The 118,587-nt window shown below is 39.7% G+C and overlaps 2 protein-coding genes and 1 long non-coding RNA gene across 13 annotated transcripts; all 3 read left to right on the top strand.

Annotated features, from left to right (window-relative positions):
• Positions 1–8,756: 8,756 nt before the first annotated feature.
• Positions 8,757–54,121, top strand: LOC128853454 (uncharacterized). The gene is made up of 3 exons (XR_008451990.1): positions 8,757–8,843; positions 52,144–52,225; positions 53,438–54,121. It is a non-coding gene; the product is annotated as an uncharacterized LOC128853454 (long non-coding RNA).
• LOC104056821 (leukotriene B4 receptor 1) lies at positions 14,497–21,244 on the top strand. The gene has a single exon (XM_054078363.1). The coding sequence runs from the start codon at positions 14,648–14,650 to the stop codon at positions 15,656–15,658; it is 1,011 nt and encodes a 336-aa protein (XP_053934338.1). The 5' UTR covers positions 14,497–14,647; the 3' UTR covers positions 15,659–21,244.
• Positions 54,122–54,801: 680 nt separating the features above from the next.
• On the top strand, positions 54,802–99,153 carry ESRP2 (epithelial splicing regulatory protein 2). 11 transcript variants are annotated; one of them, XR_008451989.1, is made up of 18 exons: positions 54,802–54,938; positions 55,346–55,498; positions 56,377–56,505; positions 75,614–75,727; positions 77,395–77,509; positions 78,236–78,334; positions 78,452–78,506; positions 79,329–79,439; positions 80,153–80,285; positions 80,470–80,512; positions 81,023–81,324; positions 83,204–83,425; positions 84,702–84,900; positions 86,120–86,312; positions 87,127–87,307; positions 89,503–89,536; positions 95,581–95,692; positions 98,651–99,153. XR_008451989.1 is itself a non-coding variant. In XM_054078358.1 (18 exons), exons 2-17 carry the CDS (start codon positions 55,364–55,366, stop codon positions 95,668–95,670), a joined length of 2,232 nt encoding a protein of 743 aa, XP_053934333.1. In that variant the 5' UTR covers positions 54,802–54,938; positions 55,346–55,363; the 3' UTR covers positions 95,671–95,692; positions 98,651–99,153. The 11 variants fall into 11 exon arrangements, 10 of the variants coding, with proteins under 10 accessions (XP_053934333.1, XP_053934332.1, XP_053934331.1 ...); XM_054078358.1 differs by lacking the exon at positions 89,503–89,536 and adding an exon at positions 92,617–92,736 and having other exon boundaries at positions 78,236–78,328; positions 79,332–79,439; XM_054078357.1 differs by lacking the exon at positions 89,503–89,536 and adding an exon at positions 92,617–92,736 and having other exon boundaries at positions 78,236–78,328.
• The last annotated feature ends 19,434 nt before the right edge of the window (positions 99,154–118,587 follow it).

The raw sequence follows: 118,587 nt of genomic DNA, 5'->3' as shown, positions 1-118,587 counted from the left end.
AAAGCTGATTGCAACATTGATCCCAGTGTAGGAATTAAATGTTACAAAATGCAGTGAAAGACCTTATGGAAGGCTAAAACAGTATTTAAGGAAAACTGATGTCAGTTACTCTGTCATTCTCTGGTACCTCTGGACTCCAGAGCCCCCAGATGTACATGTCTGATTAATTAGGCCAGGATTACTTGTGCTGACATGAGGAATGCCAGGTGTTAAGTCCTTGCTACATCTCTTGGAGTGCCTCGGGTGGGAGAGAAGCAATTTCTGTACACATTTTCTGTGCATTTTAGGAGTGAGCTATTATGATGTGATCTTTTTTGTCTCTCTCTCAGACCACGGGCCTTTTCATCTCTATATAAACACTGCATTTGTCAGCATTTACCAGTTTGATTGCTCTTACTTGTGTCATGAGGAGCAGCTGGGGGAACTGGGGTTGTTTGGCTTAGAGAAAAGGAGACTGAGAGGAGACCTTATCACCGTCCACAGCTACCCGAGTGGAGGTTGTAGTGAAGTGAGTGCTGGTTTCTTTTCCCAAGTCATGGGTGGTAGGATGAGAGGAAATGGCCTCAAGTTGTGCCAGGGGAGGTTCAGGTTAGATATCAGGAAAAATTTCTTCACTGAAAGAGTTATTGGGCACTGGAAGAGGCTGCCAAGGTAGGTGCTCAAGTCCCCATCCATGGAGGTATTTAAAAGAGGGGTAGATGAGGTGCTTAAGGATATAGTTTAGTAGTAGACAGGTACGGTTGGACTCGATGATCTCAAAGGCCTTTTCCAACCAAGTGAGTCTAAGATTTTTTTAATTCTTGCCGTATTGATTCTTATCATGAATATCAAACAGGCATTCCCATACTCAATTCAAACCAAACTTAAGAGTTCTTCTACAAATGTGTGTGCAGTTCTGATAGATGAAATACCTTCACTATTCATTAAAAACCTGTCCATCCTACTCTTCTCCAGGGAAAGCCTGCTAAGTAAGTGATCATTATTCTTCCTGCTCTGCAAGCCCAGGCTCTTTAGGTAACACCCTTTCAGCTGATGAATCAAGTAGTGTATGTTAGTTGCTTCTTTTGTTGTCTCCTTTTGGCAGGATCAGGACCATTCACATGTGAAAATGAAGTAAATTAAGCTCTTTGCCTCTGTAAGGTTGTTTAATTATGCACAGCAAATTTCTGTTTCCACAATAGTCCCTGGTCTTGTTGTCACTTGCGCCAACAAACATGAGGAACCATGGCACTCTGAAGAGTCTTTTAGCATTGCTTTACAGTTGATGACACCCTGCTATTAATCGAGACAGTGCAACTATTTCTAAACACTGTTTTGTTAGAAGGCAAATCCAGCTCCTTCTCCACAAAGAGTGACTTGACAGCAGAGCATTTGTAGATTAACAGGAATCCGGGAACATGACCATTTGTGGCAACACAGAATTCTACTGGTTGTCTCCAAAGGCAATTCAAGAAAAAACAGACCAACTACAAGCCTGAACCACCAGTAAAATGCCAGCAAGCTTATTATTATAGAAAGCACATGCGCTGTACTGCTTCCTTTGGATTCAAGACTGGCTAGAAATGAAAAAGGAAGTTGTTGAAACTCCTGCTAAAAGCAGTACTGCACCTTTTTCACTTATCTAAGGTGAAAACGTTATCCACGCTCCAGAGGCCAGTTTCTTACCACTGTAGAAATGTGCATAGTCTTCTAAGAAAATATTATTTACTCCTTTCAGAAAAACCCACCAGAAATAAATTTTATTAAATTTATTAAATACCAGGAACTAAAATATCAGTGGCATTATTTTTGGTTTAGGCTCTTTGAGGGCTTGCACTGGCGACTTGACAAAACCCATGAATTGGATATGAGTTTGTACATTGGTTACTTAAAAGAAACAATCCTTTCCATAAATCTAATATTTGCTTAAACATCTTCTATTTGGTTGAACAGAATTCTCTGTTTGCTTCTGATCCTTGCCATTTCAGTAATGTTTGTATTGGCTCAAACAACCCCAAACACGATTTTTCTCAGCTGGACACACTGGGTGTGAAGACAGCCGATGTTGGCGTAGAGCTACACTGTAGATAGAAGCACATCTCAGCACATTCTCCATTGTTAATGCGTTTCATTCAGGAATTTACCGAGTTCAGAATATGTTAACACAGTAATCATCGGTCATCTTTTTCAGAAATGTGCTATCTTAAATTACCACCTTACAAGATTTTACTGCCCATCCTGATTTTGCATTTGAACTTGCACCCATACAAATTACTGTTGAAATCTAGAACCCAACCTTAATGAGAATGAGAATACTGAGTTCTGAATGCTTGCAGAAGCATCTTAGACAAGAAAGAAGGTAAAAGATCTAATTAAATTATTATTGTGGATACAGAAAATAATATTTAGGTCAATTTGCAATGATTTGCTTTCATTCTCTTCCTTGTGACTGAGTATAAAGAGAGCATCTGCTGCTCATTTCTTTTTTTCCTGTAGACATCAGTGTGACATGTCTTCTTGAATTCCCCAAAATTCTGTTTGTCTTTGGAAAATACTATAATACAGATCTGTGACATTTCTTTCCTTCCAACCCGCAAACATCACAGACCAGCCCAAGTATTCAGCTTTAAATGAGTTATGCTCTTATGCACAATTCTGAACTAGTGCCCATGTTGAAGAAGGAATCAACTGGAGAGAAGTCAGGCCCACCTGAAAACCTACGTAAGCCACTGCGTTGATAAAAAATGGCCTATAGAGAGGTGTAAAGAACTTAGGAAGCCTGGAGTGATACAATTTTTGTTAGTTTGCTAGAAGTCATCAGATTCTGTAAAGTTTATATTCAGAACAGCACTCTTGATTGGTTTTAAGCATCATTAGAGAATACAAATGTTTTTAAAGAACAACAGAATTACCTTTCTACTGTATCAGCAGGAATCCTGTTTAAACATGACCTTACTTTTAAAAAGCAGCACTAAAATAAAATCACACAACACCGATACAATCTTTCTTTACCATATACAGATAATGGTAATTGTTTGGATTTTTATAACTCAGTTCAGGAGGCAAAAAACAAGTGTAATCTCTTGATTCTCAAGAAGGATTCAAGGCTCAGCTGAAGTCAGTCACACCTGTACAATGTTATTTTGGTTTAGGTACAGTTGTGACTGACCTCTAATAACACTTATATGTGGCAGCTGACTTGAACATGGACAACAGGGTGGACAGTAATAAACATGTTTTTATCTTAAGAGCTGAGTGTGCATTTGAAGGAGGGGTTTTTTTTTTTGTTGTTTAAAATAGCAATGCTGGGTGATGTAATAATACTTCTTCATAGCAATACTTCAAATGTAGAAGGTTCCATAAATATGCCAGATATTCAGTTTAATTTGTGGCCCGGTTTTGTTACATTAGCCAGAGGAGAGTTCCACTTCTGGACTGCCTGAAGAGGGCATTGATTTCTACCTTTAGCAAAGATGTATTGTTTTAAATCCACTGTTGGACAGGTGAGCAGGCTTTTGAGTGTTTGTTAAACAACTCTTGTTAGTCTCAAGCTGTACTTGCATATAAGCACAGTAGCATGGTTGCAGAACACAGTCTGACATGCGTTGAAACCAGGGCTGCAAAGACACTTTCCTTTCCCTTCTCCCTGCTTCTTCAGCGCTTTACGTTCACCTCCACATTGTTCCCTATGCTGCTGCTTACTAGTGTTAGGACAGCAAACAAGGCTTGAAATAGGTTCCTCAGTGCCTTTCAGTCTGAATTTGGTTACAGCGTGGAACAGGGCCAGAAAGAAGGGAAGAGGGCAGTTAGTGGGAATACAGACATGCAGGCTTACATTAATATCAGCCAAGAACACCCATTCACCAAGGTGGGATAGCCACAATTAATAGATCCCGTCCCTGTCGGTTTTGCGATCTTCAATCCTTTAATCTGTATAACAGAGATCGTGATACTTTTTTGGCTCACATTTTGCTAAAGCATATCCATTCATCCTTTAAACCACCTGCATAACAGAGCTTCACAGTAAATTGTGAGGATCTAACGATTAACAAGCCGAATTGCAGTCAGTCAATGAGAATTTTGTAGGACTCTGGGAGTGAGAAATTCTCAGCAGGAATGCTGGGATGTAACGTACTGGGCGTTTTATTCTAAGTTTACTCAGAGTTAATGTTCTGGGTTGCACCACTGAAGAATTTTGAAACTGAAGTTAGGTAAAATGTGTAATTAAATAGAAACAATGAAAGGCAGCTCAGGAAGATGGAAAGGGGAGATACAAATTTGTGTAGGATGATTATATGAGGAAAAGAGTGGAAAACAGTCTATGTTGTGATGAAAACTGAGTAGGTTGAACCCTCAGGGACAGTTTGTCTTGCACAAGTTCCCATAAATTACAACAACTTCCCAGCACGTTGCGTGAGTGGTAGAACCTGACATTTTTTGCTGTGCAGAGAAACTGTTTGTGCCCTCAGAGGCAGAAAACTAATGAAGGGATTTTGATCTGCAGGCAAGGTACTTCTCGGGTCAAGAGAAAGCAGAATTCAGTGTGCAACACGACTCACGAGGCTGCAAGAGTGGCTAGGGCACCGTGACCTATTTGTCAAAGAAAGCCAAAGACGTCTTGTTTGTCACGTGGCGTGAGTCAGCAGCGGTTCTAGCCCACATATAATGAGAAGGCAAGGAGACCACTATTTCTCTCTTTAATAACCAATTTTATCCAGTGTCGCACCTTGTTTTGTGTCCCAGTAGGGCAGGGCGTCAGGGAAGTTGCTGAGAAATGCAGGACTTAGGAAATCTGATCACTCGAAGTTACTTCTGAAAAGACACAACACTGCTGCTAGATCCAGCTGCTTTCTGACAGAAGTGAATCCGTTTCTGGAAACACAGGTGTATCCAGAAGAACTGAAACCAACGGCAGTCAGTTAGCAATGTATTGAGGGGAATGTTGGTCTGTATCTCATCCGGTTAAGGTTTCTTTCACTTATTTTCAGTGCTAAATTGTTCAGACACTGAAGGATGGAAAAACATCTGACTGATCATATTTGTTGAGAGACTTCATTTCAGCCTACAAGGAATGATCTGAGAGTTCCACGTCAGTGGGTGCATTGAAAAGTGAACTGTTCAGAGTTTAACTGAGTTTAAGGGATATGTGAAGGTATTTTTTCTCTTCATTATATAATTATGGCTCTTTGGATCTGAAAAGTGTATGCAATCTCAATAAAAGATACATCTATAAAGCAAACTGTCTTCTTAGATGTGGAGATGTAATGTACGTAGACCTCCCACTTATTTTCTGTCCTTTGAATGCAGATGATCACATTAAAACCTAGTTATGAATAGGATAACTGATTACAGTTAAGAACCAAATACAAGGAAGTCAAATTTTACAGAAGTTTCTTAATTAAAATTAAAACCCAAACAATATTAACAAGATGATGAACAAAATAGTTCATATCTGAATTTTGACTGTCAGTGCACGTAAAAATAAATGCCTGATCTGCTGATATCACTTTCAAAAAAAAAAGAGAAACAGCCTACAAATGGATCCAAATTGTGCCCAGACACTGTCCCATCCCTGGGTGTGTTAAGTTAGAAAGTATTGTTTAATGATTCCTGAAAGGACACAGTTCTCTTCTACGCTGAGGGACAGAGGCTCAGGGAGTGGTTAATCATGGGAAAATGGTGTAATCAGCAGCATCATGTGCACCATTGTGCCAGGATGTGTCAAACATGTCAGTGCAAAAACATAATTATAGGAAAAATAAGGTCGGAGGAAGTGCCTTTTGAAGATCATCATCATAATCCTTTTATTCAAATTGTGGCTGTGATCAAACTGAGATCAGGACAGTTATTCTGGTAGTTCTGTTGGGCAAATAGTACACGGTGAATATGAAGTGACAATTCTAATAAGATTCCACCACTTTGGAATTCCATTTCTGGAGTTAACATTGAGGGAAAAACATTTCAAACAGGGGCAGTGAACTAACCAGTCATGTTTTAAGCTGCAAAATGGTCTCTAAAAAGAGACATCTGTGGACATGTTAGAGAGGGGAAGCTTGCCAAAGACTGTCTGGACGTAGTGCTTTGAGAAAATGGATTTAGTGGAACAGCTTCTTTTATTTTAATTAATATGCTTGAGATATGTTAAATGTTGCTACAATACTATATTGCCAATATGCTACTAGAATAACACACTTAAGGGCTTCTTCATCAAATGATGATGGTAATTTGGCTAGCAGCACTTAGCTGTGGCAAGGGATGCTGCTCAGATTACAAACTAAAGAAGTAGCAGAAAATGGGTACTGCTATCGTGTGACTTAAAAACAAATTTTCTGCTGAAAGCAAGAGGCATATTGGCTTTCACAAGACAGATAAATTGGCCTCATGATTTCCTGTTAAAGGATATACCATTATGAGGCAATTTAAACTCTTCTACTTGGACTTCATTCTGACATAACTTGTGAAAAGAGTTTTTTGGTGTTTGTGGACTTCAAAGATGCTTTGATTAGCTGCAGAAAGCAGTTCTCTCAAAGCGTCTATCTTTCTCTGTTTTGTTGGACATGTCCTCATTTTGGCCAGCTGCTAGCCAGTGCTCATTTTTTTTTCTAGTCTGCTTACAGACGTGGCTGTTCTCAGATAACATAGAAAGGATAACAATTTTCAGAGTTTAAGTTCTGTGTAAATGTCTGTTTAAATGGGGGGGGGTATTCTTTAGAGCTGTTTTCTAGATAGCTGTGTAACCTTATATAGGAGACAGTATTCTGTGATGATAAACGATAACCTTGCAGACCTCCTAAACTATAAATTCAGCCTAATATTGTTTAAAACCTGAAGCAGAGAACTAGAACTTGGATAAAGTTTGTGACTGGATCTGTGATTTGTTGGGAGAGCGACACCCCCCTCAATAATTCGTTTGACTGATACTCAGCAGCAGTTTCTAGCAAAAGCCCTTGCCATATTTTTCCCCTTCTACCTGATCTGCTTTTCACTCAGCCGCAGACCCCAAAATGTGCTAAACCTAGCACTTTGTATCGGGATATATTGCACATCCCAGACATTTTGCTATGCCGACATGAAAAGCATCCGGCTAACACGGAGGGCAACTGAGGCAGCAGAGCTACCGCAGTGGTTTGTGTAGTTCTGTAAAAACCACATGGCTTGGTTAATACACAGCAACTGCAGAGACGGGAAAATGGCTATCATGAAAAAAAGTAGTCACACATTTGCTGTGTAGGGAAAGAACAAATACTAGAGAGACACCATTCAATACCATCGAGTACTCAATGCTTCCCACGCAGACAGGCATAACAAAGCACAGAGCTACCAAGAAAAAATAACATACACAATTGAAATCGGCTTTCATACAATACTAAATAATGACACCTTGAAACGACACTTGACTTCTAATAGTTTGAGCATAGAATAGGACACATAGCAAACAGATACAAAGCTCTACCAGAGATGACAACCTGTGGTTTAAGGATTACAAGGTAATTGCATCACATGAGGTTTTCTATGACTGTGGAGCATTGGGAGTCAATGAAGGAAGGATGACACAGTGACCTTTGGAACAAAGTCTCTTAGATGCCAAAGAACAAACTGGCATTGAGGGGAAAAAATACTTATTATTTTTGTGGCTTGAATGCAGATTAAATTAATTCCCAGTTCTCAAAAAAGTAAAGGCATTTTTGACAGTAGTTTGAGCATAGACAGCCAAGCTATCTTCCTTTTTACATTGCAGCAAGGTTAAAAAATAAACAGATGGGATCTTAGACTTCCATGTAACTTAGTTTCTTTCATTCTCCCTCAGCACACTGTGGTTTAATTGAACTCTTGAACTTCAGAACTAGTCTGTTCCTCTGTCACAAACAGTATATAAAAGACCCGAATGAAGAGAAAAGGAACCAGGAATGCTGAAAAGTGTGGAATGGTTTCTATATAGGGGTTGGTTGTGTATGCAAGATCTCTCCACTCTGGAAATAAAGAATATCTGACAGATGTAGGGTTTAATTGAATAAGGACTATGGAAAGGGTGTACAGAGATCCACTATTCACTGTTTCTCCCAACATAAGGACTGTGGAGAGCCAGCTGAAGCTCAGGGGAGACCAGCAAGCAAACAAAAGGAGATGGCTCTTCATACAGCATCACAGCTACAGTGCTAAAAGTTTACATGAGTTCAAGGACAGGTTTAGGAAGTCTACAGAGTAAATGTGCACAAAGCTTAATTAAACACATGGAAAACCACACCTGGCTCAGTAAGCTCCTCACTTGCAGTTGGCTAAATCCTAGTCAATGTGTGGTGCAATCATAGTCACGTGTGGCTTGTTCTTATATTCTTCCCTAAGCACCGGCTTTTGGCTACCATCATAAACAAGATCCTGGGCTAAAAGAACTTTTTGGTCTGACTCAAGACTGGAACATAAGTAATAAGAGTGGTCATGTTATTAGGCTCAAGAGTCAGGCACAAGAGTAATATGAGATTGGATGACTTTAGCCTTACATTCTGTTAGCCTTACATTCTATTCAAATCCATAAATAATTCGATCTTTTAACTGAGAAAATGGTGCTAGCACTTTCTGCCAGTGAAAACACTTGCTTCATTTAATAGAGAAGAAAAATTCTACAGATGCAATCAATCACATTACCAAATGACAGGAAATGACCTGTGCTGGAAAGCAGCGAATCTCACACTTTTTCCCTGCCATATATTATGTGTGTATTTAGTAAACAGCTGTTGGTGTGTGGCGTCTCAGAATCAATCCTGACTCCTTCTTATTTCAGATTAAGAATGCTTGAACAACATCATTCTGAAGAGCAGCATGTTACAGCCTGCTAGTCTCTCTGGCTGTGCAGAACAACATACCAGGTATGCTAATTACTAAGTGACTGGGGGCATAAGCATTCCTCTGCAGATTTCTTTAGCCTGCACACCTATGGTGACTGCTACAGAGCAGGAGAAAATCCTTGTATTCCTCATAAAATTACTACAGCCTTTCTATTTTCAGCACAGTTAACCAGTCTCCTGACATAAGGCCACAAAACCAAGACTTCATGTCACACTGGGACCCAACCTGGAGGCTCTATTGCTTGTGTTTTAAAGGAATTAGATAAGACTTGGAAGCTGCTCAGATCTGCTGAGCAGGGTTGTTTCACAACAGGAGAGATCACAATTTGATCTGGTTTTCAAAGAGACTACAAGAACACACTAAGGGAGCTTACACTGGAGGGACAATTGTTTAATGTCATTGCCAAACTTGACAAACTTAGTTCAGAGGCATAGAAAATTAATTAGATTCCAAGTTATTTTTGTTTCAGAGGGAGCTGCCCTTACTGTATTAGTTACAGCAGAATGTAACTTTGGAAATGGCCATATATCAGAACAGAACTGAGCGAGCTAGAAATAGGATGATTTAGAAAATACATGATCTGCAAGAGAGTAAAGACATTGTGATTTTTATCTATAAAGTATTCAGTAAGTTAGAAACAACACTGAAATTTAAGTCACAATCATCAAACCTTCTTATGCAGAATTATTTCTACAGGTTATAGCCTTGAACACTGTGCACCATGAGCAGAGGAAGGCTACACCTCCATGGTCTCCAGTCAGCCACAACAAGAAATGGTTACCCAGTGCCGCCCTGTGTTGAAAATCCATAATGACAAGGACAGGTCCTTCTCCTTAAATGTACACTATAGGAAGTAGTGTGTGCCTGGTTTACATGCAGAACAACAGCTATCAACTGTTGCTGCAGCACATGCACAGCAAAGTATGGCTTTGGGTTTTTTTTAATTGTGGATCCTTCACTAGAAGCCACACTGCTAAAGATTTTCTTTCGCGTACTGAAATGATGTAATACTGAATAACAATGTTTGTCCTGTAGTAATGTAATAGTTAACATGAAATCCCAGCAAACAAGGTAGGAATGGCAATAGATTTAGCTAAATAATAAAGAAAAATCAGGTAATGTTTGGCAGCAAATCACCCAAGCAGTATTTGTCAGCACTCATTTATTACTCAAAAGGAAGAGTATGTAAACAATGTATTTGATTTACCTAGTAGCAATTGTGGCACTAGATATATTTGTGTAGATAAGGATTTTGACTAGCAACAGTTTGTGTACATACAAATAGAAACGTAGTGATAGCCGATTTAGAAGAGGCCAAAGTCTCACCTGAAATTGTAACAAATCTATACATGTACTGTTTAAAAGCTTGTACTGTGAACAACAGGAAATTAAAAATATAAATATTTGGAATAATGTTGAGAAAATATATATTTAAATTTTTCCTAATTGCTATTTAATTGTTGTTTATATTCCTTCTTGTAGTTGCAATTATAACTACAACTCTCCACTATCTTAATTACCACCTCTACTCTCATGAACCTGGCATGTCTGTACAAGGAAAATGTTTCACCGTATACCTGAGTAGTTTCACAACTGCTGGAAACACGTTCTGCTTGTCTGTGGTCATTCTGTTAGGGTAAAAATGGTGCCAATATGTAAGCACGTAGTGATGCACGTGCAACAGATGCCTTGTAACCTCTCCTCCTCCTATAAGTTCTGGAGCAGTTTTCCCTGAACATAACAGATGGGAAATCTCTTTTCTGGCCATTCGTGTAAAACTGCTGTGATTTGCTGCTGAGCTGGGTAAGGGATCTCATTTTGTAATATTAACGATTGACAACCGTGCACATAGCACAGCTTTTTTCAGACTTTCTATTTATAGTGCAAGATATGCATTCTTCATCATGCTCTGAAACTGGTCCCAGGGTAGCTTTTTATTAAGTCGTTTTCTCTGGTGATAAAGAAGCACTGAGAGTGTTCTCATTTGTACCTGCTACCTTATGGGCTGCTGTCACAAACAGTGTTTGCAAGAGCTTAGAAACATCTGACGGTGACTTTTTGTGCACTGCACTTTCCTTTGCAGTAATCGCAGAGCTGAGGCATTATTAACTGCTGTACATCACCATGAAACCCCAATTACATAGGAGACCCTCCTGTAATAAGGAAAGCTACTTTTAGATCAGCTATGAACTAGCTGATAATTCTCTGATCAATGCAGTGTGTGCCACTTTAACAGCACCATTGAACTGAGTTTGTTGTGAGACAGCTGTACCAATCTTGCAAATACAGGCCTATCGCTGCATAGAGGGGTGGGTGCGCTTTGAGCAGAGGCTGTTAGCCCAAGACTCAGCATCAAAGTGAAATTCTGCTTCTCAGAATAACTATTCAAAACCTGCAAATATCTATTATACTTTACATTTAGTGGCCCACACACAGCTATCTGAAAATGCTCAGAGGTAGCGTGAATTACAGACCATTTCTGTAAGAAGGGTCATGCATGTGTATAAAGAAAAATATGTCATTTGAAGGATGAGTGAAACACCCTCCTAATATTTAAGCCAAAGCAAATTCTATTAAAAATGTTTCTTAGCAGTAGCACAGACCTCTTGGCTTTGGAAAGTTTTCAGAAGCTTTTTGCTGGTCTAAAGGTAACAGACCTAGCAGAGAGTTTCCCATGTTAATGACTGAGTTGTTGCACTACCTGTATTATCCATGCACACAGATTCGGATTTTCCTTATTTTAATTCTAATTTCACTGCTGTTAATAGAATTACACCAGAGTTTGTGAGACCAGAATGCAACTGCATGCTATAGTCTAGTGAAGAGGAGGTTGAGGGGAGACCTCATCACTCTCTACAGCTCTCTGAAAGGAGGCTCTAGCGAGGTGGGTGCTGGTCTCTTCTCCCAAAACCAAGTAATAGGATGAGAGGAAATGACTGCAAGTTCTACCGGGGGAGGTTTAGACTGGATGTTAGGAAAATATTCTTTACTGGAAGATTGGTAAAACACTGGAACAGACTGTCCAGGGCAGTGGTGGAGTCTTCATCCCTGGAGCAGTTAAAAAATCTTGTAGATGTGGCACTTCAGGACATGGTTTAGCAGGCATAGTGGTGTTGGGCTGATGGTTGGACTGGATGAGCTGAAAGGTCTTTTCCAACCTTAATGAGGTATGATTCTCATACATTAAAAGCCCCACCCACATTTGGTCTGTCGAAGGAATAAGACACTGAGTTGTTTAGTGTGTTGTTGAACATACTACACTGCTTTCATTGTTAATGGAAACATCTGTTAAATTTCCCTTAGAGTTTGTGTACTATCAGTGTCAATTTGACAAAGAACATCAGACACTTTTAGAGGATGTTAAAGACAGCTTACAGCCACTCTGAGGTTTTCCTAGTGTTGATGTTAACTCTGATATCTGTGATATTAAGTCTAATAGCCTGTCTTCAGAGCCTTACTTAACGTCTTAGCATTTCAACACCTGCCTGGGATCTTCTTTGGAACAGAAATCCCAGGCTGTTGCAGCAATTCTGAGATTCATTTGGTTTTTCGTTTAAATTAAAGGTAGAGCCAGAGGCAGAGACCATCTGGCAAGCAAACTTGGACTGGAGTGGAGAAACGTTTCTCTGAAAAATGTAAGAACAGGTGCTTCAGAAGTTCAACAAAGTCTGTACACTGCTGGATTAGAATTATACTGACCCTGATACCAATAGCCATACAGACGACTGCTCTTTGACACCAAAAATAAAGTTTTAAAGTGGAAAATCTTACAGAGGTGTCACCCCATGCTACAGGAATGTGCAGGTTCTTTAGAGATCCTTGGTAGAATGAGGACTGGCCTCAGGACTGTAGTTACAATTAGAGTTTTATTATGAAATAAAATTTTTAATTATCAGCATAGCTTCTTGTTACCTACATTTTCTAGCTGTTAGCATAGTTTATTGTTACACAGGATTCTTAGCAACTGTCATAGCTTTCAGTTAAGCAGAATTCCTAGCAATCAGTACAGCCTTCCTGCTATCCAGAGTCTTAGTTACCTGCGCTTTTAGCCACCCGGGCCCTCTGCAGGTCTGGTCAAATTCTTAATGACTGTTTGATACAATAATCATGATCTAGATTCAGACTTACCCAGAAGAACCTGCCTGTCTGTGTAGCATCAGTGACAAGAGGTACTGTGGGCACCCCTTGTCAAATTTATGTTTTTCCCCCAATAAAAATCCGCAACTTAGTTCAATCTAGATGTGCCACTGGCAATAAATTGATAAAGAGCCCCTCCAAAGTTACTTTTGGAGAAATAATGATGTGTATAAAGGTGGTTTCTCTAGAAGAAGAGACATTGCCCAGCACTTCCTTTCATTAGTTTATTTTTCACAAGTGGTTTTCAGTAATTCCCTTTTAAAAAAAACAACTGGTTTGGGTTTTCCCCCTACCCGATCTGTATTAAATGCAATTAAAAATAAAAGGAAACTGAATCATGTATCAGATTAAATCCAAATTTAAATCTTTATTACACAAATAGCATTTTGAATATATAATACTTGATTTTGGTGGAGTTGTTCTGGATTTGGGTTTGATCTCATTATGCTCTTAGGAGATCAGAAACAGCTAAGCTGATTTGGGGGTGGTGGTGTTGCAATCCTTTTGTGGAAGTGGAAGATACTTTTCAACATAAGATTATGCACCACATTTGCCAGGTTTGTAAAATTCTACCTTGACACTTAGGGAAATAATGTGTCACACTCTTAAATTTAGAAGTTATGCATAAATCCTTTTTTCTATGCTCCTTTTTTATGGAAAATACCTTTTCAGTTTCACTTCTGTGACTCTTGAACATTTCTGTTGGTGCTGCTGCTTTAGTTCCCCGTGTACTTTTTAGAAATTAAATCAAAAGAAGATGTTTTGAAATCAAGTTAACGATATACTTTCAATTTCTTTGGCCAGACACTGAAGGACTTAGGCTTCAAACAGGGTTTGATGACTGCACTGACTACCAAGTTTCATAGGAGATAAAGTTACAACCCATTGCTGGCACAGCAGGAGGACAATGTGATAATGTATTTTCCCTCTGACACGGAGCATTTCCTCATATAACCCTGCCTCCCAACTATCCCAATGGTTATTGTTTGGCTATATTTGACTGCAGTTTCCCAGAGCATTAGAAATACTACTCCCATCCACTTTATTGTACCAGTACAGTCTCACTATGAGACAACTGTTAATTTCCTTTGTGCCAGCTTGTTTCTAAACCATAATTGACTGTTTTCTACTGAATCAAAAAAGATGACATGAAGGCAGTAAGCACAATTTTCATGCTTTGGAAGGGAATTTCATGTCAAACATAGAATGCATGTTTGTGGGTTTATCTGCCACCCCTCTTTTTTCGGCACTTTTTTTTTTACATATATATAAAATAAAATGTTAAGTTATTTATACAAACCAGAGGAGAATAGCATAAAGAGCTTGAGCTGTTGTTTAGATCAGTAACTTCAACAAAGTAGCAAGCTTCTTTGAATAGGGGCACTTTTGAAAGACCACCGACATGCTTTAAAATCTGCTGAAGCGCAATGGATGTATAAATAAAAGCAAAGTCAGGTGCTGCACTGTATTTTTATTTTTGCTTTGTATGCAGAAATGCACACTGTCTTTCTAAAGAACGGGAACTGCCACATGTGGTCAGACATTTCTAAGAGTGAGCATTAGGATGTGAGCTCATACGCCGCTTTCATCTACAGAATGTCACTTAGAGAACTTGCTCTCGAATAGTTCACTAACACCTTCAGCACTGAGGACACTGGCAACCAAGAAGAACTGAAGAATTTTCAGAATGAGTCAAGCTGAAGAAAGTGGAATCCACTCGTCATGGAATATTGTGAGGATGGTAGTCTGCGCAATACTGAGCTTGGCATTTATTATTGGGACCCCTGGAAATTGCATTGTCATCTGGACTGTTTGCACAAAAATGAAGCAAGTGTCTCCTTCAGTCCTGCTGATCTTGAACCTGGCCGTTGCGGATGTCCTCATACTGATTACTTTACCAATCTGGATTTACTCCTTTGCTGACTCATGGGTTTTTGGAGTCACCTTCTGCAAAATTTTGGTTTTCGTTATTTATTGCAGCATGTATGCTAGCATATTTCTAATAACAGCATTGAGCTTGGAGCGGTTAATGGCTGTATTTTACCCTTTCACAATTCAAAGATGCAAAACCAAAGAAAAAATTGTGTTGGTCATGTTCTTCATTTGGTTCCTGTCTATTTCTTTTGGCATTTCTGTCGTTCCATTTCAAGAGACAGAAGAAATGAATGGCAGACTACTATGCACATGTCGCAACTACTCTTCTGATAGACAGAAAGTGTCGTATCTCTTGCTGGAGACTCTTGCAGGTTTTGTAATCCCTTTTCTAATTATTTGCACTTGTTACCTGTGTGTTGCAAGAAGAATAAGCAGAATGACTTATAAATCTAAGCGGCGATCGGAACGGCTCATTACCAGCATTGTGGTGGCATTCATTTTATGCTGGTTCCCTCATCATCTCTTTAACATCCTGGATATTATTTCAATACAGATAGAATACTCTAACGAGGAAATGTCTTTGGCGCTGGATGAAATTGTAGGCAGGGGAGTGTACATCTCTGGAGCACTTGTATTCATCAGTAGCTGTGTTAACCCTCTACTTTATGCTTTTGCTGCACGAAGATTTCAGAATCACCTGAATTTTGCCAAGATATCAAAGCTGTTTGAGCAGATGAGTCAGACTGTAACAGAGGAAGACAAGAAAAGAAGTTTGGTTTTAACAAAACCAGAAGATACATTAGTAAGAACAGAAAATCTCTAACAAGGAACATGGACTTAGCAAACAATGTGATTCCGTGCCATTCCTTCAGTCCTTTCTCCTCACGCTCTCAGTTTCATTTACTAAGCAGTCCAGGTAAAGCCAGAGACAGGTAAAAGCCATTAAGGTTTATTTTGTGTGTTATAAAAGGATTGGCATTGACAGCCTAGTTCAGTTCCTACATTACAACCACACCATGAAATTAGCATGATTCTAGTGATGCTGAGAACCTCAGCAAGGTGGCTAGAAGCTCAAAGGGTAGGGAATACAGTGTTTTTACTTTCCATTACAATTATTTGTGATTTCTAGAGAGTCTGTGTACATACATGGGAAACAGAAACTTTGGAAGTTTATAACTATGTTTTCCTTCAGAAAAAAACTTGTTGGATGCTCACAAATCCTTATACAATCTAGAGTTTTAAGAGACCATACTTAATTAAATTCTTGATGTGGTAAGAATGGTTTGAAAGTATTTTAATGAAGCATAAAAGTCTTTTGGGTAGGTGGAAAAATACAAAGCTGCATTTATTCATTGCTTTATTTAGGTTTTAAAGTAATAAGTGTTGTTTACACAGTCAAGCTCATTTACTGCATTATCTCGCATTAATAGGTTTTAACAAGTAAAATGTGAAGTGTGAAATGCCTCTCTGGAAAAAAAAGAGGAGGTACGGGAATTCTGTGTTGTATGGCAAACGTGGTTATGGACTTCATGCTATGTTTGATGTCAAATACATCACATAGTTCAGTCACAAACTGTCAATATATTAAATATACATACAATGTTATATATATACTCAAAAAGTTTGATTCAGGATACTGAAAAAGTTTGATTCAGTTAAGCTTCCAAGATGTCCATTAAATTATGGAGGAACTGGATCAGGCTGTGGTGGGAGGGAAGGAGAGATCCTTCTACTGTTTTTTTATGTGTAAGAAAATTATGTAGTAGTGTGAAGCCTCTGATAAATAAGAACTCCACCTTGCAAATAAAAGCATAATTTTTTCTTCTTTTATACAATAAGGTGGGCTTTGCCATAAGAAACCAATAAGTTTAGCACTTGCAAGGACCTTAGTTTAGTTTTGTGAATGTGTGCAAACTCACTGTGGAAAATTACAAGGAATCAATTGTTTGCTTTTGAAGTTTTTTGAATTTCAATTGCACCTAACATTTTTTATACTTACTCATGCTTATTTTTAAGTCAATGATTTGTAATAAGATCGAGGTATCTACTGATTACTAAGAAACATATTGTTGATTTCCTGTACATTGTTCTGGACAGCTGATAAACAGCCGTGTTACCCCTCATTACAAATACTAACAAGAACTTAGTTTTCAATATCGGATTATGTAACAACCAGGAGCATTGGAGTTGTACGAATGTAGCTTGTAAACTGAAGTAAACATGGGGAAATCAAAGCCTTATCTATTAATGGAAGAGTATTTCTCTAAACTTTGCATGTGTGTTTGTTATTCCTGTGTGTTTATAAAGTCAATTTTACAGTAGATAAAACTTCAGCCAGACCTTGTTTTTAGCCAAGAGTAAGTGGCAGATGAAATATCCTTAGAGTTTACCCCATCCACCTACCACTCTTTTCCTCAGTTGCTGTTAGTATATTCAATATAGCACTCTGAGATTATCTCACAATAAAAGCAGTAACTTTATTTCTCTGCTGCATAAAAATATGAGGCCTTATTTCCCAATATGTTCTTCACACAGGAGTCACTCACTATTCAGAAGCCCAGAAACGATGAGATAATAAGCACACGAGTGCTACAGTTGCACTACAGTCCTAGGCCACAAGGAGCCAAGCATTTCACAACTCACAGGTTGGGAGAAGACTCAGACAAGCAAGCTACCAAACCAGAATTTTCCTTTCTATTGGTCTGCACCCTATACCTAACTATAATCGATCTTCTCATTAGGATTTGGGTTAAACCCCTAACCATCTCTGTGTGTTTATCATGCATCTCATGAATGAAGCAGTCTTTTTTTGTGCCATCTGCTATTCAACAAGCCTTTTGGGAGCACTGACTGTGTGTTCATGGAATCATAGAATCACTACGTTGGAAAGGACCTACTGGATCATCAAGTCCAAACATTCCTAACAATCCCTAAACCATGCCCCTTAGCACCTTGTCCACCTGTCCTTTAAACACTTCCAGGGAAGTGTTCCAGGAACCACCTCCCTGGGCAGCCTGTTCCAGTGCCCAGTGACCCTTTCCATTAAAATTTTTTTCCTGATGTCCAGCCTGAACCTCCCCTGGTGGAGCTTCAGGCCATTCCCCCTTGTCCTGTCTCCATCACTTGGGAGAAGAGCCCAGCTCCCTCCTCTCCACAACCTCCTTTCAGGCAGTTGTAGAGAGTAATAAGGTCTCCCCTCAGCCTCCTCTTCTCCAGGCTAAACAACCCCAGCTCTCTCAGCTGCTCCTCGTAAGACTTGTTCTCCAGCCCCCTCACCAGCTTTGTTGCTCTTCTCTGGACACACTCCAGAGCCTCAACATCCTTCTTGTGGTGAGGGGCCCAGAACACAGGATTTGAGGTGCAGTCTCACCAGTGCCGAGTACAGAGGGAGAAAAACCTCCCTGGACCTGCTGGTCACACCGTTTTTGATACGAGCCAAGATGCCATTGGCCTTCTTGGCCACCTGGGCACACTGATGGCTCATGTTCAGTCAGGTGTCAACCAACACCCCCAGGTCCTTCTCCTCCAGGCAGCTTTCTAGCCAGAAATGCTTTATGCCCAGCAATGCCCAGCCCAGAGCAAACTGTAAAGGAATCAGTGGACAGATACATAGTCTGTGCGATACAGCCTGGTGCAGTGATATTTGGGTTTTGTTTGTTTGTTTGTTTTAAATCAATTGTGAGTCAGACATTTTTTCTTTTCATTTTATCCAGTCACTCTCAGACAAGTAAACTTTGCTGCTCGGGCTGCGTCCTGCCCACCATCCAGGAATCTTAAAAGGGGAACTTAGTGACATCCACGGATCAGTAAATACATTCAAAGGAACAATGAAGTTTTTAGGTAACGCAGTTTCAAGTTGAAAGCTATTACTTTGAGGATTCAGAATAATAAAGAGACCTAAACTAATTTAACTGAACTGTGAGAATGTTTCTTATGGTCAACAGAGCAAAAAGCAGTACAATGCCTATATTCTACTTCTCTGCTTTGTCAGTAGATAGCATGAATTTGCTACCTCAATATTCATTCTCAACATTCTCTCCACTGCTCTTTTCTCACAACTGCAGTGTTGAAGTACATAGAAAACACGCGGTCTATCAAGGAGCTCAAACCATCCTCTTGTGTTCGTATTGATGGCCTCGGGCAGCTGCCTCCAGTAGTCAGTCATCTTTAAGAACCGTGTTTCTTATGAAGGCTCTTTGAGGAGTGGTAAAAGATGCTAAATGAGCAACTTTAGCTAACTTCACTTTTCCATAGAGCGAACAGAGTTAATTCTTACAAACATTGGTATGCAGAGATAAAACCTCTGATTCAGGATTTTTGGCAACACAGCCATGATGTAACTGGGTCCATAAGAGTCAGTGAACAGGTACACATGAGGCCTATCAATGTAGCAAGATTTACCACTTCATCTATGCTAACGTGTTCAATTACAAGACTACAGGGATTCCTGTGCAGTGCAGGGATTCTCCGTTCGGCCAGTGGATAGTGGATATTCTTGTCTCCTAAAGTACTGAATCCCAGCCAAACCTAAGACCTAGCATAGATGTGGTCCAAAATGCTGCATCTTATGATAGTGATACTTCATGCTTCTTGTTGACTACATTCCATGTCCATCTTACAGATAATACTGGAAGGCTGGTAGAAAGCAAAGACTTTCCGTGATTGTTGAGGCTAGTTCAAAGCAGTCATCGGGATGTGAGAGCGGTTTTACTTGTGAGACACTTGGACCCTCAGGAGAAAAACAAGAGTGTCTCATTTGAGTTCCTCTTATTTTTCTTACTTCCCGTCTCTTCCGTCCTTGTTTATGAAGTCTGCCTGTGGTTTCAGAGCCTGGCTTTTTCTCATGACACAGCAAGGAAGGAGGCTGAAATAAGAGAGAGCTGCTTCAGTCACCTGAGTCAAACCACCTTAGGTTACACTGAAGTAAAGGGAACATTACCAGTAATCAGAGCAACACTATATAGAACACTGAGTTCTGAGAGGTGACCAGATGGTTTGAATTTCTCCGGTTTGTAAAAATTAATAATCTTCTAACATTAAAGTCTTACCCAGCCTGAAACTTGCTGTGACCATTCCATGGGTACACATCAGGAATTTATCACGCTGTAGTAGGATCATGCTGCATAAAGTGAATTCATTCTGCATTAACAGGGTTGAAGAAGAGTCTGAAGTATTTTTAGTTCATGCAGAGTCAATATACAAGAAGGATAAAAGAGAACACAAAGAAGAAGTATCAATCTTACAGCTTTTGTTGCCTGTTTCAAAAGTTTCTATAGGCATCTTGGTAAAATAGTTATTATGGAGGTCTGGATTGAAACAGTGGAGCTTTGTGGATATTTAGAGGCAAATTGTCATTTAAGAGGGAACAAAAGGGAAATCAGAAGTCCTTATTTGCAGACAAAACCAGGGGAACTGCATTCTACTAAAGAAAATTTATTATTTTTTTCTTCAATGAAGCCAGCAGATAATTGTCTATGAAAAAGTAAAAAAAAAAAAAAAGTTAAGAAACATTTTGAAGACAGTTAAGACTGCAGCTCTGAAACTCTTAGGATTACTATTAACAGGGCTAAAAATATTTGCTTGCAAGACTTCAGTGAAAGGAATAAAAAACCCTGGAAGCTAACAGAAAGCATGGAGACTGCATAGGCATGCAAAATCTTTCACATTCAAGCAAGAGTCTGATCCATGATAAACATTTTAGAAGATTCAGAATTAGTGAATATTAGCAAAGGTGGGTTTTTTCCTCTGGTTTTATGTCCTACAACTCTTGTATTATTCCCTTTTCTGCATTTATAGGGAAAATGGATGAGTAAGATAAGTTTTGTGTTTGATTGGTGTGGAAAAGCAAGTGAGAAATAAGTCAGCTAAGATTATTAAGAAGAACACAGCCTTAGAATGAAATTGAGAAGTTCAGCTATGAAAGAGCCGAGAAGAGAGCAAACAAAGAGAGCAGAGAAGGAAGTGAGGACTCTTCTGTTGCAAAGCAGTTTCAGGTTTTTGTAAATGATCTCTTGTCAGGTCAGTTATGACTAAAACAGTTTGTTATTACAAAACTCCTCAGCTAGATTTCCACTGGTTGTTAATAGGTTAAAGAATCAACCCACACTTTAGGGAGGCATAACCCTGTCCTCACTGCTCCTGTTAGAGCTCAGAGCTGGGTGTAACCAGGGCTGGGATGATGGCCACTAGGATTTCAGAAACTTTACAACTCTGTTTGCAGTGCTAAGGAAATTCTCACACTGATAGGTACAGAGATAAGAGTATCATGTGCTGGTTGATTTCTTCATGTCTTCTTTCTCCTTAAATTAATTATTTTAAAAGTCATACTACAATAAGGATGCAGTGTTTTAAACTACAATCGTGTAAGTTGAAAAAAGGTTCAGATTAAAAGAAAATTATTTTTATGAAATGTGTGAAGTCAGTGATTTAAGTGGTGGAATCGATGGAAAGAATGCTATGAAGTCTTCCAGTACGGGTTAAAGAGTCACAGCTCTTCAGATGGGGAGATTATACATCTACAATTGCAAAATCAACTTATTCTGAATTTAATAGAAATTGGCTCCCTGAACTGCACCTTGGTTGCAAAGGTTACACTCCAGTTTTGGCTGCAATTGCGTAAGTACTAATAGGGTGTATAATTAAGTGCATCACTATTTCTGTTGGCTGTTAACTAGAAAACAGTACTAACTGTGCTGAGACATCTGGATACATTATCATATTGTTGTGGATGTCCATAAAGTGAAGTGTGTCCCCAGATGGTCTTTGATCACAGGTTGTTAGTTTGAACTGCTCTTAGTGATCTCAAAGGAAAAACAAAATAACTTTTTGGGTTTGTATAGCCAACCAGTTAATGATGTAGCAAATTACATTAAAAAATGGTCTAAATATTTAATTTTCAGAGAATTATGAATTTCAAGCACTCTTTATGGCCCTTCATTAACCTGGTAGTGTCACCATAAAAGTTACAATAGGCAAATAGGTCTGTGAAGATCGCTTCTGGTCATTAACACCTCATGATACAGTAAGATGTGGCGATGCAGAAAATCTACAAACAAGTTGCATATCACATCTTTAGCTGTAATACATAACTTCAACAATTATTGTAACATTAACACTGTATAAGTCCTTTTGTACTTAGTGAATAGTAGTGGAAATTTAGAAGTCATGGATATTTTTTAAACATTGTAACTAAATAATTATGTTTAAGTCTGATAGATTTTAAAATACAGTTAAGAGCCTTCAGCTACACTGTAGAAGAGAGCATTGTGCAGTTAAAAACTGAAGGATACATTTAACAGTGATTTTTTTTTACATGCATTGTTCTCTCCTGCCACCCTGTGGCTTTTCCAGCTAAAAAAAAAATAGGCCTATTTATAATACCATTACAGTTCCTGAAACAACTGGTGAGGTTCTTGGTTCATTGCTTCAGCTCTGAACTGTTTTATGGCTCATGTCTGTCATGGTCATCGAGGCAGAAAGTACACACAAAATCAGAACCATGTATGAAGCATCCAAGTCCTATTAATTCAGAGTGACATAGTTGGTTCTTTCCTTACGCTTCAGGAACCCAGCATAGGTAGGGGCTGAATGTCCAGGCATGGATTTATATGGACTCTAGGACCTATAGGCACAATACGTGGTGTGGAGACCTCAGATGGAGCTGATCAGGGTCATGAAGGGTTATTAGTGCACTCAGGGCCCTGGTAGATTCTCAGCAGCAATGGAAACACCAAAGAACAACAGAATAGTGAAAATTATTCCTGGAATAATGCCACAAGCCTCAATTGCCATTCTTTGTGATGGCTTAACTCAGGCAACTTTATTTAAAGAGTGGGACCCTCAAAGAAAATATAATGTTCTTTTTGCTTTTTGACATTTCAAGGTTGCCACTTTTTCACTGGTATTTATCTTCCTTGTAAATTTAATGTTACATCTGAAGAAGAATTTTAAAATCAGAATTTCAGAATCTTTTTCCTACATTTAACCCTTTTCCTTTCCTTAAGTCTTCAAGTCTTGTCACAGTTTCTCTGTGCTTGAAACACAGGAGGTATTTTGCTTTCTCTTAGATACAGAAAATTAAGTTTTAACTTTTCACCACTGGAAATACATGGAAATTCTGTAAGAGAAGGAGTTAGGGAAGCATACACTGTTCTGACCATAAAGATGTTATCATAGCTTGTACTGAGAACTTCACCTGCTTTGGATCATTGAACTTTGACTGGAGCTAACCAGACGGTTAAGTAGCCCAGTGTAACTGTCGGACTGGCCGTGTGATATGATCTTTCGTTTCACTTAGGTGAATGTCATTGATTGGATAAAGTTAAATATTTAGTGTCCTGAGCACAACAGCAAAAAACAAAAAAATACTTGGTATGTCTCTAAAAATGCAGCGATGCATTTCCCAAGCATCAAACTCATATTGTGTTAGCGATGAAATCCTTGTTTCCTTCTTGCTATATTATTTCACAAACAAATAGTTGTAGGCACACTGATAATTTCACAGAGAGATAGTGATCGTATTTTAATGTTTTAAATTACCGGTGTTATCCACAATATTAAGTTGTATCAAAGGGAATTAAACTGAGCATTTTCCTGCCATTTTACCAGGAGGCGAGGGAGCTGCAGGAGGTGAGCAAGTCTCTAGTCCTAGCTGACCCGACAGCGTGATCTGGTTTACCCTTTCCTCATGCACACATTCCTCCTTACAGTAGGGCAGTTAATACTCCGTGCTTCCATGGCTATTATAGTTTCTTAGTTCCTAGATGTTTGTGACAGCTTGGAAACACCATTTTGGAAGGAGCCAAGACCTGGCTAGCCTAGGCCAGGGAGCTCCCATGTGGCTTCACCCTGTGCAAGACCTCCCAGCTCTGCAGCGTTGAGTTTGAATTTAGGTGTCCTCATTTCTAGCTTTTTTTCATCCTGATGGAGTCACATAGTGAGGCAGTAGCAAATAGATACACCCTCAAATGTCCCAGTGGGCCATTATGTTTTGTCTGCCAAGGAAATCCTTTCCCATTTTCTACATTAACAGGCAAAATTAAACACACAGAGCGTGACATTGGTGACCTTGTGAAGGGAAGTTTCATACTTTCAGGTTTAGTATAAACATAGGCTTAATTTTTATCTTAGCTGCTTTAGTCAAAACCACTTCCTTTCCTTTCTACTTCTTCCCCTTTCCCAGTGAGAAGTAGCTCACCATCGTTCCTGCTAAAGGAGAAGCGCGCTCTCTCTCACCCCTGGTAGAGGCTGTAACTGCGATGTGGGAAAATGCCTCAGAGCAGTATTTTTCTGTAAATGGACCACACAAAAGGGAAGCCCAATTTGGTTTGTCTGAATCAGAAGATAAGGATTAGCCTCTTAAGTGAGCAATGCCCTATGTTTTAATTATTATTCTCGTTCATTCAATTCTTCAAAGAGATGCATTAAAGCAACAGTAATTACAAAAAAAAATCCATTGTCAGGATAAAACTAGGCTCATGAACTGCTTTGAACATTTGATTACCTATCTCTAAAATCTTTTCTTTAAATACTAACTCTGGCTGTGTAATTAATGATTACGTGATGGCAAATAAACAAATACAGCACAAAAATATTTTTTCTTTAATTAAGAAGGATTTGAGCCTGTATAAAAAGCGGCTCAGGGGGTGGAAAGTTGACTCTTTGCAGTGATTAACAGAGTTGAGGAGACTCCAGTCAAAAAGAAAATAGAAAAAAAAGGTATTGAAAATCAAGAAATATTTGTCTTTAAATTCCTAGCTGGCCCACGGAACCCAGAGCTGCAGGTGTTCTTGGAAATGAGTAGTGTAGCAGGAATTTTAAAAAGCTATGATTTTTTAACCAGTTATACAGGCTAAGGCAATGATATGAAGTAACCTTATCTACTGCCTCAGGATATGAGCTGGGGTCAGGAGGGCACTCCTTTCAGTGCCCCAACATTACTTGCATCTCAGAAGAAGAATTTTGTTTGTGTTTTTTCCTGAGTAGAATTCACATTCCTAGAAACTTTAGATGGTTGATGATTCCAGACAAAGTGTTCCAGTTTGTATTTAATATAAAATACTTATGTTGAAATTCCATCAGGCTTCAAAATGCAAGTCAAAGGTAAGGATGGGCTACAGGTGCTGCCTTGAGGACCTGTATGCAAGCAGGAATCCCCTGCACATTTGTGATAGCAGTCTGTGCTGTTATTACTCCTCTGTATGGACAGGAAAATGGAAGTTGAAGGGAGGTATCCAAGGCTACACAACCAGCGTCAGAGTAAGAGTTAGAAAAGTGTAGTAATATGAGGTCTGACACAAACCAAACGAGACTAGCCCTACAGTTCGGGAACCAAGAGTGAGAGAGGAGAGACAGAGACATGGTTATGAAACACATTCTAACCTTAGCTTAGGGATATGATTTAGTAGTGGACAGGTATGGTTGGAATTGGTGATCTCAGAGGCCTTTTCCAACCTAATGATTCTATCCTTCTAAGCTGTCACAGTGAGACAAGGCTCAGATCAATCGCTCCACTCAGGACAAATGAATGTGTGTTGAAATAGAGATGCTTTCTTACCCTTGGTCGGAAAATGTTGGTGTCTTGAGTTCACATCAAGACAATGCTCCAGACCACACACTTTGTCTGTGAAGCAGTTCTTGGCTGATAACAGCATCACTGTGCTTGAGTACCCACCCTGTTCACCGGACCCGGCTCCCTGCAATTTCTACCTCTTCCCAAAGATCAAGTCGGTGCTCAAAGGAACACAGTTGTTGTCAGTAGAAGATAAGAAAGCAAAGAAGGCGGAGATCCTCAACAGCCTTTTATAAACCGATCTGCAGAATTGCTTTGAACGTTGGCAGCATCATATGCAGCCGTGTGTCAGTTCAGAAGGGAACGATTTTGGAGGTGGTCATAGTTGATTTTCTTAATTTGTTAAATAAAAGGAGTTGCAGGCACAGTCTTGGGGTTTTTTTTTGTGTGGGACGCCTTATATTACCATACTAAATATAGGTCTAACAAAATTATCAACATATAGCACAGGTAGGCAAAGCACTTAAAAAATTATATTACTATAAGGGTTTGTTGGCTTTTTATAGAATTGGTATTTCAGTAGGGTAGACTTAAATAAGAATGGAATTAAACTTAGTAGAGTTTTGCAAGTGGCTTCCTGAATTTACCATAAGGGAGTAGTAACAGCAGAGACAGTTACATTAAAATAATATATTAAAATTTTAAAATTAACATTTTCTCAGAGTAGACTGAACAAAGATATAGATATAGATATAGATACAGATATAGATATAGATATAGATATAGATATAGATATAGATATAGATATAGATATAAAGTATATTTTAAGTATATAAGGACAGAGTTTCCCACATCTTCATTAAAGCAGAAATTTTGGCTTTACGTTGCAAAAGTCTCTAAAGAAGTTTTAACAAAAGCAAGGAATTTACAGTCACAAAGCAATCTAAACATCAGTTTTTGTCTGGAAAAATCATTTGCAGAAGCTAAAAATAACAGTCTTCAGAGTGAACACTTACTCTTTAGGTATTTGATTTCAACACATCTGAGAGGTCAGACTGGGCTCCTAGGTTATTAATTCTTACATGTACAGAGAAGGTCATACATAAAGAGTTGTTAATGTCCATTGCATATAATCCCTTGTTTTAGAAATGAGCCCAGAGGCGACCTTAAGTAGCCTTAGAAGCCCACAGAACAGAGTGGTTTTTATTCTAATTTCAGACTAGGAATAAAAATTCATTGTAGACTTAGACTTGTAACAAAAGACACACGCACTCCCAGACCTGGCCTTTTTCATTGATAATGCAAGCTTTAATTTTAGTATTATTCATATATTAAAGACCTCTGTGGTCTACAATGTATTTGTCTCAGGTGTTAGTTTCAAGTATTTGTCATGGACAGCTTTGAGTTGAAAGGTTGTCTCCAGGTCGGTCTGTCCATTATAAATGACAGAAAAAAAACAAGCCAATAAGAAGAAAATTTTGCTGAGGTATTATTCACACCTTCACATCTCTCCGTTTTTCACCCTATTGCTCAGGATGTGGGACTGGGCGGATGCTGCAGATGACACAGGGCTCTTTCCCTTAGCTTTTGGTTTTATGTAACACGCCTATCTCATTGCTGCTGGCATTCATTTCTTTTATAAGCTACAATAACCACATATTCACAGGCATACAGAGAAGATGATACATATTTAGAAAAGATTTCATGAGCTAATGAACCATCATTCTACCTGTTACTCAATCAGCACCAGGAACCTGTCAGTGTACGATAACACTTCGTGGGTTTGTGCACACCTGTATGCACCTACACACCCTGTCGTATACAGGGAAGTGTTGTGTAGATAGAGAGTGCCATGTTTTTTCACAGGGTGAGTAAATTGTTTTTGCTAAAGTTATAAGTCAAACAAATATATATGTTATAAAAGCAAGGAAAGTCCTTAATTAAGTGATGAGTTTGTTTCTCCATAGCAGTTGCACGCATTTTGACTTTAGTATGACCACTCCCAAGCTTAAAATTATGTGCTGAATGTTTAGATGTTCAGAGGAACAAGAGTAGAAAAATCTTCCTAAAAAGAATGATAGTTCCAAGGACTTTTTTCCTTTGGAGGGATTTCCTAAGATCTATTTTACTTTGCCTGCTGCTATTTCTGGTATCCACAACAGTTTCTTTACATGTGCACTCTATTGCCATGTGCATGTGTGTGTAAGAACACGAGATGTGTCTACTATCTGAAGATATTTAAAAGTTGTAACTTCCAGAAGGAAATAATTTTCTGTATTTAGAAAGAAGGGCCAAGCATGGTCACCTAGGCTGATTCTGTATATATCATACACAAGGTCCTGATGGCTAATGAAGTGTCAGGAAGTCTGCTTTTGTGTAGTAGTGGCCCATAGTAAACTAGAGAAAGAACAGGTTGCAGACAGCTTCTGCAGAGCGTGTGATGTGCTACGTGTTCACCCCCCATGTTTGCACATTCTGGAGTAGTTCGGTTGTACATCTGTACCTGTAGGTAGTAGAATCCATGTTTCACCTTTTGCTCAAACTCCATTTATGGTGCAGGCAGCTAGGAAGTAGAAATAGAAAAAAAAATAGTATTAAATTGGCTTAATTTAATTCTAATCCTTTCTATCTGGCATCTCTCTCATCTTTCTAGTGACATTTTCTCCTCTCAATCTTCCCTTTGTTTATATTTCCAGGCATGGGGCTTCTTTTTTTTTTAAAAAAAATGTATTTTCTGTTGAACTCATTCACTCAATACCTATTTTGATATTTTCTTTCCATGTGTGACTTTGTTTATACTTCGTCTCTCGCCATCATTTGTGTTAACAATCTCTCTTTTGTTCTCATCATTATTCCTCTTCTAACTATATAATTGTGTTTGCATTCTTCTACAGTTGCTTTGGATACATCTGTCTGTATTTTCTGCTGTGAGTGTTGTTCGCTGTTGCACAACATAGTTCTTTGTGTAACATTTAATTTGGGGTATTTTTCCAATTTTTTTTTTTCCTATTTCAGTCTTTTTTCCGGAAAAAAAAACACAGGAGGTTGTAACAGAGCAAGACACAACTAGCGAATAGGATCAAAGCCTCAGGAAAAGTGGGAGTAAACATTTTTCCACAAGCCAAACTTGTTCACTCATTTGTTTATCCCTTGTCAAATAGGCCGAGCCAGAGATTTGATTTTTTTCCTAGAGTTATGGACCTAGCCAAATATTTGATTCAGCAGATGCTTCCGTCAGCCTAAGGATTTTAACTTCTCCGGTTCTCTAGCGTCTTACATCTGTAGCTCCATACGGGAGACCCTGCTCAGAGGAACAGCGGCACATCCTTGTGCTGGGGATCCCACGGCAGAGATGCCCAAGTTCTGGAGTTGTGGGAAAGCACTGGGACTGTAGGCTGGGGGGGTTTCAGGTTGCAACTGTGGCTGAAGCGTCTGTTTTCCAGTGAGATGAGGGAAGAAAAAGAAAGTACAGCACAGCTCAGCAAATGTGTGGAGGGCTTGCTGTAGGAGAACATGCCTTTGGAAGCATTTTCAGTGCATGAATCTTAGTAGGTCTGAAGATTTCTTAGAGAGATTCCCATGTTGTCTATCAGATAAGCATTCTTTCTGGCTTTGCAGACAGAAAATATAGTAGATTAAGTAATCTCTTTGGGATTCTTTAAAACCACAGAAGGTAATTTGGAAATGGGATCAAGACTTTTGGATTCCATGGCAGCTCTTTTCCCATTAGGTCATCTTTCTTACATATACCACGCTACTCCACTGATACTTTTGGTGTATTTGTTCTTTCTATCAACATGTGCTCTGCAGATTTCTCTCCTGACAATTATAACATATATAATGATTTTTAAACTTCTTTTTCTCCTACATCCATCCTCTTATTTCCTCTTTCACCTGGTTCCTTAGCCTCATCTTTCAGACATTCACAATACTGCTATGAGAGGTTTTACAGTACCTTTGTCATATTGGTGCTAAAAGAAGGAAGCTCATAATGTAAAATATTGGAAGAGGGATAAAAAAAATGCATTTAAACTATTTTATCTGTGAGGTATAATTACAAGTCCTGCTGAGCCTGCATCTTGTAAAACTGTCCCATACATTTTCCTTCTGTCATAACTTAAACTTGGAAATGAAAGCAGACTCATGAGGTATTGGACAATAGAAGGTATATTGTGATACTGAGCTGATTAATTATTCTCAGTATTTTGTATTTCTGTCTTGCCTTTTGTATACATAAATGCATGACATCACGCACCAATTGAATAGTCTTTCTAACTACAAAGTGCGTTTGCTTTGTGACTGTGAACAGCTACTGCAGTAATCAAGTTTGTTATCTGTAAACTGTCTCAACCTATTGTCGAGTAGACCATAACATAAATGCTTTTGGAAAAGTTATGGAAGCTTTTATATCTACTGATCCTGCACATCCCTGGCACCCTAATACAGGAATTCCAAAGGATCTCCTAACAAGCTCTTTATTGAGGTATTATCCACCTAGCAAGCCATAAAGCGTTACCGTCTCTTCTTGGCCAATGTTTCCAGGTCTGTGTACATAGGTAATGCTTCCCTTGCTAATTATTAACATAGTAGTGCTAAAAGAATTGTTTTGATCTGTTAACATTTAGAAGAGTTTTAATTTGCTAACATGCTGGACTCTGCAGGTCTATAGATCCTCCTGAAAACAGGCAAAAATTACATACCTTCATAGGATGAGGAGCAGCCCTTTTTCAGTGTGTGTGTGCATGCACAGAAAACATCTTAGGAATCAGGAATAAACTTATTTTCTGCTTATAAAATTCAGGGATTGTTGATTTTTTTCCTTGTACAATAAAATATAGAATAAGTTTAGTTCATTATGGTGGAGTGTAGCTGATCTGATAGAGTTTGGTCTATTACATTTCCTTTCCTGTTTTACAGATGTCTGAATTAGGTATGTGGAGTGAGGACTGAAGTAAGAGAGCTGGCTTTGGTCCTTCAACTGCTTTCCCAAAGTAACGCAGATAAAGGGAAAATTTACTGTGCCTCAATAACAGCTTTAAGGAAAAAACAATTTTGCTTCTAAATTTAGGTAGAATCAGCAGAGATCTAGAAAAAAAGAAAAGGTGAATTGTGGGCAGCACCACCTCGAATATAGATGTAAATGAGGCAGCTTTGCTCCCAGCACACGAATATTACTTAATACAACCACAGTATCAAAGAGCTACAGCAATAGCCATCTTCCCATCTCATGTTCTTAACACGATGCACAAGGATTTGTTTCATTTAGTGTATTGCAATAGCTGTAGCAAACTAAGTTAATGGAAGAAATGAGAAACAACACAGAGCAGCAAGTCAAGGTATTTGTATACTTACAAGGCTTCCTGAAGCTGGGGGTACACAGTGCTTATGGTATCAAAATTCTCTGCGTGCCATCTTCCTCTCCAGAGTTTACTATAAGCACTAAAGTAAAAACATGTCCTGAGGTTGGATTTTAAGCTGAACGCTAATTAATTTGAGCAGGGTTTTCTAGTTTTAAGGGCTAGTATGAAAGGCAGGTTTTGGCATAAATAAGTAAACAAGCAGCAAAAGCTGGTGTCTGCCTGGAAATATTGGGATAACAGGTGAAAACTGCTGTGGAGGACCACCCTGACTGAGGCCTGTAAATGTAAGGATGAGTGGGGGAAAAAAAGAAAGTTGTTAGCAGAGCGTCTGGCTGGTTTTAAAAGCATTTTATAAAGATTTAATTTAAAACATTGTACATGAGTAGTTTATAAATGTGTTTTGGACACGCTTTGATAAGTTTTGGTAGTATTCTGCTTATTGCCAAAGCAAAAGCTGACTGTGTACAGTCAGTCAGCAGAAATGTTTAAGAAATGAGGAATCTGGACCATGTATGCACAGTTTTTTTTCTCTCTGTTTACAAAGTTTGATCACCTCGTACCTCTGTCCTCAAGGTGACAACACAACTGTTTGTGAGCCTCCATGGTTAAGCAGATCAGGGAAATTCTCTGTGTTGCAAATAAACCTTAGATTATCTTAACTCTTAGTATCCTAAGAAAAAGGGTTGTTTTTAACACAGATCAGCGACTGGATGTGTTTGATCACGCAGCCCCAAGAGCAGCTGTATGAAACATTGAACTAAAACCCATCACAGAGGTAGGGAGCTCTCTTTAAACAGACTTTGCTGCAGAAAACACAGAGTATCCAGACAGTCCTTCAAGCATTTGGAAAGTACATTTTTGGTTTTGCATTTTTTCAGTGTAGAAACGTGCTTTATTGTTTCTATGGAAGCCACCAGAAAGCAGCAAATGTTTCAAGAGTGACCAGTTGTAAATGTAACTTGCAAATGATCAGTCAGGTAATTACAGCAAAGGAAGCAGAACTGGAACGGAACTTGCCTGGTTTCTTATAGGTAGATTCTACTTATTTTCTTGGCTAATTGCACATTGACAGCCTACATTATCAGGTGTAGTTCTACTGGTTATTTCTTTTTGGTGACCTTCAAAATGCTATCTATTGTGTTCACAAGTTTAAGTGAGTGCTTAATCGTCATCACAAGTAACAGTTCACCAGTTTGAAAGGCAGGAGGTGTAAAAACAAATCATTGCCAGTGAGAAAGTTTCTTTAATTGGAAATACGTCAGTCAGTCTTAAAATAGAAAGTAGATTGCAATCTGATTTGTGTTGCTAAAAATTTTTCAAAGATATTGCTTATCTTTAAGTGTTCTTGATAAAAAAACACCTGTCTGAACCAGCCCTTTGATTTTCAGCATCAGCAGAGAGATGGAGGTTAAGGGATGCGGCAGTTAAATCTAGCCTGGGCTATTACAGATTATGTTTTATTTCCTCTGTAGCCAGATTCAGCCTTTAAAAATGTAATTTTACACCTTTTAAAATAACTTTCTTATTGAGGTCTCCAGAGTACGATAAAAAGTGTGTGTGAAAAAGCGAAGTGAAAGCTGTACGTGTACACTGAACAAGCTTTGGCGTGGCTGGGAGGCAGGATTACTGTATTATAGTAAGAACAACGCTAATGGTTGAAGTTGCAGTGTGCATTATCCTACCCCACTGCTGTACCCCCTCATCTTTATTGGGGAAGAAAGGGAGAAGAATGCAGTTTTACTGGGGGAAAATGGCAAATGAGAAAAAAATCAATAAGAAGAGAAAGTTAACATTGCTAAATGAAAAAAATTAAAGGACACAAGTGCATTTGTTTGCTGTTCCAGACCACACAGTTCTGGTGAGTAAACTGCGTTGCCCAAATGAAAGGATGAAAAACCTTGATAACGCCACTCTATAGCAAAGACTGTTGAACGGTTTTCTATGCCATGATCCTATTAGCATCCCACAACTTCATGAGAATCTGGATATTTTATCATTTTGTTCCCCAGATCTTGGATGGCAGACTTTCCTAGCACTTCCCACTTGTGAAAATATCCCAGCCTATCAGCCTGGAATAACAAAAAATAAGAACAAAGTGATGACAACAGAAATATTCCTTAACTTGGCACAAATAATACTTCTGAAACTATTTAATTATTCTGGATTTGTGAAAGATTATTTCAGAACAATATTAAATGACCTAAAACAATGAAGTTTGAGTTACGCCAAAGCAATTCTGTGTTGTAGATGAGACTGAGCTGACAGCCTAAGGCTATGCGGGGTTTCAGAAACTCAAAAAAGATAATTTTTTTTTAGGAGATCACTGTATCTTTTACAGAAGTGTAAAATCTTGCAGATTTGGTTTCCCAGTTTTAGAGTATCTCTTTGGTCCACTCTTTCGCTCTCTTGAAAATGTGTCTTAAAACAATAAGAAACGTTCATCTTTTTGTTTGGGGGATCACAAACTTTCCAGTGTTTCCAGTGGCTGTGACTGAACATACCAAACATACTTGCATGCTGACAGGCAGGGTGGCTGTTCTCCCCTTGGGGCAGAGGTGGGGGATCTGAGGTTGTCAGTAAAAACATCTCTGTTGCGGTGAGTAACTGCTGCTGGGATTGCTCCTATAATAGTTTTAGCCAGGGTGGCAGTGAAGCTGGCTCTTCCCTTTGTGTTCATTTATTAAGAGAATCAGATGAAAAATCTGTTGTCAGAATCCTAACTAGACCGAACAAAATGGTTTGGATCTTTTGAGACTTTGAGGTCTCAGGTCTCCAGAGGAACTATTAAGTAAATACTTTAAATACAGCTTTCCTGTTTTTCGTGTGGTGATGACATGCGAACTAGCACATATGGCCATAAAATGAGAAGAAAATTACTTGATTCTGTTCTTAGCTTTGCCCAGGACTTAGTTCAATGCCTGGGTCCAGCCTGGGTTCAGCTGGCTCCTGGGATCTCCAGACCCGTGTGCCTGCTCCCACCTCTGCCCAGGGTGGACTGGCAGCTTGCGCTCCCCAGCAGGGACAGTTTGCTTTCAGTGACTGCTGTTGTCCACACCCACTCTCCACTGTGCCATTCTTCAAGAATGCTGCAGCCATTTACACAGCAGTTGCTGTGGTTTTGCATATTTTTTGGACATGTTTGCCTGTATTTTACAGCCAGCCATGTCAAAGAACAAGAAAAGCTGCGGTATTTATCTTCACTGTGCTGGATTGTAAATTGCAGCAGTACAGCCACTGCTTCCCAAGCTGCTGTGCTGAACCTCTGCAAGGAACAGAGAGGCAGGATGCACATCAATCTTAGCTTCTTTGTTAGTCAGAACTGCAAAGCCACTCTCACATCACCCCCTAGATTGCAGTTTGTGTTCCGAACCTGTGAAAGGTCAAGGCTGATCCACGGCAGCTGAACCTCTATGCAGCAGAAATTAGATATGTACCGAGGAGCAGTATTTTCATCAGCATCTGAAGTTCATGAAACCCCTTGACTATTTAGTTGCCTTCTGGTAATGTAGTTAACATCAGGTTTTTCCGTTGTGACATGGGCATAGGAAAGAAATACGTAAAGTATTTTGTTTAGAAAATAACATAGAAAAGAATATGGTTCTGCATACTCACATTAAAAAGTATGTGGCTCCCAATAAACTTAATAGAGGAAATAAAGACAGTAACATAAAGACATTTGAATGGTCAGAGCTTATAGGTGATATGATTTTTTTTCTCAGTTTGGAAAACTAGATGCATAACCCTGATCCTGTGGTGGTGCCACGATGTCTGTGTAGACCTATAGTCCTTTATATTAAATTTCCAAGTTACTATAACAAAAAGTTAAAGCACCAACTTTATATATATAAACATAGACAGTGGCAACAACTAAAAGGCCCTGATATTAAAGCAGTTCTCAGTCATGAATCAATCTGCTAAGTGGAAAGGGAACCTTCATGAGCTGTCCAGGTATAGGAAGGGAGGCTCAGGGACCAGCTAGTGGTTCTTTTCTTATAGTATACAAGAAATATATGCATTTCTTCAGGTTTAAGTGTCCACTTTTGTTAAAGAAAATTCTTATGAGCTTTTTAAAAGAATCTTAGTGAAAATTAATCTTTTACTAAAACATTTTTGTAGAAAGAATTGTTCTAAACTACTTTAACTTTATGTAAAAGCAAAGAAAAATTCGATGATAGCAGTCACTGCGAGGGTGTCTGTGTTTCCGCGTGGCCCAGGCAGATCCTGTGCCCAGTGTGCACCTTGTAATTGCTCTGCCAAACTTCCCTTGTCTGCACAGGAGAAACAAAAAGCAATGAAAAGGTGTGGTCATGCTGCCATGAGCAGACAGTGGCATGGGAGCAGAGGCTTTCACATGACAATATCCAGTGTTCGGTATTCCAGATATGACAAGGTAACAGAAACACATTGAATGGCAACAAAAGCCTAATAAGGAGCAGCTGATAGCAAGAGATTGACTATCAAAACCTCAAAGTCCATTCCAGCAAGTTTTCACAGGTGAACTGCCTGGCTACTGGGAGAGGAGATCATAAATAAAATCTGGACAGCTCAATCTTCTTTGACCCTACCCAAGGGCTTGCCTGCCCATGGGAAACACCCGTTGTGTTACAAAGCTATTGCAATCCACAATCCTTAGACAGAACACAGATCCTGGAATCCACAGATGCTAGATGAAACTAAAGGAGTTTTGCCACAGATCACTTTGGTCCACTCTGGCTGATGATCAGCGTTTGCTGTCATAGGGGAGTCTAATCCAAGTGCAGGCTTTGCCGGTGGGTTTTTGTCAAGCTGCTCTCTCCTTGATCAAGCAAACTATGCAGCTACTGCTCTGTGATGTGATGTTCATGAGAGAAGCTGCAGTCCTAGGTGAAGGATTAGAAAAGAGTAATTTTCATTGTCCCTGATTCTAGCATTGCGTGTCAAGACTAGCACAGCATTTTCAAGGGGGGTTATGTCCTTTACTTCTTGTTTTCACTTCATATTCTTGCAGTCACTAGGAAAAAGCTCTCAGTGTCTAAATATGTTGGAGCTGAGCATGTTCTGATTAGTGCATTCCTGACAAACCTGCCGTGTTTGGTGCTGTGTCTGTAACTCCCGTGACACTGTCAGCATACCATTAGCCCATCATCTTGCAGAGAAACTGCATGTTATCCTTGCCCTTCCTGGCTGAACAAAAGATGTGGAGAGTTGTAGGCTAGCTCATATCGCTGCTGCCCACTGCTGTATTACTGCTTGTATGCATACAAAAGATTTTATTATCCTAAGCAGGAATCTTTCAGTAATAGGAAGTTTTATTTCAGTTACTTGTTTCTAGTATTTTTCATTGCAAGAAGAATTGCTTGCTTAAACTGGAGATGGCTAACGAAAGGCTCTCCACGTTTTTTCAATATTCTAGGCAAGATGCCATTTTCAGAGCATTTGTCAAAGTGTGGATGAACGTACAGACTAGTTCATGGGGAATTTTGAAAAGCAGTCTGTATCACACTCAGTTATACTCTCAGAAGGAGTACTTTGTTTTTACATCACAGACTTAATATGGAAGACTCTCCGAGGAAGATCGGGACCAAATAAATAACTGTAATTCCAGTTAACATAACAGAAGGCCTGTTTGTATGTACACATGGCTGCTATATCAGGGCTCAGGGTTCTAAAACATCAACAGGAAGGCCACAAGGGTAATTACAAAGTAATTCAGTTCTTACCAATAACAAAGCACCAACTATCACACTCATTGACACTAATCTTATTATACTGAAAAAGATACATAGATGAACCAGTGTTGTTCAGAGAATCTGAAATCACCTGGGAGATTTTTTTCCTGTGCAGCTCAGTTAAAATTAGAGATTAGCTGTGATAGGTGACTGTCAATCTTGGAGAGAGCTGTTATCACTGGGGTGAGCAGCAAAGCCTTCCTGTTGTATAGCCTTGTCTCTAATTACTGCACCATCACCTGTCTGGATACCCAGAGGGCTTCTTTTTCTGCCACCAGTGCAGGAAATAGCTGTGTCCTTAGGCCAGTGGAGGAAAAGGTAAAGGGGCCTTACTATCCTTTGTAAGAAAAGACAGGAGGAAAGCAGGAAGAAAGGTAAAAGTAGTTACCACGCTATTTTGGTTTAGGAAGCTCAAAGGCAAACTGAGTGATCCCTGTACCGTACCTGAGTATATGCAGATCTGGATGTTTGTTTCCTTTCCTAGTCAGATAAGGGGAATTTTTATTAATCATTTCTGTAGTTTCACTGAAGTTCAAGGAAACCTTAGGTGCAGACTCTCACATGAAATGTATTCCCCCCTAGACCTTGCTCAGAATTGCACAGTGCAAATACATGCAATGCACTGTAAAAAGTGTAAATACAATAAATACTATAAATACATTTATAGTAGCAGTTGTTTTATAGCAGCAAGAGGTTTAGGCAATGTGAGGCTTGCTGTCTATGAATAAAGAGTATCAGTGGTTCATGACCTCTTTGACATCCGTCCTTGTTCATAGGCCAGCATGTGGTCAAGAGCATCCTAGACAGCGCTGTGCAAGGTATGAGCAGGAACCTGCTGCAACTGCAGCCCCTGAAGCTATAGCCCAGGGTGGCTCCTGTGGTGAACCACTAGAGGCTGCTCAATAAACGCAGCCCACAGCTTCACTCGTTGAGGAGGATGGAGGAGATCGTGTGTCTAACTGAAGGAAAATATTACTAGAGCAGCTGCCTAAAAGACAACACATTCTTCCTGGCTGGGATAGTGAGGAGTAACAAGAATAGAAGTAAAAAAGAAAAAAGTGGCGATTTCCTTTTCTTATTTCTGGGTCACTTTATTTGTTGGTTATAACTGTTAACAGTTGAAGACAAGATCTTGCCAACTGATGCTATTTCTATTGCACTAAGGCTATTCTGCTCAACGAAATTGAGGGGAAAACAAAAAGATGTGTATACAGGAAGAAGTTAGAACTCCAGGAAAAGCATCAAGGGATTTCATCCTTGTCCACCCTTCTGAATAACTGCTTCGGCAAAAAACACATGTATATATACTTACATAATATAAATTTTCAATTTATGTATCTATATATAAATACATATGCATCTTGTTAAGGATCCATTGATCCTTCTGTCCTCTTGTTTCCATCACCCACTGGAGTTTTTTGTTAAGCTCAGATGAGAAAGAGAAATTGTTTTCTGTTCACTGGAACTGCTGCCTTTTTGATGGTTCTATCACCAGAACAATTTATTTTGATGTTTAATAAGTCATACAGGGAAGCACTGTAGGTGTTGTACTAAATCCCAAATCCCTAAACATCAAAAAATTATCCAGGACCTTTGCAGCTAAGAAGAACAAAAACTGCAATATATAGATGTCATGAGTTCTGATAATCAGAACGAACAATGCCATAGAAATAAATTGTATTTACCAGAATCTGGAGGCAGATTCAAAAGAAGAGATAAGAAATATCAGAGGCAAAATGTGGCCTGTAGAATGACCTCCTAAAACGGTGTTAAATGTTTCATTAGTCAAGCCACAATAATTGAGGAAGGAAGTGTTTCCTGGAGATTACCAGGTGGTGGGAAGGCTCCACAGCCTAAGGCTGCTTTTGTTATTAAAAGGTGGGATGGGGAGGAAAAAAGCTGGCTGCATGCAACTTATTCAGAATGAGCAAAGCTGATTAACAAATAGGAACAGGATGTTTCTGAGATTACTATTCCAGCCATCAGATTGGAGTCTCTTCTTGAAAACCTGAATCACATTGTAGCTGACTAAAATTATACTTAAAGAAAGCAGCTGTTCCAAAGGGCATGTCAGTGCCTACTGCTATAGGTGCACGTTCAGAAATACCTGAAGGAAACACTGAAAATAAGTATGCTCATGTATCTGATGTGTTGAAAAGATCAATCTTTCATACCATCAGTTATTTGTGATATTCTGCAAAACAAATGCTGCTGTTCTTGTTGAAGATGAGTTTCTGTCTCGTACAACAATTGTATAAAAAGTTTAAGCACAGTGCTGTACTATTCTTTTTTCTCAGCTGTTACCTCTGTGCTTTAGCTATCACTCTAAAAAGATTTGGCAAGGTAAAATTCCAAAAACAATTTGAAACACCCAGAGGCTGAAATAGTTGCTGTAGATATTTCAAAATACTGCTGAGTATCTATGAGCGCATGACCCATCAACTAATGAAGAGTTTGGCTGCTGACTGTGTAATCTCACTTCATTGCTTTGCCTCCTGTACAACCATCTGAAGTAATCAACTGTCTTTAGATCAGTATGGTCTGTTCTAAACTGATTAGGACATATGCCATAACATTTTAGTTATGACACCTTAAAGAAATCAGTTCTTATGTGTAACTAATGTTTTATTTGTTTGAAAGATCATTCTTCTTCACGACAGAGCTTGCTAAAGCAGCTTATAGTTGAAACAGCATTTCCAGCCCCAGCCAGCCTCCAGGAAGGAAAAGGTTGTGAAAGTGCAACTTAATTTAGCTGAAGGATAGTTAGGGAGTCAAGGCTTCTGAAAATTCCCTGAAAAACACACTTGGCAAAACAAATTTTAAACTCCTGATTGAAAACGCAAGATCAGCTTTTCACAGTGTGTGAGTACTGAGGGAGATGTTGCATCATGTCTTTGATCAGTCTTATGGTTTATTGTAAGGGGGAGATTCTTTACTCTCACTCCTGACCTGACTGTGTGCCCCTCTGCTTATGTAGGTTCTAGTGGTAACAAGCTGTCTAGAACAAAGTCAGTCTGGTGACTAAAAGGCGTCTTATTGGTAAACTAACTGTTTGCATTGGCTCAGCTGGAGTCTGAGCACAACCACAGCAGGTACGATGCATGAAATACATGAAGCAATGAAAGAGAAGAGTGGGGAAACAAGGACCTCCCCCTTCTGGCAATGGCAAGCTGTCAAACCAGCTTAGCTGTAGTATTTAACTTCAAAAATTGTGTTCAAAAGTTTTGCTTGAAAAGGCAAGTGTCAAATTAAAGATTTTTCTGAGGAGACTTCAGAATTCAATTAAAATTTGCAGGTGGTCATGTGAGCCTGTTTGTCTGAGAACTATTCAAACCATTACAATTTTAGACTTGGGTATGATCTTTATGTTAAAGTTTTAAAAATTTGCCCTGGCAATGTGATGCAATGAAACAAAACATACAGAGACTTAAATTCCCTCAGCCAGTTTTGCAGTAATCTTACAGCACCCACTAAGGTGAAAAGCGGCAGAGCAATGTATGATTTTAGCGGTTTCTCAAACTCTACTCCAGCATTCTCTTAGCAGGGCTGAGATGATTGCATATGCTATCACCTATAACCTGTTTTTCTGTTCCTTTCATCTGGAGCAGTTCTGAGCAGCTGAACAACCATGTAGTTCTGGCAGCAGAAAGGATTGTATGGATGCTCCCTAGTACTCTATGAGTAAAGCCATCCCAAATGTCATAAAATGTCTTTGGTTGTTTAAACTGAAGCTGATGACTTTGAAGGAAATTAGGTAGCGTGTACTTGCCTCTTCTGATGGTAGACCCAAAAAGGCTGCACTTTCTTCTGTAGAAGCTGTGACAAATAAAATGGGATGTGTTCTTTTTGTTTGACTAATTTGTTCACAAAGTGAACTCCACACCTGGTCTGCAATAATTTCCTTACTCTGAGGCTGAATAGCTCTTTGAAATGCTTTTCGCAGGCCAACCCTTAATACATGCTTCAGTGTTAACTGGTTACAAGTCACCCCAAACATGAAAACGATAGGCCACGTGAGAGCTGAGCTTTTGCCTTCTGGGTCATAACTCGACTACTGATCTTCACAGTAGATATTGTCCAAGCAGAGAATGCCACATTACTCAGCTGAATGGGTTAATGCTGTAGTGATGAAAGCTAAACTGAGCAAATAAATGGAGGTTTAGCATTTAAAATATATGATTTAGAATTTTTATTAGCAAACACTGCTACTACTGTATGTTCCTAAGGACTGTTAAATTTTCTTCTCAGTTTTTCGGAGCCACAATTTGAGACAAAAGACTCTTTTTCTTCTCCCACCTCACTGAAAAAAAGTGTACAGGAGTGCAACTGCAGCGGCAATGGCAGTATGTGTGTCCTCTTGCCTTGGGTGCATTGTGTAGTCACTGCCTAAGAACATTTTCAAAGGTGACCTAATTCTGAGTGGGTTATAAAGAAAAATCTCTATCTAAAAAAGGAAAGGGAAAGAAATTCCATGGACTATTACAGGCTTCTGTCTATCACCTCTGTATTATGAAGGACTTGTATCTGATTCCCACATGTCATTATTATCTGCATGCAAACATACATATTTTATATTTAAAATTGGATGTGTCTATTATCCTGTGGGTTTCTTTGTAGTGCATATGAAGCGTGAGACTTATTACTGTTTGAGCATGCCTCCTATACTTTTTGGATACATCTACTTGTTTTGATACTTTTCTTCAGGGCAAAAAATTAAAATTGTCCAGAGAACACACAAACCTGGGGGAAAAGTCTAATCATTGGGTAGAATTTGACTGTCATCTTCCCAAAACATTAAGGAGAATTATGAGAATTAAGTTGAAGGACGCAAATAGAAACAGAAGCCAAAAGATGTTGTGCAACTGTCAAGCAGAGATTTCTTCTCTAATGTTTTGTAAAACAACCAAAAGCAGGAATTTCTCCATCTGAAGTTAGTCATTTAAGACTGACTTTGCGAATCTGAATGATGTTTTATCAGCACAGCGCTCCAACCAAAAAAATCATCCAGGTACATCTTAGTGTTTCCTGAAAAACAACACACAAATTAGTACAGATTATAGAATGAGCCCATAGGGAAAAATCCAGTTGATAGCACTCGCCATTTGATTTGATGGCAAGACAGTAACTGCAGGGCACCAGTATGGGATACCACACGAGTTCCGTCTTCCAGAGTATTTCTTGTAAGAGGTTCATAGTTCACAAAAGCATTATGGTATTACATTTGCTCAAAGGCCTTCCACACTAATTTCAGCTTTTTAGGGTCTACTTCACTGCTTGCCTAAGTCTGTGTGTGGTCTTGCAGACATTAAAGGACAGTTATGTTGCATTAATATAATTTTACCATGGACAAAGGATGCAGGTTTGGAATTTTCAAAATGAAAATGGAGGCAAGTATTACGAATAACCTTAAAGCCTGTGTTCACTGCGCCTCTTACCAGGATGGAAGAAAATCCATCTAAATAGTGCAAAGGAGTAGGGAATACGAAACATGGCACTAACAGTGTGTTCCATATTCAGAAGGGATCCAGAGTCCAGGAAGTATAATGTAAATAATTTATGTAAAAATGGCAATAAAGCTTTTCCTTTCTTCCTTTAACTTTCAACAGGAATTCACCCATGTACTATTCAGGTCCAGCGAATTAATTTTTCCAACACCCACTGGCGTCCTTTATCTGCTGACTTCTATTGAGTCTGCTTAGCAGGAAGCAATAGCTGAACTTGAATGCAACAAGTTAACTCCGTGCTCAGTGCTGCCTGCAAACCTGACATGTGTCAAATCACAACAAAACTGCTTGAGAAACTGCAAATGGTAACATATATGAGATCTTTCGCAGTGATGTGGTTTACATCCCATTTGGGATCTTTGCACGGCCCAGGAGCAATTCAGTCATGATCCAACTTTGGACTAAAGACTGCCACTGGAATTTGCTTGGTATGCTTAGAGTCGTCTTCTACATTCTTAAACAATGGAAGCATATCCTTGTCCCCGTACAAAGGTCCCGTCAGGAAATTGTGTTTTGAATCATGGCTAAAATATAATTTCACAGTATTTTCAAGTTAGGAGCACATGAGTTTCTGAATCCTCACAGATAATTTTGCCTGTCAAGCCTTTTGTTATATCAAGGTTATCAGATTGAGGCACATGCGCTGCAACTGTAACCATGTGCTGGAATACATGTACACAGAGAAAAGAGAAAAAAAGGTAAGAGATTGTACACCCATTCTATGTAGTGCTTGTAGTTTGTAACCAACAGATGAAAACAATAATTGCTTTGAGTTGAGCAGTTCAGAAGTATTCCTTTCTGTACTGACATAAGCTTAATTTTGTTAGGTTTTTAAGAAGCAGCCTTATGCAGAGTGAGTGACAACAGCATAATCCAGACAGGAGGCAGTCACTGAGGGCTACGTGAGGAGTAACTGTTGCAGAGGTACAGTAACCGCAGAGTGAGGCTGCTTAAACCTGAAGGCATCACTGGAAGGAGTGGAGAAAAGCTGCCACAAAGAGTTTTTATGTGGAAAGAGCGTGTCTTTCCTAGGCAGTCATTCTGAAAAAGGGTCCCAGGTATTGCTAGTAGGAAAGTAAGAGAATCATGTTCAAATCTGATGTAAAAATACTGAGTGTATAATGGCTTACGGTAGGTGTGAATTTCACCCTATTAAGGCACTTTTTTTTTTGAAATGTCACTTCCTTTGATTGAGGGGGAAGGAGGAGACTGTAACAGCTATGTCCTGAATGACATGTGAAATAATCTGTATTCAGTTTATACTGTGGGAAACTTGTGATCTGCACAGACATTTGGTCATTCTGGGCTGCTGCTACTCAGCTAATATTCTGCAATTTCAGATACTTGAGAGGAAGTGTAGAAAAATATAAACTAAAGGAAGATTGCAGAAAGCCAGAAACCTTAAAAGGGAACAGTGTCTGCCTTTTGCCCAAACTTGAAAACTCTGAGGGAGAACAAAGCTGAGGAATGAAAATGAGGATATATCAAATGATCTGTATATCCGTGCACGCAGGTATACATGCATATGGGTATTTTGGTGAGCTTGCTATCCAAACATTAACATTACCTTGGTTGAAATAAGATCTAGGAAATAGATTAGGAAACCGAACTATTATATTTTGAGTCTTTGAAGTTTGATGTTAAAGTCATTGAAGTGGATCAAACAGTTTGTAAATTAGCTTTGTATGTGTCTCTGTCCTTTAAAGGGCTAAGGAAATGAAACAAATAGATCACTGAGCTCCGATTTTCCTTCATGTATAAACAATGCTCTTGAAATCACTGGGTTTTTTTCTCACTTGAGGACAGTGGATCAAATAAACCCCTCCAGGTTTCACCCCCATACTAATCTTTCTTGATCAATGCTGAAAGTTTTTGTTTCACATTAAAGATGAAGGCAGCAACTGAGGCTTTGTAAGTTTGAGAACATTCCAGTTCACATCCTGTGTACCTCAGTGTTCCTCAACCACTGCACAAACCATCATGCCCAATGCCAAGTCAAGTTTTGTGTAAAAATATAACTTTTTTTTTTTATCCACTCTTGATTGTATTGTGGGAAGACAAAGGAAGACTGAAAAGCAAATTTTTTTATTAAATAGCAGCACCTGACAATGCATATTTGTTGCCCAAGAACCAGGAACTGTGGGTCTGACTTGCAGAACTGTTGACTTATTTATCCCTTTTCCTAAAACAGACTTAACATTTTTTGTCAGTAGTCATAGAATTTTTTTTCAGCTGAGACTGCGTAATCCTGCCTGCCTAACCCATCTATTGCCAAGTTTCTTCTAAGAAAGGGATGTTTTCTGTTCTACATGAGAGAAAAGGCAAGTCTGTCTTATGCAGCACATTGTCTACACAACAATGAAGAAGTTACTCTGTGACTCCCTGTGTGTATATATAGTGGTTTTGTAAATCCCTTTGAGCCTGGTCTTGAGAAAGGCAACTAATCCCAGTAAAAGGGTATTGCTTCACAGAAATCTTTGTGGAGCTGTGGCATATATTCCTCCACCCCAGTTGGCCTGGCTGTTTGCACACTGGGGCTCTGGTTGCTGCTATAGATAAACTGTGCAAATAAATGTAACTGGCTGTTATTGTACACCCAGTGATTTTGTTTCATTATATATATGCTCACAACCTCTCTCCTCCCCCCGCCCCCTCCCCAGTATGTCGTAACTATTAAGGACACTGCTGTTCCTTTGAAGAAATGAAGATGCATCCTCACATGCATTGTCTGTCTCCTTTACTGCTTTTAGACCTGTGCAACCAAGCTGTAAATCTTGAAGTGTGAATCCTATCCCACTGCGTCTGAGCCTACATCACCTTAATATCACCTTACATCACCTTTCAGGTTTTGTTCTTGGAAAGTGAAAATGTGAAAGTAACTGATTCCCAACTTTTAATTTTCTCTAGTTGTCTACCTGTAAATATTTTCATCTTTAAAGAAATCCTGAGGGAAGTTTGCATTAAGATGTTGTTGTTTCTGTCCTTTCTTCTAATTGTAGTGATTACAAAACACTTTCATGCCCATGAGCTGGAGGGTTCTTATTAAGTTCCCACAGAATACAATTACTCACACCTACTCCACTTGGCCGCAGTGCTGGTAACTGTAACTTATTAATCATTCTTACTATCCACCCAAGCCTTAGAAGCTACAATAGTTGGTAACATGTCACAAAGACTGTGAGAAATACTTACAGCTAACCTGAAGTCGTATTTGCATTTGCAGTGGCAATAAAACAAAAGATGGTTTTGTATCCTGGACCGGAGGGAATGGTAAAGGGGGAAATCTGTGAAACTGTGGGAATGATTCACCAGTAAGAAAGTTTCTAATATGAGCGTTCAGTGTGCTTTAGGCATTTTTAGGCAGCTTAAGTTTCAGTAGTGAGTTCTGTGCTTTGATTTTTTTTTTATAGTACTGAATCTGTGTATTTAAAAACTCTTTCTTTAACTATACTGTGTTTAAACACCGAACAAAACAAACAGCAAACACAACAACTTCCTGAGATTCATATAAAATACTGAGCATCAACAGGACTGACAAATGTTTATATATAATAATTTAAATTACAGATGAACCAGAAAACAGGAGGATGCAAGTGATCTAGCAATTATACCATGATGCTGCCTCAGAGCACTGAGAGGGTTATTCGGGTATAATGAACCCTTATCCTGTCTGCTGGAACCGTCAGTCAGCCTGCCATTACTCTAACACAGCCTATGTGTCAGCCCAGAGGGATGTGAGAGGAACCTATCAATTCATTTTTTCCTAATCACAAAGCAGCCACCAGTGGAAGAGCTGGATTCAAAGCAATGAAAGGGTAGGAAACAGCAGTATGCTCAAGGGTTGAGTACTTTTGAAAAATACATTTAATGGTTCCTTGAAACCTTGTGCAAGTAATTTAACACAAAGACAAGTGACATGCACTGACTTTGCCAACCAGCCAGGCTCTTAAGATGTAACTGTTTATGCTTTTTCACCTCCAGTTATCTCTCTGGGGTACAGGAGACTGCCCTCAGGCTGCACTGTGCAGGCAGTGCTAAGTATGTTCATAAAGGTGTGGCTTAGCTCCCTAGCAATTCCATGGTAACAGGGGCGTAGTAAACTAGCCTTAAGTAAAACAAACAGGCTTTGTGGAAATCAAAAGTTGAGAATGCAAGCTGTTCACATCTCTTTGATTAAAGCAGCTAATCTTTCATTGAAGGTGGTGGGCTCCACCTTGTTCCCCTACACCCAACAGTTCACAAAGGCTGGGTAGGTTAAGCCTTGTGCTTTCAATACCAATGCAAAGGAATGGTTTTAAAGTCATTTTTGCAAGATGTGTTGTGAGAAAAAGATTAAATTTACACATTATTTTATCACAAACATAACATTGAATAAGAGGAAAAGCCCTGTATAATTTATTAAAAATCTCATCACTCAATACACAATGGCTCAGCTTACACTGAGAGGTACAGAGCACAACACATAATACTGGAAAAAAATCTTCATCCTTTGTTATCGAGTCCTTTTGCCTTGTCTTCCCCAAGGGAAATTCTGTGTTCTGACCAGGAGTTGACCAGCACAAGTCCAGCTCTTACAACAGGCAGAGCAGAATCTGGCTAGCAAGAATTTCATTGATAGACACGGCAAAAGCATGCTTTGTTCCTGAGGTAGATACACCTTCAGATTCCTGCACAGATGGAGTGTAATCCAGAGATCTGAAGAGACAAGAAGACCTGATCTTCACGTCTTATGTCTATACAAAGTAGGTATAAAAGCTACCCAGGCTGCCCTTGCTGCCAGCTGCAGTAGATTCAGTAGGAACCAGGCATAGAAAAGCTGGATGTGCCCTGAAGCCACGGATTCATGACACTAGAAGGCAGCGGTACCCCTCTTGTTTTCCCACTCCCACGAGTCATTGTCTTGGTTTTGCCATAATAACTGTTTGTGGGACCAACCTCTGAACCAAGAGAGAGAATGGATCTCTTAAGGAATATTCTACCACAATGAGGTGGTGTGGTTTTCTGTTCATTTTTAACTGAATCAGATCCAGCTTTCTGAAATTGGATCAGCATTTCAAAACTGATTGATTGTGCAGCCCCGCAAATAGCAGTGCTGAAGGATCAGAGGGGACGAGCCAAGGGTGGGCTGATAATGAATAGCTGAGGCCAGATGAACAAGCTATGACTGAAATTTATATTCATGTCAAACGTATTTAATTATGAAACCTACAGCTTAGGGACACAGTTTGTCATATGTGGCAGGCCCAGCCAACTCCCAACTCTCCCCATTTCATCAGCGGAGTATGTTTGTTTAGAGTGCATACAAGGATTTAACCTACTTGAAAAATAATGGAGTAGATCAGACTCCTCTGCCTCCCTGCTCGCACAAAGCAAAGCACTAGAGAATGGGAAGGAGTGTTTGAAAGTTAGCCATGTCCTAGACATCTGCTTCATCCAGAACATTATGGGTGTATTCATTCCAGTCACTGCGTAGCCGCACCCAGGATGTGCCAGGCAACTTTCTCTTGTCTGTGCCCCAGAGCTCTTTTCCTTTTCCTCATTGCCATATATTTCAGCCTAGAAAAGGCAAAATCCTAATGTGTGTTAACTGTCACACACTATGATTGAGATAATTGCTTGAGAAAACCAAGGAACACAACACGAGGTGACATTTCCTGTCAAACAAGGGCGTGCCACATTAGCATGGCTGTGGAAAGGAGGTGTGGGAGTACTGGCACTTATAAAACAGCTCTGTCATGGTACGTTATCACAGCTCCAACCTATTGGGAAGGGAAAGGGCAGAATTCTTGCCATGTGCTCAGTTATTATCTGTGTTTACAAAGCAATTCCAAAGATATTAAGTGATAGAATGCCCTGAATTGCATCATATGGCATCTTAAATTTAAATTTCTGCAGTGTGCTAAAGGCGAGAATCCAGGGAGAGTTGTCCTTTTTTTTTTTCCCCCCCTTTTTTTTTTTGCTATTTTTGCTTTTCACTTGGATGCATTTACTGACTGTGCAATACATTTCTTTGAGAATGTTTCTTCTCAGGAATTCATATCACCCTACTATCAGCCAGATGTATCAGTAAGGATACTATTTCTATCTTACTTCCGCTGTATATTCCACGGCACATAAAATCCATCGTTAGGCCAAAGGAAGAAGGATATTTGCTCAACCATCCCAGGGGTTAAAGTGAACAGAGGATTTGTTGAATAGAAACAACGAAACTTATTTGAGTGAGAATCTGATGACTCTACTGATATCACTGTAACTGAATAATACAGTTCAGTTTAAACTGGAGTTTTCCATGCAATCAATTGCATCTAGAGCTGCTGTAGAAAAAATAGGGTGTCTTTGCAAACACCGTAGTTGTCTTGTCATGTTACAAGTGGTACAGTAGAAAATATACTCATCTCATCTTCCTAGCAATTGGCATGTTAGTTCTGCTAGAATCTGGTAATAACAAGTCAGGCACAACTTTTTAAAGACTTTAAAGACAAAGAGATAAAACAAAAAATATTAAAGTTGTATCTGAGGCCTGATTCTGTGGGGAAATTCTTCCATCCTTTTAATTGGATAGGTTAGGACAGAGAGCATGTTTGAAATCCCCTTGTGAGATCCTAAGTGTGTAGTAATTGGTAGTAAAAGTGGAGTAAAATAAATATAATCAAGATTAAAGAACAAGAAACCATTGAATGATAGGTCTCCTATCATGTCTATTTTGGATGCACATAATTGCATTCATCAGTGTGTTACACAAAATACTTCAATGGAATGTTTTAAAGCCTAAGTACTTCAATGGGTGGTTAAGTTTTGCTTAAGTTTTGCATTTATATTTTACTTCTATTTATACAGCTGTGAGAAAAAGCTGTGCATTAGCATATCTGTATGTGGAATAAGTTTAATTAAATTATAATGAAGAAGCAGGTAAAATATCAGAGCAGCTAAATCATATGGGAATGAAATATTACATGAACACAGCCTCATTTTTTATCAGGATTTTAAATTCAGCTGAGAGCACGTGGTACAATCTGAATAAAGAGCCAGAGCTTATTAATTTCTGCCAAGATACTCCCATGAAGCCAGTCTCAGACAGTTGTAAGTAATGCTTGAGAAAATGTAACTTGCGTGAATTCATCATTAATTGCGGAATTTGTGCATTGTTTTTTTCATGGAGCAGTTTGGACTTCCAGTATGCAGTCTTTCCTATTCACTTGAGAACTAGTTGTTTGATCACTACAGAACTGATTATCAGCTCTCAATAAGTCAGAATAGGCTACAGCTTGCAGATTCTTTGGTGTTGATAGTGACATTCTCATTTCTTCTGTTGTCTATTTGATATTTATGTTTGGATACAAGGTGACTGGAGGTGGATACCCAAAATTCCAGATGGCTTTCGCTGACTCACTTTGATACGTCGTTGATATTGTATTTCAATGAACTTCTGAGAGATTTCCAGATCCACGGTGTGAATGCATTTATGTGTGGGCATAGGATGGGCTGAATGTCATCAATTCCTTGAAGGAGCAAATGCAAAAATTCTTTTGTAAAAAGTTAAAGGACTACTGGGTTTCCTGTCTTGCTGTTCCAATGACTGGGAGTTTCTGAGTTGGGTTGTTAAATATAAAGTATGTAATGGCCCAAATGAAATGCCTCATGCAGACATCATTCTCATTTTCCATTACAAGGAGTTAACCACTTGATCTTTTCACAAGAGGGTACAACATTTATCCTGTTGAACTTTAAACATGCAAAGTAATTTTTTAATTTTTTCTTTTTTAAATTATTAAGATTATTCTATTACATTGCATTTAAATAGTAGGGGATGAAAGGCAACATTTTGGCTTTTAGCTTCTGAAGTGAACTGTGTTATCAATTTATGTATTTACTCTTTTTGCTAAAAGTGTTTCGTAGTGGTAGCAAGGAAGGCGGTAGAGTTCTTTTCCTCTATAGCCAATGTAATAAACAACTCATTATAGTAAATCTCATTATTAAAAAGAAAGTTTTTTACTGTTGAATATGCTGTCACACTAGCAAGCCTGTAACCTGCTGTATCCTTTCTACGGACAAAGAGAGGATGGGTTAGTAAAAGAAGTGTTTTTATCTAAGTCTGAACATCAAAATGCCTAAAAACCCACCACAGGAATATTTTCCATTGAATTTCCATTTTCATATTATACCTGAGACTAGGAAAAAAAGTGATGAATTGCAATGAAAATTAATTTAGGCAGATTCTAGAGGCAGTAGAGGTTCACACAAAGTGAATTTTCAATCACAGGTAAGCTAGATTGAAAGGTTCAGGAGGTACTTGCACATTCATCTCATTAGGTAAGAGAAACTGTATCACATGGCTTGTCTAACTTACCACAGCTTAAAGATCCTGTCTCAACTAGTTGCAGTGAATTATTTAAAAATTTAGCAGCAAGGTCAGATTGGCCACTAGGAGAAAGTTTCTCATCAGTGTGCAGTGCAGCATTGGCACAGGTCATCAGCGAGGCTTGCAAGGCATGGCTGAACAAGCATTGCCTGGTTCGACCTGGTCTTGTCAGTAGTCCAGTGGTGGGTGCAATGTTGGAGAAGAGGACTTTGAGAGGCCCTCACCTACTAACATTTCAATGATTCTAATTCCAGAAAAGTGTTTAGTCAATTATTTGAGGGAAAGCATTAATCTCAATGGGAGAAAACTCAAAATTCACTGTGCATGTGTCGTAAACAGTTAACTTTAATATAAATCTATAGTAATATCAATATCAATAATATCAAGACACTACCATGCATGCATGTTTGATCTGATCATAAATTTGATGGAAAGGTAAACTTAAATCTTCAAAAACCTGATGCCTAAAATCTGGAGAAATCTGGCTAACCAGCATACACCTATACTCCCGTGGGAGCTGAGCAGGTACAAAGGCATAAACCTTTGCAGGATTAAGACACTGGATTGATTGTCAGCCCATAAAGGAGAGAAGCTATGTAAAATAATAGGGAAAGTAGTTCCATTTTTATTTATCTTATCTAGTCACCAATTCCATGGTTTAGTTTACCTCTGCTTCAATAGAAATTAAATTCCAGCTGATCAGGATTCTAAGTGCGTGCTTTCAGTATGACTTGATGGGGCTAGTATCTGCAGGGTAACAATCCATTAGAAACCACCTTCCTGAAGTACTTTGCATATTGCTGGGCTTTTATGAAATTATTTCAAGGTTTCTGTGCTGCATCGTAATCATGACAGACCTACCTGGCAGACCAAAAAATCAGATCTCTCCAAACATCTGGACAGCAATCAAAGAACACTGTTAAAGCAGTTGTTCCCATGCCCTTTCCCACTCATTTGCTCTTAAAGAAAGGATGCCAGAAAACTTTTTACATATGGGTTTATGTTTCAGGAGTTACAGTAAGCTTCTCCTTCAGAAATTATTGCTACAGTTGCTTATAATCCCATCCAGGTGCCAAGGGCTAATGGATATGAAATCTAAATCTCTTTTTCACATTTACTTACAGATCACTTACAGATATTTCACCTCCTGTGCCAGTTCAGTTTGGAGATGCTGAGGCATACAGAGCTTAATACTATCCCTATTGTGCAGGTAAAGACCAAGGCTCCACACTTATTTAACTTAGCATCTCTATTTCTGAGAATTTCAGCTAGAAGAGACCTCTGGAGGTCATGTGGTTCAACCTCCTTGCCCCACCAGCATGGCCAACTTTGAAGTTAGACCCAAAGTATAAAATATTTTATTTGAGTAAAATATTCTGTCTAAGGAAGACAGAAAGCTTCTCAATATTGTATAAGTTTGGAATGGAAGATTGACTTTTAGCTTTCCCTTGAAAGGTAGTTGAAGTATCTCTGTAGATCTGAATGTGACCAGGATATTACTGCAGATCTCACATCTCCAAGTTTTCTACTCCTTTTATTAGGCTATAACGAAAGAATTGCAAGGACATTCATCCAATGGGGCTTTAATTAATAGTGTGGTCAAGCTAAAGCAGGAGGATGTCTCTTTTTTTCCTTTGTTGGTCATGAAACTGTATAGTTTATATGTAAGAATGAAGCTGTCACTACAGATTTATCAATTGCAAGCAGAATGCATGTAATGAACTCCTTCTGCATTCTCATGTGATCTATCTGTAAAACTGTTCTATTTTTCAGTTGTATTTGTTTGATTAAAAAGAAACAAACCAAACACAACACTGAACTTGCATAACGATGAATGTTCATGTTTAAAACTTTTTTCTCCTCCCAGTTACACTTAGGAGATAGAATTCCTGCATGGAACCTATGAACAAGAACCTCTATAAACACACCTGCCAGTATTAAAGCCAAAGGTGAGCAGTAGCTCTTTATTTCAGGAAGATGTTGGTTATAAATTAACTTTGCTAATGCCCAGTGTAGGAGGGCTTGGCCCCACTTGTTGTTTCAGGAAGTGGATCCTTTTGCTGTTCCGTGGAGATATGCAATGTTATTCCTTTACATTTTTTAGATCAATAACGTTGTAGAGACTGGTATAGCTAAGTGCTGCATGCAGAGAGCTGAAGGGTTGTGGACAGGAGGTGAATGAGGTGAAAGGGAAACCAGTTGCATAATCTGATACTTGAAAATGTCTGAAAACCCAGGAAGGACAACTTTTAAGTTTTTCCTTTAAACATTTTAGAATATGTTTGAAATCCATTTAGCTAGAATAGTTTAGATTAATCTGAGTAAAGATGGTCTTAGGGTAGAAACCTGATGGGTTTTCTCATAAGTGAAACATTTTCTTTGATGAGCTAATGTAATTATGAAAAGCACACAAGCTTTCAGGCTCACTCATCTTTGATACCACGAGGTGTCATATTAGGTTTTCAGGGGTGTTTGGCATCGATACGTGTAGGACTTCTTTAATTTGTCATATTACTATAAGTAAACTACTATACATTTTTCTTTCACAGTGGTTCCTAAAAGACAAATACATATGAATGAGCATTCTCTGTGCCAATTTCCTGAAGCCTATGAGCAAGAACACATCATATGTACAATCTTCTATAGGAATCTGCTAATTATAATCCCATTTTGTATGAAATAGTTACATGTTAGGGCTTTGAAATGGCACCATCATGAAGGTGGCTAAATTATAGCAGACTGGTACTTTTTTTCTGTGAACGTAGCTACAGGTAAAATCAGTGTTGACATTTATATGTAGAGACACTGTGTCCCCCCAGCCACCCCCGTAACATATATCCGTACATGGGAGAGGAGGAATAGGTTGGGATACAAGGAGCAGCTCTCACACTTCAAGTCAGTGTATTTTTACGGTTCTTACTACAGACTTAAAGGATAAGAATCACCCCGTACACAATGAACAGGCTGTTACACTGCTTTATTACTGCTATATCCAAATGATGTAACTAACAGAAAGAATAAGAATGGGTTTTTATTCTACCAAGGACTTCAAAACATGGGTTGACAGAACAAAATATAGCTGCTGTGTAAATTAAACTATGCCAGAAAATAGATAGCTGAAAAAAATTTTTAATTTGTACATATATATATATACGTTACAGGTTAAAGTTTTCATCTCTGACTCTTCGGGAATTTGCCCTTTCCGTAACAATACTCTGTCTTCAGGACTGCTGTCCAGGAAGCTGCGGGTGGGAGCAGCAGAGGCAAGAGTTGAGGAGCATTTAACAAGGATCCTGTAAAGTTCAAAGTTCACCTGTGCACTACGAGGGTCCCTGCACAGCCTCAGCAAGGCAAACACTTGCAACATGTGAATTCTAAGAAAACTCACGTGAGACAGCATCCATGAACTGTAGCTTAATTTCATTGAAATAAATGAAAATAGTCTTGTTGATGGTGTTAGCATGTGAATGAGTGCTTGCCGAAGGAGGTCTCTAACAATTGCCATAATTAACCAATTATAAAATTAGCATGGTAAAAGAAGAGAAAACGTGATGTTAATATTTAAACCTATAAGATATTCACAGTTAAATGTCCAGCTCTGCATTTTCCCATGATAGATGTCAATAGCTAAACAGCAGCACCATTTTTCATTCAGTGGAAACTGTTATTTCAACACAACACTCAGATTGAAGTACAAACTGAAGATTTAATTGAGCAAAATTATGACTCGTCTAACTTGCAGCATTTGGCCTTAAAAAACAATTAAGAGCAAGGCAGTAGGAAAAAATAATATCATGAACTAAACAGGCCTTTTTTTTTAATTTTAATTTCTGCTTTAAAACAAATTTGACAACATCTCAAAAAATTGTTTCAGTCCTTGATGTTACAAATCCTACTGCTGCTCTCATTGAGCAGAAATGCTTAGGGGTTATTTTTGTAGCAGCTAAACCAGGTGAAGTTTTCCCATCGTAGAGTCTCACCTGTTGAAAGAGAAGAGAGAGACAGAGAAGCGCTGCTGTTTTGGGCTGCATATCACGCCCAGAGTTCTTTATTGAGCAGTTAAAGGATAGAAAACACACAGCTTTAAGTTTGTCGACGTCTTAGGTACACTCTTTCTCAGAAACGAAGTGTTTTAGCAGGACCCACCTTTGAAAACCCTACAGAGAGCAGGGCCTGGCACACGAAGCGCTTCCAGCCCACGGCATCCCATAAGTCCCATGAGATGCTGCACTCGGTTACACATTACCCCCGGCTTTGGCAACTCGGTGTGTACACAGCGACCTGCACAAGAGCCATTAATTAGGAAGAGGTGAAGGCGTTTATTTGGTGCCTTGCAAAACAGGGTCGCTGGTAATGGGCCATGTTTTAGTAAGCAGAGGTATATCCTCTTCAGCTTTCCAAAGGCAGAGGGTCCCCTGTGCCCCGCCAGCGGCGTGGCCCGCGCCGGGATCCCGCAAAACTGAAAGCAGGTAGAGGCGCTTCCTGCAGGCAGGATTAAAGAGAGAGAAAGGGAGTTTTCCTCTGATCTCGCTCAAAAACCAATCAGGCCGGATCAGCGAGGCGTTGATTCTCCCTCCGTCCCTCCTACACCTTTTCCAAGGGCCCAATTGCCTGGGCCCTCTGGGAGATTGACTGGAGTCACATGAGCCGCACCGGGGGCAGGTAACTCGGGAGGGGGACAGGGGAGGGGAGGGAGGGGGGAAAAAAAGAAAAAAAAAAAAAAAGAGCAAGCCCAAGCCCAGGCTGAGCTTCTGCCATGATGTCAGAGGGAGAGAAACCCACAGCTTGGTAATTCACCTCCCAACTGGCCCCGGGAAGAAGGAGATCACCGGGAACAGGTAGAGATGCAAGCTCGCTCCATTTTTGTTGCTCAAACACCCTACCCCCTCGGTAGCTCTTTCTCTGCTCTCCATATCGTGACTCCTCGTCCGCTCCTTTCCCCTTTGATCACTTGGAGGTAGGGGGTGAGTCTCATGGGATTTTTTTTGTTTTTGTTCTTTTTTTTTTTTGTTTGTTTGTGTGTCCTTTTTTTTTCTCTCTCTTTTTTTGACCTCTGCTTTTGATTGTAGTTGTTTCCCCTTGTGGTCATGACGGCTTCGCACAGTGACTCTTTGGTGGTGTTGTTTGGGGCAACAGCTGGTGCATATGGGGCTAAACTGGGTTCGGATGAGAGGGAACTAATTCTCTTGGTGTGGCAAGTTGTGGATCTCCAGAGCAAGAAGGTATGGCTTCGACCCCGGGCCGAGGGCGCGTTCCCGGGGCGCGGGGGCTCAGCCTGCGGCTCCCAGGGGTCCCCGGCCGCTCGCCCGCAGCCGCTTGTTCGTGTCACAACTGCCCCGCGGGGCGGGACAGCAGGGCCCGGGGCGCTTACCCTCGAGAGAGGCCTTTTTTGTTCCCTTCTGAGGGATAAATGACTTCGAAAGAAAACTTGGCCGCTTCCACTCCTCTGCCCCGTGCCCCTTACAACAACCTTGCCTTCAAATTCGAAGGTATCCACGGGCTTGGGAGGCTGTGAAACAAAAAGCCGCCCTCAGCGGGCTCCAGGCGAGCCTGCGAGCTGTGTCGGGGTAACCCCTGGCCCCTTCGCGGCCTGCTGCCAGAGCCTTTTTCTTGTTTTTAACCTGTGTTTACGTAACCTTTGAGAGAATATTGAATTCCTTTAACTTTTCAGGCCAATTGAAAATATATCCGACTTTATTTTCCAAAAGCTCTATCACAAACCAAGACACCCCTCGCCTAAGTTGAAGGGCTTTGATAAAACAGACATGACTATCGATTTCATTAATAGATTCGGGAAGCCGCTTTAATATTTCCTGACCTTCCCTCTCCAATTAACAATTCCCGCAGAAATGGGTGCTCGCTGCACGAGGCGTCTCAGGCCAAGCTGCTCCCATGAAGCAGAGAGCGGGGTCTCTGGAAGGGAGGGAAACCGAGGCAAAGGCTTTCGATTTGTGAAATCAGCAAATGCTTTTTCGCATTGCGATTGTTGTCGGGGACATGATGCTGCACCTTCCTGACTGTCTGCAGTCTGAATGCATTGTTAAAAAGAGCTAATTTGATTGATCCTCACTGTTGCCCATGGTTTCTTTAATGTTTTTAGGTAGGGACGCTGCACAAATCCCTGGTGAAAGCAGACAACTTGGACTTAAGTGACCAGTGTCGCGAAGTGAGTGGCTTAACACCAGAGGGACTGGGCAAAGCTGAGCCACTGGACCGGGTTCTTCAACAGGTGAGGAGGTGCTTCTCCTGGAAGCAGGAGCAGTTCAGGGTGAAGCCTGGGGACAAGATCCAATTGATTTGATAAAAAAACAGACTCTAACTTTGCCTTTCACTTTGAAATCACAGGGAAGTTTTTGAGTTTATTTTAAAGCTAGCCCAGAAGAGACCTGAGCTGTTTGGAATGGGAACCCTGTAATTCTGAACTAGTTGTGTACAACACCAGAGTGTTTAAGCTGGAGCTCTAATCCTTAGAAGATCTGGCTTCTGGTTATTTCGATGGGTCAACTTTTATTCCAAATTTCCCCTACTTAAGCCCTGAAAGAGCAGGCTGATAAGACTACAACAGCCTAATTTAGCAGTGCTAATCAAATTTAGAAAATCCAGGTGGTATGTCTTAATCTATAGGCTGTCTGCTATAATGTTCTTTAAAAAACTTGAAGTTTTCTCATTTGTTATTCTTAATGTTGGTTGAAATCTTTAAAACTATGCTTTCTTAAAACGTCAGCTGTGCTTATTGTGTATCACTCTTCCAGGTGAGCTTAATTAGTTTAGTGAATTATAAGGGGATTGGTTTTTTTTCCCAACATTTTCTGTATTTTGCTCTTTGGCTCTCTTAAAATCACACAAAGACAGTAAATCTGTGAATTTATATGATCCTTGCGGTTCAAGAGTCCCCAGGTTAACTAAATAAAAGATTTTAATGTAAGTAATGTATACATATGCAGTTCCTGAAAGTTCGCTTGCTTTCCTTGTCTTTCCTTTATACGAAATGTGCTTGAATGGAAAAATACAATGGTGCATTTTTGTGTAACATATAAAACTGGCTTTCCACACCTTGTCTGAATCATTCGTGGGTGTGTTTCAGCAGAAACTTGCTTAGGTGGTAGAACAGGTTCATGTTGCTCTAACTTCTGGTGACACATAACTTGGCTGGTTAGGTCCTAGCCCTCTTTGAAACTGAATGGTTAACACTTTAGTGAGTATCTTTAAAAATAGAAATGTGTAGCTTTCATGTGTCTTAAAACCTGTCAGTGTTAGCTGCAGATAGTATTTGTTCTATTTGCACTGGTTTTGCTGAAGTCCAAGACCAAGAGGTATTTATTTATTTATTTATTTAAGCTTCAAAATAACCCCTGAGAAAACGTGCAGCTGCAGGTTTGATCTTGTCCCAGATCTTGCACTACAGACATCTGGAACAGCCTAGCTTAGTATACTCTGTTTACCTTTATAACAGACACGCTTTAATTATACTCAATACTTTATGAGAGATTGTATCTTATTGCTGTAAATTGCACTGTAGGTGGGGTCTGCTTCAGCGAATAAAAGGAAATACTACCTTTGAGTGTAGGTGGGAAGAGACTCTGGAAAAACAACCATTTTCTTCCTTTTTGTTTGGCACATCTATGCAACTAAATACAGATTTTGCTGTTAATTGTTGGATGCCAGTTGTCATGTAGCCAGTTCTGACATAGGTCTTCTGGAACACGTTTTACCTGAGCTCATTCTCTTCCCCTTTGTGTGTCCGGACTCTGTGGTGATGGAGAGAATTGATTTCATCCTCCCACTTGCAATGGTGGTGAAAAAATCTCAGAGTCTTTTAATAGCAGACCCTTTTCTGCAGTTTTGAAGATAGGTCCATTAAATATTTTCATTGCATCATGTATTTTACAGATGAGTCAGGTATTTGTCAACACATACAGGTTTGCTTTGTTTTTTTTTTTCTCAGATAAGTGTTTTGATTAGCAAGAGCACAGGTGGCTGAAGTAGTTATTTGAAAAGGAGGAGGAAAAGGAAGTAGACTTGTACCTTGATTTGAGATGGTTGCGGAGTATGTGAAATTAGCTTTCCACGCCCTGCTTGGATTGTGGTAGAAAATTTGATGATGCAGCTGAAAAGTGCTCACTTTAAGAACACACCTCAGTCACATAAATGAAAGTTTTGGTGCCTGCTTCTGGCTCTTCCCAGTCCCTAGATGTAGAGGGAAGTGAGAATCACTAAGCACAAATCCGTTGTAACTTGTATGTGCTTCAGAGGTCTTTCCTGACCTCAACCATTCTGTGATTCGTAACTGGAAAAAAGTAGATCAGCTACTGTGGGCCTTGAGTTCGCAGAAAACCTTTCTGTGTTACTATTTAGTTGACTTTCCAGCAGTGATTTGGACTGCAAAAAGTCTGCAATCTGTGGTTAGGTCTTTACTCTGCTGGTGCAAGGCCCTTCAATATCTGATGCGTCACTTCAATTTTACTTCATATTCTTACAGTGCTACATCTTGCACGAGTTACTAGTTGGATTTGGCTTAAGACATACTTAGAGTAGGGTTGCCCACCCATACAGTTTTGCTGTGTAATTTTACCGAGTGAGGTTTGGAAGCACAGTGTCCCCAGATAACTGAGCTGTTTGCTGCTCTGTATGTTCTGTACGTTTTGCACCAAGTTTTGAAACACTCTACTTGTGCAAGGTAACAAGCAATTGATTTCACAGATGTTAGTATGTTGATGGGATCCAGCTATGTTTTCTGGTGGGTGATGTGCAATGTTTTGATAGCTATGTTTTGGGTGGAGAGGGGAGATCCTGGTACTGTACAGGTATAAGGGAAATAGTTACCTGAATTAATAAAATGTGTGCCCTTTGGAAGCTTTCTGCCTGAGGTTTTTAGTTCAAAATGGCATTAATAACTTATCTCTGTTGCTGGTGAACTTAGGGCTCCTGACTGAGATGTGGTGTTGTAGTTGAAGAGTGCTACCGAGTAGAAAAAATGTGAGGATTTTTTTATTTAACAAATCAAGTAGGAGATCTCTTGTTCAAGTGTGTGTTTGGAACTGCCTTGAGCCTGTGATGTAAGCCTCTAAACATGCATTACCTACAGTACATATTAGAGATTAGTGTCCTACATTTCTTCTTGCATTACTGGGACATTCTTGCTAGGTTTTGTTGTTCAGATCCTCAAATCGCAGGACTGGCTTGTTTAGGATGTTAATTATATTTTTCAAAAAAACTGCTAGAGTTTCATGTTTTCCCGGTTTCCAAACTTCTAAGGGAGAAAATTGTTTTGAAATTGCTCTTTGAAACCTCACAGGAATACTTTTAAAGAGCAAAACCAAAATGAACTTTGCCTTCTTCTCAGCCCCATTACTCTGTCATCAAAAAGCTGACATCTTCGCGTTCTTCACTGATTCTAGCCAAGGGGGTTCTAAGTTAAAGACCGAATACTCAGTTGAAAGCGTGGTGGATTTCTTAATCCTTCCCACACAGAAAACCTGGCTGAATCAGCATGACTTGCCTTAAGACATCTTGCTTTCCTTTTGCAAGGCAGCATTTGCATGCCTCCCTGACAAAGGATAAGTCTAAGATCTAATAATTTCGGAGAGCTGTCTGCAGTGTTTAGCTGTGATTACCATCTGACTTTGAATGATATACCTAAAAAGGCACAGGTTCTCATGAGAGCCGAGTCTGCTTTTGGACCTATTGAATGCATCCAAATTTCACCTATAGATTGTAATCAAAGTATTATAAAACTGTTTGAAAGACTGTCCTGGTCTTGTTGATCTTGCATGACATTGTACATTGAATCCAGCACATCAGTGTTGGATTTGATTCATATTCTTAAACACAGAGAGACAAAGCTGAGCCTTCCCCCTCCCCCCTCCGCTCACCTAAACTAGGCACAAATTGAACATACTGAGGGATTGTCTCTTCATCAAGTGGCAGCAAATTACCAATTCACCAAAGCATGTTTGGATGCCTATTGATCATGTGGCTGAGCTGCAGGTGCAGTTTATTTTCTTGCGTATCAACAAATTCAGCAAGAAACAAGCTGGTTAGATGAGCATTTGGAAACAGTGGGGATGGGGGAAGAGGCAGAAGAACCAGTGAATTCCTCTAACCTGATAAACCGGTTACAACTTTTTTTTTTTTTTTAAGAGAAACTTGTTCTGCAGCTTCCTCTTCACAAAGTGCTGGTAGAAAGTTTTCTGGGCTTGCTTGCTGGCTGTCACACCTTCATTTTGGAGAAATTATTTTTTGAGTATTTTTTTTAATACACCCCTGAACCTCCAGACAGCAGAAATCTGAAAATGCAGGGTGATTTTTTTTTTTTTTCTGGTGGTTTGTTTTGGGTTTTTTTTGAGTCTCATGGTTGGTCTTTTGGCTTCAGATTATTTGGTGACTGCATCGTCTCTATAAAACTCCTAACAGAGCCTGTATTTTGGAATATTTGCTGAGATTCGAGGTCTGAAGTTTTGGAGCAGGTGTGTTCAAACCTTTGGCAAGTGTTACTGAGCAGGCTACTCTCTCTACAACATACACTTAGGGCGTAGTTTTGCAAGGTTTGGATTCAGCAGTGAAACCAGCTTCTTTCTTGCCTCTGTGCCGTGCTTTGCCATCATTTTGTTGTGTCAGTAAAACTCTTTGTGAAGCTGTGCTGTAAACAGGATCACTGAAATGAGCAAGTAGGGTGGGAACTACTAAGCTGCTTTGCTGTCCAGGCTCACGTCTTATGAAACTACACCCTTTGGTTGTATTTTCATGATTCAACTTGTTTCATGGTGATACCAGCTGAAGTTTTTCTGCCCCCGCTTCTTGTTCTCAAGCTGCAGTTATATGAAAACTGATTCCTGGCACCTTTCGCTTAGGTAGGTACTGCCACGTGGACCTCCCTAACCTGCATTCTGCCAATGCAAGAGTCTGAGGCTGCTTGTTGAACTGGAGCAGAGCACTGTTCTGAGTTAAAGAGCTCTGGTTTGGAGCAGTTCTGGCTGATGTACCAGAACCTGCTGTAGAGTGGCAGATTAGGGAGTTTTTCTGAGGGCAGCCATAGCACCAACGTGTGGACGAGTAGTGTGGGTGAAAGGAGAGAAAGATTTTAAGACAAGTTGGCCTCCAAGCAGTTTGTGTTGTGAAACCGTGGCCTCAGTTTGGTGTTGGCAGCGAGTGGTGAGGGTTTTCTGAGAGGCATAGGGTGGTCTTGGGGCTGTCGGGGCAGGTGAGTGATAAATTCCTGCTCTTACAGCAGGGCTGAGCATACTGTCTGTATGCAGCCTTATGAGGAATTCTCACTAGATATTATTGTCTAATAGCTCACTGTTTCCATTGATAACTTAACCAATGCTCATCTAAGTTTGTGTCTGATACCTAATACTGAAGTGTTGTCAATCTTTATGGTGGTGAAGTAAGGATGTTCTCCTGTTTCCTGTACCTGCAGGTTGTTTAAGGATGGATGTTTTTTTCTCTAGCAGTTAAAATGGGTGACTTACTCTTATTTCAGAGCCCTGGTTGTAATTCTGTGTTGATGGTGCAGGTACACCATTTTTCCCCTTACAGTTCCTTTGTGGCACCCACTATGTTATGATTGACACACAAACCTGTTCTCTTAAAAACAGAGAAGAGTTAATACCAGAAACAGTTCCTCTGTTATGTATATATAGGTATATGTTACTATATATATGTAGATCATGTGGATGTTTTTGTTATTGACAACTCTTCTGTTAGGTTTTGTGGAAAAGCAATTACTTTAATTTCTCTAAAGGCTGTAATACTTTCATCTGAATTCCTCAAGTATTCCCTTGCACCTTGCTTTGTTCCTATATTTAGGTGCTTTTTGCTTCAGAATGAATGGAAGATTAGATAAAGAGATTTGTCTAGAGCTGCATATTCTTTACTTTGCAAACATAAAAATGTGGTCATCTTGGCTAGCCGGGCCATCTTTCTCTTAAAATTAGAAGTGTCAATATTCATTAGAAGTGAATAATCTAGCTTAGTGGTTTGAGGACGATCCTGAGTAGACTTCATAATATGCTTCTGGTTGTTCTGGTGAAGTTAAACAGCAACATTAAACCTCTTGCCCAGTCTGGGTATATACAAAAATAAACTTTACTATGACCTGTCCAGAAAAGCTTGAAATGCCATCATGCTTCACACAGCGTGATGTTGTAGTGTTTCAAAACCATGTCACTAGCACATTTGGATGTTCTCACAGCTATAATATTGTATCCAAATATTGAATTTCGTTGGGAGAGTAAAACACATGGTAGGAGCCTTTTAAAACATAGATTGCTGGATTATGTGATCCTTAGAGACTTTGAACTTCTTTCTTCTAACTTGCTGTAAGTAGCTACTGAAAAAGTCACTGGACATGAGTGACTGAACTATTGTCAGGTTTTCAAAAGTGTCTGAGGAATAATAAATGACAAACCAAGGATTTGCATTGTACCACTTTGACAGTAAGTATACACGCAGTGCTTCTAGCAGTTCTTACACGTTTATGTGGAAGCAGCATAGAAAACTGTGTGGATGCTCTGGATTGACTGCAAAACTCTACTGTTTCCTTCTTCCTCTGGTAACATTTTATCTGGTTCTTGTCTCAGCTTTTGAAAGGCTTGCACAGTTCTCTCATCTTGTGCACTGGTTTACTTGGGATTTTTTTTTCTTTTTTCTTTTTTTTTTTTTAAAAAAAAGCAACCTGAAGTTATAGGCAGAAGGTCTTAGGTAGCTGAGTGCTGCCAAACGAGGGCAACATCTCTGAAAATGTGTTGCAACACTTCTTTGCTGAACAGTTAGGTTTAAGAGTGACACATAGATGCTGGGATTGATATTGCTAGCAAAGCAGTGTTGTGGCCAAAACTGAAAATGCTGGTTGGAGAGTAATTTTCTTCTTAGCAACTACTTATGTAGTGCTAGCCTGGTTTTATTTTGTAATTACTATGGTTAAAATTGGAACTTAGGGTGAACTACGCATATGTCTCTTAACTCTTTCTCGTGTTTGTGTCTTTACTGTCTCCTGTCTGCTCTGGAAAAGCTTTTTTATTGTTCATAATAGTTGTTGCTTTTCATAAAAACTGCAGAGATATCACATAGTTTTTTTCTTCATGATAAATTTGTTAGCTGCAACCTTACTTAAGGAAAGGAGGAGAATCTTGATGCTCTAAAAGGCAACTTCACATGTATCCTAAGAAGGTACTGACTCAGAAGTCATGTTTGCTTTACAAAAAATTTTTAGTGCTTTGCTATGAAAGATCTGCATTGATGTTCTTTAAACTGTTCACTAACTTACTCTGGTATACTTCTATACAGTAGCCTCTGTTCTTGCTTTGTTTGTAAACAGCTGCTTTACTAATCTGTCCCTCACTCATTAAATCCACATATTGTGAAAGGTGGGTGTTAGTTATGAGATATTACGCAAAAGGTACAGGGAACTATCTGAAATTTAAAGACTCACTTTTTTTTTATGAGTTATAAAACAAAACTGAAAGACACCCCTGACACTTATCCCAAGCTTCTATTTAAAAATATTTCAGTTTTCTTTTCCCCTTGCTTCCTTTCTTTCTAGATCTGCATTGGGCAGAAAGGGCCAAAGATGTGTTTAGATGTGGCTATTGTGTTATCGCTAAAATATTGGGAAGAAACTTAATTTTAAGATTAAGAACCAATTTTATTATTTTTCTCAAAAACTTGGCTCCTGTGGTGGTTTTGTTTTATTACTAGAGCTCTAGAGAAGTCTCTGAACTGTATTATCATTCTTACTGAATTGATATCAAAACTAATTTAATGGTGTTTCCACACTCTCATTCTGTTTCCAAAGAAATTTAAACATGCTTTAACCTTGCAGTGAATTGTGTAGATGTTTGTAGTGTGTGAGGTTAAACATGCCACAACTGGCACAATTACTTTACTGATAAGTAATTCTGTTGCAATGAATTGCACTAGGAGTAAAGCAGAGTTACAGTATGCAACTTGGAAAATGGCGAAAACCACTGCGAAGGCCTTGCTTTGTAAGTAGTTCTTACTGTAGCTGCCTACCTGAAAGTTAATTTAGGAGTTCTTTGCAGCTGAAGAGAAACACAAAACAGTGCAAAACCAGTGCATAATGCATCAAACCTCTTGAATCAAGTAACTGATGCATCAAAGAGGGATGCATGGGATTTAATGTGCTGGAAGATAAGGTAGCAGTCACAAGAATAAGAATATGACAGTTTTGGGGTTTGCTAGATTAATGACTGGACTGTATTAGCCGATGTTATTTCTTATAGCAGAATGAAACTGTTGCAGGGTGAACTTTTGGTTGTTGTAAAGCATGTGAAATGGCAATGTGGAAAGATGAAGAGCGGGAGAAGAAAACTGCTGCTCTTTCGGTATACTTAAAGAAGCCTCTCCTTCCTATAAATCTCAGATGCTGAGAACTGATCAAGAAACTGTGTGAGCTGCTTCCTATTCCAGAGACCTCATATCACATCTTTCAGTGATAATGAACTCACTTTGGAAACAAGAATCTACCAAAAGAGAGGATGTAGTTCTGTAACAGGAAGTAACATCTAAATAACATCACTATTTTAATGTCACCATTTGTCTTCTCATTCTGTACTGGGCAGATCTGAATTCCTTGGAAGGCCAAGTGTAAATTCTGATCTTACTCAGTTAGATCTGTTAGACTGTTAAAATATTTGAAATAATAATTTCTTACTCTCATTTTTCCTTTTCTCAAACATAATCAATTCCTGATGCATGAGGTTGCTACCTGAATCTGTGAATTTAAAATTTCAGAGATTAAAGGCAAGCTGATTTAGGGATCTACTTTTACTTCTCCTTTGTGTTTTTATGGAAGCACATTGAACAAGGGAAGATCCCTCTTTCTGAAAGAGAGTATAGCCTGTTTTATGAGTTTGACTTCTTTGCTGATATTTGTAAGGGTTTGACTTGGATACCTGTATAAGCAAGGATACCTCATAGATCTCAAGACTGTTATTGAGGAAGCTCCATGCCTGTGATATTCTTACAATATGTTTAATGGAGAGGCAGGAGTATAAAGGCATCTTGAACGAAACTAAATTGTGGATAATAGGTATGTTGTCTGTCTTTGTATCTCTCCCCTTCTTGTTAGTTTCATTGCCTATTGCTACAAAAATAAACTGAAAAGCAACCTGATAGGAAAAAAAAAATGCTTTAATTTTGTAGTTATGGGGTAGTCTCCTACAACTGGTTAAGCTTGCACTACGAACAATGAGATAGTGTTGAGTAAATAGAGCAGTACCGTGCATTGCAGTCAATAGAGCTAGTGCTAAAGATCACATTGCTAATGAAAGTTTGTCCTTGAAACAGAGGTAAGAGGGAGTGGGGGAGGTATAGAACACTGAGAGACAGCTTGTGCCTAAATGAAGACTTTAGGAAACTTAGCAGTCACAGCATATTAATTAAAACTTAGAATTTGGAAAGTATGTTCAGCCTTGTCTTTCTGACTGTAATGACTTGCTCTGTAAATTGAGCTGATAGCAAGAAGCCTGTGAGGAGTGTGAGGCACCCTTGTAAACCAGGTTGAAATGTAGGTAAAGGTTGGCAGAGTATGAATTTTCTTGTGTTGCTAGTATTCAGAGTTTTCTGAAAGTTTTCTTTAGCTTAAAGACAGACTTGTGATTACTAGAGTGTTCTACAAGACATAAACTTTGTGTTTTGCGTTATTTTGTTGGTTTTGATGGCTAGCATCCTCTTTCATACAGTTTAATGTAAAGGTGAAAACTTATTTTATCTCAGTAACTACTTCCTTATTTAGCAGTTTCGTGATAGATAATATAAAGTAAAGTAAGTCTAGAAACAGTAGAATTCTTACGTTGCTGGAGTAGGGTGCTTTATCTTACACAAGGCTAACTTCAAGTAGCTTATTTGTGGAGTACTCTGCATATTTCAACACTCTCTTATTAAAACAGCGTGTGCTTTTGAAGATAAAAGCTGTGACCTGACTGCTGTGACATTTAAATGGCCTGAGACATGGTCTTGCTTTTTATGCTTAATGCGTTACCTGAATTAGATGCTGTAGATACCGTAGATGGAAAGCATGCAAATAATCTAGTGTTGCAAACTTCCATCTAAGAAATAATTAATAAAAAATGGTCATAAAATGCTCAAGTGGCATGGCTTGGACAGATCTTTGTCTTGGCAAAAGGTTAGATTTTTTCATTCTTTCCTAGGAAGAATTAAAACTTGTAGTTGTCTGTTGTTTACTTTGTAGTACAAAGACCCAGGCCAAATTAAGATGAGCCAGAGAAAGAAATAAGGTGGAAGTTTCACCCTTAAGGTGGTTTATTGCAGTCTTGAGCCTGTGTTCCATTTCCTATGCTCTGCAAACTGTCACCGGACAGACAAAGCCTGTCCACTGTTGCTGCATTTCTGTATTTCATATTCCATCAGTTGGTGATCCATGCTAAACAAATCTATTTTGATTTTTATGCAGAAAATTAACTGTAGGCATCTCGTAGTCATCTAACTTAAAGTTTCCAGTCCTCTGTATGCAATTTTGAAGGCATATAATGAATTTAAAAGTACGTTTTTATGATTTGTTGTATGGAAGGGTGTGATAAACTTGAAGAGTATCTTCCATGTTTCTCAAACTCTTACAGTCATTACAAGAAGTTTATGGAGGTTGTGTGCCTTCTCGACTTGAGAACTCAGTGGTGACCTGAGCGATGGCAGTGGGGAGGAGGACAGGGTGGTATTGCTTCCTGAAACTTCAACTTCCCAACCAAGTAAAAGTGGATATCTTGAAATAGTTTGAAAAATATATTTTGCATTTTTTAACTACTTCTTACTTTGAAGATTTGTGATGTTTGGGACTTTGTGGCAGGACCCCAAGCTGATGATAACTGAGACCTTAACACTGTTACCTTTGTTAGCTCATGCCATGGATGGAAAGGAATTAATTTCTTTCTATGAGAAAAGCAATGATACTAGTTTGTGTCTTTAGAGATAGCCAGTGTAGACAAAACTATTTTGGAACAGTAGCAGGAGCAGCAGGAAGTGTGGTACCTGCTTTGCTGTTATTGGACCTATTCAGCAATGAATGCAAAATGACAACAAGGTTAGCAGGCAGTAAGAAGCAACATAATGTTCTAGAGTAGAAGACAGTCTGCAGTGCTTGAAGCTCATCCTGCGTCTCCTTGAGACTGAGGAGTGTAAACCTGCTTTTACACATGCAAATTTCAAAGTCAGATGGGAACTCTGACTGGTTTTGGGTAGTAGGTACATCTGTATCTCTCTCTCTTGCTGTCGCTCTCTCATATATTTATGGTGGCCATTGTAACTGATTACTCAGTTGTTTCATACAGTTTATAGTACTTCAAGAGGCAGTGGGTGGTATGTAACCTGACTGGCCATATTGAGCATCGTTATGTAGTTTATGGTCTGGCATGCTGGAGATGAAAGCCATGCTTTTTCCAAGCTACTCTTCAGTTACCAAATAACATTGAGTATTATTGTTCTGTAAAGCAAAAAAGTTGCTTTCCTCTTAATAGGAGAAATAAAACTGGCAGTATTGTTTTTGAACATTTCCATTGAGTCAACATGGACTGCCTCTGTTGTCTACTGCGAATTTCACCTGCAAAGAAATAAAAGTGAGGGGCAATTTCTTTTCATGTTTGTTTCTGAATAGTATCTATGTACAGTAATTTTTTATGTGTTGCTAGAAGGCAAGAAAAGTTAGTGGCAGCTTGTGGCCGCACTGTGGCTTACACTTCTTTTTTTCCATACAGCAATTTCAGTACAAGGTCACCAGTATCCGTTATCGGCCATGTGGAATAGTAGTTAACAGATGAACAAAGGCAAGGGCTTACTATGGGATTCTCTGTTTAAAAAGTTACCTAGCACAATAAAGGGTTATCATACTTGTAAATACTGCTGAAACGCAGTCTGTGCACCTCCCAGTATATTGACATGCTTCAAATTCCTCCATTGCATGCATAAGTCTGACATTATCACCAGGGTTTGAAGAGTGAAGGAGCAGAAAACTGCCCATGGAGAGCATTGTAAATAAATGTGAAACCCTCATGAGTGTAGGGTCTGAGGCATAAAATACCAGGGAAAATATTTCCCAAAGATAATATCTTGGGGTATGGAAAGGGGCTGTGTGGTGGGGGGGGGTGTGTGTGTGTGTGTGTGTTTCCGTGGTGCTCCAATCTTGCTTATGTTTTGGTGGCAGAAAAGTTCTGATAATCAAAAGTGGCTGCATCTTGCCTCTTGATTTCTTCCCTCTTCTAGAGAAGATATCCTTCCCCAAGCACAAAAACACTCCTGTGTGCTTTCGCTGTGGTGGCTCTGATGCGGTGATCTGTAATGTAGCTGTGCAGTAGGCAAACTGGAGAGAGTCTGAAGAGATCAGAGAATCACACCCTAGCTGACGTTGGAAAGGCCCTATAGTCTAACCCCTGAAAGCAGGGCCAGCTAGAGCAGGCTACCCAGGACCATGTCCAGCTGGATCTTGAATATCTGTAAGGATGAGAACTCTGCAACTTCTCTGGGCAGCCTGTTACACTGTTCAGCCGATGGAGATCTTTCAGGAGCTACACCTGCAACTATACAATTAGTTTTGAGTGTTCTCTGGCACTAATTGTAGAGGACTTCCTGTAAGATCAGGTTTTGAGGCAAGAACTGCAATGTCTTTGCCTGCAGAAGAACTTGGAGTAGAGAATCTTCAGAGAGATCTTTTCAGAGATTGTCATTCATTTTCCATGCTTCTCCTGCCTGAAAAACAGATTATTATGTGCTCTATGTGCAAAGAATGATCCACAGCAATGGCCTGGAAGACAGCTGATAAGTAATGATGATTTTTTTCTTTTTTAAATCCACAAAGACTGGATGTCCTGCATGGTTTCAGTCAAAGCTTATGTGTTGTTTGTTGCAAAGTGGTAGTATATATGATGTCAGTTATATGAAGTATGTGGCCTCATTGCTGGGAGAGCTGCAATTAGAAAAGTTTAACATCTGTCTTTCAATTGACAGTTGGCATATTGCGAAGTGTGAGAGTGTGCATGAGAGTGAACTCTGATATTTCTGATTGAAAAAGAAGTGCTTTAACTGGTTGCTACTTAAGTTGCTTCTATAATATAAAATGCTGCTATGTATGTGAATCCATATGGATGATGATACTACTATTAATCCAGTTTCTTAAATTCTCTTTGATAATTTGTCTGATAGACTACAAGCTGTATTTGCCAAACTTCATTACACTGATAAAATGTAACAAATTTCAGGACTTAAAGAAAATGTTGAGAAATGCAGTTAATTGAAATTTAGAAATAATTTCATGGACTTAAGTCTCAGTTGTTAGATGTGCAAACATGAAAATTCAGCTGATCTGATGAGATTTTTAATATTAGAATTTGTGTCACTATGTATAATTCTGTTCGTAACCATATGCCTGTGTACAGAGAGGTACGTGTATGTGTACATAGAGCTGTCTGCCTGTAATGGTTTCTGTGCTGCCCTCAGCCTTTTCGCCTAATCATTCATAACAGGAGGAAGTCTCTTGTGTGGGTAAAAGAATTTGTGGATGAGAGCTAAAATAGGTCTCTAGCTTCTGCTTCACAGAGAGATATGTACTGGACAGAGTAGAATTTTATTCTTGATTTCTTAAAATGAATGTGGAAAAAAAAAAGAATACATGCAGCTGATTTTCTAACGCTGAGCAAAAGAAATGCTCACATTTGTGTAAAACTTTTCTGGTAAAACTTTTCATCTCAAACAGTGTATTTTACAGATCTATGGAGTCTATTTTCACTTTCTCTAGGACAGTTACATACTAGTAATTAGTTCTCTAACTCAAGGGAATATATTGGAATACTTGAGCATAAGTGAGCTGAAATAACTTTTTTCTAAGTTATTCCTGAAAGTTTTCCTTTTAATAATGACCAAAAGATGTCGTTCCTGATTAAGTTTCGGTTTTTCGTTTTTTGCTTTAAAAAACAGATCTAGAATGCTAAACTTGTTCCAATTCTTTTGACAGACTATTTCAAATCAAGTGTCATCTGTCCCTTTCCCATCTTACTTTTCGGCTGGACCAGATATGATTTGTCCTCCCACCTAAGTCTAAAGGTGGCACAGAAGTCAAAATGAGCACTTTTTTATGCACTAATTTGGCATAAACATGACCACATATTGATGTGTAGTCACCAAATTGTTATCTCTGAGCAAATTAGCAGCATGCCTATCAATACCACTGATGTGAAACAGAGTCCCCACACTATGAGGAGCATCCTTTGTGCAAGAATATTGATAAATATAACTTATTTTTCCGCTTGGGAATAGATCTGTGCCTTGCCTAAGCGTAGACTACAAGCTAAGTTTTTTGCTGGATTTTTGTGTTGTGCTTTAGCATAACATTACAGACTTGGTTAAATTGCAAAGATAGCCTTTAGTTCTGAAGCTTTGTGAATCATTTTGTCATCTGGTGCTCTTAGCTGTGATAGGTCAGTGGGGCTCAAAAGCAAAACAGAGAAACTTTGTGCATTGCTAAACGAAGGGATCTCGTATTGAAGATGCAGTAGGAGCTGCTGGAGGTCCAGTGAGTAAGAAGAGATGAATTTTCTGTTATTTCTCAGAGGTAAATTAAAGCAAGAATTCCTCAGAGTATCTTGGTGTTTTAGAAATGGTTCAGTTGACAGCATGGGAGCACTGTGCAACTGAATTATCTCATTAGTATGCAAAGCATGGGTGCAGTGCAGATGCAGTGGCCTTTCTCAAGGATAAGAACTATTTTTAGTTAGGGAAATGGGAATATCCACATAGCTAGAGGTTTATTTTAGTGCTTTGTGCATAACTATAGGAAGAGCTTATTCTTGTTTCTTTAAGATCCACAGCTTTGTTCAGTCCTAGTTGAGGCAACATGAAGGGGGCTGTGTCATTCCAGCCCCTTGGGATTCATTTGCAGAAAACACAGCAGCTTGTGCTGGCTTTCAACCAACTTTGCTGCTGGCAAAACATGTCTCTTTGCTGTCTTTGTGCTCTGGGCTGCATGACCGAAATCCAGTTTAGCCAGTTTTTCCAAGTGCTGCTCAAACTCCATCCTTCCCTCTCACCACCTTTTCTCTAAGAACTGTTTCAGGTTTCGTGGAAGTAAATGCACAAAGCAGCTTGTTTGATTCTTCCTCTCCTCTCCTCTCTCCTGGTCAGTTTTTAATCTTGGTATTGAATTATTGACCATATTCCTTTAAATATGGAGTGACTCATCAGAGCTCTAGAAGACAAACTAATCTGGTGGAATAAGCAATAAAGGGTGGAGGGCGATGCCAGTATGCTGTGGTTCTTGCAGTTGAAATGAGGGCTGGTTGCAAGATGCAAATAGTAGTAATTAACGCTGTACAGCTCTGTTGCTATGAAATTAGTAGATTAACAGGGGAGAGACAGGGTGTGTGAGTTTGGTGGGGGAAGTCTTAAGGTGGGGCCGCTTTGCATGCGGAAGTGGAAGAGTGCTATGGAGGGCAGCATGAAGGTGAATGGCAGGAGGTAAATAGCCAAGATGTTTTTTATTAGTGGAGTGAAAGAGATGTGGATGGAATTTATGAGATGACAGAACTGTGGACAGGTTGTTCAACATGTGAGACAGAAAAATGTTATGTAAATCTGGCACTGGTCTTAACTTGTCCTTAGCTTGCTACACTTGGGTGTATGCTGGTTCAAGGTTGTTTTTTGAGATGCTGGCTAAAATTCATGGTGCAAAAACGAAGACTGGAGGAGGAACACTGAATTGCTTAGCTTATATTTCAGTGGGGCTGTATAAACACATCTGCAGTGATTGCTTTAGCTCCTTATGATGCATGTGACAGACTGTATCTATTGCTTGAAAGACTTGGGGGTAGCAATGAGAGCTGGTCCACAGCTTTGCTTTTCATAGTTGACCTTTCCAGAATCTGGAGGCATCTCCTGTAGATGAAGGAAGCTGTTTCAGGCTGATCTCACATACCTGTCGTTCCTCAGTGGCAGTATTATGCTTGCTATTTTGCCCCATGTTCTTCCCTAGATGAATCGTCCCATTCACACCCTGCTACCCCATTCCTCTCCTCAGTTAACCCATGCGATAGTTAAGCTGATTTGGTTAGGAAGGGTTCCTTATGTCTCCTGACTGTTCTTCCCATACTCCTTTTGCCCTCTTCTGGTGCAGTACACACCAAAGTTTCAAAAAGGCTCGGTTAAAATAGGAGTTTCTAAATAAGCAGTCACCCAGGCCTGCCAGCCTTGTAGCGTTTTATCTGAGGTGCTTTAAGCTACTAGTCTCTAGTAAGAAAAGTAGACAATTGTTTTGGTGTGTCAGTTGTCCCTGTGGAACAGAGTTTGCAATGCTGAATGTTATCGCTGACATTTGATAAATATGTAGCGCAAATGCTTAGACTCAGTTAAAACCAAAACCAAATGCTGCCCCTCATGCCTTCTTTCAGCTTTAGTACGCTTAGAGTATTAGGCTTAACGGGGTCCTTATGCAACGTTTCAGTCTTTTCGATGTCTTCTGACTGGGGGCTTTTGGAAATAGCAGTGTTGTGTGTCTGTCTCTTCAGCTGTACGTTGTGTGGGAAATACCTTCTGAAAAAAATGTGAATATTTCAGTGCAACAGTCTTGATTTTGACCACTTGATTTACCCATTTGGCCTGAGCATTTCCTCCCTTGTCCAAACATTTTTCTCCTTTTGTTTTCTAACTTGCTGAAGACTTTTTGGACTGCATCTGTTACGTTTTATTTGTAAAGCAGGAGGCTGTGTACACTTTCTGCTTCCCTCAGATTGTGTGTATTGGATTTCTGTGTCTGATCAAAATAGCTCCCCAGTTGCACTCTTTATATGGGCTCTTGTGCATCTTCAGGATCACAGGGTACAAAGTCGAATGTTTGGGGAGTGTTTTATTACTGTTCATCAGTAAGCTTCTGCTTCCTGTTGGAAAGAAGCCCTGTATACCTTCTGGAGACTAAATCATATCACCATTTACCATCCCTTTTTACAAATATTTGCTCATTACTGTGCCTAGAAGTTAAAATGGAAAGTAGTAAGGCGCTGCATTTAGTAAGAACGCCTCATCTCCTCTTCCTCATGCCTGTTATTGCAGTGAGAGTATTTCTTGTTGGTCTGTGACTGTGACAGTCCCCAGAACTGCATTTCTGAAGTGATGCCTTTTGAGTCTTCTGGAATTCTCTTCTTTTTTTGGTGTTTACACATCAACTGAAGTATTTTGAGTACTCTCAGATCTCAGTTTTCTTACTTTAAATCGTCCTTAAACAATGACTGGCTTTATAGTCTCAGGTTATTCAAGACTTCAGCTCCTGGTAGGAGCGCAACCTGAACTAGCGGACAGGAGGAAAGTGACTGGCTGAATGTGCAAGAGTTTGGGTTGCTTTATTTATTTATTTATTGGTTGATTGGGGTGTGCTTGATTTTGTGTTTCGGTAGTATGCAAACTGCTTTGTAAAAGGGTTTGTGGGGAGATCATAGAACCATAGAATCACAGAATGGTTTGGGTTGGAAGGGACCTTAAAGATCATCCAGTTTGAACCCCCCTGCCATGGGCAGAGACACCTCTCGCTGTATCAAGTTGCTCAAAGCCCCATCCAACCTGGCCTTGAACACTTCCAGGGATGGGGCAGCCATGACTTCTCAGAGCAGCCTGGGCCAGGGCCTCATCACCCTCACAGGAAAACATTTCTTCCTAAGATGTCATCTACATCTCTCCTCTTTCAGCTTAAAACCATTCCCCCTCATCCTGTCCCTGCACCTCCCCCCCCACCGATCAAGAGCCCCTCCTCAGCTTTCCTCGAGCCACTTTCAGTACTGGAAGCTACTCTAAGGTCTGCCCAGAGCCTTCTCTTCTCCAGGCTGAACAACCCCAGCTCTCTCAGCCTGTCCTTGTACCGGAGGTGCTCCAGCCCTCTGATCATCTTCTGTCCTCCTCCTACATTTCATGCAGCTCTGCCCCTCACTTCTCTGTCTTGAGATGTAGTAGCCACTACTACAGCATTTCTGAACTCAAAACATTGGTGGAACACTGATTAGCTGTCCAAGCTGAGAAAAGGGCCTGAATTGGATTTGAGCAGTTATTTTGAAATAAAGCCTGGGTAATCATGTCTGTGCTTCTACTAAATCATATATGATTTCTCGCTTGTGGAGCCTTACCTTGTGGATGCAGACGCTGCAGCGTTTGTTCAAACAGCAAATGCTGTGTACCTGTGGGATCAGGTCATTAGGACATCATCTTTCTTCAAGCAGAAACTGTAACAATGTAGTGTCACATAGTGTTGATGGTAAAAAAAAAAAAAACCAACAGCCACCCTCTTTTCCTCCATGCACAGGTTAAAAGATAGCACAAAGGTATTGTCTGAGTTTCAAGTCAACTTGTAATGTGCTTTTGGAGGTGCTTGTTTTGGACTTGTATATGATTGCTGAGAGCAGTGGGTGGCTACTGCATTGTGATGTTAATTATTGCTCTGCTTGAGAGGTGATGCTTTCCTGGGAGGGAGTAGCATCAAGAGAGAAGCTTAGAATAACTATATTTGTCCCCTTGAAAGTTAACTAACAAGCTACTATTTACTGATTTGATACACGTAGGTCCTATAATACGTTAGTTGACTATTATGAGCAAGGAATTTAACACTGGCTGTTGTATAAGGATGGAAAATAACTTTGAACAAGACAGATGGAGCTCTTTCCTCTTGAGAATTAATGTATTAGGGGTTTTCCAGCCTGCAGGTAGGGAATAACCCTGTTTTATTTGGTGTTTGTAACACTATCTCCACTAAGAACTTTCTTTAACTTGGATCTGAGCTGATTATAATTTCACTTTTGAAGGTATTAGACCATGATTTGTTAGGTTTTATAGCATATAGCTTTGGGAACATTAATAACTCCTGATGAGTAGCGTTTCTTTCTTTTTGAAGTTCAAATTAGAAAATATTAAGGAAATAACCAAAGTCTAAGTTGCCATAGGTAAAGAAAGACTGTTGTAAAATGAGTATTGTGATTGTTCTCAAAAGGTTGTTTCCTTTGAAATATTTCATAGCTTTCCTTATAGTTAGTTTGGATTTCAAACATTGCCATTGTAGTACCATGACCTTTCTCATAATTCTCATAATTCTGCCATGTTTTCCTGGATGTTCTTTTTACCATACTGATGCTGTTCTTGTTTTCTGTTCTGCAAGTGTATATCTTCTATTTACTTACCTTTATCAGAAGCCCACATCTGTTGTCCGTGTTTTTACAAAAGCTATTACTGAGTGCTGAATTATTTTATTTTCTTAAAAGATGAAGTGTTGCATTACTAGAAAGTGCTTGCTCTATGAAATTATCTGTATCAGTCAGTAGAATGAAATTTATCACTTTATTTTTCAGTTTAGTCAGCTGGTATCCAGTGATTTGAAAGTACTTGGAAGGAGCTCTTACACACTTTGCAGTGATGGCCAGTTACTCATTCGACAAGTCCTCCAGCCAGAAACATCTAAGAAGGTATGAGATCAGAACTGATGCAGAAGGGCAGTACTGCCCTTTAAGGACATCAAAGGAAACAGCTCATGTGAGTTTGAGATGAGCAACTCAATTCCACCCTGGGAACTACAGTGTTCCAAGAATATTTAGGATGGTTCCCCTAACTGTCTGAACCCTGATAAGTAGTTCTCGGCACTTGTTCTTGGAAGTCAGTTACAATACTTGAGGACTCCCACATGAGCATGATGAAGAGGAAAATTAGGAAAGATGGGATAGAGACAGGAACAACACAAGTGCTTTGAATTCTGTGTCTCAAGAAATGGAAGCAAGGGTACAAGTCTAACCTCAGCGGTGGAGAACTATTGCTTTGTTTAGGCTTGAGTTAAACCACAGGTTCTGTGCAGAGCCATGGGTTTCTACCAAGATCCGAAATTGGTAGGAGCCATGTGTCAGTGTCCTGTAAAGAGTAAACACACAGGCAGCGATTTGCCCTGGAGAATGGCAGTGATTCCTGGAATGGGAGCTGCTGGTGTGGAAGGAGCTGACTGATCAGCTGTATTTTTTTCCTCTATATAAGGTTATTGGCTCATGCCAAGTTTCTACAAGTATTCGCTTGGCATTTGTGTTACATTAAAACATAACACTGTGACTTTTTATGAGAAGTGCATGTTTATGTAGAAATGAAGCAACTAAGGACGCAAGAGTGATATTTAACATTCAAAGATGATACTGGTTTGGTTTTTTTTTTGGTGGGTACTTTGTACTTCCTTCTTGAGATGAATGAACTAAACCAAAACAAACATATAATGTTGTGGAAGAAATAATTGTCCATACCATATCAAGGAATGGATCTGATAGTGTTCAGTTACTGCATTTCATTCTCTTTTGTCTTCTTTTTTCTCCTTCAATAATTTTTCATTTGTGGAAGTTTACTTCCCTCCGCACAATGTTAGTAAGCCTCAGACCTTAGCTTTTACTATTCCTACCATTCTAAGAAGCGTGACCATGTGACTTTTCTCAATTCCTTCTTTACAAAGGTGAGTGCTGTTTGGCTAGGCTGAAGTCAAACCTTTATATAGTGAAACAGTTGGAAAGTGTGAGAGAGAGAAAGTAGTGAATTAGGCCTGAATTATTTGGTTTATTCCTTGGAAAAATAAGCTGCTGTCTGAGTGAAGGGCTACTTAAATGTTTGTTTAATAATTTTTTATAATAAAGTTCTTATCCAATACACAACTGTAGTGAATAAATGTCTTTAAGTTGCTGGAAGATATTTTGTACACTGTAAAGATATTTATTTAAACTTTATCATGTTTTGGTACAATATTGCTTTTCAGTGTAGCCACATAATAGAAAAAACAATATCCTAAATGGGAGTATTTATAGAACAGCAAAACCTAAATATTTTTTGGGGTTTTGTTTGGTTTTTTGTGTCTTTTCTTTCACAGTCATCTTTTCTAGAAGGCAGGTCTGCCTGTCGGAAGCTGTTTGGGTTTGCTCATCTAGAGATCAGATTCTGTAAGGCTGCGGAATTTGAACTGTGTTACAAAGGAAGTAAACTGGTCTATCATAGACAAGCTGATGACATGCAACTATGTGATTTTTTTGAGACTGCTTCATTCAGTCCAAAAAGATTAATCAGAATTTAAAGGAATGATGTGTACAAAACAAACTTTTTGCCTTCTTCATAGAACATCCTGCTGTCAGACTGCTTCTATTCCTTTTATGATCTGCGCAAAGAATTTCACACTTGCTACCCTAGTTCAGCCACCGTGAAAGATCAAAACATCAAGACCATGGCAGAATGTATCCTTTTGCTGCAGCTTTTACATCAGAATCAGTTACGTTTCCTTAGGCGTTATCTTTCTAGTCATTGCTGGTTTTATTCTTCTAACCTAAGAAGTGGGTTTTAAACTCACAGGTAAAATGGAGGGAGCGTTTGCTTAAGTGCGTTGGTGGAGTAGCGCTGCTTATTTTTGGTTTTGAGTCTGACACTGAGTTCTAAACCATATTTAGTAAACCCACTAAAGAAAAACATCACTTGCATTGGTACTTGATCTAAAAGGAAGCACTTAGCTATCAGCAGGCCTTTTTAGCACCGACTGGCCTGTGAGGTTCTCCTTTTTGCAGATCCTAGTAGTTCTGTGTGTGATCCTGACCCAACTGAATTTAAAACAAAACAAAACGCCAATAATAAAACCCCCAACACCCTACATCTAAATTTTAGGAGGATTGTTGTGGCCCAGCTGAATGTGGTTAGAGTTCAGTTACATTTGAAGTGATAGAAACTGATTCAACTTCTTTTTTAACTGTTAACACTGAAATGATGTAAGCTCTGAATAGTTTTCATACTGTTGACTGTTAAAGTGAATATTAACCAGTTTATGAGCAGAGTAACAAATATCTAATGGTAGTGTCCCAGCTAAGACCAGTAAATTTGATTTACCAATTCTATGTGAATATTGGGGAAGCCTTATGACTTGTTTGCAAATGATTGTGCAAGTCTGTTGTTTTCTATAATTGCCTGTTTAGATCTTGGCTTAGGGACAGATGAGACAGAGGAAGACTTCGGCGTGTGGCAAGTGAAAACCATGGTGGCCATCATTTTCAGCATGCTTTCTGAAGGTTGTAGTAAGTGAATGATTTATACAGAATGCTGAAATCTTTCTTTTAAGAATTGGCAGTGGTACTGTCATTCTTAATTAATCTCTGACCCTGGTTATATTTAAACTTCCTGTTTTGTTGCAGATTACATATTTACCGAGCCTGAAACTGTGAAATACAAGTACGAAACAGGTCCTTGGTAAGTGCCCTTGTTGTGATTCTTTACAACCAAAGCAGAGTCTTGTCTGCAGCAAGCAAAGCTTGTGCAGATTTCCCCAGGGTCACTGTGAAAGTACATTGGTTCCTGAGAGCAGTAGCAGTGCATTCAACAGTCTAGCACAGGCAAACTGTAGCTGGTGTGTCAAATGCTGTACTTTAGTCCATCTCTTTAAAGTCACTATGAGTTAAATGCTCTTTGTTCTCTAGCTTCTGTTTGGCATGGCAATGAGGCCGACTTATCTTACCCAGCAGTGAAGAAATATTTGTGAACTTTCCCTAAGTCAACAGGGATCATGGCCAGGGCACCCCACGTGCAGCTGAACTACACGGTGCTTCTGAAGAGTGGTCTAATGCGCTGCGTTGCACACTGGGGTTAAGGAAAGAAGAATTGGAATGATTCTCTGTTTTCAAATACATTGCAGTTACTTGAGAAGGAAACATCTTAAGTAATATGTATTCTTGATTAGGACTGCCTTGTAATAATCTGTGTTGGACTGTTAGATCTTTCAAATAAAATTAATCCACTTCCTTATGATTTCACTTTGAGACAGTCTTCTGATTTTTTTTAAGGAACTGTGATGTGATGACAGCCTAGTGCATCTTGGCAATTGTATATAGAAAAGGATTGTCATCATTATCCTTCCTTTCGTTAACGAAATGAGTAATGGCATTAGAAGAGTCTTAACAGCAAATATACTCCTGATGTACAAGTTAAATTAGCTGCAAATGGAAATTTGGAAATGTAATGGAAAACCTGGATTAAAGCTTACTTTAGTTTGGTTTTCTTTTCCTTTCTCTCCAGTAGTAAATCTGAAACAGTGGACAGTGAGACAGTAATACGTGCCAGAGGTTTGCCGTGGCAATCTTCAGACCAAGATATTGCTCGATTTTTCAAAGGACTTAACATTGCCAAGTAGGATAATAAGAATTTGACTTGCTTTATTACTTTGTCTTTTATAGCAGGCTTTTCTAGACTTATTGAAAGACCAACAACTTATTGAAAACCAACATAAGACTTACTGAAAACCAACATGGGTTAATTTATTGCTGGTACCTAAAGGGAGAAACTCCTACTGCATTAATCAAGGCAGAGTCCAAGATGTAATAGAAGTGTTAATTTTGTGTGAACTCTTCAGTGTTCTGCTACAGCTAGGTAGACCACAGTCAGAAACTTCCAAGTGCTGTTTGTTATAAATTCTCATGAGACTGATGTGTATACACCTCTCTGTATATATATGCGTGTGTGTAGAGAAAAAGTGAGTTCAATTTAGCATACCTGTCATTTAATGTGTATTCCAGATTCTCAACAGAAATGGAACTTTTATTTAGAGGTATGAGGAAATTCAAATCTGCATCTCTGAGATGATAGGAAGGGCCGGCAAATTTATCTCTGCATGAAAGCTAAGAAGGTAGTGAACTGCATGAGATCCCAGATCTTACTGAAGTGGATTCTGCAGTAGAATTGTGTTACATTAAAAATGAAATCAAATTGTGGATAGTAGCAATTTCTTTTTCAATCTATAAACTCTGTGTCAAAGTCTGATTTCTGCACTATTGTTACACAAGTATTTATTAAATGTAGTAAAGACTCAAGCTAAGTTTACTTTTGCTGGCTTTACATTCCAGAGGTGGTGTGGCTCTTTGTCTCAATGCTCAAGGAAGAAGAAATGGGGAAGCGTTAGTTCGGTTTGTCGATTCTGAACAGAGAGATCTCGCACTGGAAAGACATAAACACCACATGGGTAGCAGATACATTGAGGTAAAGAACAGTGATGTGAAAAAGTCTTTGGAGAGCAACCTGCATATTCTAGACTGTAGTTTTAAATGAGAACAAACTGCATTTGTGTTTTGCTCAAAGTACCAAAATACAGATGTTGAAGAGTGCATGTGTGTTAGTGTTGAATGTTCTAATTTTTGTGTGTGGTTTTTTTTTTCTTTTTAAGGTTTACAAAGCAACTGGGGAAGAATTCTTAAAAATTGCAGGAGGTAAGTGGTGTTGGAGTTCAGTGGCATTAGTTAAGTTCATAGGAGCAGTGTTCTAGTTATGATTATTTTTTTTACTTGACTGAGAATGGATAATGAAGTAGTTTTTCCTGTTTTGCCTTCCAAGAATACTTGACCCTGTCAGGTTCTGGTTTCACGTGGTTGAATCTGAGCTGTGAGCGTTTGGGCTGTGATGTTCACAGACAGGTCTTGCTGTTTGGGAGGAAGATGAGCTTTTGCAGTGGGAACACCTATGTGCCTTGTATAAGTTCACACTGATCTCATCTTTGTTTCAATTTCATTAAAATGTTAAATACTTTCAGGGTAAGGGATTTGCACTTCAAAATAGGTTGTTGAGAGTTAGTAGTGTCTCAGGTCTTCTGTGGGTTTATTGCTAGCTACTTATCTTCTGTATCGCTCCTTAATACTTTGCTGCTCCCGCCTCTTATGGAATTGACTGAGCAGCACAACAATATGTAACTGGCTGACCATATGTCATTATCTTTCTACCAGGCACCTCCAATGAAGTGGCGCAGTTCTTATCTAAGGAGAACCAAGTTATTATCCGGATGAGAGGCCTTCCATTCACTGCTACTCAGGAGGATGTCTTGGGGTTTCTGGGGCCGGAATGCCCAGTCACAGAAGGGAAGGAGGGACTTCTCTTTGTCAAGTACCCTGATGGCAGGCCCACAGGAGATGCATTTGTGCTATTTTCCTGTGAAGAATATGCACAGAATGCACTTAAAAAGCACAAAGAAATACTTGGAAAACGTTACATTGAACTCTTCAGGAGCACAGCAGCAGAAGTCCAACAGGTTGTAGCTATTGGCTGTGACACTCGAAACTTAAAAATGAAAACATTTCTTCTAACACTTGCACACAGTTCTAGAAAGGGCAATATATGCTTCCTGATAGGCATGGAAAATTATGCAGCATTGTATTTTGCTTTTTTTACTGGCAGTGTTTGTAGTTTTGTCTTTTTGGTGTTTTTTTTTAATATTCTGCAGTTTGTAAAGTAAAATTCATTGGATAAGTTTCTTCTACTCCTTAAGGGTTGACTGAAATCACACCAAACATTTCTAAAAAATAATAGATTGATAATATTGTAGTAATACTTCTTTAAAATCTGCAGTATCGTCTTCTAAATTCTGGTCTCCATGTACAGAATTTCTAAAATTAAATCCAAATCTGGATGCATTTCCTACAACTGCTTTTTTTGAAACTAAGCATTGCCAAGTTGGATCTGATTTTTGGTGATGGGAAGTGAAATATTTGTTTTCCCAAGGTAATATATTTCACTTTTCCCTATCCCTCACCACTTCCTATCATCATTTTCTTAAACTGGTAAAACCATTTTATTTTTGGCACCAGCAACTCAAGCCTGTGAAAAACTTCCTATACTGCATATTTCTGGCTGACAGAATATTTCTAGACTGATAATGCCAAAGGGGGAACCATTATGAGATTTGATCTGGTCTTTGCATAACCACTGGCTGTGGAAACTTAATACAGTTACTGTTTCAACCTATGTGACACGAGAAGCCTTTTCCATAGAAGGGAAGGAAAAGGATATCCACAGTTGTAGGCTTGCCATTTACCTTTAGTACAGTGATGTGGAGACTAGAAAAGTCAAGAATCTGATATGTGTATTGTGAAGAAAAAGTGAAATGGCATGGTAAGGTTTTTATTTTTATTTTTTCCCTCCCCTTCTCAGAGAGAATGAGGTGAAATTCTAAGGAACAAAATGACTGTCACAGTGAGCAAGTCTTTGCCCTCCCTTTTGTTAGGGAGACCTGGATAAAACTTATATTTGACCAATATGGCATTAATTCTTCTATAATGACTGTCTTAGGTGACACCCTAATTTTTTTTCTGTTTCAGCAAGAGATGACTTTTTAGGGAATTGTAGACTGCTTGTTTTAAGTAATTACCAGAGGTCAAGCCAGCTCTCAACTACTCAGTGTAAAGAATATTGGAATTACTTTGTATTTACACACTGGGGAAAAAGATTTCTGGACTGAAATGTGCTGCAAGCAGATTCTTGGAAAAAGGCTTTTGTTGGGACAAACTCCCTATGTTGAATCATTATTGATGAAACTAAGGCTTTGTAACCTCTTTTGGTGCCACTTTCAATGTACTGTATTTGTTTCTTTAATTTTTTTCCCCCTGTCCAGAAACTTTCTATTTGGACGTGAGCATTCGCGTTAAAAAAACAAGCACCCTCACTTAACCGGTCAAGTTTTATGAAAGAATTAGAGCTATTTTTTTTTTCTTATTAGTTATTTCTGGTCTCATTTATTTTAAAATTACTGTTTTTAATTAACCCTAATTTAAGCAAGAAGTGTATGTGACGATACTGGTTTATAAGCACATACGTGGTTTACAGATGTTTCTTTTTGGGATATTCTAAAATGAAACATAATCTGCTTTTAGCTTTTTTATATAATGAGATTAGAAAGGTCTGTTATTAGGATCTAGCAAATTAAAATTTGTAAGACTTTCCCCTTCAGAGTTTGAAACTTTCTCGTGCCCAGGAGGAAGCTATCTGCAATAAGGTTTAAGGTTTTGGAGGCTTTTTTGCTATCAGTTTAGAAATGGATTTGTTTTAAATGTGTGAAACAGCGTTGTGAGAATTGATTTGTGCTCAACGAGATGATGTGTAAATCTCTACCAATGTGTTTTTTTTGCCTACAGGTACTTAATCGATATATGTCAACACCTCTTATTCCCACTCTCCCAACTCCCATCATTCCTGTCATACCCCCACCATACACCATTGCCACGGGCAGCATACGTGACTGTGTCCGGCTCAGAGGCCTTCCTTACACTGCCGGCATCGATGACATCCTGGAATTTATGGGAGATGCCACAGGTGATATCAAGCCCCATGGAGTTCACATGGTCCTTAATCAACAGGTAACAGCATTTTGCATGGGACCACTAACTTTCCAGTTAGTGAGCAGGTTTAGAAGTCAGGGCAGCTTACCTGTTCTTGGCTGTGCCATAGGTCTTTTAAACCTTGAGAAAAAGCTGCGTTCTGTTTGCCTTTTTGTTCTTTCCTTTGCGTTTCTCTTCCCCTTCTGCATCTGCACTTGTTTTTCTCTCTGTATATGTATGCTTAAGCCTGGGGAGGATGGAGCTTATTCTTTTAATGATAGCTTTATCCTGGAGGCTGTCTTTATTAGTCCCTTGTGTTTCAGTCAAGTGCTGGAAATACACAGGACAGAAATGTCTCATGTCAGCTTCAGGATTTCTGCTCAGTGGTAGCTGTGCTACTTAAGTGGTATATGCGGAAAATTTTTTTAGGAAGTTTTCTTAACTTCTAACTTGATTTGAGACCTCTCAGGCTTTAAAGTAAGTAAATAATTTAAAACTGTGGTTTGGGTATATTCTAATGACATAATCATAGGGATATTTTTTCCTTGTGTCTTGTGTTAATATTTCTGTCTGAGTTCGTTTTTAAGGTATTAAAATAAATGAGAGAGATTTAATATATTTGTTTGGGGTTTTAGTTAAGGAAGTTTTTAATAGTTTATACAAACAGCAATGTCTGTCAGGTTGCAGAAAATCAGACCTGGAAATCAATTTCTAGTGTAGCTATGGACTTTCAGTGAAGCATGTCTGGAGCTTTGTGCTATTTTACTGTTACTGAAAAAGGAGTTACAGGGAAGGCAAAACCAGACTTTTCCTAGAGCTTCACAGCAAAAGAATAAGAGACAGCAGTAATAAACTGCATCAAAGAAAATTCCAGCTAGGTCAAAGAAGGGGGGTGGAAATCACAATGCAAAATTAGTGAAGCACTCAAACAGGTTCCCAGAGATGCTGTAGAATCTCCACCCCAGAAATGCTCAGATTTCAAGTGGAGAAGTCCATGAGTGGCCTGATGGAACTTGAAAGTTAGCCTTGCTTTGAACAGCATTTGCATCAGAGGCCTCCAAACTCTTTTTCCGGGCTGGATTATTCTCTATTTCATTTTTCAGAAGATGGAAGTAGTGTTGTGTTAAGTGGTGCTGCTACAGTAGGAGCAGAAATGTGTCTCAAAATAATTGTTGAGTTATTAGTCATTGGTGCCAGATGAGGAAGATCAATACAGACTTTCAGTAGACATTTGATCTTAGCACCTTCTGCATTTCTTGTGCTCTGGGTGTTTTAATACTAGATTGATTTGTGACTATTTTTCTCCCTCCCCTAGGGACGACCATCGGGTGATGCTTTTATCCAAATGAAATCTGCTGACAAAGCCTTTCTGGTGGCTCAAAAATGTCACAAAAAAATGATGAAGGACCGCTATGTGGAAGTATTCCAGTGTTCAGGAGAGGAGATGAACTTTGTTTTAATGGGTGGCACTTTAAATCGTAGTGGCTTATCCCCACCGCCATGTAAGTTACCATGTAAGTCTCCAGTTCTTCTGCTCTCTGCTGCTAAAGGCTGATATGTGGTAGGTGCTGAAGCTTTGTTGCCTTTCGCATTTTGACTTGGGTTTTGCCATGATCAATAATCATCCGTGTATGTGCCAAGATTGCAATTGTACCCTTTGGGCAATAACAGGACTGATCAGAGGCATTTTTATTGTGTTTTTGGTGGTGAGTAGAGGGCAGCAAGGCCTTGCCAGTAAAATTGTTGCACACTTTGCTTTTTATGGGTGTACTGTTCTTCTGAGCTCTGCAATAGACTTGCCTGTAGTGAAACCTACTTGGAATTAGAGGGATTTTTAAAAGGGGAAGAAATTCTATGTGCTAGCTGCCAATGAGTGCTCTTGCTATCTTGCCTTAAAGCATTGAGAAGGTACTCTATGGGCCTTTTTTTGAAGGAAAACACCCACTGGGATGATAAAATAACAGACCATAGAATGATGAAGTGGGATGAATTTTTATTTTTTTAATTTTATCTAAGATTACAGTCAACCTTATTGTGGAGGAACTTTACTGTACTGTTCTAATTCTTCTCAATACCAAATCACAAATCAGATACCTTGTGTATTTGCAAATAGTAAAAAGCTGCCAAATATAGTATATTAAAAAAATAATAAGTAACTGCATGCCAAGCCAAGCTTAATGTTCCTACACAAATTAGGTATTTGTTCATCAAAATGCATCAGATTGGTGATCTTAGTGGAGTATTCTTTTTTACATTTGCTATATCCTAAAAATACTCTTGAAGTGGCAGGAGGCTTACACATGAAGACTCATGGTTGGCAGTTGTGGATGCCCATGTGTAGCTAATATTACCGTACTTTGGTCCCAGAGAGTACAACTTCCGTTAGAAAGAACACAGGGTGTGTTGGTGTGCACGCCTGCTTCCTCTATGCACATGGCTTTATGCTTTCTTTGAATAACTCTGAAGTTCCTTACTTTCCATTTACGTACGGATGAGGCTGCTCATCTCTAAGAGTTGTGAACTCTTAGGAATCGCTCATTTTGAATGTCCTAGCTGTCATTCATGGTGGTGTAGCAGGAGTCTCCAGGGGAGAGGCTAGACAGCAGTCTTTGCACAATTGTTCCTTAATCACCCCCGTATGGTATTAATCATGTGAGGATGAATAACTCATTTCCTGTAGCAGAGATCTCCATTCTGACTGTTTTTTGTTGCTGTGTCCTTGTTTGGTTTTAGGTCTTTCTCCACCAGCTTATGCTGCTTTCCAAACAGCAGCTGTGATCCCAGCAGAGGCAGCGCTTTACCAGCCACAAGCCCTCTTGCCAGCCACCAGGACTCCCCAGGCCTCTGCAGCTGCTCCTCCAGCTGTTACCTACTACCCAGCTCAGGCTGCCCAGCTGTATATGAATTACACAGCTTACTATCCCAGGTAAATCCTAGACATAGCTGCTTCTCTGGACACTTCATCTCAGTGGAGCAGGAAACTGTGTGGTCACCTGTGAATAGCTCTTAAATTTGTGCTTCTGAAATAACCCTGGGAATTTGATGTTCATCAATAGAGGCAGTAGCCATTTTAACTGATTCTCTGTGGCCTTGTAATGAAGTTTGGCTTTTCTGTAGGTTGTTTGAATCTCATGATAACATTGGTCTAATATTTAACAGTGATTTTGGCAGTGGGGCGATGTCATTAAGGCAATTCTGTTTCTTGGCCCAATGACAAGCTGTGTCAATACATGCCTCTCTCTCCTCATCCCTTAGTTTATTGTACTCATAATACTGTTTCCATGCTGAAAGACTCATCATAGGTGTGTACTAGGTTTGATTTCTTATATCAGCGAGACCAAAGAACGCTTCACATGTGTAAGCAAAGCAAAAGTTCTCCACCTTTTCCCTTCCCACAGATGGTATCAACATGACTCACCCCCTTTTTTGCTTTATGGACAGTCTTGGAAGAAGTCATCTGCATCTTCTATTTTTCTCCTCCCCTGTGAAATAGCAAGTGCCAATCTCTTCAACTACAAATGTTAGTTATTTTCCTTTCCTTCCCTTCTTTAAAAAGAAATTATCAGATGTTGAAGGGAAATGAAGATACTCCACAAAGCAATCCATATCAAGGCTGCTTCGTTTTCTGTGGTTTTGGGGATCATTCTCAAATTTAAATTTTCAGTTTCATTTTTGCCTGTTCCAAGTACTAAAACCAGTTATTGGTTTCCATAACAATTCTGCTCCTCTTTCTCTTTCAGTCCTCCAGTATCCCCTACCACGGTGGGGTATATCACAGCTCCTCCAGGAGCTGTAGCTGCTGCTGCTGCCACTGCAACCCACACTCCGCTTCTGGCCCAGCCCGGAGCATTAGTCCGTATGCAGGGCTTGCCTTACAACACAGGAATGAAGGAGATACTCAGTTTCTTCCAGGGGTACCAGGTTAGTATGCAGTCCCTCTCCTTGATACTGTATTTGGAGCTCCAGGTAACAATCAGTGGGGATCAAAGTGAGCAAGTTCTGTGGGAAATTGCTGAACGAGTGTGCGAGCTCAGTGGTATAGATTTAACTGGCAGAATGAAGTCTAATATACAGTTTGCCTTATTTCTTATATAATAAACATATCCTGATTTGAAAGCAGTGATTTAGTGTCTAGGGTTAGAGTTTGAGTTTGAAGAGGGAGAAAGCGCAGAGCCCCAGTGTGAATGGGGCTGCAAAGGGGCTGCCAGAGGAGGGTGCAGGCTGCCAAAAGCTTTCAGTCCTGGCCACTTTTTCGTGGGACTGCTAGGTAGGAGTTAAATGTTGGAGTGTGCTGAGAGCAAATTTGCAGTACCAAAGCCTGTGTCCTAGGTATGGTGGCTTGCTTGCAAAAGGAGAGACACATGACCCTATTAGACGCTCATTCAGAGACTAATTATTGTGGTTACAGGCAGGAACATTTTTTGATAGATCTGCTTTACATTGCAGCCTAAAGGAAAAATGTATTTTCCAAACCATTTTATACTAATAACAAATATCCTCCCTGCTATAGCTAACTGCAGTCAGTATGTACTGATTCAATGCTGTAACACTTAGCAAACACATAGAAACTTATCTTCTTGAGGAACATAAAAAAAAAAAATAAAGAAGAACCCTGTATGAACACTTTTTTTCCAGCAGCACTTATTTGAATTCACGGAATGAGTTTTTCCATGTCTTCTGCCTTTCATCTCAGAGGATACTTGTATCCATGTCCATGTTTTGCTGTCACACATTTGCTAAAAGGAAAGATAATTGAATGTAGTATATCCTGGTGAGTATAGAGCTTCTGTGTACACCAGCACTTGTGCAAATACCAAATCTGCCCTTTTGGTACTACTCGGAAGCTCTGACATAAAATCCTCTTGGTGGGTCTCAAAACCACTGTTCAAGTGATATGTGTGAAAAGAAGACAATTTTTGCATGTTCAGAACTCTAAGTTAGTTAGCAGCGGTGTTGCTGACGGGTAAGATGTAGATGGATTCTTTTTAATGCATAGCACTTAATACAAAACATTCAGGCGTAGTGTGTTTTCTTTTTTTTCTTATTTTCTTTTTTTTAATTATTATTTTTAAAGGACAGTGGGCTTTAATTTGTAAAGCCAGATGTCTGCTATGTAAATGAATGCAGACTGAGAATAGATGCTTAATGTATGTGTTCCAAATTTTGAGTATTTGGAAGATATAGTGCTCTACCTGTTGTGGCTTTTTAAATTGTTATGTTTATGTTTGAAAGTAGTTTCACATACTTGTTTTTTCAGAAAAAATTTGAAGGCTAGCTTCTAAAAAGGATGATGATTTTTGACAAATGTTAAAAAGAAAACAAATGTCATTTCATTTTAGGACTTTTTCTTCAACAAATATTTCCAGAGTTCAAACCAAATTCAGTTACTTGTGGTTGTCATGATTTCCAGACAAACAGTAGTAATCATCTATCTCTTGCTTAGCCATTGATGTTTTACCTTTTGTTTTATTCAGCTGACAGTTCCATATTTTGTTGCATGGATGGTAGATGTGTGAAAACCTTAAGTGGCAAAGCCTGTATTCTAAATTGAAATCCAGCTAGAAGTACACCACTGAAAAATGTGGCCTGAACCTGTCTGTGCCTGGAACAGATCAGTAATGTTATCTGGTAGCTCTGTCTTCCACTGAATCTTCAGTTTAGCAAATCTGGAATTTGGATCTGGCACTGAATTTGCACTTTCTTGTTTCTGGATTTGCAGGGCAGTTCATAGTGTTTGTATCACACAACTAAATGTTTCAAATTAATAGAAATTTTGCCAGAAGGTGAAAACTATGTTCTTCTGCTGCAGCTTCCTGTCATCATCAGTTACTGTTATTAAATTGGTCACCTCTTTGATTTCTTTAGAAGATGTTGTCCAAATGAGATTGGGTTCAATGTCTTATAAAGGAGCCAAGGAATTATTTTGAATTGTTCTTGGAATCCTGCATGTGGTAATGCTAGTTTTATACTCGCTCATTCCTTTAGGGGGAAAAAAGAGGTGGTAACTTACTGTATTGGGACAATATTATGTCTCTGGAGGAATAACTGATCTTTTTTTTCTTCTTTCCTCTCTCCTCACATTTTTTTTTTTTTTTCATTTTCTGCTGCTGCCCAAGGATTTATTGCACGATGCTTCTGCTCGTTTATAAAGTGAGCCCCTAATAATCATCAGTGGTTTGGGCGTGTTTTTAATCTCTATAGAACTATTTGATCTTGGTATTCAGTGGGCTTCAGTGTTGGTATTTTGGGAACCAGATCGGAGATGCTGAGATTGAAGGGTAATTTTTGTCTTTATGTCGTTGTCCAAAAGGAACAGGTTTTAAGTTTTAGTTCTTGCTTTATGCTCCTCTGTTTTCCTCCTTCAGTCTTCATGGGCTCTGTATATTGCATGTTTGCACGTGTTGCTACTTAAGTGAAAGCACCTTTCATACCAGACCTGCCTCTTAAGAGATAGATTGTGCTTATCATGGGCTTCAACAAGCTGGTCTCAACATCAGTACATGCTTCTCATAACAAATAATGTAAAAATCTGCAGATCAGCATTTTAATTTTCATTTAATTTTATCAGCACAAGCATCTCATTCAGCAGCTTGGTTTCTTCTTGTAGTTCTGCTTTCTTGTTTTTGTTGTTGAAAATTTCTTCCAGCTTGCATGTGTTTAATGTATCTTGAAAATCCTATGAAGAATTTTAATAGTAAGTCTAGGAGAAAGTAATTTTGCCTTTCTGAATCATTTCACCTCTGCATGAAAATATGCAGAAGTGTTGCAAAAATCATAATTACACGCAGCAGACTTCTCAGTGTTACTTTAGGCCGTCAGGGTACAGTTGTAGAAGCAGTACGAGAAATCAAGTGAATAAGAAAGCAGCAAAGGTAGTAGCTGAGTGACAGATTTAGCTGAATTGTGCGTAGCAGAACAAAATCTTTCACTAAAAAGTATTTTATTTACTGGCTAAACCCTCTGTGGATTTTACTCTTTAGCCACTAAATGAATCAATGAGAGATACTTCCAGTCTCTATTTAAATAACAAACTAAATTTTTTTCTTCTGGTGATGATGGAGGTTTATTGCTACTGTTGACAGAGCTGGTATTCTGACAAGAACTGTTAGGTTTATATACAGGTAGATGCAACTGAACTGTGCCCGTGGTCTTAGCTGACCAAAAGCTGGTTCATGACATCTTAGCTAGGATTCAGCGTGTATTTAGTATTAGTTGCCCAGTTTCTCAGAGGTTGGCATGATGTAAAATAAACTTGTCTGCCCGAAAAAAGACTTTGTGAACTAGTGCTTAGAAAGCGGACTTGCTATTTAGGTGAGTTTTATATATGGGTAGGTGTATGTCTCAGAGACACAGAATCCAAGGCTCATTGTTGCAAATGATGAAGGTGGCTTGTGCTTAAAACAGTAATAAGGAGTTGAAGGGAAGTGGATGGATGGCTAAATTCCAAGGGTATTAACAACATGCTTCATTGTTACTAACTTCTTAGGGATTAGTTTTTTTTCTCTGAAATGCATGCTTAAACAAAGAAGTATTCTCTATTTCCTATGGGCTGCTTTTGAAATCTGACACTTCATAGTCTGAGAGGGATACCCCATCCTCTGTGCTGGAATTCTAGGCATAGCACCCTCTGACTGGGGAAGGGAAAGAGGACATGGTAGAGGAAGAATTCCCACATACTGGTATTTTAAGTCATCTGGCAATACAAACATTATTATATGCTCACCCACGTGCTGCTTGGTTTGCTTTATTTCTAAGTTTTATTTTCCCCCTGAACGCTGCCCCCGTGGAGGGGAGCGCCTGTGAGCCTGGGAGGAGTAAATTGGTGATTACTATTGTTGTTGATCGCCTCCCAGGCTTGAAGCAAGAGACTGAAGTGGCACCATCTTCAAGCTGTATATTTGGGAACAGGCATTACATGTTTTGTTCCACAAAATGTTTGGGAGGTATCTGTTCCATGGAGCATTTAGGTGGTTGGTAGCACTTGTATTGGCATTTTTAAGGCACTGTTCATGTACTTCAGTGGCAAAGCCACTTCAGGGTTTTCCTCCTAACTGTTGTGCCAAAGGTTGCTGTTACCTTGTAATGAAATCTGATTCTGTTTTTCAAAGTTTGAGGGCTGGATTTCTTCCCCTTGGGAACTCTTCTGTGATAGACCTTATCAGTAGTTTAGACTTTAATTGCAATCCAGTACCCGTTTTGCCTATGACGTTTTCCTTTTCTCTCATTTCCCTTTGTTTTTCCTGTTTGGGACATGTCTATAGATACTTTCCAGTTTTAGTTCAGGTTTTAGTGATGGGTTCTTTTTTCCCTAGATTGCTTTACATATGCTGTTTTAGACTGATTTTTGTATGTCCACTGTAGGAACTGCAAAATGAAATGGAAATCAATGTCTCATTGCTTAGTTACCTGGTTAAATCTGTGCACAGTCTGAGGGGATGAGGACAGTCCCATAATTCCCCTGAACGTACCAGGTGTTTCTGAAAGGGAAAGGGAAGTGCAAGGGAAGAGGGGATAGTGTACTACTTCATGTGCAAGGGAAGAGGGATAGTGTACTACCTCTTTAGTAATGAATCTGTGTCTGATTCCTATGAAGAGCTTTGCACTGCAGGAACCGTAGTAAACAGTCTGTCAGGGAGATGCTGCCATACTGAAGGTAATTGATGATCAGTAATGGTCATCTCCTTTAGGAGAGAGGAGTTACTGTTATTTAATATATATCTGTCATTCATTATCATTATTATATGGTCTATTGTAATATGTTATTTAATATTTTAATAAGTTTTATTTAATATACATGAGTTGAAATATTTTTGACATTTCAGATATTAATACCTAGAAAGGTGTTATACTTGTAAACCATCAATTCTGTAAAGAAGCAAAATGTCCTTCAGGAAACATCATTTTGGTTTATTAAAATAGAGACATGTCTTGAGCTGTGAAGGTCCCCACTATCACAGGGGAGATAACATCAGGAGAAGGGGACAGGAAGCACCATTCTTCACTGTTCAGTGGAATCTCTGTTCCAATCAGCTGTGTGTTTTTCCCAGTATATGTGCATGTTCTTCCTGCTGTCTTGCAGCCTGTCATAGAGATAATCATTGACCCCAGAATGTATTTAGTAGCCACTTGCAAAGATTCTGGTTTGCGTCCTTCTCCTAGCTTTGGTTCTAAATGCAAACCCTATCCCATACCTAGTTTCCATATTTAGTTTCCGTCTTTCTTGATCCTAGCTCCCATCTCTGATCACTGGAAGAAGTCAGTACAGCACCAGAGCGTATACCGAGAACCATATCTTGATGTCCTTAACATCTGAAGCTGACTTTCCTAATGGAGCTCTTCATTTACCAATGGTATTCTGCGCAATCTTCCGTACTAGACTAAGCTGGGCTTCTTGATAGCTGCTTCAAGGGGAAAAGAAATTGCTTTAATGTCTGAATTTATTTCTGTGTTTTCCTTCAGTCATCCTAGGAAGTAGGTATCCACTGTTCATCATTTGTGGGCATGTGAGAGTATGCAATTTAATAGGATGAGGTGAAGGCTTTGATAGAGATTCCATTTCATAGATTAAGTAATGGCTTAAAAAGCAACATTTGCTGCTGCGTCATTCCAGTAGACCACTGTATTTTAATGCTACTGTTGACACACAATAAGCTGTAAGAGATGAGAAAGAATCACTGAATCTTTTATGTTGGGAGAGAAACCAAATCACCCCTGAGCTCAAAGTGGGGAGGGGACAAGGCAGCAGCTCTGAGGAAAAGGGGCTGTGTTTTGGTTCAGAGAAGCAAGGAAGGTAAGAGGGAGGTGAAAGTGGGACAAGAGGAGGATAGTGGAGATGCTAACCAGTGAGGTCAGGTTTTAATTTTGCTTCACTTTGATTTAAGGGGAAATATTGCAGTATTTGTGACTTCTTACCAGTTGCTTGTGTGTTAAGGGCAGGATTAGAAAACAAAATGTGCAGTTCCATGTTGTCTCTGTATTGTCATACTGCCTCAGATCTCAGTGGCATTTATACAGCAGAAAAACTGCTAGAATGTAGCTCAGTGAACTTGCAGCTGCTTATACCAGGGGTTTAAATCACTAGGTGATAATTTTCAAATCTAAATGGAAGATTAATTTCACCTACTGCATTGCAGGTGAGCTGTCAAAACTGCATTTCCATTTTGAGGAGTGAGTTTATAGGTTCGCCCTTGGCTCTACACTATTTATCCTGCGTGATTGGATGTTTTTGTTTTGTTCTTGTGGGTTTCTGAAAAGCAGGCAAAGTCCATGTACTTCTTCAGACAAGTTAAGGTAGTTTCCATTTCATTCACAGAAAATAATTATTCCCCCACTTCATTTCCTAGCTCAGTTTGCAGATTCTTGAAATCTGCAAGCTTGAAGAATGTACTGTTTCACAGCTTCTATTTTAATTAACTGCAGTATCTTATGTGTCTTTCTTGTGATAGAAGTTGTTACTGTCACTAGGTATTTTGATTTTTTTCTTTCCTTTTTTCTTTCTTTCTCTCTTTCTTTCAGTGTAGGCCTGAACTCTGACACCTTTGACATTTCTGTACAGGGTTGTTTTCCCACTTTCATGTTTTCCTCATTGTTTATGCGTTTCAAGTGTAACCTTTCAAACACTGTTCCTCCCAAGAGACTATAGACCTTTACGTACTGTACATCTACTGATAATCTAAAGTATGTACTATCTTGAGACATTCCTTTCAAAGAGTAAACTTAACATTTTGTAGATTTGTTTCAAGGGCAGGTCTGGGAACTGATAAATCTAATATTTGCACGATCTGGGTGCCCTGGCAGGGACTATCTAGAAAATACTTCTTATATTTGTCTTTTACTTCATGGCTTGGGTCTGGATGGGAAGGTGGCTAGAATTCAGTAGTAAAAATTCTGAAGGTTCTTTTCTTCTGTGTTCTCTGGGCTCCTCTTGGTTGTTGTTCTTTGTGGATGGTGCATACTGTGTTGGTTGGGTTTTTTCTTTTCAACTTCAGATGGATACGATGTGTCCTGTATGCCCAAATGTCATACCTTTTTCTCCCTAAACTGGCAGGAGACTTTTTATGCTATAGGAATATCAAAGGAAGGCAGCATAGCATGTCTGCATTGTGTGCATTTGGCAGTCCTCTAAAACGTTAGTGCCAAACAGCCATTCTGGGGGAGATGGGAGATTTCTCTAGCCACAGAAAGGATGTTCAATAACTAGGGTTATGCTAAAAATTTTGACTTCTGTAGGACAAGAGCTACTCCAGTAGTCTTCTAGCATGTGTGAGTATGCTTATGCTCGGTCCCTTTCCTGGATATGTAATTTTGGAAAGATTGAGAGAGATCCAAAACAGTGTTTCATATTCCCCAAGCTCTATTTACTGACTATGGGTTTCATATTTGTACCCGTCCCTCCAGTGATAGGTGTGATTACTGTCCAGATTCAGGATCTTGGGTATTTCTTAAATCTGATCCACATGTGCAGTGTTCTGTTTTAATTTATTGGCATGATTGTACTGTACAGTCACTATTTTTATTTTATATATTCTTTTGCTGCCAGCCTATCACGATGCAGTTACACTGTGTAGTTTTTCTTTTTCCTGTATGGAAATAGATTACGCTAGTATAAATGCTATTTTATTTTCTAGGTGCATTCATGCTGGGGTATTGTTTTTCTTTAACTACACTGGTGTAGTCTATGTAAGTCTGTTATGCACAGATGAAGGGTTTATAACTCAACCAGTTTATAGCCATGACTCCATGAAAGATCTGAGTGAGATCCGTACACTTCTGTCCCCCACTTCAGTATGCATGCTGGAAGATGCTCCTCTGTCCCAGTGAGAGTCTTTACTGGAAGCATGATTATGCAAACTTAAGAGATTTGTTGTCTGGTGCTACTGTCTGAGCATAAGGGAAAAAAAAAAAGAGTATTTCATAGTTTAGACAATTTCCCTTCCTTGTTAAGGAATGCTTCAGATACACAGTTTAGTGTATTTCCTACATGCGTAGGAAAATAAATCTACAACCAGTAATTCAGTTGATGTGTTTGATTTTTTTTGTCTTGCATACAAATAGTATCTGTCAAATTCACTGTCTCCTGCCAGTTATTGTTGCTGATGCTCTTAATTGCGGTTGCAAATGATCATCTGTGTGGCTTGCTGTACTAGAACTGTTCCTTCTCTTTCTGATTGTCGTATATTGCACTTGTACTGTAGTATGCACCTGATGACTACAATGGCCTTATTCAGCTGAGCGATCAAGCAAGGAGTGTGTTACAAGCACCGAAAGAGTGGGTCTGTTTGTAACTCTTTGTAACTTCTGAAGAAGGTAAGATGTGACTGGCAGAAACTGCAGCTCCAGTGGTGAATGGGAAGGGAACCAAAGGGTTTGGTGATGCAGAGGATTTTTGCTTGTGTTTTTTTTTCCCCTGCTTAGCTTGCGTTGGGATCCTTGCTTTAATCTTTCTGCTTTTGTCCTATTAAAAAAATGAACAAACCTAAAACACAGGGCAATTGTGATCTGTAGTTGATGAGATAGTGGTGGTGGAGGTAGTGCAATTGCCTGGTTCTGCTCAGTTGGTGTGTTAAACTTCCAGGATTTATTACTGTTGGCTTCTCATGTGAAGCTTTTGGTCCAATATTTTATTTTTAGCATAGCATAGTTGAAAGTTACTTTCTTCTTTGATATAGCTACAAAGCACACACAAATGTATGTGCAAATAACCCTGAACCTTTAGCTTTCTCTTTCCTGTGTCACATAGCTGTCTGGATTTAAATTGCTGAGTTTCTTGATCTCTCTAATGCAATGTGTACCACTACCACTACTTTTCTTTTTTTTAGAAAAGGTGTCTTTGGCCTAGTGACTTTCTAATGCAACTAACTATACTTGCTAATGGTAAACTTCCCTGTATTTTTGGCACCGACACACAATTCTTAAAGAAATTATGTTGTGACCTATGCAGAGTTTGTGACTTCCCAATATTAATGCATTCCATTCGAAATGCTACAACGTTTCAGGTTTTTTTTTCTCCTTAAAAAAAAAAAAGCCATGCGAAACTTTCAGTACAAAACCTGGCAATCAAATACTGTGCCTTGCTAGAAGTGCCTTCCTAAACAAAGCTACCTTCACATAATTACCGTCAACTCATTTGTTTTCAGAGTAGTTTGTTTCTCATGTAACTGTTAGATCTGCTAAAGAGGAGATAAATTAGAGGCTATATGATCTGTTGGTGTACAAAACAACACCCATTATTAATTTCCATTCTTATGTGACCTTGGAAAATTGGTTTGGCTCTCTGGTTTTACCCAGATTAACTGGAAAACCAGATCAGCGATAGGGTTCTACTATGTATGAAATAGAAATAGTCTTTAACTAAAAAAAACTCATGGAGTAGCTCATCCTGAACTCTGAGCAGCCTGAAGTAGGATCATACAGATACCACTCACTAGAAGAAAATATCCAGAAAAAAGAAGTTTTTGTTGGTTTAAATCTATATTTTAAAAAATTTATATACATAAAGACAATCTGTTTCTATCTATAAATCTATATATGTAAGAACCTAAAACTAGTGTGTCCTAGGGGTACTGATGGGTTTCATTTAACCCTTTAATTATTCTGCTTGCAGAATGTGTAGACTTCTTTTCTAACTTTCTATGCAACTTTATGCAACTCTTATAACGTGCATTTCCAGATCCTTACTCTGGTGTTACACCAAAGCTGCTGTTTAAACTACTTGTTAAAACTCTCCTCTGTGCTTAGAAGTCCTACCTGTGCTCCTCGTGTGTTTTCAGCTGATTCTGAACTGCAATATTAAACTTATATTCAGGACTGATGTGCTAAGTGACTTGATCCCGTATGGATTAACAGTGAAGAGCTGATTGAGCTCAGACTTGCGGCTCAACCCAAAATGTACAGCTTTCTCTTTGAGCACAGTGTTATTCTGAAATAACCTGGAATGTTACTTCCAAATCTGTACTGGGCTTGAGATATGGTGCTTCATTTGTCTTTTCAATTTCTTTATGCATGCTATACCTTGGCTAATTCAGTTCTGATAGAAGAAATGATATGAAGGCTGTACTAACTGTCTTATACATCCTTTTGGCTTCTACAGTGTACTGTTGCTTGTGCCTTAAGAATACTTTTACTACCTGCTAAATGTTTGGGCGAGTGATGCTCTGACGTGCTTGTTTTCATACATTTGAGTGTAAAGCTGATCAGAAACTGCTGCTGGTATAAGCTGAGAAGTCTCTTTCTTGCAGTATAACAGACACACAGAAACTCTACAAAAGAGAAACTCTTAAATATTTTCACCTTCTATGAAATCGCAAGGACATAAATCACATGAACTTAAGTTGAATTTGGTTAATGTTCATAAAACTGGTTGGTTTTCCAGCGTAGACTATATGTTTTTGTCTAGCACTGATCTCTCCAGCAAACTAATCTTGTATTCTGAGCTCTTGATCCTTGAGCCTTTGGTGTCGAAGCTTTGCTGAGATGCATTTCTATCCAACAGAGGGCCTCTGAACTTCACTTGGAAGGGCTTCCAGCACTTTGTGAGAAGTGGCTGGAGTACCCCAGGCCAGACAGAGATGTCTGCTTTAAACTCAGCACTTTGAAACTGCCGTTTAAGAATTCGCAAGGGCAAATGCAGTCCAAAGTAAATCAACTCCAACGACTAAGTAGTCTCATTTGCTATACTGCTTTTTTCTTAGCCTTATCAAAATTACAATAAAGGGTTTTTTAATTCAATTGAACTGCATCAAATTTTAGTTTGTTTTGCCAAACAATCTTTGTTTCACTGCATTCCTGCATTAAGTTCAGCTTATCCTCCCAACACAGGACTGTCATACAGCTCTAATTTTTTTACTCTTTTTTACTCTTTTAAACTTTGTGTGTGAGTATTCACATGCCTTACAGCCTTTGTCTCTTGGACAGTAGTTCACATAGTGGATGCCTGGACTTTCTTACTTCATTTACCCATTATTAACATCTAAGTCTTTCTTTTCTTGTCAACCTTTAAGTTACTTCTCTAGCAAAATCTATGCATGGCATTATCTCTACGTCATTCTGTTCTACAAAGCAGCAAGATAAGAGCTGCTGCTGTTCTCCAAGCCAAGCTTTTAATCTTTAGCCCATTCTCCGCCTTTGTACTCTCACATCCAGAATCCTTTTGCCACAGACACGGGAGTGGAGCAAACCAGATGCTTGGCATTGAAAACTGCATTTTCAGATGTGGTGTCTGCTCTTAATAGTTTTTTTTCCTTTTGTCTTCTTTCACCACTGCAGCTCCACGCAGATTCCATCCTCGTGCTTTACAATTTTAGTGGCCAGCCCAGTGGAGAGGCATTGGTGACTTTTCCAAGCCTGGATCTAGCTAAGAAAGCAGTGGCTGAGAAAAACGGACAGCTCCTGGGAGGCCGCTATGTAGAACTGTACCTGGTCTAACTAAACACTCTATAGGGGATGGGAAAGGATGTCGCACTAAACACCGTGCCTTTTGCAAAAGAAGTCTTCCCTTGCCACCAAGGCAGTAGCAAATGTGCCTTTTCAGTGTACTGTGTTGGAATGTAGAGTGGTACATGTCCTGTATTTAATTTGAAAATGGCGTGTCCTATGCCAAAGATAAAGTGAAACCAAAAATTATGAGTTGACTTACTTAATTGCTAATGTATTTGTTTAAAAATAAGCAGTCCTGCTCCTAGCATCTACTTAATTCTGAAGACAATCTAATAGCACTTCAGCTATTGCAGGTGTGGGAGAAACCTGTTCAGTAGCATTTGAAGTGGAGAGCGAAGCTTGAGTCATTCAGAATTTTCTGTTTAGTGTTTAAGTGTTTACACTTGACAAAGTGTCTGAGTTTTGTAAAGTTTAAATGTCTTTAGAAAGATCTTTTGGAATGCATAGCTTTCCCAGTTCAAAGCGTAGATCATATTGATTTGTTTTGTTTTGTTCTTGACTGGAAAACACCAGGATGCTGGACCCCGATGCAATTGTGCTTTCTCATGTTTTCATTACACATTGTTTTGCAAAAGCCATATTTGTCTGTCATACCCATGTACCGCTGCCAACGTGTAAAAGCAAAAAAATAAAAACAATGGCAAAACTGGGAAAATTCTCCCTGCCCGTAACTCCCTGCCCCCAGCCCCAAACTTTTAATCTCTACAGGACAAAAATGGCACATAAACCTGAGTACGATTAAGTTATATTTTTTTATTTAAGCATAATAGCTTTCAGATACTGTATTAAAATTTTTGCTCTAGTTTATGTGCATGCAATTTGTTTACATCTTTAAACTACTTTATTTGTATATTATGAAACACCACGATATGTTGAAATCTAAATCCTCTAATGCATGCTTTTTTTTTCTGTGTGTGTATATACATAAGCTAGAAGTACTTTTATGTCATGTAGCATGTGTTTAAAAAAAGACATCTGCTGTAGAAGCACTAAATGACTTTGTTTTTACTGTGCCTTACTTCAAGACCATTCCAAGTGCAATACCAGCAGAGCAAAATGTAATGAGTCCTGTTGAAACATGGTCATGGATGTCCGGATTGATCTTTTTTGTTAGTGTTCAATTTGAGTTGTACTTAAAAGAACTGAATGATGTATGCTTCTTTATATTACAACAAATAAAAGAGATGCTTACAATGTGTGTTGGCTTCTGAAAGTAACTTATGCTTTGTTTTAATGTATTTTCATGGGGCATCATTCTCTGATAAAAAAACTTTTTTGCTCATTTTTCTCTTTCTTCTAGATGTAGGTAAGCAAGGTTCCTTGCGAGAGTGGTTTGATTTTTCTTTTGTCTCCTTTTGCGTGTGCTGGTAAGCCAGGAACATGTATAATGGTTTCCTCTTGTAATGAAACACTTTTTTAGGCAATGTGGTGTAACTGTTTCCATGCTTAGTTCCCAGCTTCTGGTGCCAGAGGAAAAAAAGTATTGAACTTGAATCTTCATTCATGTTTGGATTTAATTGGCCTAACGGGCCACTGCCTTTTCCGTGCCATGCGAAATGCTGTGTTTATGTCACAATGGAGCCAGACGACCTTTTTGTAGTAAAAATAAAGGGAGAAAAATCCTGTTCAGTAATGTTAGTTTCTAGTGGCAATCATCCTATGCCAAATGCCATTTCATCATTAAAACCTCTCATGTGAAATTTTATGACAATCAGGTGGGACTGCAGAGAAAGCTTTTCCATTTTTTTAAGTGGGACTGTCTAAATTAATCACAGAATCATAGAATCCTTTGGGTTGGAAGGGACCTTAAAGATCATCCACTTCCAACCCAGCAGGGACATCTTCCACTCAATCAGGTTGCTCAAAGCCTCATCCAGCCTGGCCTTGAACACTTCTAGGAATGGGGCAGCCACAACTTCTCTGGGCAACCTGGGCCAGTGCCTCATCATCCTCATGGTGAAGAATTTCTTCCTTATATCTAGCCCAAACCTACCTTCTTTCAGTTGAAGTCCATTGCCCCTTGTCCTGTCACTACAGACCCCAGTGAAAAGTCCCTCTCCAGGTTTCCTGAAAGCCCCCTTTACGTACTGGAAGGCTGCTATAAGGTCTCCCTGGAGCCTTCTCTTCAGACTCCCTTGGTCTGCTGGCCATGTTGCTTTTGATGCAGCCTGGGATATGGTTGGCTTTCTATTCTGCGAGTACATGTTGTTGGCTCATGTCCATCTTTTCATCCACAAGTACTCCTGAGTCCTTTTCAGCAGGGCTGCTCTCAACTCCTCCATTCCTCAGTCTCCATTGATGCTGGGCATTGCCCTGACCCAGGGGCAGAACTTTGCCCTTGGCCTTGTTGAACCTCATGAGGTTCGCAGAGATCTCAAGTCTGTGTGGAACTTGTGGTTTTCTGTTAGCTAAAATGATGCTTAGTCTAGTAAAAGCATATGTTGTTTTTACAGTTCCTCTCGTTGCGTATATGTGATTTGCATGTTCTTTGGCAGGCTAGGAAAACTGAGCCAGGGCTAGAATTGACCACCTCAGGTAACATATCATCCATGTTTTATATGTATGCATTTAGATTTACATTAGACCTGGAACTGTTAGACTGAGTCCAGAGGAGGCCACAAAGATGATCCAAGGGCTGGAACACCTCCCTTATGAGGAAAGGCTGAGAGTTGAGGTTGTTCAACCTGGAGAAGAGAAGGGTCAGGTGAAACCTTAAAGCAGCTTCCAGTACTGAAAGGGGCAACAGGAAAGGCAAAAGGAAAGCTGGAAAGGGGGTCTTGATCAGGGAGTGCAGGGATAGGATGAGGGGGAACAGTTTTAAGCTGAAAGAGGAGAGATTTAGATTAGATGTTGGGAAGAAATTTTTTACTGTGAGAGTGGTGAGGCCAGGCTGGATGGGGCCAGGCTGGATGGGGCTTGGAGCAACCTGATCCAGTGGTAAGCGTCCCTGCCCATGGTAGGGGAGCTGGAACTGGATGATCTTTAGGTTGCCCCCCAGCCCAAACCATTCTGCAACTACCCTTGCTCTTTAATACCTTTATGGGTTAGTCAATGATGATTGCAGATTAAAACTTAAGTGCAGTCCTATGCTAACGTGAACTGAAATCGGCAGCAGACTCTGCCAGGCACAAGGGCTGTCTCACTGTCTATTAAAAAAGAAGTTTAGCAATCACCAACTACTGTTCAGCGTGAGATGATGGAAACTAGTTATAAAACTTGAACTCAGATATTTCACGCTTTGTGTTTGTATAAAACCCAATGCATTGGGCTTGTGAGTAATGTACACTTTTAAGAAACTCCATGCAAAACGACTGCCAGGGCAGTGACAGCATTTTGGTTGGACCAGAGCACCCGGGTGCAGGTCAGAAAAGAGGCCACGCCTGGAGATGCTCCTGCTCGGACTTCCCTTGCTGATATTGAATACTCTGTCGTCTTGTGTTAAGAGAAAGATGAAAGAAAAGAATAGCAAAAGAATAAAAGAGATGGGCTGGTGCCAGAGTGGTTTCCCTGAGGGTCAGCTCCAGGGCTGAGACAGGGGAGACAGAGGGAGGCTCTGCAGGTGGCTGTGGCCCTTGAGGGTCTCCTGTCTCTCCTGCATGTCAGAGGGCATATTGGTCTCTCTCCACTATGCCCCAAGACCTGACATCTGATTGCAAACATATGTTTTCTCCAGCCATTTGCACAACTGGACCGCATTATATTTGGCATTTGAAGTTTTCTTGTGACAGGCTAAGGAATGAATCCCATGTCGTTAAAGCCTCCTATAGCGGCCCAGTGGCTGTGACCTTGAGGGCAGCTGCTCCTGAGGGTTTATGTGGCTCAGCTGTGAGTGGAAGGGGTCTGCTCTGGGGTGAGGAGGAGAGGTGGTGTTGAGGCAGAAGTATTTTGGATGTTGGAGACCTCAGGTGTGCCTGGTAACTCGTCAAGTCAAGATGTGGTTACATTTATACTGTAGCTGTGCTTCTGGAAGCAGTGTGCACCAGAAGCAATGTCAGTTTGGATCTGCTTACCTGCGACTTCGCAGTAGAGGCTTTGTAGATGGTGAGCTGGCTTTCACACCCAGGAGTTCTCCTTTACCAATGGAACATAAATGCTTGCATCACACGTCTTTGAATGATGGCTTCCATCACTGGAGAAGGCTGGGAACTTGGGGTAAGGTCTAAGTATTTTTTATTCTCTTCAGTGTCTGTGTTTATTCCTTGGAATTGAATTTTTGGACCCTACTATGTTGTGGGAGCCTGGTCAAAAGGATTGCTGTCTTTACGTGCATATGGTTTAATGGCGTAAGAAAAATAAATTCAGAAAGTGTTAAGCTTTATCTGTTTCACCAAAGAAGTGGTGAAGTTTGGGAAAGCATTGTGAGGTGACTGATGCGGTTGTTAAAGAAAGGGTCCTTTGTTATCAGTGACGAAACTTGTTTCTCAAAAAGAAGCCTATTCTGTGCTCACAATCGGCAAAATGCCTTCTCTGCACCTGTATTGCCATATTGTGTCATTGAAGAACACAATTAGTGTTGTTTGTATTTTGTCTCTTAGATTCATGGTTTTGATAGTGCCGGATTGGAGATGATGCCTTTACTCATCCATTTCTCTCCTTTTCTCTTGATACTGATAGTTTTACCCAGGAATTATTTATATATTGGTCATCCTCCCCAGTTCAGAGAAGATTTATTTTTATGACTTGTGTTTGAGGTGAGCCGAGACTGGGGAATTTGGAATGTCCGTTCTCTACTTTAACAGTTGCAGCTGTGTTTCCAGATCAGGTGTTTCATGTTGGGATTTCTTCATCTTCAGAGCAGACTCGCACTAGACAGGCTTGTAAGTTTGGCTTGTTTATGTGGACTATGTTGTTTTCAACAGACTTTTGCTACTGCAATTCAATTCCTGATTTTTTAAGTGAAAAAAGATCCTTTCAACGCCTTGATTTTTGAAAAAGCATGTGTTTCATTTCAGTCGGTCAAAATGAATCCCAAGGCCTGCCGTTTAACCAGTTGCATCCTGTTTTTTATAGATCTGTATTCAACAAAGTCTGTGCTAGTGAATTTTGAGCCTGTCACTTTCTGTATCTTCTAAAAGCTGAAAACTCTTGATATGTGCCAAGGTTTGCAAGTAGTCAATTAAAATTTTGCCCTTTTATGGAATTTTTAAAAGCAACCCCAAAATAAACCAGAAGCTTGATTTGTTTTGTTTTTTTTTTGTTTCTTTTTTTTTATAGTAAGGTAGGGGCCACTATATTATTTAGCTGGATAAGCAGCTGGACAATGTAAATATTCCAATACAGATGATGGGATGTTAATCTAGACATGGCAATTGTCATTTCTTATATTGCTGTGTTATTACACTCTTTTTTTTATTTTAATTTACATATTTGATGATAGTTTCTTAAAAAAAATGTAGCTATTTGGTGTTGCTTTCTATGTACTTGCTGATAATAAAAAGTAGAATTTAAATAAAATGCCTTCCCTTCTATAAACGTTACTGAAGTACTGCTCTAAAGGTGGCTGTTTAATGTTAGCTGTGTCTTAGAATATAATTTGCTGGGGGACTTGGATTTTTTTTTTTTAATAATCTTTATTTAGTGGCAGACGTAGGAGTTTTTACATTTGTCAGGAGCATCAGTGGGTTGCTACTTTGGGATTGTAATGTTAAACTGTGGATTGGGTGTTTACTGCCTACACTAATCTTCTCTACCAGTAGATGTCCCCTTTGGATCATGGTTTGCAAGGAGAGCCCTTGCAAGCCAAACGCTTGGAGCCTGTGAGGTTCGATGTTAGCAACAGCAGTGCAAATGTCAAGAAGTAATCTGATGTTCCTTAGTCTTAAAATTGGAAGTCATTATGTTTCCTATAAAACATTTATGTTTATAAATGTTTATAATATAATATTTATAAAACATTTATGTTTCCTATAAATTTGATTTTATTTAAAAACTTGTTCTTGTTTACCATTTAAAATTTTTTCGCTGTAGAGTGGTGCTTTCGATGATATTTGATAGGGTTGCTTTGAAATGTAAATAATTATTACAAACCGTTAAAATTTACTGTAGTATCTGACTCTATTTAGTTGGAAAAGTAAACTTGTTAAAATTGCTTTACAGAAAGAAGTCATTGAACATATCTAACAGTGGTAATGGTTGGATAGGAAAGCTTAAAGTGTGACCCTGATGTAAACATTCTACATGAATAGAAGAGACTAAGGGACCAACAAGCGAAATATTGTGGGCTTGTCAGAAAGAGTAAAACCTTATTCTGTGCTCTTTCACTGTTAGAGATCTGTCTGCCTCGGTCCAGCTGAGGACTGCTCCATTAGGGATGGCACATCCACCACCCTGCTGGGGGAGAGCAGTAACGGAGGAGTGGAAAGGCAGGCAAGGGGTTGGATGAGGAAAGGGCAGTTTGAATCTATTCTCAAGTGGAACATTTATTGCTACAACTTAATCAGATGATATTTTATTTAAACATGCTCTGAAAATGGGAGTCTCATTCCCACCGGATTAGCTGTGTCTTTCTTTTGTTTGTGGCAATGCAGTCCTTGGGCAATCGTGAATTTTACTGTGAAAATCCACACAAGTTACATTGAATATTAGCTGCGGTAACATCATTGGCTTAAAATGTCCTCAAAAAAGGTCAGGGCTACCTATTTTTAAAGGCATACAGAAACTTAAAAATATAAGTAAATTGATTGATTTTTACTGACACAGCAGAAAGCTATTCCTGATGAATATAAATTGCAGGATCTCTTACAATGCTGTGTGGTTTGTGTGTAGTGTTTACCTCTTAAATCCTTCTGAAATGACTTATCAGAAGTCCAGGACATCATATTCCTGATGGGATTGTAAGCGCAGGTTAGATGATGATCTGGAGGCCATAAATAGATATATCCTAAGCAAGCAGTAAAAATTGGAATTGCATCTTAGTGCTCCTGTGAATAGTAGACCATTCGTCTTGTTTGTGAGGAGGAAAAGACTTGTAAGGATGACAGCTTCCATTTTTTTCAGTGCAATGTGGCTTCTGTTTGTCTCTAAATGTAATTTTTTTGCTTAGCTAAAAGGGATTGGTGACTGAGAGATAACGGCATGTCAGTGTTTCAATTAGAGTAACCTGATCTTACTTAAGAAGTAAGGATTAGAAAATAAAGGATTTTGATGATAGCATCGCAGAGCATCCATGTGCAGCAGGGGACAACATGAATACAGTGAGGGCAATATTGAGGGGGGTTGTTGTTTTGTCTTTTACCCATTCTGTTCACTATCAACAGATCATCTAATTGTTCTTGTTCCAACAAGAACTTACTCTGAGTAAGTAGCGTGGTGGTGTTGTAGTGCAGTAACTCAAAACTGAGGTAGCCTTGAAGACCTTCAGACTAGAGGGCAAATTCTGTTTTGGACATTGTGGCTTTCAGAGGGTTTGTAATGAAATGACTAGAGTATTTTAGCTAGTGGTATGGAGATAAAGATCGCTCTTCTAAGGATTTAGAAAGTGGTATGATTGTCTGACCTGTTTTGAACAGGAAAAGCAGGCTGGAGATGCGCTGAGGAGGCAGTCTGCAGGATTAGCCAGGGCTGTGCAGAGGATGGAATGAGCTGGAGGCAATAGGCATGGTGATGGCAAGCTGTTCTTAGGGTAATTCTGAATAGTGCAGAAATGGAGAGCAGAGGGGAGGAGAAAAACCAGTCAAAGCGCCTTGTAGGCTTAGTTAAACCAGCTTTGAGCTGAGTAGCTCTGGAACTGTCAGCAAAGTAGTGTCAGCAGCACTGAGTAGTGATGTCAAAGAGGTGGAGAAATAAGGACGGTGTTAACGGCATAGAGGTCATTCTGCTTGTGTTGAGAGTCTCATCAGCTGCAGTCACAACTGACTGTAAAATGATGGACTCTAGATTTTTGGGGACAATTAAGATAAATCCAAGTAGGGAAGAGGTTGCTGGATACAATTGCAGTTTGCTTGTTGCACAGCTGTCTTTGAGCATAAATGGAGGTTTAACCTCTAGATATAGAATAGGAAATTGGATTTGAAATCAGAAGGAAGAACCAAGGAGCAGATTGGCTTATGCCAGCACCTCAGTTTTCATCTCTGTAAAGCCAGAGGGAAGATGTAATATTTATATTCATGTCACTGTAAAAAGCATATAACTTTGAGACACAATTATGGAGCTGGTAATGAAGCAGACACCCTTGGATATTAGAACTCTTGGATTTGTAATTCTGGCATTGAGTAAGAAATTCTTCAGAAAAGCTATTGCTGAATTAATTAGTAACTTCTCAATTCTATTTCGCAAGCACAGCATGTCTTTTCAGAAATTCTACTCATTCTTATGTATTGTCACCAATTTCAGAAATATTCAGTTTCATATTAGCTATAGTTATAAAATTTGTGAAGCATACAGGAAAATTATGGTTGCTGTTTAACAGACTATGCAACTAAAAATTGAACTCTACAAACCCTTTGTTTAAGAATACTTGCATTTTTTCCTGAATGCTCAAAACCACTGCCTTCCTGCCCCCACTTGAATGTTTTTCTCCATTGTTCAGTGTACCCAGGAAGAATAAGACTGGTCTATCATTCATTTTTCTTTTCTACCCACATAAACCATAGGGTGTTTTTTTTTTTTTTTTTAATTTTCTTATTAAAACCACTTCATCCTTAATCCCTCAAATCAAGAGTGGAACATTGATACTCAAGGGATTAATTTTTCAGTACCTCTCTTGATGTAAGTAGCACGCACTCCTTTGTAGATCCACATTGTTCAGACAGCATTGTGAGAGAGCAGCCATACTGTGCAGAATGGTAACCAGCACGACGATCCGTCTCCTGGGAAGGTACAGTGTTAGACAGAACAACAGTTATCCCCTCTTCTCTCTTAAATGGGTTCTGCTGATGTGCTGTAGAAATTCTGTAAGCCTTCATGCTTGCTGCCCTTCCACCACTCTGAATTTGATAGATTTACAACAAGGTGTTTTTAATGAACGACAAATAAAATCCAAGATCTGAAACTCAGCCTCGCTTCTCCTTCACCAGGAAAAAAGCTTGCAAATAGGTGACCGTGAATAATAAGGAAAATAATCCAAAATACTCCCTGCCGCTGTGATGATTTTGCGGTGCTAAAAGGAATAGAGTATGGTAGGTTGGTTTGGTTTTTTAATATGAAAATGGAAGTGGCAGTTTGTACAGAGGATGATATAGTAAAATTAGTGTGAAAAGAACACTTTTGTCCTACCTTTGGATGCTCATGAGCAGCTCCTCAAATTGTGTTTCCAGAACTCCTTTGTGGCACAGCCTAGGCTGTTTCAGGTCTAAGGGTCTCACATTTCTCTGGCCTGTTCTCTGTGCGTTCCCTCTTCAGAACATACCCCACTTCCCCACGGTAGACACTTCATAACCTCTGCACAGCAGCTTTTCATATTCGGTTATCTCTTGTGCGCTTTCCTTGACTCTCTCTGGATGGATTGCACAGTGATCCAGGCCAGCAGTCTGCCCAAAGCAGCAACCATCGCCACCCAGATTCCCCTGGTATCCCCTAAATCCAGATTTCACTTGTGAAAGGAGCTCATCTACTTTTGGCTGCATTTGGGTATATTTGAAACACAATAGTAACATTCAGTTTAAAGTTATCTTTATGTGCTCTATTTTCATGTAGTATTTCAACACTGAATAAGATAAGTAAGTTGTGATGTATATGTATTTTTAATTCCCTCCTTCCCAGTAGTTGTTCAGACTTTCATTTAGAAGCACAAAGAAGTAACTTTTTAGAAAGATATTGTTTTTCCAAGGTGAATACAGTAAATGCAGTCCATTTCAAACCAACACTCAAACCGCACATATAGCCTTTTGACTCAAATGTATTAAAGTATTGAAGATAATGTTCTCTTGGTAATGCTTCATGATGGGAAAGCATTCCTCCTCTTCAAAAAGTGCCTCTGAATTTAGCTTATTGCAGCATCCCCTAAAAGATTTCTCATGTGGAGCTTTATAAATAATCCTTCCTGCACTGCTGTAAGAGTAATTTAATGGGCATTTCTGGGAGGGCGTGCTGATAGGAAGGTATTTGTAGGAAGTGTCAAGGGGTGTCTGACAAACTAAGGTGCGTGGTCTGGCTTTTAACCTGGAGCTTGGAGCAGCGGAGGATGTTGGTGCTGGCGGATGCAGGGTTGGCGCCGTGCAGCGGGAGCGTGCTTTGTGCCAGCCGCTCCCAGCCCACCCACCATGTTCTGAGAAAAGCTCAGTCCTTCCGCTGGTGTAAACATCACTCCAGCTGAGTGAAGCCAACGGAGTGGCTGCCGGAGTTGCTGGAAGACAAACCAAGGCCAGCCTTAATGATGCAGACTTTCTAAAGAAAATAATTCCAGTGTTCCCAACACTGAGCAAACAGAGATTTCCTCTTAACCCCGCTAGAGCAGGAAGCCCTTTTCCTGAAGGACAAGTATTTTCCTTTCAGAATGGCTTCTCTTCCTGAAAGCCCTTGCCGAATCATCAGCCCTACCTGGCCGTGCCGCTAAACGCAATCGCCTGTGCCGAGTATCTTCTTTCTTACAAAATTCTGCATGACTTTTCAGACAAATAAGGCTGTAGAGGTTTAGTATTTTTCCTCACTTCATTTTTTTTTTTTTTTTGAGCCATGCACCCTGCTAAATTTTGTGATACCGGGAGATTTAATGTTGCTTTTCACAAATACACTTCGTATCCTTTGCTTTCCCTGCGTGTTTGTTTTGTGGAAACACCCCGTTGTCAGATGCTGCCTTTCAGACAGTACGGGGGAACTGAAGGCTTCAGCAGCAGTTGTTCAGCATGGCTGATGTTTGAGGCAATTGTTTCATGTGGACTGCATGGTTCTGTGCTGTTGTGGGAACAAGAGAGGGACACCGAATTAATTGTTTATACATAAATTATTGATTACTTTGAAATTAATGAAACTGAGAAGAAAAGCATGTGTTAAAAATTTCTAGGGTTCACTAACCACCATCTGTTAGTAAAGTGAAATTGCTGTTAGGGCATAAATAAGGCATTAGGTGAACCTCTGTGTCTTTCAGTAGCATAAGAAATTTGGAGCTGAAGAGGAAGGCTGTAAATATGAAATAATAACAGAATAGATTGAGGTAACACCAACAGCTCTAACCAAAGAGCTGGCAGGGAGCATTTCTGTCATTGTAGATGCATGTTGAAGGTAATACAAGTGCTTGAGCAGCACTGTGCTGTCCCCCTCCCCACACATTTGCTTCTCAGCTTAGTTCCTTCATTAGTGTGGTGAGACCTGGGAACTTGTCTTGAGTGCATCATCTGAACTGATCTAACCCTGGCTTTTGAATTTGGGTTGCAGAATCACAGAATGGTAGGGTTGGAAGGGACCTCTGGAGCTCATCCGAATCCCTTCTCGGTCTGCTCTTCTCTAGCCTGAATAGATCCAGATCTCTTGACCTCTCCTTATAAGAGAGATGCTCCAGTCCCCTGATCGTCTTTGTGGCCTCCGCTGGACTCTCTCCAGTCGTTCCTTGTCTTTCTTGCGCTGTACAGCCCAGAACCAGACACAAGACTCCAGGTGAGGCCTCACCAGGGCAGAGCAGAGCAGGAGGAAACCCACCCTCAATGTACCGGCCATACTTTTCTAATGCAACACAGGATATCATTGGCCTCCTTGGCCATGGGGGCACATTGCTGGCTTGTTGTTAGCTTGCTGGCCACAGTTGTTCCTGACTAGGAGAATCTGTGCTGCTGGTTGTTCTTTTCTCCTCCAGCATGGAATCTGATATAGTTTAACTAAATGGCATGAAAGGAGAGAGAAACAACTATTCTTGAATTTCCTCTGGTTTGGGACTGACTCTAAATGGTGACTCTCTCTAGGAGTGGGGAGGGAAACGATTGATAAAGCTATGAATGGTAAAAGTTTGAGTTACAGGGAAGCACAGTAATGGAACAACTCATCGTCAATATGTGGTGTGTCGACAAATACTGAGACTAAAAGGTGCACATCATAACCAATGAGACTCTAAAATGCTTTGTACACGTGACCTGAAATGTCAACCAAAGCATACAATGAGTTCCAGGAACTGAGGATGACAGTACTTAGCAGAGAGTTTGTTACTGATATCTAATGTTGCTATGAGGGCCAAATGCAAAGTCCCATTCCTCCTAAATTAGGTTGGTATCTGTTAATGATCTGTAAAAAGTGATTCAACACCCTTTGTACTTGCCTGAATCTGCTGCGTTCCACCTCAGTTATGGTTGTCTCCCTGGTGAGTAACATAAATATTTTGCATTTATCTGAAATACCTCATAATGGGAAGTGAATTAAAACCAAAATTATAACAGAAATTATCTATGATACAGTGACACTGAAAAGTTTATATGTCCTAAGACATCTGTGTCCATTTTACCAAAGCCTAGTCTGTGCTGTGATATTCTGCCCTGGGGTCGAGGGTGTCCCCAGTAACTGATTGCCCAGCAGAGAGCCTACAGCGCAGCCAACGGGTACTAGAAATTATTTTTGCCTCTCTGGCCCGTACGCTGCCCCAAGCCATGCCTTCTGCACTGGGAACCCACTCTATGACTATCTCAACCTTGCGGGTGAAGCACTGGGTAGCTGGGTGATTTACTTTTGAGTGTCCTGAAGGCATCATTTATAGATGCACCACCTGTGTGGATAAGGAATGACTTGCTCTTATACAGTTTACCTAGCGGGAGTGTAGTGTGATTTAGAGTCTGAATACAATGTTTAATTGTAATGCTCAGGGCAAGAAGGTTTGTTGTTTGGGTTTTTTAGTAAAAGACATAGGTGTAGAAATAAATAAACAAACAAGCCCATGTTCAGTCTACTCACATTTATACTGTGTGAGAAAGCTCTCCTTTTGTGCCACAAACGGGTTTGCTCTTTCTGATGAGAGCTGCCTAAGAGTTTAGGCTTTGTGTCTTCCACCTTTTTGGTGGGGCATCTTTAGTTTTTACAGCTATTACTGCCTCTCAAGCCTTCCAGAGGATTTACACTGGGTTAATTTCTCCTGTTGCCCCCCTTCTTCCAGTGGTATTCTTGTCTTGAATAGGAGACAGTTGAGCCACCCTCTTAGTTGGAATAAAGGCGGCTTCCCTTCCATACATATGCAATTATTTCCACACATTAAGCATGAGTTCTGTTACTAAACTGTTTAGATTTTGCCTCGGTGAGCTGTTAAATCCTCTCCTTCCCTTGGTGGATGCTGCTCTCTGCTGCAGAACACAGTTCTTCCGGGGCCCTGTGCTCTGTATGGGTCCGTACACTGATGACAGGATGCTGTGTAGCCTACTACCAGCTCTTGATAGAGACTGAGATGCTGCCCAGTGCTTGGAGGCAGCAGCGTTCCAACTTGTGTCTCTTTGTAGGCTTCCTAGCATTTCTCATTTTAAAAGCAAGGCCCCTCTGAACTCTTCTCCTTGCTCTCCCCAGCCCCATGAGCTGTGACTGCTAGATTAGTGGCGGTACCAGAAATTTGGATTTGCTGTTCAGTTGTATCTTGGTTAGCATCATTCCATTAGCATCTTCTGGGAAAGGTTGTTTTCTATCACTCTTTATGGTCAGAAAAATGTATGAGATATCCGGTTCTTGGTGCAGCAGCAGTGGCTTCACCGCGGCTTGGCGCAGAGGGGCGCGATAGAAGCTGGGAACTTCCTGATGAGCTCTGGTTCAGCACATAGGCCAAAGCCTTTTTCCTCTTTCTGCACATGAGGTTTCATCTCCTGTTCCTTGCGCTTATGTTTATTTTGTGGGAGTAATTCTGAGAATAAACTGACTCAAAATATACAAATGGGGAGGAATAATTCAAACTGCCCATGATCCTAAACCTCCCTCAGTTGTGAAGAGAACACTAAAGCTCACGTGCCATTGACTTCTTGAGTTATGCCCAATGACTGTGCCACTGGGCAGCTGAAAAAGTATGGGCTGGATTCACGTCTGTGCTTCATGAGCACCTTTTCTAGGCAAAAGAGACTCCAGAGAAGTGTCCTGAAAACTCAGTGAAAAGTTGAGTTGTGCCAAATTGTTTGTGATTTTTCTTTTTCTTACCCTGACTTTTTTTGGAAAGAATTAGAGCAGCAGCTGTAAAGGTGGGCTCTCCAGGTTGATAAGATGTTGTAGCAACCCCACATAGCCTCGGCCAAGCTGCAGTTTGCCTAAAAAAAGAAAAGGAAAACCTAGAAGAGTGAACATGATGTTGGGAGTAGGAAACTTGGTTGTGTCTGTCTGACTGGATAGAGTGCCAGCAATGCCAAAGGACGATTTGAAGGTTGAGAGACTTCCTGATAGCTCAGAAAGTACACTCCACTGATCTCAATAATTTTTTTTCTTCTGTTTTTGGGTTTTTTTTCTTTTTTAACATCACCATTGAGCCTTTATTGTGTTGCATGAGATCCAGTTTCAATTCTGCTTGCTTGGGCCCATCCGCAGCAGGTCTCCACTGTCTGCAACGTGGCCTTCAGTGATGCATGAGCTCCCTCTGTGTATTATGGAGGAAAGAAACACAACACATCTTAAAAACTATCTTACAAGTCGAGTAGAAAGGTAGAATTTTATTGCCTTTGTAATTTTTGCTACTTTGCTTACGAAAGACTTAGTCACTGTTTAAATATTTAATTTTACTCAGTATTGCACTGTGTTTAGTCTGTATCTTTCCAACTACACAGGATTTTTTTGTTACGATGGATAGAATTCTGCTTTTCTCAGCTGGTGACAATGTTGTTTCAGCTGCGAATGGTTCATGGACTGTTGGACAAAAATTTGAGCGTAGTGTAATGTACGTGCAAATGATATAAAGCCATGAAGGCACCATCCCTGCAGGGGGATCCAGAAGGGAGGGCAAAACCAGCACAGAAAAATGGGGCAACGAACCCTCAAATGTGGCCTGCTCAGCCACCAATAGGTTTAACTCTTGCTTATCTAAAGGGGGTTTTATACAGCTTAACCACTACCTAAAAAGTGTTGCTAAGAACTTTGTGAGAGATTTTTCTACTTGCTGCTATGAAGCAGGAGTCGAGGTTAGTTCCACCCTCTGCAGCACTGGAAAACCCGTTTGGAAACAGATCTGCTGCATAACCAAAACATTGTCTTCTTTTGCATGTTTTGTATTCCTCTTCCCAGCTAAGGAAACCTCGTTGGTCTTTGCTGTCATTTTAGCAGCTGGGTTAGTTCCAAAGGGCTTCAGCTCAGACAATCAGCATTTTAGATTGAGTGAAACTCTGCTGAGAGTGGCAAGCTGGATGTACATCTCTGTCTCTCCAAAACACGATGTCGTTCAGCCCAGCATTTGGCCAGTGTTGTATTGCTTGTTTCCTTCATTGTTTCCGCAACTTTTCCATTTTAACTTCTGTCAGTGTTGAGGTCAGATGGCAATGATGACATTCTTGGCATAGCTTCTTTTTTTCATACCCTTAGAAAAAAATAATCCCATAGTAGCACTAAATTCCGCTTCGGTATTGCCTTATTTGTCCTATTGGCTTGAAGACTTGTGCTCCTCATCCAGCTACTGTGAGCACAGCCAGGCAAACGTCACAGGGAAGTATTCACTGTTACTTGAATAAAGTTAACCTTGACCTCTCATCTTCCTTTTCTGTTGAAGATTTTGTAAGCAATTTTTTATTCCTGGTAAGGGAAGAAGTGGTGGGAACATGGAATTGCACAAACGTATGTGTCAGCAAGACAGTAAATGTGCCAATTAGTGCATATAGAGACAGAGACAATTACTACAGGAACTGGGGATGATCACACGGCACAGACCTGAGCAACAGCTGTTGTGATGATTTGTGTCTTAAGATCAACCGCACCCTCGGGGACAGTGCATGTAAAGCACAGTGTTGAATTCATGGCAGTTAAACTGGAAACCTGCGTGTTTGCCAGGAACTGAAACCGTTTCTGACTTGTAAGTGGTTGTACTTTTATTGTGACATTCTTCTTACAATGCCAGGCCTTAAAACTAAAGCATAATTGATGGAATCATACACAACCAGTGCTGTGGAGCAGGATGTGCGGCAGCTCTGAAGACACTCGTTCAAATGATAGAAGATTGGAAAAATCCTTTCTGACATCATACTCGCAGAATTTCATACTTGAAAGCAGTGACATACTGACTTCAAAAATTTGTCTTGTCCTTTTCCAGCACATTGTAAGAAAGACTTGGCTGGTGGATACACTAGGGAGTTCACTGAATATTTACAATTAGATCCTTTTATTGCAGTGAGGAAATGTTTGATCTCTTTAAGGGAAGTGGGAGGATGCTCAGCTGTTCTGTGCTGTGTGTGTTTCTGGCAGTGTTGTTGCCACCTGGGCAGAGAGGATACATTGTGCCTTTTGAACCAAGCTATATTACCTTTGGGAAGGCAACCCTGACCTTTCCTGCCTTGTCCTAAAAAATGCTCAATACCAGATTAAATCCTGGAAGCTGATGTTTAAGCCAGCCCTGTGCCAGCTTTACTCTTGCTGCTTGCAGAAGATCTGGTATGTTAAGAAGTTTGGCTTAGGAATTTGTATGTTCGGTGCTGGATGCTGTGGTTTCAAGGTGTGGAGGTGCTTGTTGGTATTTAAAACTACTAATTTTCTCAGAAACACCTTCTCAACTGACAGGATTTTCAATGGTGTGCTTCCTTGTCTTCTCTGCTTTTTATTAAAAGAAGGATCTCCCCAAGTCCTCAGCCATTTCTCACTCCACTGACACAAGAACTTTTAGACACAGTTGCTCCCTTTCCCCTCCTGCTTATTTCACGTGGTACTGCTGGTTATCCAGAGCTGCATTCCCAGCAGTATTTTCACGTGTGCCTGAGGCTTCTCTAGGTGCAGCACTTTTCTTTGAAAATTATGACATGATCAAAAGTCTCAGAATAACCCAGACTGTTGGCAACTCTTCTCGTGTACTAAAGGTCAGTTGGATAGGAAAGAGCCTGACTACGCAGGAGGGTGGAACTGTGATGGCACTGGAAACAAAAGTGGAGTCTGATTATTAACACCAGTGGGAAAAAAAAATCCAAAACCCAAACACCCAACAGTATCTGGGGTTCAAATGCTCACTGTCAGTTATCTGCACTATGAGTTATCAGAGACTTACCTGTTGGCATTGAACTTCTTGATGCGAGAGGCAGGACCTCTTTGATCAGAACTGCTCTTTATCATTTTCAGGCTGTCTTGCCTCTATTGTTTTCAGGCCCGTTAGCCCACGCTCCCCATCCTCTTACCTAGAGAACCAGTCTGTCCAACCATCAGGAATTTTCCATGCTGTACAACTTTTTTATCTTTTCCAGACCCAACTTTTTCTTCTTTCATTGTTTCCCTTTTATCATTATGGATAACACAGCTCCTACATGCAGAAGGACTTATTGTCAATATACTTGTCTTTTTTTATTTGTTTTGAAATAAATCTGCAAGGCTGAGGCCCTCGGGTGTCAAACCACTGACTGGAGAAATATCTGTGTGTGGATTTTCTAGATGTCTCAAACCCTACTTTTCACAAGATCAGGTTGGTTAATTAATGATCTTGCACCACAACGTGGTCTTCCTGAAAAAAACAAATAGGGATTCTCTAAGACTTATTCTGTTTGCGTATTTGCCCACCTCTGAAACGCTTGTGTGTCATTACCACCATGTATGTGTGACGGGGTTTCTGAGAGCAATCCTTAGTGTTTCTTGAGGGGAGGTTTAACCCTTCCTGCAGCGTATGAAGAGGTCAGGGCTGTATGAAATGGATGCAGAAGTTAACATTTGTTGCTCACGGGCAAAGCTGTGCACAGGCAGCTTAATGCGACGCTGCTTGGCTTAGTTGTTGCATTTTCTTGAATCTCCGACTGTACACAGCTCTCTGAGATACAGATCAGCGGCACCAACACGTAACGAGGTGGTTTGGGGAATAAAGGTGTCAAATGAGAAATGTCTTAGGATGACTTTTCTTTTGGAGGGAGAGCACTTGCCATGGGAGCAAGTACAGACAACAAACACTCTCCGGCTCTTCCCAGCAGATGTCACAACAGTGACAGTAAGGAAGACAGAAGTACTTTTTTTTTTTCCTGTTTCCAAACAGTATTTCAAGATAATAAATAATAACAATAAACCAAGAGAAACTCACTCTAAATCTACAGAAGCAGCTTGGAGGAATTGTAGAGCTTGATTTCTCCAGCAGATCACTCTTTCCTAAAACAGAATTCATAGTACAGACAAGCCTTTGCAAAGCAAGTATCCTATTATTATTGCTTCTTTAAGTGGTTAATTTTTTTACTTCTGTTTTCTTTGAAATGCAGCAGAAGTTACCGGTTACAAAGGCAATAGTAGCTTATTTTAAAATCATTTGTTTCTTGGAGAATCTCAGCAAATGACAATGCTTTTTGTGTCTAAGCATGACTGATAAACATTATCCGTTTTAACAGACAGAATAAATTTCAGTGTTAAACGTCATCACCAGAGCAGCCTTTATACAGAACTACATGATTCTAAATATATTAGGCATGCTTTTTCCTTTCTGTGTTGGACAGAGTAAGCTCTTAATGGCTTTTCTCACACCTTAATACTTTAATCCCTACAGCAGTGGCCAGGTCCTGAACGTTAGCTTTGTAAATCAAAGCCAAGGGAAAAAAAAAAATAGTGGGAGGCCTATTTGGAAAAGATCTCCCCCAGTTCAGTTCACTAGAGTGGAGCGTGCACTAGATTCAAGCATACAGCGGTATGTTGAGTTAGGCTGGGAGAGGTGGCAGGAAAAGTCCCGAGACAAGCAGAGAGAAGCACACAGTGCAAGTTAACGCTGTTGAATATTGTAAGGAAACACTTAAAAGGCCTTGATTTCTGCCAGCACTTCCTTTGGGTTTGAGCCCTAAATGAACAGAAACTTCTGAGTACTCTTCTACCAGCATGGACTTTAATGACATTCCTTCCCTTCAGTCACCTGAAATGGCAAAGCAGTGTCCTGCAAGGTATAATGTGATGTTTTCACAATGCCTGGAATAAAGTCTCCTCTCTGTGATACAACAGATACAGGGTCAGGGTGAGTGCTCAGGGTCAGCTGTGCTCAGCTCTACATGCCCTGGTGCGCCTGCATATCCCGTCATCTCTCCTGTCCCATCAATCTTCCTGACTCCAGCCTGTTTGCATGTGAAAGACTGGAATTGACAGCAAAGGATGCGCAGTCAATCCATGGGTTATTACTGGCCTTGGTAAATGCCAACTATACACTGGGTCATCAGACTAGGAAACACGTGGAACGGCTTTTAAACTGCTTGTGCTATTTTTAGTAAAACTCTGATATAATTACTTTGCATTCCATCACTGGCACTGCACTTGCCCCTTTCTGCTGTATTTAGAGATAAAAGACACCGATGAAGGTAATCGGTCAGGACGTGCACTCTAGGTAAGAAGCTAATCCTAAACTGGCCGATGCTTGCTCTGCTCTCTCTGCGCAATGCGAGATCGCTGTGTGATTGCTGCTCCCTCTCTCTCTTGGGCAGGTTTGCGCTGCCAGCAACGAGTCTGAACACTTCCATACCGTAACAGGCCTGGAGATCCCACAGATCAGTAAAAGATCCTGGAACAGAACTGCAGGGAGATAAAAACCTTTCCAGTATATATCACTGAGATGAGAGACAGACCTTAAGGCCTGAATCTCCTGTTCCCAAAGGCGTTTCCCTCCATATCGCTTGATCAGTCAGGATTTAGCAAATAGTTTAGACTTTGTTGAATTTTGTTTCTTTCTGAAACAGTTCAACTGCATCTTGCCAAGGGAACTTGTTCTTTATGAGTAATAGTTCCTGGAATAGTTTCTCAAAATAATACCGTGATCATCT

Source organism: Cuculus canorus, chromosome 13 (assembly GCF_017976375.1).
Source record: "Cuculus canorus isolate bCucCan1 chromosome 13, bCucCan1.pri, whole genome shotgun sequence".
Taxonomy (NCBI): domain Eukaryota; kingdom Metazoa; phylum Chordata; class Aves; order Cuculiformes; family Cuculidae; genus Cuculus; species Cuculus canorus.
Note: the sequence above shows the minus strand (reverse complement) of the source record. Positions and strands in the feature narration are given on the sequence as shown.

Coding starts and splice junctions, on each gene's coding strand:
- LOC104056821 (XM_054078363.1), top strand. CDS start 14,648: ATGAGTCAAGCTGAAGAAAGTGGAATCCACTCGTCATGGAATATTGTG.
- ESRP2 (XM_054078351.1), top strand. CDS start 55,364: ATGACGGCTTCGCACAGTGACTCTTTGGTGGTGTTGTTTGGGGCAACA. Junction 56,506..75,613: donor TGGACCGGGTTCTTCAACAG/GTGAGGAGGTGC, acceptor TTTATTTTTCAG/TTTAGTCAGCTGGTATCCAG. Junction 79,440..80,152: donor AAAGGACTTAACATTGCCAA/GTAGGATAATAA, acceptor TTTACATTCCAG/AGGTGGTGTGGCTCTTTGTC.